The sequence below is a fragment of the Quercus lobata genome, chromosome 2 (assembly GCF_001633185.2).
Source record: "Quercus lobata isolate SW786 chromosome 2, ValleyOak3.0 Primary Assembly, whole genome shotgun sequence".
NCBI classification, from domain to species: Eukaryota; Viridiplantae; Streptophyta; class Magnoliopsida; order Fagales; family Fagaceae; genus Quercus; species Quercus lobata.
The window spans coordinates 62,206,503-62,349,985 of NC_044905.1; the positions used below are offsets into that span (position 1 = coordinate 62,206,503).

The window sequence follows — 143,483 nt, forward strand, 5'->3', positions numbered from 1 at the left end:
TACATTGATTCCTTTAATATGAAATTTAGTACTACTATTACTACGTACAAGGACTCAACTAAAAGCAAAAAATTACCGTGAAGAGTCCGGTTAATGTATGTCTTAGCGCATACATTAACAATTCATTTTAGAAAAAAAATTTATGGGGAATTGAAAAAGCTGTCAAAAAAGTTTGACAGCTTTTGTAGTTTACAATAAAAATTATTCTAAAATAGTTTACTAAAAATTTTCTTAAGGGTATACGCTAGTAAAACCCTACCATAAAAGTCATAAAAAGCTGTAATTTTAATGATGAGTTTTAATTGGTTTAGGTTTACCGTAGAACTTTAGAGCTTGTTTGGAAACCCACAAAACTGAGTGATATCACTCAGTTTTTTGTTTTCATCATCCAAATGATGTGGGTCCCACAGAAAAGCACTTGTTTGGATGGAGTTTCGAATCATCATTCTCATGATTCAGTGACTCAAAAATTGGGTGTGAGTGAGCAAAAGTGAAAACTCATTTTAGCTGTTTTCATCACTCAAAACCGGTCACTCAGTGGCAAGTTCGTAAATTAGCTGAGACTGTGGGCCCCTTCGCCAGTGTATTGTCACATCCATCACCAACGACTCTCTCTTTCTCTCTTTCTTCTTTCTCCTTTCTCCAGCAGCATTCTCTCTCTCTTTCTCTTTCTTCTTTCCCCTATCTCCTTCTCCCAGCAACAAACCAACATTTTCTTAGGCCCAACATGTCATCTGTGCTTCTAATGTTAAGCAATGAGAGTTTATTGCCTAAGCCCAGTTAGTCAGGTTTCTATATGGAAAAGGCTCTATCTAAAGCTGATTCTTCATCAACAAAGCATGAATGAACTTAGTTTTTGGTACGTTTTCATTAGTTCCTTCTTTAATTCCTGCTACAAACCAACATCACTCTTGTCCTATCTGTACTTTTCCCCTTTGCATCTGAAGAACAACAATACCCAGGCGAAAATCTCCATTTAAAAGAAAACCCAAAAACCCAGCAACTGTGAAGAACGAAACCCAGCAACCAAAGACACCCGAATCTCTCCATTTGAAAGAAAACCCAGAAACCCAGTAGCAGCTGTGAAGACCGAAACCCATTAGCTAACCAAAGCTTTCCCTCTCTCTCTCTTGTCCTCTTGCTACACCTCTCTACCCTCCACCGGATTTGTAGAGTTCTCATATCTCCTTGGCAAGATCAAAATTTTTTTTCTCTCTCTATCTTGTGGGTGTGGAGTTCGGATTTGAGATATGGTTATAGGGTTTTGATTTTTGAGACATGGGTGTGTGTGTGTGTGGTTCAGATTTTTGGTGTGGCTGTGGTGGGTTTAGATCTGAGATGTGGGTGGCTGTTATAGGTTCAGATTTGTGGTGTGGGTTCGGATTTGATTTGGGCACAAGGTCTATATTTGTGATTTTTTATTTGGGTATTTGTGGGTTTTGATTTGAACATCTGTGGGTACCTATGAGTTTATGTTTGTATTCACTTGTGTTTGTATGTTTATGATGGTTTGGCCATAGGTTTGGGATAGGATTGTTCTTGTTGATGTGTGTGTACATTAGAAATGAAAGAGAAAGAGGACAGCTTCAGTGAGAGTAACAGGGCAATGGTGACTGAAGGGGAAGAAAATGAAATGAAGAGAGTGAGGGTGAGGCGGGTAGGCTAACAGAACTTATGACATGGTGCTCAGGCATGGATCCAACAAAAAGTAGAAAAAATTGAGTGATGAGAAACCAAAAATATGTGCCAAACAGGTGGGGGTAAGAAATTGGGGTATTTTAAGTGATGAGTAATGGGTGATAAAAATTGAGTGATGAGTGACATTTTTTTTTTAACCAAACATGCCCTTAATTATGCATGCATAATTCTCTCACCTAGTGGGAGATGAGAACGCCAACTAGTTTTGTTTTTGTTTTTGTTTTGTTTTGTTTTTTTTTTTTTAAAGAAGTTTAGATAAATACTATTTATTAATATGCTCCTCTTAGATCTATACAAAACTTGTGCAATTCCTTGAGAGTGGCATATTAATGTTTATTGCGAGGTAGTTACAATATGGACGATTGCAATGAACCGTACCTCGGGTAATTATTGGATACTTCGGAGTACTATAAATGTATACTTCCCCCTCTCACATAATTGTGGGTCCCACTAATTAAATTCATAATGAGACCCACAATTCATATGAAAGGAGGGAGTACGCATTTATTGTACTCCCGGAGTATTCAATAATTTTTCCCATACCTCATCATTTGCATTATTATTCCCATTATTGAACAATAGATAATTTTTTTTTATTTAATAAATTTTTATAATACAATAGGGACCTAATTGATAGTAGCATTCTAACTTCTAATTGACCATCCTTAGTTCCTTACTTCCTTATAGAGCCTCTGCACTGGTCCACTTTCTCCACTAAATATCATTTGAAAGATTTGGGAATAGTTTATTTAGTTTTATGTTAATTTTTTTTACTGAAAATATGCTAAAGTATATTTGTATTTTAAAAGTTAAAAAAAAGTTTTAAAAAGCTAATAAAAGTAAAAACTAAAAAGCTAAGTTTATATGATGCCAAACAGACATTAATATAAAATTTTTATGGATGAAAAATGAAAATAAGAAATAAAACCGGTGTGGGACAGCTTTGATTAATTTATACATGCCTGACATAAGGAATCTTGACATTTTCTATTGTATTTTATAATGTGCTAGAGATATTATTATTATTATTATAATTTATTTAGATGATGATAAATTATGATTGAGATGTTACGCTATTAATTTCACTCTCATTATGCAACGTGCCATTTTTATATAACTAGATTTATTTATTTATTTCATTTTCTGAATAAACTAATCTCGACTAGTGGACACATATTGGATTAAAACTATGAAAAATAAGGGTATCCAACTTATGTTTTATTTAAGGGTTATATTAATGAATGCCCTTAGGGTATTAGTTAACAATCTAGTTAAAATAAAAATTTATGGGAAAAGAAAAAAAAAAGTAATTAATGTTTTGACAATTTTTTTTTTATTTTTCATAAAAGTGATATCAAAATTTTCCTAAAATGAATTGTTAACCAATGTTCTAAGGACACTTATTAGCATTTCCCTTTATGTTATTAGTAGATCCTCAAACTTTAGCGGTTCAGCCATGCAACAATTTTTTAAAATATCAATTTCCAAAGTCCCTTTTTTTGGAGGAAAAAAAGGTTTACTTAGTAAGACTTGATTCATTTTAAACTTTAAAAAAAAAAAAAAATTCATCGCTCAACTAATGGATTAGCTCATTAAAAAAAATTCATTATTGTCCCGAAAATTTAAAAGCCCAAATAAAGGTGAAAGTCTTGTAATTTTACTTGCGCGGCCTAACCAACTTATTGGGGTTGTTAATTATTCTTTCTGGGAAATTATATTCTATCTCTTAAACTATATTTTATTTTACATTTATCCTCCTAAATTATGATAATGCATACTTATCCCTGAAACTATATCATTTTTTACACTTATCCTTTTAAACTATATATGAGAAAGCATGATTTACCCCTCCCAAACTATACAATATTTTACATTTACCCTTTAAACTATGAGAGGTGCATACTTACCCCCTTATAACTACTACTTGTACAATACTTTGCACTCCATCCTTAAAGAGGCAAGTGTTACACGGATAATAGTTTATGAGAGTGAGTGTGCATTTTCATAGTTTAAGGGAGTACGTGTAAAAATGGGTATAATTTAGGGGTAAAGTGTAATTTTCTCATATTCTTTTCTTTTACTACTTGTGTCTCATAACCGAAAAAGACAACAATGCATGACCAATTCAAATTACATTACATATAAGAATAAAACAAAAGAAATGCCCCGAATTTTTCTTTTAAATCAAACTTCCAAAAATTCTCTTATTTATTTATTTTATAATATATGTATTTTTAAGAATGTTATAAGTATTTAAATATTTTGCTGCTTAGCTTTCTAATTAAGAGGAGCATTTAATTTTAAACACAATTCTAATAGGAAAGGTCTCCATGAAAAACTTAACTAATCTAGAAGTCATATTCCTTTACTTTGTTGGGAACTTAGTAGAGCTACATATATAATCAAACAAATAAAATGCAACCAATGATGGCACTAAAGGTCTCTCAAAAAAAAAAAGAAATGATGGCACTAAAGGGAAAAAAGAAGGAGCTAAGATGGTCAGAAGGCCCAAACTCCAGTTGACAAGTCAATTAGCCGCCTTAAACTAATTTTTATCATGACCAAGGACGGATGTATTCTTAGATCAAGAGTGCCATGGCCTCCCTTAATTTTCTTTTTTGTTAAATTTTAAGAGGTATTAAAAAAAAATTATATTTGGCCTCCTAAATTGAAAACTAGTTCTTCGATTGAAAGTTGAACAAAGAATCTAAAAAATAAAATGTTCATTTGACCCACATGTGTTTAATATTACACTTTGCTATTTTTATGCTTGGAAATTGGAATCCAAAGTTCCATTTTTTTTTTTTTTTTTTTTTTTTTTTTTTTTTTAACTTTGGATTTTAAGCGATATTGTACCATCTGACCCTACGTGAAGAATTGTTTAGGTGCTTTTTGTTTTTATTTTCTAATGTTTGTCTGTGATCGTGGTGCTTTTTTTTTGGACAACACTAATTGGCTTTGAATCTTTTGATAGCAATAGGAATATTGAACATATAATGATAGCACATATGTGATATGACGATCAAACTTTTATAGAATGGGTATACTTCTACTTACTATTCTAGTTTCTATTGCAAATTCGAAACAAGCAATTTTACTCTTACACATTATCAAACCAGACTTTGCAACGAATGAAAGATGATTTTCTAATGGACTATTTGATTTTGTATATTAAAAAGGGAATTATTGCAATATTTAGTACAAAATCAATCATAGATGATTTTTTCGAATTAAAAGAATGTCGAGTTCCATTTTAACAGATCAAAATAAATGTGTAGAAATGTATTTATATAGGAACAATGATTTTACATATATATATATATATATTTTTTTTTAATATTGAATAGATATTTTTTTCCATACATTAATTTAGTTTTGAATTTAATATATTTCTTTTTCTTGAATGAATGATAGAAGGAAACTACATCCAGCTCAATCTTTATGAAGGGCATCAGATATCTCACGTGGAAAGGCATGGTTGAAAATATTTACATTAGAAATTTAAGCCCACTTGGCTAGGTAATGAGCAGCCACATATGGCTCCCTTTTGACCCATTGGAAGCACATCTTCGCAAGGAGCTTTTGCATCACCAAACCTTTATTAACCAAATGGCACAACTCTCATGTTGATTAGTGAGCAGCGACTACCTTAATGTCATCATGGACTTAGCACCCCCTTCAATAATAGCAAGATTGGTGCCTTCATCTAAATTTAGTAAACATGATTAGGTTTAGGTCAAAAACGAGTCATCTTAAACATTGTGAAGCTTACAACTCTTACTCGATCTTTTAAGAGTTGGATCAACCTAGTATGAACAAATATTTTTTTCACAATGTCAAAGTAATAACAAATAAAGGAGAAACTTGATAATAGTGTATTTTTCTTTTCTTTAGTACAAATAAGATAATAAATAAATAGAAGTACTAAAAAATAAAAGTTACATAATATATAAATTCTTAAATTTACATAGTCTAAGAAGGTTCACTAAATTTTAACCTTTGAACCGTGACCTCTTAGAAAAAAAAAATGGCAAATTACAACTTATTCACCTATGGTTTGATTGAAATTTAAGTTATCTATATATGGTTTGAAATTTGACATTTTACTTATCTGAGATTAACTTAGTTAAAGTTCTATAACTCACTTCCGTTAAAGATATGGCTAAATATGTATTCTTGCTTCACTTTTATGTCTCTCTCCTCTAAAAACACAAAAAAAAAAAAAAATAATAAAATAAAGATTTGATAAAATAAGATAAAAAAGATGTTAATAAAGATAAAAGAAGCTTACATTTCCCAAGGGAAATCTATGTTCCTAAACTAACTTTAGCTCCAATTGATTTTGTTTTCTTTACAATTCCCAGGAATTCAATACATCGGAATCCAATTCCAACAAAAGGGTATCCTTGGAATTTCATTTCCCTTAAAAGAAAAACCTACAAAAATATCGGATTATTCAGAGGCTGTTTGGATTAGTGATTTCCATAACTCATAATTCAAAAATGGTGGGACCCATAGCTGAGAAGTCCGTTTGGCACCACATAACTCTGTTTCCAGTTTTTTGTTTTCATCACTCAATTCTCTAATTTTTGAGTTATGAGTTATGGAAACTGAAAACACATTTTAGCTATTTTCAGTTTCCATAACTCTGTTTTCAATGATATTTTTGTAATTAAACACACATGGAGGGACCCACTAGTCAAGTCAGCCGCACCTTTTGACCCTTTTTTTTTTTTTTTAGTTCTTCATCACCTCTAATTTTCGGTCTTCAGTTCTTTCTTTCTTTCTTTTTTCTTCTTCTTTCACTGGGTTCAATTTTTTTTTTTTTTTTCACTGGTTCAAGTTTTTAGGTTTCTAGGTTTCTTTTTCTTTTTTTCTTTCACTGGGTTCAGGTTTCTGGTTTTTTTTTTTTTTTTACTAGGTTCAGTGAGTTTGGGTACTGAAGAAAAAAAAAAAAGCTACATCGAGTGACAGGTATGGGGCCCACAAACAGTGTGAAAAATATTGAATGATGGCAAGTGAGTGATGGTGCCAAACAGGTAGGATATTCTAAAGTGATGAGTGATGAGTGATAAGTGATAAGTGACAGAAATTGAGTGATGAAAAAAAAGCATCCAAACAAGCCCCCATTATTGCATCAACCCAAGTTCTCAAATTCCAGCTCCTCTATTCTGATGCTAACTCTGTTCCTCACCACTCATATGCATTAAAACAAAATCCAGAAATTATAATAAAAGAAAATTTCAAAGCACAATTATTGGAGATTCCTAGTAAAATGTCAAAATTGAAAATTCCTTATTTTTCTTATTTATTTTTCCGAAATATATAATAAAAATTGATAATTCAGGTTTGTTTGTATGTCAGAAGGTGAGATTGTGATTTGAGCTCAACTAAATCTTCTTTTATCTTTACTAACATATTTTTGATCTTATATTCTCCTGAATCTTTATGTTTTTTTTTTTTTTTTTTTAGAGGAAATATATAAAAATGAAGCAAAATTACATATTTAGCAATGTTCTTAACTGAGGTGAGTTACAAAACGTTAACTAAGTTAACTTTAGGTGGGTAAAGTGTCAAATTTCAAACCACAAGGCAATTTAAATTTCGGTCAAACCATGTGTAGGTAAATTGTAATTTGCAAAAAAAAAAAAAAAAAAAAAAAAAAACAAAAAACAAAAAACAAAAAAGAAAGAACTTAGAAAAGAAAGAAAATAAATAAAAGAACAAGAAGTGAAATCTCCAAAGCCAATGTGGCCTTCAGGTCTTGTACATTTCGGCATTGTCATCTTCTGGATGGCTCCAAAAGATTCATCATCAAAAAGTTGTCGCAATCTCTGCACATCCTAACCAGATCAGCTTAGTTGGGCCTGTTACAATATCTTTCTATCAAAAAGTAAAAAAAAAATCAGGCCTTCTAAGTTCTAAGCTTGGGCCTCTCAATGCTGGCTGGACTGGGTATGTTTAGTACCCAAATTTCAATACAGAGAGAGAGAAATCTCCAAAGCCGCACAGCTCATCATAGCTACACTCAATGACGACCTTGACTTCATGAAAGAGCCACGAGGCCAACATTCATGTGATTTGTTATCTCAACTCTCAATATAATGAGCTGATGCCGTTTGATTGTCATTGAAAGTGTAGTTAATTTTCAGTTCCTGAAAGGTTACACTAAGCTAACTGCAAGGACCACAAATCTTATATGTTAAGAAAGTTTCTCATTAGTTGGATGTGAGTTTTAGCATGGGTAGGGACACAGCCAGAAATTTTTATTTGAGGGGCCAATTTATGATATGAAATTATTAGTTTATACAAACTTCCATAAACATGTATAAACACAGATATCTATACACACATATAATTTAGTATCTTCCATAGTGAGTCTTTAAAATTTTCATTTTTAATAAAAGTTACCAAATTATCAACCAAAATTAGTAAAAAAATTTCAATTGAACTAATGAAGTATTTAAAGACATGAATGATTCAAAACTTTAACAAACACAAGAATGCATTTTACAATAAAAAAATGAATGTAAAAAAAAAAAAAAAAATTCTCTATAACACTAGACCAATTGGACAATTGTATGAGAAAACTAATTTGGTGAAAATTGATTTGCTCATATTCATTCATTGAATAAAATCCCTATATATACAAGCTAAGAAGTCAAGCAATTGCTCTTTTCTATAACTAACTAAACAGACTCATACACGTGTGAACAATAAATAACAAACTTAACAAACTAAAACATGTGCGTGACTAAACTAACTCTATTAACAAAAACTACAGGTTATTTACTGTACAAACATGAACTAAACTACATTGGGTCTGTTTGGATTGAACTTATTTTGCTGAAACTGAAAATTGAAAACTGAAAACACTGTAGCAAAATAATTTTTAAATGTGTGAATAGTATTGTGGGACCCATTTTTAATGAAAAAGTTGATAAAAAGTGGAGTTTGTGGGACCCGTGAACAGTGCACAAGAGCACTGTTCACAGAAGACCGGTCAACCATTGTAGGCTGAACCAAAAAAAAAAAAAAAAAAAAGAGAAAACGCAACATTAGAAACGCAACTTGAAATAATCCGAATCCAAACTCTCTCATTGTTGTTTAGACAAATTCAGATGCATCATCAATTCCTTTATCTTTAGAGCTCGAAGCTTGATCCCTTGACGACTGAGTTGTTAGTTCTTCACCAATTGAGTCTTCAAGTTCTGCACTAGCTGCTACACTGTGTGAATCTGTAAGCTGCTCTACTGCAGTGTCTTGATTGGCTTCATTCCTTTGCCTTTGATAAATTGTTTTAAGAGCATCATTAGACTAGCTCAAATATTTGGAGGGGCCAAGTCCCATTTTTGTAGGCTAATAATTAAAATGATAAATATTTATACATAGTATTAAAATATTTTTAAAATTTTTTGAGGGCCATAGCCCCCCTCATACATGTAGCTCCGCCCTAAGCATAGGTTTAGATAGATTATGTTAAGACTTAAGAGAGCCTCTCATTAATTAGTTGGATTTGAATTTAGATAGTAAGTTTGTTTCCTACTTGTATTTTGTTTTGTTTTGTTTTGGTTTTTTTTTTTTAAAAAAAAATTTAATAATATCTTAGTACTGTTTTTAAATTAGATAATATCTTATAATTTTTTCAATAAGTAAATAATATGTTATACTTTTTTTTTTTGTAAAGAATCTTACTGGTGCGGACACCACACGATGACACATCTGTGGAGATTATCTTTATCATTTATGTTATCTTTATTTGGGTTTATCTTTAGTATTGGATTAGTATTTGAGATTGTTAGGATTATCGTACTAGTATTTGAGATTGTTTAGGATTTGTTTAGGAGAGTTTATCTTTATCATTATGATTCCTGGAAGCTGTATATAAAGCTCCAGACGGTTCCTTTTGTATTTTACAGATTATTATTATTTATTGAGATTATTTTCGTTGATTTGTTTGGTGGTAATTCCAAACACCTTAGGTGGGAAGCCTAAGGTTTTACGGTGGGACTAATCTAGGTGGGAAGCCTAGGTTGTCCTGCATCAACTTGGTATCAGAGCCCAATCCGATCTCCCCTTTCAGTAACCAAAATCACGACTGACATCCCACACACACACTCACCATCAACAAACAAATCAACCTCCAGACATGCCATTACTCAAATACTTACCCCATGAGATTTGCAAACCAAAGCAACCCAAATCCTTACCTCACGAGATCTGCAAGCCAACCTTGGCAATCCGTATATACCCTGCAACCCCACATGAGTTTTTCATTCCCAAGCCAACAGAGAAACCAGCAACACCTCCCAAACCGTTGACCGCCATCCGTGCCCGCCTCTGATCACAGAACCCATAAACCAACAAAAAAAAAAAAAATTCAGATTCACAACTTCACTCCCACTAGATCAGACACAGAGACAAAAGAGAGTTGAAATCCCAACATCAAAGCCGCCGATCCCACCAACAGCATGACGCCATCGCACAACCCGCCGCTGACACGCCATCACCTTCGCTCCCACCATGCTGCTTCACGGGTTCCGAGATCTGACTCACCAGCTCCGATTTCCACCTTCGAGTGCTGCTAACAGTCATCGCCGACGAGCCCAGCCATCTCTTCACCGTCGACTCCAAAGCCGTTTCGTGTTTGCTCCGTCGTCTCTTTGAGTTTTACGTTGTTTCTATTTTCTTAGTTTCGGTGTTTAGTTTTGAACTTGGCATATAAGACTTTAGTTTTATATTGTAGTCTCTCTTTACTGTATTATTATATTTAAAAAAAAAAAAAAAATTCAAATCAGGTCAAGAAGAAGCTTCAAGAAGGGCCCAGTGCACCCCACGTGAAGACCAACAGCAACAAACCAAATTTTCACTCCCACTTCACTACACGTGAGGCCCAATTTCCCCATTGACTAGTAGCATGACCCACTGTCCAGTCAGGCCCAGATTGTTAAGTCAGTCCAACCAAGGTGTGGACTTTCCAAACTTAATGGATTGAAATGCACTTTCAGATTTAATATCAATATGTTTACTATGTGCCTCAAACTTTACCTTCAGTAACATGCTACTGCCTTTGTCCTTTGTTCTGCTTAAATTTTCACATGAATTTATTATTTTAGCTGCTGGTTTATTTTCTTTCAGTATTTTATTTTAGCAAAAAAAAAAAAAAAATCCTTTAAAGTAATTACTTCTCAGTATTAGTGGTTGAACTAGCCTAATCACATTGTCATAATTAGGTCCTTTTTAATTTAATTCTTGTTGAAGCTAGTACTGCTTGAATGCAACAACATTTGGAATTCATGACTTCTCTTCACATATAATTTAACTTGAGTATTATCCTTACTATTCACTTGCTAGAATTAGTTTGTTGATCTCTTTGCATGCATTTGCGTAGTGGTCGTCTAGTAACTAGTTCTGAAGAACGGTCTAATTCCAAATCAGAGTCTAGTTCTGAACCCCAGTCTAGTCCACAATCCCGCCTAAACATGGATCCCCCTCCCCAAGATGAATTAAGACAAGCCATTGCAGAGCTTACTGCCCGTCTAGGCCACTTAGAGGCTAGGTATGACGAGGAAAATGCACATAATGGAAGAAATAATAATAGGCATGGCCCTCACCCTAGGCAAGACCATAGAGACAATGAAGACAACTCCGCTAAGCATATCAAAGTAGAGGCCCCTACCTTCGATGGTGTTAGGAACCCTTAGGTCTACAATGATTGGGTGCGAGAGATGGATCATTTTTTTGAGTGGTATGAACTGTCTGAGGATAGAAAGGTTAGGTTTGCCAAAATGAAACTTGTAGGAAGAGCAAAACTCCATTGGGATAGTGTTGTCAACCACCTCCGTAAGACCCGCCAACCACCCATAACTCTTTGGGAAGAAATGAAGGCCAAGCTCAATGAAAAGTACTTCCCAGTCTCTCATCAAGGCAACTTGTTGGATCAATGGCATGATTTGAGACAAGACAATAGGTCTGCTACTGAGTATGTAGAACAATTTGAAGAGTACAGGATACGTAGCAATGCAACTGAGGATGAGCCAATTACCTTGAGTAGATGTAGGAAAGGTCTCAATTATGATCTTCAAAGAGAATTGGTGGCTCGACAAATCTCAACTCTTGATGATGCTTATACCTTAGTGCAAGATTTAGAACTGATCCCTAGGCCCCAAAGTGGAAGGAGATTTGACAATCGCATGTTGCCTCGCAACAATTTTGATGGCCCCCAAGGTAGATACCTCCAAGGTACCCAAAATAGGTCTTATCTCAACAACAGACCCTTACACATAGAAGAAAATCCTCAGGGTAGATACCAACAAGGTCCTCAAACTAGACCCAATCCCAACAATAGGCCCTTACGCCCAGAAGACAAAGGGAAGAGTGTGGTTAGAGAGACATTTAGGCCAAATTCTAGAATCCAGTGCTTTAAGTGTCAAGGCTTTGGTCATATGGCTGCCCAATGTCCTAATAAGACTTTGTTGATTGAAGAATTGGATGGAGAGGAAGAGGTAGAAGAAGTAGTCTATGAGCCTAACATTGAAGACATTGTAGAAATAGGAGAGGATGATCCCACCCAATTAGCTTGCATTAGAGCCCTACCATCTTTTGATAACCTCAACAAAGGTAGTCTTGATACTCCTGTAATGAGTGTTGTTAGGTGTGCTCTAGCACAGTCCGAAGAAAGTGATGATTGGAAAAGAAATACTATCTTCCAAACCTTTGTCAAGTGTGGAACCACAAATTGCAAGGTTATCATTGACAGTGGAAGTTGCATTAATGCAGTTTCTTCTAAACTTGTCTCCCTCCTAGGTTTGAAGTTAGTTGCCCATCCTAAGCCCTATAAGATTTCTTGGGTAGATGATTCATCTATCACCATCAAGGATAGGTGTCTTGTTCCTATTAATATCCTCTCATACAAGGCTCAGATTTCATGTGATGTGATTCCAATGGATGTAGGACACATAATTTTGGGACGACCATGGCTCTATGATTTAGATGTCACTCTTTATGGTCGCTCGAACTCTTGTTCCTTCATGCACAATGGACAAAGGATTAAACTTAACCCAGTCAAAACTAAGTTTGTTAGCGCAAGTAAGGCTAGAGAAGAGCCCAAAAAGCAAAGTATGAACCTCATTAGTCCAAAAGAACTTGAAAGAGCTGTCAATCAAGACTCCATCATCTTTGCTTTGGTTGTTAAGGAAATTGCACTAGACAACTTTGAAGAACCAAGAAAAGAAGTACGGTCAGTGCTTCAAGAGTTCCAAGATGTTTTCCCTAAGGAGCTTCCAAATCAATTGCCTCCTATGCGTGATATTCAACACGCCATAGATCTTGTCCCGGGAGCAGCACTCCCAAATTTGCCCCACTATAGAATAAGCCCTCCTCAACATGATGAGATGGTTAGACAAGTGGATGAGCTCTTGCATAAAGGATTTGTGCGTGAAAGCTTAAGCCCATGTGCAGTCCCTGCACTCTTGACCCCAAAGAAAGATGGATCCTGGAGAAAGTGCGTGGATAGTCGCGCAATCAATAAGATAACTGTGAAGTATCGTTTTCCTATCCCTAGGTTAGATGATATGTTTGATATGATGTCAGGAGCCACAATCTTTTCAAAGATTGATTTGAAAAGTGGATACCACCAGATTAGGATTCGCCCAGGTGATGAATGGAAGACTGCTTTTAAGACAAAAGATGGTCTATATGAGTGGCTTGTGATGCCTTTTGGGTTATCAAATGCTCCTAGTACTTTTATGAGAATGATGACACAAGTACTAAGGCCTTTCATGGGCAAATTTGTGGTAGTGTACTTTGATGACATCCTCATTTATAGTAACTCAAAAAAGCAACATTTGGACCATCTTAAACAAGTTTGTTCCACTTTGAGGAGAGAAAACTTGTATGCCAACCTAAAGAAATGCTCTTTCTTCACTGATAGTGTCATTTTCTTAGGTTTTGTGGTTTCATCTAAAGGAGTTTCTGCTGACCCACAAAAGGTCAAAGCCATAGTGGATTGGCCCGAACCCAAGAACATTCATGAGGTTCACAATTTTCATGGGCTTGCAACTTTCTATCGCCGCTTCATACGTGGATTTAGTACAATCATGACACCAATCACTGATTGTATGAAGCAAGGCGAATTCCAATGGTCCAATGCTGTTGGTAAAGCATTTCAAGAAATCAAGAAGAAGATGACAGAAGCACCAGTGATGCGCCTACCAGACTTTGATAAGGTCTTTGAAGTGGAATGTGATGCGTCTGGTGTAGGCATAGGAGGAGTTCTTAGCCAAGATTGTCACCCTATAGCTTACTTTAGTGAGAAATTAAATGAGGCTAAGAAGAAGTATTCAACATATGACAAAGAACTCTATGCTGTGGTACAAGCTTTAAGATATTGGAGCCATTATTTGACACCCCATGAGTTTGTCATTTATTCAGATCATGATGCTCTCCGCCACATCAATTCCCAAAAGAAATTAAATGCTCGGCATGTCCCTTGGGTTGAGTTTTTGCAAAGATTCTCTTTTGTTTTGAGACATAAATCTGGTGTTGAGAATAAGGTAGCTGATGCTTTGAGTCGCCGAATCACCTTACTTTCTGTGATGAGCACAAAAGTCATAGGGTTTGAGAAGTTGCAAGAAGAGTATGAATCTTGCCCAGATTTTGGAGAAGTGTACACTACACTCAAGACTGAGCATCTTCAGGTTGTTGATGATTTTATCCTCCGAGATGGCTACTTGTTTAAAGCCAATAAGCTTTGTATCCCCCGCACATCAGTTAGAGACTTTTTGGTTTGGGAAGTACACGCGGGAGGACTTTCAGGACATTTTGGACGTGATAAGACAATTGAAGAGGTAGAGAGGCAGTTCTATTGGCCAAGCCTTAAGAGGGATGTTGCCAAAATAATTGGTCAATGTCGTCAATGTCAACTGGCTAAGCATTGCAAGCAAAATACTGGCCTTTACACTCCTTTACCAGTTCCATACCGTCCTTGGGAGGATATCAGCATGGACTTTATACTAGGTCTTCCCCGTACCCTTAGGAAGTTTGATTCCATCCTTGTAGTGGTAGACCGGTTCTCTAAGATGGCTCACTTTCTTCCATGCTCTAAGACTTCTGATGCATCCAAGGTTGCCAAGATTTTCTTTGATGAGATTGTTAAGTTGTATGGGTTGCCTAAATCAATTGTGTCAGATAGGGATGTTAAATTCATGAGCTATTTTTGGAAGACCCTTTGGCACATGATGGGAACAAAGTTGAAATTCTCCACAGCATACCATCCTCAAACTGATGGTCAAACTGAGGTTGTCAATAGGAGTCTAGGAAATCTTTTAAGGTGTCTCATAGGTGAGAATGGTAAGACTTGGGAATCTATACTTCCTATAGCCCAATTTGCTTACAATAACTCAATCAATAGGTCCATAGGTATGAGCCCATTTGAAGTTGTTCATGGTTATACACCTAGGAGACCTTTAGACCTTCTCCCAATGTCCTCACATGATAGGGTTTCTGTGTCTGCAGTAGAGTTTGCTAGTCACATGCATGAGCTGCATAAAGAGATCAACAAACGAATTCATGCTAGTAATCTTAAGTATAAGACTCAGGCTGATTTACATCGACGTCATTTAGACTTTGATGTAGGAGATTATGTTATGATTCGTATCAGGCCTGAACGGTATCCTTCAGGAACCGTTAAGAAACTGCAGGCCCGCAGTGCTGGCCCATTCAAGGTATTAAAGAAACTTGGACCTAATGCTTATGTGATTGATATACCTTCAGATTATGGTATTAGTTCTACTTTTAATATTGCTGATTTACTTGCTTTTAAAGGTCCAGCAGTTATTCCCTATGACCCTTTTGATGATCCTCTCTCTTCTTCTTTGGCTAACCCTGTCCCTAGCCCTACACCATCTTGTTTCCAAAAGGCACATAAAGATATTATTGATGTTATTTTGGATGAGCAGTCTCTTTTCACTAGGGATGGAACAGTTCAGCGTTTCTTGGTTCGTTGGCGAGGACGGCCTGATTCTGACTGTACATGGATCACCAGAGAGGAGTTGCAGCAGCTTGATCCTGCTCTTTTGGAGGCTTACTTGGATACACTTGCTACCACCTCATCTCTACCTCCTATCACTCGCACATATGAGCGTCGACGGAGGCGCCATGCTGATCCAGTGAGCTTGTGGCTTGATGGAGTTTGTTCTGATGTCACTTGATCCTTATGAGCTTTACTCGACGAGGTCGAGTTTCTCCCACCCCAGGGGAGTTGGTGCGGACACCACACGATGACACATCTGTGGAGATTATCTTTATCATTTATGTTATCTTTATTTGGGTTTATCTTTAGTATTGGATTAGTATTTGAGATTGTTAGGATTATCGTACTAGTATTTGAGATTGTTTAGGATTTGTTTAGGAGAGTTTATCTTTATCATTATGATTCCTGGAAGCTGTATATAAAGCTCCAGACGGTTCCTTTTGTATTTTACAGATTATTATTATTTATTGAGATTATTTTCATTGATTTGTTTGGTGGTAATTCCAAACACCTTAGGTGGGAAGCCTAAGGTTTTACGGTGGGACTAATCTAGGTGGGAAGCCTAGGTTGTCCTGCATCACTTACACTTGTATAGTTGTATATACATACACACATACATACATATATATTGCATTTGTATGTCTGAAAGTTTTTTATTTTATTTAAGTTAGATATGTACACTTGTAAGTTAGATATTATTATAATAATTGTAGTTCCATTTCCGATCCTTATGCCAAAATTTTAAAACGTTATTTAGAACCTTGAATAAAATGAAACCTTATGTATTTGTATCATGTGTGTGCCTGTATATTTATATATGAAAAAATTGCATTGACATATCCTGAGATTTATTGAAAATACATTAACCTCCTCCCTTCTTTTGAATCGTACACTGACCTTCCTTCATTTTCAAAATACTTACACTCATTCCCCACACTTAACACCGTTAAATTCATTAATAGAATTATAAAACTATATTTTTTAAAAATATTATATTTTCCCTCTTATCATCATTTTTTTCTGTTTGTTTTGACATTAACATTTTCTATAAAATGAATTATTTTCTAATAAGTGTTTTCTAGAAAACTATATCATTTTCTTATGTTTTAACAGTGACTTTAATATAAGTTGAAAAATTATCTCTTAACTTTCCTTATTTAGTATTGAGTTCCATAAATTTTTAGTGGAAAACAACTCTATCCTGCTAAGTTAAATATGGAAAGTTAAAAGCTAATTTTCCTTTGACAATTTTTTTTTTTTTTTTTTTTACTTATAAACACTGAAAAATACAAAATACTATCTTTACATAAGGTTTTCTATTGAAACAAATGAAGCTCATTTTACAGCCACTCTCATTCTCACAAATCTCTCCATCTCCCAATAAACTAAATTGTACGTAACAAACACACATAAAAGAAAGAAAGAAACATTAATTGATTGGATAAAGTACCTTGCTAGACTTAGTCCAAATGAGATTCAGAGTCCTGTTAAAGTTCAAGAATAGCAGACTACCTTTCTAAGTAGGACTTGGAGTGGCGTCACTTATGATGCCACACCCATAGTTGTCAAAACGTGAATCGTATCGTGAATCGATTTTTAATTTTTCCATATCATATATCATATCATATCGTGTATTGTAAGATACACAAACATTTAATAAAATTTATTAAAAAAAATATATACAATAAATGGTATATTTATTATAAATTTTGAATATATTCAACTAATGACTAATTCATTCATTACTTTCGTAATAATATTTAACAAGCTAACTAAATAAATCAAACTAGCATGTGTTTATAACATACACATTTAAATTACTTAAATCCAAAAGTGATAATTGATGGTGTCAAGAAATGAGCCAACTCTAAGCTCGTCCAGGACAAGAAAAGCAGAAATGAGCTATATATGTTACTCGTCCTTGACAAGCTCGTCCATAAAGGTTTCTTGGACAAGCTTGATACATTTACAGCTTTTGGGTGATCTCTCGTCCATGCAAGCTCAGGACGAGCTCCACACTTATAGCTCAAAACGCAAGAATCAAGGTTCTTTGTCATAAACCGTTCCCAACGATGGTTATGAAAAGTACGAGCAAAGCATACAATTTCCATAGCAGTTATGGAAGTTAACTCCAAATTTTCCAGACTCCTCAATAGTAGGGGAAGTTACTAAATAAATAATCGTTTCCATAAATCTATATAAACACGAACCTGTGACAAACAAAGGTAAGTTTTTTCCAGATACAATCCCCAGAAGTTTGGAATTCCATTTGTCAGAAAAGAGAAACTAATTTCATTATCGGAGGGTTTGTGGCTGGTCAACCCCGGTCTCCTCTGATCTTTTGTTTCTTCTTTTTCAAGCCCTCTGAATCATCAAAGCTTGCGCCATCCAGCCTACTGATTTTTTATCAATAATATATTACAAATGACCCAAAAATAATAATTTATTTTCATCATATTCATCAAATTGCCTAATCAACCCCATCTAAGTCAATGCTAGTACATGTTTATAATTTTGCAAACTTATTTCTTTATTAAAATTTTCTTCGTCGTCATTCATCATTAACATTTACTATTACTTCTTGTTCTTTTTATTTTAATAACTTTTTATAAAAAAAAATTTGGGCATTCTAGTTTCTTGGAACAATAATGACAAAAATAAAAAATTTATATTGTCAATCAATATTTTATTCATAGTATATAAAATAAATTTGAAAATATTAAAGTGAAGGATAAGTGTGTACTGTGTAGTCCAATTATAGGAGAGAGAGAGAGAGGAAAAAAAAATTATGAATATGTTATTTTAGTAGGTTAAATTAAGTAAACTAATAATTTTGTGTTAAAAACAAGTCTAACAACTTGTTAGATTCAAATAAAAATACAAATTTTAACAAAAAATCTCATTTTAGAGCATTTATTTATGTATTGTGCAATACGTACGATTTTATGATACGATATAATTCATACGATACATACATTGTATTTTACAATTCATGAGCACTTATGATATGCTAATACAATACAGAACTTTTTACCCACGATACGTATTGCGTTTCGTACAATACTGACAACTATGACCGCACCACATTAAGGGGGTGGTTGGTTCACTGTTGTTACATTACACCGTAATATTACATTATTGTAATTTTATATAAATGTAATTTCAATATAAGAATATAATATTACATTGTTTAAGAAAGTGATGTGATATATATTGTAATTTTAGATTATGGTAATATTAAAAAAAAAAAACCAAAAACCTTAATGTAACATCATCATAATGTGCATCACATTAAATGCACATCACAGTACCAAACGCCCCCTAACTATGTTATTTTTTATTTTCTATTTTAGTAGAATAACTGTGCTATTCTGCTTAATACTATTTGCTGCTTCTTTAGCAATATTTGTTGTTTTTTATTATGTGGTGGTGGTTTGGGAGAAGGAGAGGTTTATGAGAGTGATAAAGAAGTCGAAGAAGAGGACAAAGATTGGAGTAAAAATGAGAATTTCATTTGGAAAGGATGATAAAAGTGGATAATAAATTTTTTGTTTGAAAGAAAATTATGTTAATGAATTTAAAGGTATTAGTGGGTTCCAGTTAATTTAACTAATAAAATCTTTTGTAATCAAATAAAAGATTTGAGATTCGATTTCTGCCTACACAAAAAACCAATTAGTATTTTGATATTATGATAAAGAGTAATCATTAAAAGCAGAAGTAATGGGTTAAAAACTTTTTCTTAAAAGAAGTATTAAGTTGAGGGGTTGCGTGTATTTATTTTGAAAAATAAGGAAAGCCTATGTACAATTTAAAAGAAGAGGAGAGATTAGTGCAACTTTCTCATATGTGTGTGTATAATATACAATATAATACTTATATTTTACTTATTATGAAAATGATTAAATTAAAGTATACTCATGAAGTTTTATTTTATTAACGTCAGCACAATATTTAAATAAAATTATCATTTTATTTAAATAAAATAATTTTTATTTAGTCCAAACTTAACAAGGAGTGAAACTCTATCTCTCTAACAAATCTAACTTAAACTCAAACTCATCATTATCATTTTTTTTAAATAAATTTTTTTTGTTTAATCAAAACTTAATAAGAAGTGAAATTCTATTTCTTTATAAAGTCCAACTTAAAGTCAAACTCAAACGTTGATAATCTATATAAAAAAAAAAAAACTGATAGGACTCAAAAAGAAGAAAAAAAGAGACTCACTTTGAAAATAGGACTCTTAAAAAGAGGAGAAAGACACACAGTAGATTAAGAAAAAGAGAGAAAGAGAGAGTCTCTCTCTCCCCTCCTCAAAGTCCTAACAATTATCATCTCAAAATCCTAACTTAACTTCACTTTAGGATTCAAAAAAGAAAAAGAAAAAAAGAGAGACTCATGTAACCAAAAAAAAAAAAATTAGGGTTAAGAAAAAATAAATTCCCCCCCCCCCTCCTCTCTCAAAACTTTAACAATTACCACCTTAAAACCCTAAAATTAACTTCACTTTAAGATATATATATATATATATATATATATATATATATATAAAAACAACAACAAAGACTAACGTAAAAAATAAATAAATAATAGGGCGGGTTCATTAAACGTGTTTTCATTTTTATAAATTGAAAACAACCTTTCACTTGTCTTTAATTTCCTTTACAAACTAAGAAGATTTGAGAACCGTGTTTGTTTTCTATTTATTTTGGTTGCTAAATAAGTTTTCTACTTTGAAAAATATAAAATTATTTCTGAAATTAAAAAAAGAAAAAAAGCTGTACAGTGAATCGAAGCCGCCATGGACCTTTTGAGTGGGCCAAATGTTGCAGTCCAATCTGGCATACACACGTTTTGATTCCATTCTCCATTCTCTGCGTACGCGAACTGCCTATTCAAAATCAGACATCCATCACATCCTACCAAAATCTCTGCCTTTCTCAGCCGGCAACCTCAGATGGCCGAATCCAAAACAGACCAAACAACACACTTTCTGTCAGGTTCAATTTTCTTATTCTCGTCTTGTTCCTTTAATTTGCTATATGATCTTGTGCAATACATGTTACTTGTTCAAAATTTCAAATATGGCTACGACTTTTATTAGATTTAGGCAATTTCCAGTTAGAAGTAATTTATACTTTTGTACATTTCTTGTTAAAAAATGAAAATTTGGAATCTTAATAGATGTTGGGATAATGGGATCCAATTGGTTTTCTTGGATATCTTAGTATTTATTTACTTACACTCCTTATTGAATCCGATTGTGCATATGCATTTTCTTAAACTGGGTTTTCTGTCTATGGTTAATCTGTTTTCTTCAATCTATTATTGTCCAAATTCATTAACCGGTTATGGCTTTTTGTTGTTCTTGAAATTAACTATTGTTACAGTCTGAGCATGCATGTTCTATTAATGTTTAACAATCGAGAGTTACCTATGTTTGTATAACAGAAGAGATCAAATCTCTCTCTATTTCTCAAATCCTTTCACTCTAGCTTGGAACGGTTTTTTATTTATTTATTTATTATAAAAATAAATATTATGTGCTTGCTTGTGTTTATATCACACATGTATATGTAGGAATCTATCGTTTATTTGTTTGCTAGCAGATGAAGTGAAAGCACCCAATTTGTTTGAAAGAGCAAAGGAAGAGATTGAAGCAATTCTTCATTCTGAGAAATCACCTCAGCATCACGAGGAAACTCATGGCAAGCGAAATGATATTGATGAAAACACTCCTTTAGATGCTGTTAGAGCTCCAAATGTGTTTGAGCGAGCAAAGGAGGAGCTCGAGGCTCTCGTTCAAACAATCCATCCCAGGAAAGAGTCTCCAACCCATGAAAGACGGTTTGAATTCACCTGTGAAATATTGATTGCTTAGATTTTTAGACTCTTTGATTGCTTTCTCATTGTTCTTTTGGTATTTATTGCAGGGAAGAAACCACAAAGACAGAATCCAAGCAGGATGAAGCAGATTCTCAGTCAGGTATAATATCATGTGAAATGTTGTCTGTACTAGAATTGTTGTAAGAAATGTTCCTATAGGCTAATGGGACAAGTTCAGTGTAGAGAGTATTCATATGATGGTTTCTTTCTACCTTAAAAAGAAGGTTACCTATAATGTCCTTGTCATTTTCCCAGACTTGTATTGTAATAGTTTGTAGGACATCCTTAGTTTCTCATTCTTTCACATTTGCCATTATCATTCACGCTTTGGAATGCTTGAATCTCTGAGGACAACAAGCTTCCAGTGATTGAGTTGAAGAGTTTGTTATTGACATTGCTTTATGATTGGTGGCATCATCTAATGACCTCTTGCCCCTCTCCCTTTTCCATTTCATATTTTACCCTATATATATTGGATTTGTAGAATTTTAGGTGCTAGTTTAATTTTAATTTTTCTTTTAAACATTTCTCTTGTACACTCCCATGTATTAATCTCGCATTTTGGACTGTTGTAATGATTTACTTATATATTTAAAGAAAAAAAAATTCAAGTAGTCTGTCTATGATTGTCATATTTTTGGTGTCCAAGAAATTTATATTGATTTAATTTTATCAATTTGACTTTCCTTACACATTCTATTAAAGCTGCTCTGGGTAGACTCTATTCATGTTTTTATTCTATGGACACTTGCAGATTTCATAATTGTAATATTAGACTATTTCCACCATTCTTTATATTCAGCTATGATCAGAACATGCCTTGAAATTTTCTATATCTTCTCCACTTTATAGTTTATTGGCTTCACATTCTTTGTACAAAAAGTTGAAAGCCTAACCCAGTCTTCTTAATGTGATGCTTTTATATTGGCAGAGAACAACATTCAGGGGCCCAATTTTATTGAGAAAGCTAAGGAAAAGATTGAAGCAACTACACCCCATCATAAGTCATCACACTATCATCATAAGGAAACTCATGGAACAAGTGATGATATTGATGAAAAAACCCCAATATATGATGTGAAAGGACCAAATGTTTTTCATAGGGCAAAAGAAGAAATCGAAGCCGTTATTGAAACAATTCATCCTAAGAAAGATCATGCGAGTTCTGTTTCTTCACCAAAGAAAGAAGGTGGATTCAGTTTTTATATTGGAAGAATGTTGGAAAAAGTGTGCTCTCCGCAGGGTAGTAAGAGAGATTAATTAGTTGTAAATTGTGGTAAAGTTCTGATTTTTCTTCCTTTTTTTTTTTTTTTTTTTGGGGTTCAAAATCCAAATACAACCACATTATAGACATGATCATTTGTTTATAGGCCGTTTCACCACCCATTCCCTCATTCAAATACTTGAAAATTCAATGCCTTTCTGTTGCAGAGTTTGTTTTGTTCTAGGAACGTATCTGCTGAAATTTTCTGGATTTTTTTTGTCAATTTTTGTTTAAGTATTCAGATTGATTTGATTATAGCAAAGAGTGTCAAGTTGGGACGGATTGTGACTATATTTATGGGCAACCTATTTTGGTTTGTTTTTCTGGTTGGACAATGTACACAATGCTACTATATGTAACATAAGATGCAAAAGATTGTTGTAATGAATTCATCTTTCTTATCAACACACAACAGGTCATTTCTTTCATTGATAATTTGTCCTATAATAGTTAAAATTGAAGGAAGTTTCCCCCTTAATATGTTATGGTTTGTCACTTTGTATTGCAATTGGCTGATTGTCTATAGACTGTATCTTATTTATCTCATTTGTGCTGGTACTTGCATAGATTAATGTTTCAATCATAAATCAATCTCTCTCTCTCTTGTGTCCATTTTTTTTTAGGTCAATTGGAATTATTGGGTCAGACCTTGAGGAGGGAAAAAATATTGTATATGCCCGGCGTATATAACTTACGTGAGACTGACATGTGGGCTCCACAACTCAAACCTTGAGAAGGGAAAAAATATTGTATATGTTTGGCGTATACAACTTATGTGACATGTGGGCCCCACAATTGTGGGACCCACATATTAGTCTCACGTAAGTTTTATATGTCGGACGTATAAGATATTTTCTCCTAAAGAGGAGTAGGAGAAGGAGCGTCCAGAGATGTGACTTAAAAATTTTAAATTAGAGATTGTGGTGAGTCCATATATGGTTAGCATGTTAATTTAAGAATGTTGTAAAATTCTTATGGATTTTTACTTATTTATTTATTTTGATAGGTGTGGCTTTTTATTATGTCTCTACCATTACTCAAATCTCAAACCATATGTCCTTTTAGACATCAATTTCTTTTCACTTTGGAAGTTGTGGATCTTGTGATAACTTCTTGGATCATGACAGCACCCTTTTTGTCATGAGAGCCCTATTGCCGCTGTATATGGGTTTTGCACATCTAAGCTTTTTTGTTGCATTTGTTAAGATAAAAAGTACCTTTCAAAAGAAAAAAGAAAAAAAAAAGAAGAAGATAAAATGTAGAAAAAGATATAAACAATTTCATATTCGTAGTTAGTTTGCAAGTTGCAACCAACGGTCACTTTCAAATGGGCCAAGTATTTACTTGACCATGATTACACAATTTGAAAATCAACCCTTTTTTTTGTTATCTAAAAAATTAGAAGAAGCAATGAAATTTCCTGACATCTTAAGATTATTATTGAAACTTTATTCTTTTTGGTTTAAAAATTTTCCTTAATTTGAATTCCAAGTTATTTCTACCGAAACCACATACAATGTGATCGGGTTTAGAGAAACCTGTTGAATTAAATTCTCAAGTCTGCATGTGAATTTTGTGGGATTATGATAGCTCTTCATAGGATTTAAATGTTTTTGTATTATGCAATTGGTAATTGTCATTGTTTGAACAAAATACTCTCTAAACAATATATTGCTTTTTTGCTTAGAGAGTAATGGTTAGACTTAATCATGACTTTTGGTTGAAATGTGTATGCTTTCCTATAGTATGAGGCTTGAATTGGTAGGATTTATATTTAAGTTAACCACCGTTTTCTTTCGATCATATAAGATAAAAAGAACTCTTCTTTTTTTTTCATTCATTGTTGTTTTCTTCCTTAGCAATATAGGTCTTGGCATGCTTTAGTTCTTTATTTCTTTACTTATTGTTTGGCACTATCCTTAATAATAATCCTACATAATTTTTTTTTTTGGTTGAAATCCTACATAATATTCTTCAGTCCGAGAGTAGTCCTATCAATCTTCAATCTTTTAAAATTACTTGAAGTGCACTTGGACGGTTGGACCAACAAATGCTATCTCAATATACTATTATAGTCAACAAAAGAGGCCACTGACGATCATCTTTTAACCACTGTTTCGGGATCAGGCTATAAACAAAAGTATAGAAAACAAAAGGTCCTATAAATAATATAAGACGCAATATATATGTATACACATATCGAATACATACACTCATAGAAAATAACATTTATAGATTTACCTAAATGCTCTATTTATTTTTATCGTTGAATTTATTGCTCCTTACTCATGAATTAGAATGCAGCTTTGTAGCTAGAGGAAGAGGCGTTTCCTTGGAGATTCGGGGATTCACAATCTGGCGTGATTTTTATTCCACGAAGAATAAGATATATTACAAATTGAGAAGATAAGAATAAAGAAAAACCTAAAAAATTTCATATCCACAATTAAGCTTTTGTATTTATCTAAAAAATTAATAAAACAATAGAGAAAAAGTTGATAAGAATAACTATATAATTGTTTTTGAGAAAGTTGATAAAAATAATTAGGTTGTGTTGTTTCTATCTAAAAAAAAAATTTTGATAATATAATCAAATCTAATAAAAAAATAGTAAAAATATTTTTAAAAATTAAGTTACATGGAAAATGTATATTATGTAACATTTTTTTTTTTTTGCAAAAAAGATATTATAAAATATTTTTAAAAATTATGATAAGTTTTAAATTTCTAAAAGCTCTTAGTAGTAAAATTGTAATTATATATATATCTATTTATATATATATATATATATATAGCACTTGAAAATATTTCCATTATACTTGCTAACATGCATGCATAGTAGTAGAAGTGCTAATCATATATAAATTTCTTGTATAAATGACCAAAAATAAATTCCATAAATTACAAAGATGTAAGTATTTAGATTGCAATGTAAATGTTTACCTATAAATTACCAGTCATAGCCATTTTAATGTTGCCATAAGTGAGGAAATAATATGCCTAGTCAATTAAGAACACCAAATCAAAAAATTATGTCAATAATCAAGTTGAATTGCATTATCTAAAAAAAAATTTAAAAAATCATATAATTTAAGAAATTATTCAATAGATACTCAAAAAAAAAAAAATGAAGATATATCTTCTCACATAAATCTCCTAATTTCATATGGTAGATGAGTTCCATCCCAAATAGATTCAATGAAAAATTTTTGACCAAAATAAAAATTCCATAAATTAAAAGATATTCATCATTACTGATGCCAAGAGATAGCATACTGGATTCTACTTTCTATGGAAGTACTGCAAATCTAAAAGAATCTAATATACATTACCATGAGACGGTGACATACTCTCTAATGACAACCAAAAATCAAGCTTTAAATCATTCACAAAAACACCTCCAATACTGCAGATGCGTGTGACTAAAGATCCCAAAAGTAAATACATCATCCACTGGGGCTTCCGTGTAGCAATAGGTGTAGTAATTTAAATAAATAAATAAAATGATTTGATGAAGATTTTAGATTGTAATCAAATTAAGAAGAAATAAATGAAGAAAAGAATTTGGTTTGTAATTAAATTAAGATTTTTATCAACTTAGAAATTTTAGAAGAAGAAGATAAGAAAAAAAAAATTATATCCATTTTTTCTTTTTAAAATCTAAAAATCCAATAAATTTTTTTCAGTTTGATGCTGTCACTTGGCGCAATCACGACGTCTAAGCCCAACTTTTATTATATATAATATAATATGATATGTATCTACTATCTACTTAAATAATGAAAAAAATAATAATAATAATAATAAGTTAGCTTATAAAAGACAAATTTAAAATAAAGTTAAAAAGCTAGCCTAAGCAATAATTAATAGCTCAACTAATAGGAATTTAAGGAAGAATTACTTTGATTCATCAAAAGAACAACAATTTTGATTGGTTTAAGAAAAGATTCACTACTGTTGGTTTAAAAAAAGTTTCCTCCACTTCTTGCATGAGCTTGGCTTGGTCTGCCAATTTTGGCTAACATCACTGTCTATTCTTTTTCTTTGTTGTTTGTCTGTATACATTGTACCGTGCTAATTTACTTTTTCCTTTTGTGTATTTCACTATTTCTTGATTGATACGTATATATATACAAACCAAAAGACTCTTTAAGAAAGCTGTCAATGTGGAAATATGTCACATTTGTTGCTTTAATTTCGTTCTTATCTATTTGTTTATTTATTTACTTCTTGCTAGGCCGGTGGTCATGACGATCACTGGAGAAAAAATTAAAAGAAAACAAAAAGAATGTCTCGGTTGATGCCATGACGAGAGCCGCAAATGGGTTCAACGGGAATTGAGGTACAAAGTTCAAACTCTCAGACCCGTTCAACGACATGTCGCATCAAGAACTTCAGCTGCAACTCAGTGTAGTAGATATTTCCACGTAGCTGATATCTAATGCTGGTTGAGGTTGTACTGATGGGAAAATTATTGTGTACTTCTGAAATACCATAAATATGTATTCTCTTCTCTCACATGAATGGTGGATCACACTAATTAAGTAGAACCTATCATTCATGCGAAAGGGGAACTACGTATTTATGGTACTCTGGGAGTACTTCATAATTTTCTGTACAAAGAAGAGGGAAGGAAAATAGGAAAGAAATGAGAAAGAAAATATTTTTCCTATGTATTTTGAAGGTAAAGGGAGAGATAAAAGGAAAGGAAAGAAATAATGGTAAAATTTAATGAATTTAAAAACCTTTTATGACAAAATAAAAATGTGATTGAATTTTTTGACAATTTTTTATATTTTTCATAAAATTTGTATTAAACTTTTCTTAAAACAGTTTATTAAAAAATGCTCTAAGAGTTAAGATAATTAAAAGATTTTTTATTTATTTTATTCTTATAAGTTTAGCATTAGCACTAGGGGTGTACCTCCCCCCAAATTGCTATTTTAGCAACTGACCATTTAAAAAAGAGCTTTAATCGGGTATATATGCCTAAATTTTTTTAGCATTTGTGAAAAATGAGTACTTATATTTACAACTTATTGTTCATGAATTTGTAAACTCAAAAACTATATTTTATTCTCTCTCTCTCTCTCTCAATCCCTCTCACTCTTCAAATCTCTCTTCTCTCTTAGCTCTCCTTTGCAATTTTGGGTAGAGATCTCTGAATCTCTCTTCTCTCTCAATTCTCCCTCGCAATTTTGGGTAGGGATTTAGGTTGGTGGCACAAATCGGAGTTTGGGTTGGTGGATATGGTTGTCATTTGGGTCAGACATTTAGGTGGTGTTTGGATGGTGTTTGGGTTGGAGTTTGGGTGGTCTTCGGGTTGGCGTTTGGGTGGCAATTGGGTCAGCATTTGGATCGGCGTTTGGGTGGCAATTGGGTCAAAGTTTGGGTTGGTGAGTTTTTCGATGGTGGTAGTGGTTCAGATTTTCAGTGGTAATGGTTGGTTGGTTGATTTTATGGTTAGGGGTGGCAAATTTTTCTTTGGTGGGTAATTTTGGGTATGAGTGTAGTCGTTCCAATTTGGATATAGGTATGTGGTTGATTTTATTTGTTTCAATTTGGGTATCAATATGTGGTTGTTCTAATTTGGGTGTAGTGATGTGGTTGTTTTGATTTGGGTGTGGTGATGTGGTCGTTTTGATTTGTTCCAATAGGTTTATGGTGAATGGTGGGTGGTGGATGGGTTTGTTGTTTTGGGTTTGTGGTTTTGGTGGTGTTTGTTGATTGTGGCATGGTGGTGGTGTGGTTGTTGTTGGTAGTTTCAATGGTTGGGTTGATTTGGGTTTGGTTGGTGAGTGGTGGAGGAGCTAGGTTTGGGTTTGGGTGATGGGAGTGGTTGAGAAAGAAAGAGATAAAGAGGAAGAGAGAGGAGAGATGGAAGGGAAGAAAGAGATAGGTAGTGTGGGGGCCGATTAATCAATAAATTATTAAAGTCGTGTAAATTGGGCCTGTGGCCCATCCGAGGACGTAAAACTGTCCGAGGAGGCCCAAATCAGGTTGTAAGGGTAACCAAACAAAAGGAAGAGTAGATATCATGTAAGGTGAGTTCAGTATTCGTCCGATGACAAAATCCTTCTCGGCAATATGAGTCCGAGGACGACCTGAGCGCCACCTTGTTATAAACATACTTCGAAGCTACGTTACCACTAAAAGTGGGATATGAGACCAAGGGTAAGAAAGAAAAGGTAAACAAATATCTATGACAATAGCTGCCTCCGCATTAATTGCCTCTCAACCAACTCTCTGGCCGCATTAATGTGGAGGTGATGCCTGAACAATGATGAAGCAGCCTTACAGTTGCTAGTTGGAGGTTCCAGAGGGTCTTAGATGGGACAGAAAGAGATCCCCAGAACCCAACCTACACGTGTGTGGTGAAGATGATATTAAGAGGGCAGTATATAACATGAAAGAAGGCATTGAGGGAGGGGGATCGGAACTTGAAAACAAAGAGTACTGAGAAGAAAACCATCTGAAAGACAGAATTGAACTTGTTCCAAAGAGAAATTGATCGTTATATTAGGGCTAATCCATCTATAAATGTGGAGAAAAATCGTTTTTCTTTTGGAGTTAACCTAGTTCTTTAATATCCACGCTCTACAAATTTATTGTTTGGGCCTTTAGCGTTCGAACCCAATACGAATTTGGGATCGTTACAAATTGAGTCCTTACAATTGGCGCCGTCTATGGGAAGAGCTTGTTTTAACTTAAAAGAACTCTGGTGCAATGTTTATGATGGAGGAAGTAGGTCCACATCACTATGCGGCAGGACCACATCAGGAAGATGCCAACCCGCACCAAGTAGAGTCAAGGGGCTCCCAGCATGGTGATCCCCACCGGAGTCCTGAACGGAGAGAAGGCTGCGAGGGGAGTGTGCGCACAACTCACACCACCAAAAGTCACTCTCGTGGGAAGAGTCATGTATCCCATGCAAAGAATGACAGAAACCTACAGCGTGAGGTTAACGAGTTGAAGAGAGAGTTGCGCCACGCCTGGCGTGAGCGTTCCCAATCTTGCTCCGAACCATCATCCGAGGAGATGGATGGAGCTAGTTATAGGCGGAGATCCAGAACTCCGCCTAGCGAGACCTTTTCCTATGAAGAGGAGCACAGCCATCGACATAGGCATAAAGGCCCGCCTAGCAGGGGCTTGGGGAATAATGCCATGAACAAAGCGTTGAGTCAAGTTTCCAAATCACTCTTCACAAGGAACATAGAAGATGCGATTCTTCCTCGGCGATTCCACCAACCTACATTCACCCTGTATGATGGCCGGTCAGACCCAGTAAAACACGTTAGCCATTTTAGCCAAAAGATGGCTATCTACTCCAGGGTTGAGGCCCTGATGTGCAAGGTCTTTCCATCAAGTTTGGGCCGGTGGCGATGAGATGGTTCAACGGTTTAAGGGCCAATTCTATTGAGTCCTTCAAAAAGCTTACCCGGGCTTTTGGTGCTTGCTTTATCACATGCAACAGGGTTTCTTGGCCTTTGAGATCCTTGCTGTCTATGTCCATGTGAAAGGACGAGACTCTTAAAACTTATTCAGATAGGTACTGGGAAATATTTAATGAAATAGAAGGAGAGCATGATGATGTGGCCATAAGTACTTTTAAAGCTGGCCTCCCAGCCGATCATGATTTAAGAAAATCTCTAACTGGTAAACCTATTACCAGCGTACACCAATTGATGGACAGGATTGATAAGTACAGAAAAGTAGAAGAGGATCAACTTCAAGGAAAAGGAAAGGCTAAGGTAATCCCTCAGGAGAGGAGGGATTTCAGGTCGGACCGTTATAACAGTAACCGACCTCGGAAAGACTTCGTCGGGCAATCAGGTTCTACAGACACCCAGGTGGTTAATGTAGTGTTTCGGGAGTCGGTGCATCAGGTTTTGGAGAAGATAAAGAATGAACCCTTCTTCAAATGGCCAAACAAGATGGCGGGAGAACCTAGGAAACGCAACCCAAACCTATATTGCCACTATCATCAGGATCATGGGCACACGACGGAAGATTGCAGGAATTTGTGGGATCATTTGGAACTGTTGATCCGTGAGGGGAAATTGAAGCAACTCTTGCATCATTCTAGTGGTAGGGCAAGCTAAGCAGGCTTAGAGATGCGTGGGGACGCTTCTTCAAGACTCCCCCTTGGTACGATCAACGTTATTTTTGCTGCCCCAGGAAGGACTGGATCTTGCCCTTCTAGGTTACTGTCGGTGTTCCGACCTCCAGCCGAGGATCATTGCCAAGCGTTGAAGAGAGCCAGGGTGGACATCCCCCTGATTTTGGGCTTTTCGGATGAGGACAAGGTTGAAACCATACAGCCCCATGATGATGCTCTGGTGATCACGCTGAGAATTGGTGGGTACGACGTCAAAAGGGTGATGATAGATCAAGGTAGCGTTGTGGATATAATGTACCCAGATTTGTATAAGGGGCTAGGTCTGAAGCCAGAGGACTTAGCAGCCTACAGCTCCCCTCTAGTGAGTTTTGAGAGAAGGATGGTCGCTCCGAAGGGACTGATCAGACTACCTGTGCAAGCCGGTATGGATGTGGTGGAGGTGGACTTCATTGTCGTAGACATTTTTTCTCCATATACGGCTATTATGGGCAGACCTTGACTTCATACCCTGGGAGCAGTCTCGTCTACTCTGCATCAGAAAGTGAAGTACCCATCCGGAGGCCAAGTATTGGAGATAGTAGGAAGCCAGGTGGCAGCTCGGCAATGCCTAGTCGCGGCTATATAGCATCGGCCAGAGGCAAAGACCTTGACTACTGCCGATAATGAATTATAGCAATTAAAACCCCCAGCATTACCCTTGGATGTACCAGCCGACGAGGTAAAGTGTGAAGATTTGGAGAGGGTAACTGTTGCTGATGATCCGAAAAAATTCTTCCAGGTTGGGGCTAAGTTGCCTTTGCAAGAGAAGAAGAGATTGCTGGAGTTCCTCAGAGCAAATGTAGACGTGTTTGCATGGAACCCATATGAAGCCCCGGGTGTAGATCCGAATTTCATTTGTCATCAACTCAACGTGAATCCCTCCGTTATTCCCAAAAGACAGCCACCTCGGCGGCCATCGAAAGAACACGCCGAAGCTGTCAGGAGTGAGGTGGCCAAGCTCAAGCAAGCTGGGGCTATCAAAGAAGTTTTTTTATCCTCAATGGTTGGCCAATACGGTGGTGGTAAAGAAGAAGACAAGAAAGTGGCGAGTGTGCGTGGACTTCACGGACCTCAATAAGGCTTGTCCCAAGGATCCATTTCCCATGCCGAAGATAGACCAGTTGGTGGATGCAACCGTGGATCATCCTAGGATGAGTTTCTTGGATGCCTTCCAAGGATATCACCAAATACCGCTAGCATCGGACAATCAGGAGAAGACTGTTTTTGTCACCCCTATTGGAAACTATCATTACAAAGTGATGCCCTTTGGTTTGAAAAACGCCGGATCTACCTACCAACGGATGATGACTAAAATGTTCGAATCACAACTAGGTAGAAGCATTGAAGTTTATATCGATGACATGGTAATGAAGAGTAAAGTGGTGTCCGAGCATGTGGAAGATCTCACGAACATCTTCGGAATACTGAGAAAGCATAAGTTACGCCTGAATGCTTCAAAGTGTTCCTTTGGTGTAGGCTCCAGGAAGTTTCTGGGATACATGGTGACTCATAGAGGAATTGAAGTGAACCCAGGCCAGATTAAGGCCATTAACGATTTATAAGCACCTCAGAATCCAAAAGAGGTGCAGAAACTGACTGGAATGACTGCGGCTTTAAACCGATTTATCTCCAGATCGGCCGAGAGGTGTCGTCCCTTTTTCCTTCTACTGCATAAGTGGAAAGAATTTGAGTGGACCGAGGAGTGTGCTGCAGCGTTTCAACAGTTGAAGGAGTACCTGTCCAGGCCGCCTATCATGTCTAGTCCTGAGGTGGATGGGGTGTTGTTTGTTTATCTGGCAGTTGCCCATCATGCAGTTAGTTTTGTCTTAATACGAGAGAACAGCGGCGTCCAAAGACCAGTTTATTACGTAAGCAAGTCCCTTCATGAAGCCGAGGCGAGATACTTGTTGTTGGAAAAGGCCATCTTGGCGGTGGTCCATGCAACATGGAAACTTCCGCATTACTTTCAAGCCCATACTGTGGTTATCTTGACTCAATTACCCCTCAAGTCCATACTTAGAAGTGCAGACTACAAGTATATGCCTCACACCTCTATGAAAGGCCAAGTCCTTGCCAATCTGGTAGCCGAATTCGCCGAGTGCCCAAAAGAAGCTAACATGAAGCAAAATGACATGGATGAAAAATCGGTTGGTCTGATATCCACACAAGGCGGTTCCTCCTGGAGGGTATATGGACGGAGCAGCAAACCAACGGGGGGCAGGATTGGGGCTAGTTTTGATATCCCCTGAAGAGATCATCATTGAGAAGTCCTTGAGGTTGGGATTCTCGGCTGCTAACAACGAAGCAGAATATGAAACTTTATTGATAGGAATGAGTATGGTCCAGAAAATGGGTGGAAAGATAGCAGAATTATTCTTGGATTCAAGATTGGTAGTTGGCCAAGTGAAAGGAGAGCTGGAAGCCCGAGATCCAAGAATGCAGGAATACTTGAGATAGGTTAGGCGTATGTAAATGAAATTTGAGTCTTTCGACTTGTAGCATATCCCCCGAGGTGAAAATACTCAGGCCGATTTCCTGGCAACTCTTGCCACCTCCTCAATACGGAATTTTCCTCGGGTGATCATCGTCGAAGATTTGCATACCCCCACCTCACTAGAAAATAACGTTTGCCAGGTTCATCAAGTCAATCTAGCGCCGAGCTGGATGGATCCCATATTGAAATTCCTTGAAAGTGACATCTTGCCAGAAGAGAAAGTAGAAGTTGAGAAAATACGGAGGAAAGCTCCCCGGTTTTGGTTATCCGAGAACAAAAAGTTATACAAACGGTCCTTCTTTGGGCCGTACCTGCTTTGTGTACATCCCGAGATGTCAGAGTCACTCCTAGAGGAGCTACATGAAGGCATTTGTGGAAGTCATACAGGGGGAAGGTCCCTATCACACCGGGCCATTATTCAAGGATACTGGTGGCTAAACATGTAGAAAGAGGTGCAGGAGTATGTTAGAAAATGTGACTAGTGTCAAAGGTTCGCTCCGAACATCCACCAGCCTGGAGGAATTCTTAACCCTCTGTCCAGCCCTTGGCCTTTTGCTCAATGGGGGCTGGATATTGTCGGCCCTTTTCCTAAAGCCTTAGGGAATAAAAAGTATCTGCTGGTTGGCACAGATTATTTCACTAAATGGGTTGAAGCTGAACTTTTAGCTAACATCAGAGACGTGAATGTTAAGAGGTTTATCTGGAAGAATATTGTCACGCGATTTGGAACTCCGCGCACTCTTGTCTCTGATAATGGCCTTCAATTTGATAGTAAGGCCTTCAGGCAATACTGTTCGGATTTAGATATAAAGAATAGATACTCCACTCCGGCCTATCCTCAAGGGAATGGGCAAGCTGAAGCTGTTAATAAAGTAATAGTCAACGGATTTAAGAAGAGGCTGGATGATGCAAAAGGAAAATGGGTGGAGGAACTGCCACATGTTCTTTGGACCTATCGAACAACGCCTCGACGATCAACAGGAGAGACTCCTTTTTCCATGACCTATGGGGCTGAGGCTGTCATCCCTTTGGAAACTAGATTCCCAACGTTAAGGACTAGTATGTTTTCCTCGGATAGTAACGATGGGATGTTGGAAAAAATTTTAGACTTGATCGAAGAGCGAAGGGAGAGTGCAATGGTCCAATTGGCTTACTACCAGCATAAACTCAAGCAAGGCTATGATGTCAATGTGAAGCTGAGACCATTAGCCGTAGGAGATCTGGTGCTGAGGAAAATTTTGGGAACCACCAAGAATCCAGCTTGGGGGAAATTGGGGCCTAATTGGGAAGGTCCTTATCGGATTACTGTAGTAGCCGGAATAGGAGCCTATTATCTGGAAGACCTAGATGAAAAAACTGTACTTCATCCTTGGAATGTAAATAATCTTAAGAGGTATTATTATTAATAAAAGTAGTCTAGTTTGGGTCTTTCTTTTAATTTATGCTAATCATACATCTTGTGTTTCCATACCTAATGACATCTATTGAAGTATTAAACAGAAACTAAGTTATGTCAGGTCCTCGGACCGCAAACTTAGTGGAAATTAATACCCTATGATATCTATTGAAGTATTAAACAGAAACTAAATTATGTCAGGTCCTCGGACCGCAAATTTAGTGGAAATTAATACCCTATGATATTTATTGAAGTATTAAACAAAAACTAAGTTATGTCAGGTCCTCGGACCACAAACTTAGTGGAAATTAATACCCTATGATATCTATTGAAGTATTAAACAGAAACTAAGTTATGTCAGGTCCTCAGACCACAAACTTAGTGGAAATTAATGTCCTATAGCATCTACTGAAGTATTAAATAGAAGTGTATGAGCATCGACTAATGTACAATCGAAGTACTGAGGACCCAACTTTATTCAACTTTTGAATATTCCCTTAAGTTCCATTTGATTAGAAAGAATACGTGTGCATCCAAAAGGTCTCCTTGAGATCTCATAGTATTAATGTTTATCACCCATTTTTAATTGCCAATTATTGATGTTTGTAAGTTATTTTTTCTTTTGCAAACAAAAGATAGTCAAAGCGAATCCATTCAAATTAGATAACACAGTAAGCAAGTACAAAGATAAGATAAAAAGGCAACAACAATAAACAAATAGACATAAATATCCTTACAAACGTCCTAATCAAATTACAAGATAAGTCCTATTTTTTCAATTTGATCTGGAGCTTTGGAGCTTGGCTGGCTGATTTATCTGCCTTCGAGATGGTGATTTCCTCTTTATCCTTAACAGCTCCCCCAGTTGGCAAGACTGTGGAGGCCAAATCCTGTTGAAAGTTTTGGGAGGCCACTTCTGCCTCAGAAGCTGCTGCAGCCTTGTCCAAGGAGGCTTCTGGAGGGGCAATATTCTCTTTAACTGGTTCTGGCTGGCCTGGAGGAGGAAGACTTGGAGGAAAAACCTCCTCATTGGGATTAGCGGTTGAGGGAGTGGCTTCAGCCTGATTGGTTAGAGGAGCTGAAGGGCGGATTGCTTCAGGATAAAATACATTCTCTGGCCTCCTTAACTCGGATGAAGCCTTAACCCCAGCTCGGTTAAGGGCCTCATCCCAAGTTTGGGCACAGTAGATGCGACACACAATTGGCACCTCGGCTCTTAGAGTATCCTCAGTCTCGGCTATACCGACCTCATAGCCTCTCTGCTCAGCTTCATTCATTGCCTGTTCGGCCTCGGTTTTTGCTTTCTCGGCTTCCTTCCTGGACTTTTCAGCTTGCTCCCTCAACTTTTGGGTTTCCTCCAAGTGCTTCTTAAGGGCTGGGACTTGCTCCCGAGCCTTCATCAGTTCTGCATTTGCCTCACACAAGCGGTTCCCCTAGTCCTCGGCCTGCTTTTGATAGCCTTCCAAGGCTGAATCAGCGCTCTTGCGAGCCTGCTCCTCAGCAAGTAGCTTTTTCCTCACATCGGCCAAATCCTGTTCGGATTGTATCAAAGTCTGTACAACCGTTGCTCATTTCTTCCTTTCATCATCTAGCTGATTGGAGCAGATATTGAGCATCTCATCCAGCTTGAAAGTATTTTGGGTAATCTGTAAGGAAGAGGTTAACACTATATTCAGTAAAAAGTACATATCAGTGAGTAATGATCACAAAAAGAAAAAAGAAAAGAGTTAGCACTTTACCAGGCCCAAGTATCTCTTATTATTGAGGATGAGTTCATTCTTCCTCGCATTCTTTATCTCTGCCATACCTCTGGGGAGCAACAAGGCCTCCTCTATAGCCGAGGCTACATGACACCCAATGCCACCGTTGAAGTCCCTAATAGATGCATCATCTTGTAGGGGCTCCCCAGCATGCATGGGCGCTGGTAGCCAGACTTGAGGCTCAGGAAGTTGAGTGTCAGACCTCTCCTGGCCTCGCTGAGGAAGGTGGCTAGTCTTTTGTTGCTTTGCAACTCGTTGGGCACCCTCCTCGCGAGTCGGACGGGACTTGCCAGCATCCACCATATCTTTCCCCTTCTGCTCCTTACGTCTTTTTAACTCGGCAGCATCAGCTCTGATTGGCTGCGGAGGATGATGAGAAGGTTGGTGAGGAGCAGGAGGAGGAGACTTGGAGGGAAGAGAATGAATTTGGGATTGCGTCGATTTTACCGGCACACTCTTCCCGGGCTCATTCTCCATCAACTCCATCAAACTTCTTTGGGGCTTCCTTTGTATCCCCATCTCGTCAAGATATTCTTCGGAGCGTATAGGTTGATCAAAAATCCCAAAGTCGTTCGAAGAGTCTGAGAGTTCTACAACTTATTCCTCTTCTTCTTCCTCTTACTCCTTCTCTTCTACTTCCTCTTCTCTAAGGGTAGGCTGGGATGAAGAGGCTTCTGCCGAGACAGCGGCCACAAAAAAGGGCTCGGTGCAGGATGTATCATGGGGAAGTGGGATACCTTCTGGAACAATGAACCCCTTGATGGCAACACTGATACGGTGAAGCCGAGGATCGTAGGCTCTAATCACGTATTTCGGCGCCTGGAAAGCAAACGAGAAGGGGGTATAGCCGAGAATTAAATGTGCTGCCCGGAGTTGGCCGTCAGCTTCGTTCACGTATATCTCGGCTTTCAAGACCTTATCCAAGCTTGCTCTATTGACCAACTTAAGGTTGGGCTTTATGTAACGTCTATCTGCAAAACCATTGAATTGAAGTGAAGCGTCATTAGAAATAGGAATGCCAAGACTCAAAACAAAAAGAAGAGAAAAAGGGAAAAAAGAAAACATGTATGTGTAAACCAAATGTTATGAATCTATGACTACACTCCCACCTGGTACTCCTTCCTCCACGGGGCAGGGCAGACCATCGTGCCATTCCTCAGAGAAGATAAGGAAATCCTCCTTTAGGTTATTGTTTGAAGTGGGAAGGCACTGAATCAGCCTTACCTCGGGATATCTCGACTTGAGATAGTACCCCTGCCCCTTCAAGTGGTGGAGATTGTACACTCAATTCACGTCATGATGGGTCAGGTTTAGGTCCATCCTCTCGTTCAAAGCCTCTATACTTCCTAGGACCCTAAACATATTTGGGGCACACTGAGTTGGGGATAACCTAAAGAACCTAAGCTAGCTCCTAGTAATACTACCCATGGGGATGGTCATCCCGCCTTCTATGAAGGCAATCATGGGAATAACTACTTCCCCTGTTTATCTAGCGTCGGCCCATTCCCCTTGGGCTGCGTACCTCATACCCACCGTAGAGGGAATCCTATACTTAGAGCAGAAATCTCTCATGCTTTCCTCGGACTCAACTAGACATCGAAACTTACTCTTCTTTTTCCCCATTTTTCTAAAGGATTTAGTAAAGAAATTAATGAGTTTAAGATGAAAGCGGTAAAGGTTTTGAGAAAACTTATAGGTTTGAAAGAGGGACCTCGGACAAGATTTGAGTATTTGTAGACGCCAGGAAAACGATGAAAAAGGAGAAAGACAGGTTCAGTGTATGAGCTCTAGAACTGTGTGATCACTGAAGATAAGAAAGAGAATTGATTTGAGAACGCCTTTATAGTCGTGTAGAAATTATGAGCGGTAAAGTTCCCGCTCGCGAAACGAGATAGACCCCCTACCGTTCGATTTACATCTCACCGTTGAACGTGGAAGACAAGGGTGTCGCCAAAATTTAATGCTGCCACGCTCGGGATGCTGAAGCGTCAGAATCATACCCAAAACATAAACGGGTATGGGCTTATGACATCAAAATCCCTATTTTCTCCCGAGGAGTCGAAAAGCAAGATTTTAAGGGGCTATTGTGGGGACCGATTAATCAATAAATTATTAAAGTCGTGTAAATTGGGCCTGTGGCCTATCCGAGGACGTAAAACTGTCCGAGAATGCTCAAATCAGGTTGTAAGGGTAACCAAACGAAAGGAAGAGTAGATATCACGTAAGGTGAGTTCAATATTCGTCTGAGGACAAAATCCTTCTTGGTAATATGAGTCCGAGGACGACTTGAACGCCACCTTATTATAAACATACTTCGGAGCTATGTTACCACTAAAAGTGGGATATGGGACCAAGGGTAAAAAAGAAAAGGTAAAAAAATATCTATGACAACAGCTGTCTCCGCATTAATTGCCTCTCAACCAACTCTCTGACCGCATTAATGTGGAGGTGATGCCTGAACAGTGATGAAGCAGCCTTACAGCTGCTGGTTGGAGGTTCTAGAAGGTGTTAGATGGGACAGAAAGAGATCCCCATAACCCAACCTACACATGTGTGGTGAAGATGATATTAAGAGGACAGTATATAACATGAAAGAAGGCATTGAGGGAGGGGGATCGGAACTTGAAAACAAAGAGTACTGAGAAGAAAACCATCTGAAAGACAGAACTGAACTTGTTCCAAAGAGAAATTGATCGTTATATTAGGGCTAATCCATCTATAAACATTGAGAAAAATCGTTTTTCTTTTGGAGTTAACCTAGTACTTTAATATCCACGCTCTACAAATTTATTGTTTGGGTCTTTAGCATTCGAACCCAATACGAATTTGGGATCGTTACAAATTGAGTCCTTACAGGTAGTTTTATATTCATTTTATTGGATAGTTTATATTATTTTATTAGACTGTATATATTTTTTTTTGAGAAAAATATTGACTGTATATAAAAATAAGAATTAAGATGTTAGGTGTATTATAAAATGAATTGATAAAATAAATAAAGTAGTGTTTGAAAATATAAAATAAGTATTTTTTTTTTAATATTCTCCAGTGTGAATGCTTTTATAAATTAATAGTAATTAATTATGAAGACATAAATTTTTTTTTCACTAAAAAGTCTAAACTTTCCATTTATTAGAGTAATTTTATGGAAGGCTTTTATGACAGTGGAGTGTGGACAACTGGACATGACGTATTTGCTTTTTTAAAATGTGTACATTAAGCTCATCAAGTAAAATAATATATCTTTCTCAAAAAAAAAAAAAGAAGTAAAATAATATATATATATATATATATATATAAAATAAGTGTAAGAAAATATTTGCCTTTTAAATAAATCTTGAAGGGAAAACAAAAGATGAAAAATTAGTAAGATATATGTAACTATGACAGTGGAGTGTGGACAACTGGACATGACGTATTTGCTTTTTTAGAATGTGCACATTAAGGTCATCAAGTAAAATAATATATCTTTCTCAAAAAAAAAAAAGTAAAATAATATATATATATATATATAATAAGTGTAAGAAAATATTTGCCTTTTAAATAAATCTTGAAGGGAAAACAAGAGATGAAAAATTAGTAAGATATATGTAACCATTTCTATCCATCTCTCTCTCTCTCTTCATTTTTATTTTTATTTAGACAAAAAAGAACGGATCCTTAGCTTTTGATCCCTAGACATAAAATGGATTCCTGGGTATGAAAGCAGCCTTAGCTTTTGGAATGATAGTTGGTCAAGTATGGGCATTCTTAGAAACATCATCCAAGGCCCTCTTACTATTGAATCCTCTAACCTTAGAATTAAGGATGTTGCAGATTTGGGTGGTTGGAACTGGGATCGGCTTCAGATGGATCTCTCTGAGGAAGTTAAAAAGGAGCTACAAGCCACCCCCATATCGTTTGTTAGGAGGAATGAAGACAGATTGGCTTGGAAGCCTTCTCTGAGAGGCTCCTTCGAGCTCAAAAGTGCCTACTTGCTTGCCATTGATCCTTTGCCAGACCCTGGATTCCAAGGTAGGTGGATATGGAAGCTAGACACCTTGCCCAGGATTCAAATGTTCTTATGGAAATACATGCATCAGAGCATAGGTGTCAAGGAGTGTCTTCAAGCGAGGGGGATGTTAGTAGACACGGCATGCCCTCACTGTAGTAACAGACCTGAATCCATAATGCATGCTCTTCAGGACTGCCATGTGGTTAGAAAAATCTGGCAGCATTTGGGTGTGCACCACTCGGATAATGTGTTTTTCTCTTCTGACCTTCAAGTTTGGTTATCTAGCAATTGCTTAGCTAAAATAACACGTGTAGCAGGTCAAGCCCCGTGGAACCAAGTTTTTATGTTTGCAATATGGCTGATTTGGAAAGGCAAGAATTAACTAGTTTTTGAGAATAAAAGACTAAATCCGAAAATTGAAGGTGATATTGCCTATAGAGCAACGGAGTACACCCCCTGTGTTGGCAAGCTGTTGATGTCCAAGCACAGGATCACGAAGCAAATTAGGTGGGAAAAACCGATTAATGGTTGGAGGAAATTGAATGTAGATGAAGCGTCCTTGGGCAATCCTGGTCAGGCTGGAGGTGGCGGTCTCTTAAGAGATGAGAATGGGAATTGGATTGGGGGATTTGCTAGAAGAATAGGCATAGCCAATAGTTTCACTGCTGAATTATGGGTGCTCCGAGATGGGCTTTTGTTGTGTCAGCAACTGAGTGTCCAGGCAGTCATTATAGAGCTAGATGCAAAATCTATTGTTGATGCCCTTGATCTCCAAGGAAAGGCAAATACAGTTGTGTCTTCTATTATGGAAGATTGCAGACACTTGATCACTTTGATTCCTCAAACATCCTTAAGGCATGTCTTCAGGGAAGCCAACAAGAGTGCAGATCGGTTAGCCAAAATTGGACTAAATTGAGATGCTGATTTTTCTCTTTTTTCCAGTCCACCTGTGGACTTATTCTCTTATTTGGAGGCAGATAGCCGTGGCTTGTATTGCAACAGGTTCTGTTTTGAACCTGGAGCTACTTTCTAGTTTTAATGAAATCTCCTTTTTATCAAAAAAAAGAAAAAAGAAAAAAAAAGAACGGATCCTTTCTCTTCTTTGTCTCCCTTCTTGATCAGTAGTTTTGGGTTTCTAAATAAAAAATGGGTTTAGTTAACGAATGTCATTAAGTTATTTGTTAATGAATCACTTTAGAAAAATTTTGATACTACTTTTATGAAAAAATATAAAACCTTGTTAAAAATCAATTTTTTTTTCTTAGTATAAAAAACTTCTAAAAATATTTTATAAACCAATATATCCTATATCCATTAACTTTTCGTAATAAAAATTAAGACTGATCAATTTTTAGTAGGCTATACTTTTGAACAAAGTCTCATTCTTAAGATCGGAGCCTAATCCATGCACTATCAGTGTTAAAGAATGTGAATAAACATTTTATTTTTTTTAATAGTTAGAATAAAGAAATTTTTGCGGGACCACTCCCTACTTAAATTCTCAAAGGATCGAATCGACCCTTTTTGATTGAAACAGAAATGATGGTTATGGTTCCAGGGTTTGGAAAAGTGAAAAGATCTGCATGAAACCCTAAATATATAAATATATATATATATATATATATATAAATTATGATAATTCAATTGTTATTACTTTATCTAATATTAAACAATATGATTGAAATACAAGATTCTTATAACAAATTTGCAAAATTTACGAATTATTTTTTATAAAACAATCTTAGGACCATTGTAGACTTGGAAAAAAAATTGTAAATTCAAGTGAAAACATCAAATAATCAATCATTATCTATCACTTAAGATAAGAAGTTAAAACTTGGTGTCAAATTGATTGCAAATCTTTGAATATCTCTCAAACAAATTTTTTATGGGCGAAATTAATGAATACATTGTGAGTATTGTTTTAAAAAGTTTTTTTTTTTAAAAAAATTTATGAAAAAAGGAAAAATAGTTAACTTTTTTTTTCACAATTTTTATATTTTTCATAAAAATAATATAAAACTTTCTTAAAATGACTTATTAACAAATATCTAAAAAATAATATTAAAAGTTTCTTAACAAATGTCCCAAAGACACGTTATTTTTCATTATATGTGAATCTCAACTCTCCCAAGGTTGGCTCTTTTATTTTATTTTTTCGTCTAAAAGTTGAACTAATAAATTATATTCTCGTCTATAAAAAAAAAAAAAAAATTATATTTTCCAAATAACAGTTTAAACTTTAAACCAAATTTTCTGCCACCTTCGTCACCCCAAGTTCCCAGCTGTGGTCAACTCCATTTCTGTCTCTCTCATTTGACGTCCTCAACCTCTGCAAATCCACACCAAAACTCAAGGCCTTGAAAGGCCTTTTTCCTCTCTCTCTCTCTCTCTCTCTCTCTCTCTCTCTATCTATCTCACTTACTATTAGAAGATACTCTACTACCCTTTCACAGTCTCTCTGCAAATCTCTCATTCCCAACATTCTTTTATCCAAACACCATCGCTCTCTCTCTCTCTCTCAATTTCAATGACTTTCCGTTTCAAATAGCCTCTCTCTCTCTCTCTCTGATGGATTATAGAATGGGTTTTTCGGATTCAAACGAAATAAGCAACGGCAGTAGCATATGCTGCGTAGCCACGGCCGCAGCCATGAACGCCGAAACGCCCTCCTCCTCCGACCACCCTTCGCCACCACCCGATATCTCCGCCCTCCGCCGCCTCTCCCAAAACCTCGAATCCCTCTTCGACTCCTCCTCCTCCTCAGACCGATTCGCGGACGCCAAGATCCTAGTCGGAACAGAACAAGTCGCCGTCCACCGCTGTCTCCTCGCGGCGCGAAGCCCTTTCTTCAAGAACGCCTTCTCCAATTCCAAAGAGGTGGAGCTGAAGCTGAAGGACCTAGCCAAAGATCACGAGGTGGGTCTCGATGCTCTCATCGCTGTCTTGACTTACTTGTATAGCGGCAAGGTCAGACCTTTACCCAAAGGTGTTTGCGTTTGCGTCGACGATGATTGCTCTCACGAGGCTTGTAGGCCCGCCGTTGATTTCATGGTCGAGGTTCTCTATGCTTCTTTCACTTTTCAAGTGTCTGAATTGGTCGCTCTTTATCAGGTAATCCTTTTTTACTGTGTTTGCTCAATTAGGAAAGTTTTGAAATTATATAAGTTATTTTTAGTTTCTGTATAAAGCTTTAATTTTTTTATTACTTTTAATTGGAACTCAATTATTCAGAATTTGAGTTTGATCAAATTAAATTGCTAGCAAGCCATTTACTTAGCCTAGTGTTTGTTGCTTGGAGCATTCTACAGTGTCTTGTTCTGTTGTTAATAAAATGTTTTAGGACACTACCATACAAAAAAAAAAAAAAAAAAAAGTTTGAGAGGTTGATTCCTGGACTCAAACTTATGGCTGTTGTTTTTGGTGGAAGACACTTGTCATCGCATCATGAGGATTTGAAGTTTATGTGATGACATTGGCTTGAATGTGATATGCATAAGTAGAACTCTTTATCATCAGTTATCATTAAGTTTGGATTTACCCACCAAAAAGGGCCACAATGGTTCTTATTTGCTCGTGGCACAATTGTCTCGGTGATATTAGTGGAATCTCTTTTGTGTTGTTTTAATGCAGGAACTGTCTTACATTGGAACTTTTTCTTCCCTGATATTGATGTAATAGTAAATTTATTCCATGTTTGAATTACTTGGAACGTTAGTATTATAAGTTGGAATGTTCTACTTTGCTACTGCTAATTAGATTTTTTTTTTTTTTTTTTGAGTCTTGTTTTGATTTCTCCTCTGAATATTTTGTTAGCTCTCAACTTTGATTGCAGAGGCACCTGCTAGACATTATTGACAAGGTTTCAATGGACGACATTTTGGTGGTTCTATCTGTTGCAAACATGTGCAGTAAAGCATGTGAAAGATTGCTGGCAAGGTGTATTGAGATTATTGTCAAATCTGATGTTGATATCATTACTCTTGATAAAGCTCTTCCTCAAGACATAGTAAAAAATGTCATGGATTCACGTAAGGAACTTGGCTTGGACACGCCTGAAAGCAACAATTTTCCAGATAAACATATAAAGAGAATACATAGAGCCCTGGATTCAGATGACGTTGAATTAGTCAGATTGTTGCTGAGAGAGGCTCATACTAATCTAGATGATGCATTTGCTCTCCACTATGCTGTGGCATACTGTGATGCAAAGACAACAACAGAGCTCCTTGATCTTGCACTTGCTGATGTTAACAAAAGGAATCTAAGGGGCTATACCGTGCTGCATGTTGCCGCAATACGGAAGGAACCTAAGATCATAGTATCCCTCCTAACGAAGGGAGCCAGACCATCAGACCTTACATTAGATGGGAGAAAGGCGCTTCAGATCTCAAAGCGGCTCACTAAGGCTGTGGATTATAATAAGTCCACTGAGGAAGGAAAAGCTTCTCCCAAGGATCGTTTATGTATAGAGATATTGGAGCAAGCAGAAAGTAGAGATCCATTGCTAGGAGATGCTTCTCATTCCCTTGCTATAGCAGGTGATGATCTCCGCATGAAGTTGTTGTACCTCGAAAATAGAGGTTAGTCTCCCATTTCTTTTCTTAATTTTGCATTTGAGTTTCTTAGCTGTTCATACAAATCATAGTCCTTTTTCTCAAAATATATATAGATTTCAGTTTCTAAGATTCAACTTCAATAGATGATCTCCATATGAAGTTTTTTTTTTTTTTTTTTGATAGGTAAGAAAGTGATATTATTAATAGAAAAGAAAAAAAAGATACAAAGAGTTCACGGTAATGAACAAAGGACCATAGCAACAAAAAGAAATAAAGGAATCAAAATCCTATTCTAAGAGACTAAAGAAAATCAATAATAGTAGAACAATTTGAAAGACCCTAACACTGAGACCAATCAAAGAGAGTCTGTTGGCACAAATCTAACAGTTGGGCCATTGATTTCTCAATATCCTCAAAAGAACGCTGATTACGTTCAGTCCAAATAGTCCACATCAAACAGCCTGGTACCAAATTCCAAATATCAGAATTATATTTCCCAAGCCAATGGTGCCAACAAAGTAAGTCTGCAATTGAACCTAGCATGACCCAATCAATCCCAAACAGCTGAATCATATGCATCCACATAGAATGAGCTAACGGACGAAAATAAGAAGATGATCCACAGATTCCTCATTACAATAGCACATACAACAACGATTTGCCAAGGGGCGACCACGAAGTATAAGATTATCCAAAGTGAGAATCTGGCTATGGGCTACTGTCCACATAAAAAATGTCACTCTTTTAGGAACCTTTACTCTCCAAATGCCCTTCAAACGGAAATTAGAAGGAGTAACCTTTCGAATCTTATGATTGTGCTAAGTATGTGATACATGCAACCTATTGCTGCAGTTCCTGCTAATCTATTCTAAGTTTGCAAGACGTTTTGTAGTGTTTCTAAGATGATAATGATGGGCATAGATAGATGGCTTACACCACCCCCCCCACCCCACCCCACCCCCCCCCCCCCCTCCTCCTCCTCCTCCTCCTCCTCCTCCTCTTACTGGTGGAACACCATGCAAGTAACTGTTAAGTGTAGTATTCAGTCAACCAATGTTCACAGTAAAAAATTGATCTTGATTTCCAGTCAGCAAACTGAAATAGAGTTTTCATTTTTTATTTTATAAATTGATAATTCTGGACTTGAATGAGAACACTTACCATGTTTTCAACACCCTTGATGGTAGTTGTAATTTACATTTATTTCCCCTGCCAGGGTTGGTTAAGGAAATAAGTTACAGCAATTGGCTACTGCTTCTCCCTCTTGATAATCCTACAAAGTAAAATATACCTAATAATAATAATTTCTGGTCTTTATTGGGACAGGGTTCTGAGATAAATATTTTCCATGTTTTGTGTTAATATGGCCCTTCAGTTAAACATATTTGGTATTCCATTAATCCAATTTTTTCAACTGGAAGTTAGTGTGAAAGACGCACTTTAACTTGTAGCTTTCCTGTCCTGTTGGCTTTATATAGTCTTCCACATATTGTGGCATCTTATGCTGTTTTATGTTGGTCTTGATGACTCTTTCATCAAAAGATTTATCAGTTTGATGTTTGGATGATTTACCTGTGCTTGCCCCTTTTTCCAAAGTTCTTTCAAAGAAAACAAATCTTTCAGTTAGAATAAATGCTTAATGGTGGTTATAAGCCCATGTTCTCTTTCAATTATACAGAGGGAAGTAGCTAGAATCCACTTTAAGTCATTGGAAGGGGGCAGAGCATTTTAATAAATGCTTAATGGTGGTTATAAGCCCATGTTCTCTTTCAATTATACAGAGGGAAGTAGCTAGAATCCACTTTAAGTCATTGGAAGGGGCCAGAGCATTTTGATCATATTGACCCTGTCATATGTATGGCGATTAGGTTTATTAGGGATACCATAAATAATGTCCTAGTGCTTATGCAAGGATGCATTTCTTTTGAAGAACATTCTGCTGCTGTTATGGATTCTTGCCTTCAAAATTCTTTGCTTCTGTCTTCATTAACTATTCCTTGTTAGCAATTCGAGTGTCTTATTTGGGAAATTACTCCATATATCACCTTCATTTTTCTCTCTGATCAATCTCCTAGTTGTAGTAAGGCAAGAAACAAGATAATGCTACCATACCTGTATAATTCTTGTTGTCTTGCAACCTAGGCTTGCTGAAGGATGATGCAATAAATTAGAATTTTGATAGAAAAAACCAGGAGGATTCTTTGGCCAGGCTAGCTCAAATAAGAATAAGTTTTCTTGGTTTTGTGATTGTCAATATTTAATCTTGTATTTTCTAACATGGTACTAGGGAATGGGATTTTTTTTTCATTTCCATTTACCTAGTAGTTAATGATCCCATGGAAGTTAAGCTGGTTATTATGAAAAGGCTCTTGGTTAAATTCAGTATCTGTAGTTTGAAACAGTTTCTGATGATTATGCTATTAAATATTTGATTGTTAATACTTGACAGTTGGACTGGCAAAACTTCTTTTCCCGGTGGAAGCAAAAGTTGTAATGGATATTGCTCAAGTTGATGGCACTGCTGAGTTTCCATTAGCCATCAGGTCTAAGAATCTGCGTGATGACCGGAGAACAACTGTAGACTTAAATGAAGCACCGTTCAAAATTCAAGAGGAGCATCTAATTAGGATGAAAGCACTCTCCAGAACTGGTAATGATGCCTCATATACCTATATATACCTGCATGATTATATCTTTTGTTTCATTGACAACAAAAGTTTGATCTATCATACATTCATACTTTGCAAAAAACTCACCCAGAGTTGCCCCTTCAGATTGGAGCTTACAAGAATTATGTTGTCTAGATGTTATATTTGAAATTATGAGGCAGATCCTGTCACCTAATTTTGCTGTTGCTTACAATCATTCTAATCTAATGGAACTTCCATTATTGTTCTTTTGGTAAACATGCCTGATTTTCTCTTCCTTAACTTGAGCAGTGGAACTTGGAAAACGCTTCTTCCCTCGTTGCTCGAAAGTCCTTAATAAGATAATGGATGATGATGATATATCACAACTAGCATACGTAGGGAACGACACACCAGAAGAACGAAAATTAAAGAGACAAAGATACATGGAGCTCCAAGAAGTTCTAATTAAGGCATTCAATGAAGATAAGCAGGATTTTGATAGGTCTGCCATATCATCTTCATCATCTTCATCCATAGGAGTTATGAAGCCTAATAGTAAGCTTACCATCAAGAAATAAATATTTGTCAAAATATAAGATGTGATATGCTTCCTTTTATTGTTGTAATCATATTCATATAGTTCCATTTCACCTTTTTTTCCCCTTGTATTATAAAAGTCTGTACTTAATTGATTTTAGGAGGGAGACTGTGTTGTAGTTGTATTCTAGACTCTAGAGTGGTGGTTTCACATTTCAGTGCCCTTTTTCTGGGGTTTTATTTTTTATTTTGATACTCCCCCGCACCATTCTTGGTCTATATAGAGAAAATAAAGAAAAGTGTCGAGTTCATATACTAATTTGGTGCTATGACAAATTGACAATTACCAATAAAAACAAAAATTGGTGCTTGTAATTGACTGTGCTTTCACTGTTAACGAGCAAAAAAAAAGTGGTGCTTTTAGAATATGGTCATTTTGGGTTAAATCATTCGGACAGAGTCTAGATATGTCCCTAGTCAAAGAGCTTATTTCCAAACTATTAATTTGAGTTCGTATTTCCTCCTTTGGGCAACAAAATCTTATCTAAACCAACTTTAGTCACATCTTGTCTAAGATTAAGACCCACCAACTATGTGTTGTGAAACAAGTGGCTCTCAATTTCGAGCACAGATGCTTTTTTTCTTTTTTCTTTTTTGAAGTTTCTAGTGAACATCTATAATCATTTCATTAGGCTCCAATTAGTTGGGATAATATTTTTATTTAGGGATTTAGTAGGGACATCTAACACATTATCAAAAGGATAGAAATCATGTAAACTATAAAGTTCACGAATATCTAATAAAAATAATATAAAGTTCACTACTAAGCAGTTAAGCGTCTTCATTATAGATTTGGTGTCCCTAAAATATAATTTAAATTAAGGGACCTCACCATTGCTGGTGCTACTCTTTACATCATTCATCTTTCATCGTGCAACACTAATCTATATATTTCTTTCATCGTGCAACACAAGTCAAGTCTGTAGATCTCTTTCTTCGTGCAACAGGCCAAAGTCTCCCTAGGTCCATAAATATATTTAGGAACAATGCAAGCAGTCAAAATACCATTCGTGTAAATTAGTCAAGCACTAATCGCCGTAAAGTTTTAAAACAGTGCTGCACAGTATTAGTTGAAGCTGCAAGTTCAAGCACTACTACTGTATATCTAAATGGAAACTTCGAAGCATTAGTGTGGTAAAACAATTAATTAGTCTAATATAAATTTAACAGAACACTTTAACAAGTAATTACTCAGTTTGTTTTGATGTACGTTATTTTTTTTTTCCTAGAAAATGATTCATTTAAAAAAAAAAAAAAAATATATATATATATATATACATAGAGAGAGAGAGAAAACAAAACTATTATCTACTAAAAAAAATATATTTTTTCAGTTGATTATAGATAGATTTCCTTTGACTTATTTTTTAAATACTACCATAACTGTAGAAAGCACGAAAACTATATGCACATCAAGTTTAATTATATGCCCCTCAAGTTTTCCATTGAAACAAAGTGCTATTCGTTTTCCATTAGTGAAACAATTAATTATTTCCATTGAAACAAATTACGGTTGGTTTTCTATTAATAATATTAGTGAATGAAATAATTATTTCCATTGAAACGAAGTGCTATTGGTTTTCCATTAATACTCTTGGTATAATGTTCCGTTTTCACACATAAATAGTGAATCCTCGCAATCTCCAGTCAAATTTATAATAATAGAGTTCAGCATTCATGTGAAATAGTTAATCTTAGCAATCTCTGCAAATTCATAATAGGGTTCAGCATTCATGTGAAAAAGACGGAGCATTGCTCCTAGAATAATTTTGCCACTTCAAAATTCAAATCCCTGAATTCCACTGATAAGACAGACCAAGCTATGCAGTACTGGTATATAACAATACATAGCAGTTACGACTTTCTACAACACAAAAGAGTACACGACCTTAATAAAGAAGAAAAAGTAGATAGGAAGTATGAACATCTGTAGGTAACTAACATGCCATCAGTATCAACACCCAATAGGGATTAGGAATTCCTGCTATCAGCTGCAACTCTCCACCGTTGATGAAGTGGCAACATACTCTTGCAACCTTCTTTATGTGCCTATATCACAAAATTGTAATATGATATCGTGTTAGGCAAATCATAGAATTAATCCTAAAGGATTGTTCTAGTAATTTCCCAGCCTCATATGATCAATGAAGTCCTGGATTCAAATCTATGGATTCAAATCTCCTGAAGGACTCCTTGTAATTACTCGGTGGATGTAGAATTGGGGAAGTACACTTATCCAAGAGATTAATAGTCAGATATTCTGAGAGACTATTCCCAGGTTAGAGTAAAAAAGAAATCAAATTACAGAATTGGACAAGAAGAGCAGACTCAAGACACACTAAGATATACCTGTGAACTTATGTCATCGACCCAACACAACCGGCTGGCTCCACCCGTCCACTTACAAAACCACCCCAATCAGGTGTCTTGGCAATCAAATCCTCCAACTCAGAATAGAATTGAGACTCATTCATAGTGAAATCTTCATCAACAATCGAATTGTCCCCCATTAGTTTCTCAGACATGACATTATAAACCGATGACATTTCTGGAGGAGTGCTTGTTCCAGGCATCACATTGACCTTCTGATCCTGAAGAGGACTGCACAATACATCATCCATGGGAGCTGGGAAGGATGTTTGTAATGGACAAGTATCCACACCCTCTTGCAATATATCAGTTAGAACTGTCACCGAGTCTCCCTGAACTTCGTTTCTCCCATTAACACCAAGGCTGGTGTCAATGGCCTCAAGCAAGCTTTCATGGCCTTGAGTTGCTAGCAATCTACGCCTCTTGCTAATCTCGCCCCCATTCAGCTCTCTCTTAAGCTTTCTCTTCTGGATGAACTGGTGAGCAAAGTTGGGGTTTCTGGTTGCTTTGGTGAGAAACAAGAGCATCTGTTGTTGCCTACACTCTGCATATCGAATGCGATCTTCAACAGCAGTGAGTTGATTGTGTGAGTCCTCTTCTTGTTGTCTCAGCTTCAAGATTTCCACTTGCAATACATTCTGATCCTTCCTCAGACTCTCAAGTTCAGTCTCCACCCCAGGTTTCCTCAATTTCAAACTTACTACTCCATGTTCCTGCTTGTTCAATCGATTCCTCCTCTTTATGTTCTTCAGCAAATGCCTCTTCCCACTTTGAAACTCTTCATTTGCAAACTTCCACATATCCGTATCAATCTTCTTGAAACCCTTGACAAAGGGAAAAGTTTAAGCAATAATTAGTCCACCATCAAAACCCCCCATCGACAACAAAACCAATCACAAAAATTTAAGCACATAAAATATAGAAACTTTTTAAGTCTATATAAAAGAAATAAAAACTTTTACAATCACCACAAATTCACAAACACTAATTAATTTTCCAGCAAAACACATGTGGAATATAGTTTAAAAACACACACACACAAAAACATTGGTTACAAATTAGAGTACTTTGAGGAAAAGAGAAACTTGGGAATTGCAACTTACATAAGTATTGAGCTGGCGAATGAAGCTAGAGAAGTTCTTGTGCTTGAAATACCTAGGAAGCAGATCTTCTGCAAAAACATGCTCGTCCCAAACAATGAAGCTGTCCCGTGTCTCGCTCCACGACACGACCGTATTGGTATCTGGGTCTTCCACCATGTCGAAAATCTTCTTCAGAAACGGCGGCGGACCTTGTTCGTTTAGACCCTCCATCGGCTTCGGAGTTGAGGATTCAATATCTTCTTCTTCTTCTTCATCATCTTCTTCCTCTTCCTCTTCTTCTTTGATATTGATCGCCTCGGTCTCTTTGGCCAGTGTCAGAGTCGGCGGAGCTGTGTCGTTTAGTAGTTCTTCAGGGAATACTACTTCCCCGGAATCAGCTGGAATGTGATGAAGCGGTGTCGTTTGTTCCTTTTCTTCTTCTTCTCCCTGTTCTACTTTGACTGTGACCACTGGATCTTTCATTATTGTCTCTGTTTCCTAAATGGGCTTTGGGAATGATAAAATTGTATCGCCGCCACCACCGCCGTAACAATCGTCAATTTCAGTAGCTATTTTTCTTTCGTAAACTTTTTTTTTTTTTTTTATCAGTGTAAACTTTTTTTTTAGAGAGAAGAAGAGCCCTGTTATACACGGAACCCAGCGTAGATAATTTAGAAGGAAGAAAATTGCAGAGAGTGAGAGAGGTGTCTGTGTGTGACCGTGGGAGTCTAATTTCCAAATAAGGAATGAGGGTGACTCGCCACGTTTCATAGCTTTTTGAAGTTTTTGCCATTTGTGACTATTATGTGGACCAGACCAGACCTCACGTCCCCACCTAATCTTTAACCCCTCAACTTTCTAGAAACTTCTCAATGACCCCTCTTTTTAACATTTTTATATTTATGGAGGAGAGGGACTCTAAAATTAAATAAATAGATTACGATTCACCTTGTCTGGTATGTATCTATGGCGATCTAATTGAGAAACTTTCAATTTTCATTTTTTGATTTTGGAAGGGAAGACCATAGAGGCCCAATCCAAACTACCGTGTTGGTTCGACGCCCATTAGACTATTAAGATAGTTCATCTTCAGAACTCTAGTCCATTTTCTCTTGCATCAATATTTATTTCTCTCTCCTACCTTCAATTAGATTAAGTGCTACTTTGACTAGAGTTCGCTACTTTACATGGGACAACAACTCATCCTTGTACTTTCTCGGCCGACTTTGGAGTTGACGGTATGTTAGGTGTATTCCTGTTTGGGAAGGCTTCCATAACCATTAGCCAAGTTCTATTAATTCTACTCTAGTTAGAGGTACACACAACCCTTGCCAAAACCCTATCTCTTTCTTCTCTAAAATCCTATTACACTTTTTAAATTTTTTATTTTATTATATAAAACAGAATTTCTACTTTAACCTAATCTAAGTGTATATATATATATATATATGTGAAACTCCCTCTTAGAAACTTAAATCCTGACTCTTACCTCCTACACTTCACAAACACTTATACTTGTGAAGTGACCACCGCACCAAGGGTCCGCAATGAATGAGTAGGTTTCATTTTCTTTCTTAATAGTTGCTTAATTCAGTGAATTAAAAACGACCAAGCACAACCTCAACTAGAGCCCTTTTTGCAGTTCCATAAAATCCAATTCTTCTACCGATAGACTACCTAAAGTTTGGATTACAATAAACCATTATGATTACATTCTATTAACTAGTTTTGTAATTTGTGGATAAATTATTGATCCTTTTTCTTTTACCCAATTACAATTGTGTCTCACATGTTTTTTTAATTGCTATATTTTAACTTTCTAAGATTTGGATCAAAATGGAATTTTGCAAATATCACTACGAGGCTTAATCATGATCAGTCCTTTAAGATAAGAGGCAATAATAGAGCACATATACAAAACATCAATTCTATGAACACTACGATATAATTTCAATCCCACTTTTAGGGAATCAAAATTAAACTCAGTAATTAAAAGTTTTCAGACTAAATTTAACAAAGGTTAAATCATAATGATAAATTGTAATTAAAGAAAAATGTTGCACCAATTGGGAGTGTCCGAGTGTCACTTTTGGACTCATCTAAGAAGTTTAAAAATGGGGTGGCATTCATTGTCCAAACCAAAATTATTAGTGCTTTTTTTGTTAGGAAAGAAAAAAGGTGGTTTGCGTGGATAATCACCATCCCATGCCATATAATGATACGATATCACTTAGGCTTTTCAGTAAGTACATGGGTACTATCAACGCTAGGGGTGGAACCACATTTACAATTAGAGGGGCCAAGGCTCCCACAAATTTTAAAATTTTTTTGTAGAATAGGGGAAATCTATGCAACTAGTGATTTGTTATATTTAATTTCAATGGACGTTATGGACTTAAAATTGTTGAAAGGAATAGGAGGAATAGGAGAAACTCGAGTGAAAAAACTACCTTAAGATATATATATATATATATATATATATATATATAGTATTTTGAGATTTTCTTGAAATATAGCATATCAAATGATGGTTTAGCCTTGGCTTCTAAACAAAAACTTCTAACTCCACCCCTACCTACACATAGCAAGACATGTCACTATCCCGTCGCATTATCATTGGGCTGTTTGGTACCAGTATTTAAGCAACAATTTTCAGTGTTTAAATAACAATAATACTTCTGACACGTAATTTATACATTACTAAAAGCTGAAGTGTAGCGTTTAATGTTGCTGCTCTCACGTTGCGCCACATCAGCTACCACGTCATTCTTTTTTTTCTTTTCTTTTTTAAAATATAATTTGTCCTATAATTTTAAAATGGTTTTTATAATTTTCAGCCCTATAAATGCAGCATACTACTCATTTATTTACTTCCACTATCACCCTATAATAAATCCAGCTCACTACTTATTTATTTACTTCCACTATCACTTTATAATAAATCTGTATAATTAATCCAGTCCACCTCTTATTTATTTAGTTCCAATATCAAACCCAACCCAAAGCCTTTTCAATTCAATTTTAGGGTTTTGTGTGAGCCTTTTCAGCTTAAAAAAAAAAAAAATAAATAAAAAAAAAAAAAAAAAAAAAAAAAAAAAAAAAAACAAACGTTGAAGCCTTTCAAGCTTAAGGTTTTTTTTTTTTATTTTTTTTATTTTTCTTATAATTGTTTTTAACATTTATTTTTTTTAATATTTACACTTCTCCAACCTTTCTCTCTCCCTTACCATTTCATCTCCCTACTATTTCTTCAATCTTTCTCCTTCCCTTACCTTTTTATCTCCCCACTACCCTTTACATTAATATCATTTTCGTCTTTCCCTTCATCTTCCTTTATTTTTGTCTGTTCTTATTCACACCATTTTACTATAAATTTGTCACTATCTCTTCTATTCTATGCATAGTATTCTCTCACAAAAAAAAAAAAAAAAAAGGGTTCCCTCTCTCTATAAATTTTTTGGTGGATTTTTTTTATTTTTCTTGCATCTCTACTTTAGGTTGATATTTTTTTATATTCTTTAAAACTCTATTTTGGATTAATGCGATTTAGTTTTGTTTTATAAATTATTGTTGTTGTTTTATTTTTTTATTTTTTATTCTCTTTGATTATTAAATGTTATCCTATTGCGTTCTAAAGAATTAAATATAGCATATAAAAATATAATAATATTCTATTACATAGCATGATTTGGATAATTTGGTATTTATTATTGTAACACCCCGATCCAATTTTTTATAATTAAACTATATGTTTAAGTGGTTAAGTATGATTAATATTTTAAGCCACTTACTTACAAAGTATTTAATGAACATATTATTTTATAATGTCATTGAATAAGAATTTGTAAAGATTATAAATAATTGAAATGACTATTTGTATTATAAATATATTTAGCATGTACAAAACTATATTAGGTGGTTAAGGTGTGAGATATATATATATATATATATATAGATATATGCAAAGTGATATTATTTTTGTAGAAAAGTAAGTGTGAATACAAGGAATTATTTTGGTAGAAAAGTAAGTGTGAATGCAAAGATTTTATATATATATATATATATATATATACACATATAAGTGTGAATGCAAGAAAATTTGGAAAAGTGGGTGAGATATTTGTTTTTCCCTGGCCATACACGTATCCAAGCCCCAAAAGTCTTCCTACTTTTCTGATTTTCTTGGCTGCTCCTGAAGTCCAGCAGCTGCTTTTCTTCTTTCTCTATTTCCCCTTTCTTTGTTCTTTCTTCTTCCCTCCTTACACGGCAACATCTCTCCCTTCCTTCCTCACCAAAAATTTTAGTTTCTTTAAAGAAGAAATTAAACAATTAGCCTTAAGATTTCATCTTCAAAGTGTGTGGGTAAGTAATTAAACCTCATCTGATTTTGTGTATTTGGATAGTATAATTGTTTGCTTACTTTCCCTCTTTGTTCTCTGCTCTGTTTTTGGAAGTTGAATTGGTGATTCTGTTTTAGTGATTTGAAGGTTTGATGATATTATGGATTATTTAATGTTTAATAACATATTTTAGTATGTTAATTATAGGTATAAAAATACCCAAATTAAATTAAGACCTATTGCTATTTGTTGATGATTTTGTAAGATTATGTACTGAAGCTGTCTCTGTGACAGATTTGATGCTTACTACAAGAAAATTATGTATTAAATTGTATATAGTGAATTTGGATGCTAGGGATAATTCCTATGAAACCTAAGACACTTGTGGTTGTTATTGAATTGGTCTCACAGCATTTGGATGAACATAAAAATAATGGTTTAATTTATAAGTTGCAAGAAATTCTGTCAGGGCAGATTTGAGTATGCTGTCTTGTGGGATTTTTAGTAAATCATGGGTTTATGTTTTGACTCCGAAATTTTTATGGTTTATACTGGACATACAGAGGAGTAGTTCTGTAAAATTTCATGACAATTGGATGTGTTTGAGCAGCCCGTTTGTATTTTACAAATGGGGCATATGCTGCTGGAATAGCACAGTGAACAGTAAGGGACATGCCTAACTTTGAGGATTTAAATTCTAAAGTTAAGATGAATGTTTTGAGCTATAATTTTATATGCTCATCCTTTGGTATGTTAGAATCATATATAAATTTTATGAATTGGTTTCTCTATGATTTAGTACATCATGTGGTTTGATGAATGCATTTTGTGTTTGTGGGAACCTCTTTGAGGTGGGATTAGGACTTCCTTGATTCTAAGAGATAGGCTTTGAGATGAATGTGTAAGTCTATGACAAGGAAATTATAGATAGTAATAAGCTTTGATTTATGGTTTAGGTGTTACCAGTATCCAAGTTTAAGCTCCGTCGACTGTAGGCTCTCGGTTCCTCTGCTTTCAGGTAAGGGATAAGTTATATGAGCATTTGGTAAGTCATGAGGTTATTTTAAAGTATGTTATGCATTAAAATGTTTTTGATTAGAGATATGGCATGTAATCATTATTCTGACAAAGATATGTTCGTGAGCCTTCGAAAAACTTATGTATATGATTTAAGCATATTGATGCTATTATTGATTCCACGAACATGATGTTTGATGAAAAGAATGGAAATGCTATTATTATGAAATGTTATGTAAAATAAGAAATTTCAGTATGATGTAAAGTATGAAATGTTTTCGGGTTATGTCCTCTGATAATTTGAACTCAGCCAGTAGGGGTTAATTATTGGCTTTCCATGGAAATATGTTATCTGTTTGGCCATTTAAAGTAGAGGAAATGGAGCTGCCCGTAACTCTAGGCCATTTAAAGTAGAGGAAATGGGGTTGCCCGTAACTCTAATCTGACTAAGGCCTTCTCCCCAATGTGTACGGACGGCGGGGAGGAACAAAACCTGGAGGAGATGTGCCATCAGGCCTCTCAAAGGGGACAATATCATGCACCTGAGGTTTTCCAAATGTGATGAGGCCTTCTCTGTACAGCTTATCAGACATGGACTAACCAATATGTTATGAACAGCTATGTTATGTTATTAATCATGAGAGAATTATTTTGTTTAAATGCATTGTGAAAAGTGAAAGCTCTCATGGCAAGAAGAAGTTTCTAATGAAAAGAAAAGCTGTTCATTAAAGATAAAAGTTTCTGAAGTTCTGTTATGCTATAAAAGTAAAGTTTCTGATAAAAGTACAAGTTTATGTTTAAAAGTATCAGATATCTGTTTTTATGAAACGTTAAGTTTTATGATCATGAAAGTTATAGTATTCTATGAGAAGAGGTTTATAAAGAAAGGTTTTCTTATTGGGTCAAGATGTTTCTAGTTTAATACAAAGTTGCCGAATAATTGATTTACGTTAAAATGATTATTTTGTAATGAGAATATATGTGGTGACTTTGTAGACAATGATAGAAGTTTAATCCGAAAGGTTTTGGTAATATCAAGCTGATAAGAAAAAGGAGAACAATTATTTTCCTATGAAAAGCGTATAAGTTATTATTCTGAATAGTATAAAATACTATGCATGGAAAGCTGTTCTCCTATTTGATTATGCATAGAATGAAATGATTTGATTTACATGCATCCTTATTGAATCCTCATATATCTTACCTTTACTGAGCTGTGTAGCTCACCCCTTCCACTCTTTCAGTTAGCAGGTTTTATTTTGGAGCAGAGGGAGCCTTAGTCGAGTTTGGAAGGAGCTGGTCTTAGTTTTATATGTATAGATCCTAAACTAGCATTCTGACGTTTAGCGTTATAGTTATTGTGTATTCTAGGATCAAATGAAAGTTGTGTACCTAAAAGTATTAAGAGATGTATTATGTAAAAGTAAAAGTATGGAAATCAAATGACTGGTGGATTATGTTATATTTTGAGTATGGTGTAGATGCTCTGACTATCAAGTGAAAAATTATATCAAGAAGTAAAGAAACAAGTATGAAAAGAAAAAGGAAAGCTTTCGGTAAAAGTTTTGTAAAAGTTAAGTGGTTCTTGTTAATATCAGGTTTAGGCTTGATATTAGCATGCCGGTCATGGTCACAAATCTGAGTATCGGGTTTGGGGCGTGACAATTATGTTACATAGTATGATTTTTTTATAGTGCTAAATTTAGATGTTAAACTATGAAACTTTACTAATTTTTGATTATTTTCTAATTCTTTGTGGTGGACAAAGTACTCTTAATAGTTGTATTAGAAGTACTCTATAATTCCATTTATTTAAAGAAAAGCAAAGGTTAGCCAAACGAAAATAATCGGATAGGTGACAAATTTTAACTTTTGCAATTTTATTTTTATTATTATTATTTTATAACAATGCATGTATAGAAATTTAATTCTTAGATTTTGCTAATAATTGTTTATTTGATAATATGTTTTGGGCGGCCGAAATTATAATTTCTACAAAGAAAATAACCTTAATAGATTATCAAAAAAAAAAAAATTATCCTAATATTGGTTCAATTAATCATTGTTAAGTTTTATTAATTTTTTTTAGTTTACGTTTTTTTGGTGTTTTGGATTGTTCCTATATTACATTTATGATTGTTCCTATAATAAATAAAAATATAATTACGAAATACATTACTCATTATTAGATTAAATTAAATTGTAAAATTTTTTTTAATAAAATCACCATAAAAATAATTATCACGCGCAACATGCGGGTTCGCGGATAGTTTTATAACACTCAAACATGTATTTCCATAACGCTGAAAACTGAACAACGATTCTAGAAATCTCCAACCAAACAGGTATTTCTGCATTTTAAGGTATAGATCAATATTCAAACTCACAACCTCCTAGCACTTTGTTCCAAAATTATTAATGAAATCAATACCGCCCTCCAATAGTTAAGTGCCACGGCTTTAAAATATTTTGTGGAAAAGGAAAAGGAAAACAAAGTAAAACTTGTTGGGAGGATGAGAAGTGAGAGGGTAGAATATAGAGGGAGGATGGAAAAGTGGAGGGATAGAAAAGTTTTTAGATTTCCTCATTTGTGTTTGGTTGAAAGGGTAGAAAAGTGGAGGGATGGAAAACTTTTTGGTTTGGTTGAAAATAAGATTTGTATAAATTTACCATCATGTCCCTCTTAAATAAAACAAAAAGTAATACAATATAATTTTTTTTAAAAATTGTGTATAGATAAAAGTGGACATTTCAAAAAATAGCATAAAAAATCATTCAAAAGTGTTTTCTTAAAAAAATAATAAAATAAAAAATTTTTTAAAAAAAAAAGAAAAGAGAAGGAAAAGAAGAAGTACCCACCACGTCCTGACAAAACCAAAGAAAGAAAAAACAAAAAACAAAAAAGTAACAAAAAAAAAAAGGAAAAAAAGCCAGTGTTAGCACAAAAAGGAAAAGTCAAAAGAAAAGAAAAGAAAAAAAAAAATGTTAAAAGAGGTGGGGACAGTTTTGTCCAAATATTTTTCCCACCTTTCACTCCAATTTTCACTCCAATTTGGAGAGATTGTATTTTGAAGGGGGAGGAGAGAAAACTTGTGGACCCCACCAAAATCTCTCCTCTTTTCCACCCTCAACCAAACAACCAAAAATATCATTTTCTCTCCACTTTTCTCTCCTTCATTTTCCATCCTCCCTAAAATCACCGCCACCAAACACAGGGTTAGTTAGACTTGTTTGCGGACTTGGCAATGACACTACTTCGAGGACTAGCGTTTTGTAGACTATGGACTTCCAACAAAGTTCGAAACTCTTATCTTGACGGAACAAGTAAGATTTTGGACCATTGGATCTACATTTTTCAATATGAATGGTCAAGATGATGCGATTACTTGGGCTCCATTCGTGTCGGTTCCTAATCTGCATGGATGCCACTGTCACGGTGATCCTTCAAAGTGTTTGGTGGCTTTGTCTTCATTGTTCATTGTTGATGATTAAGTTTAGGTGCAGTTACATTTGATGCAAAAGCAATGAAGGGTTGAGATTGAAATTTAGAAAAAACAATTTTTAATTTCAATCATTAAATAAAAAAATATTAAAATGAAGTAAAAAGTTAAAGTTAAAAATGCAGAAAAATTTGTAAAGGAAATAAGATAATTGTACGATGGAATTGCATATAGCGTTGAAAGTAGGTGTGCAGGTGCTGAGCTGTGCTACATTCTGACAATTTCACAGTGCTGCTGACTCTTCAGCCAATCATGTCGTGACACTTTGCTCGGAATATCTGATTGAAACAGAAGTACTATACTAGTCAGTCCTTACTAGCAACAATGTCCGTACCACAACAGGAGACTAGAATTATTCGGTTGAGCAATGTTTTTGGACAAAAAAAAAAAAAAAACCCACGAGGCAAGTTATAAGTGGTGGGGGTGTAGACTTATCATTTGACCTCTACCATTCATAGCTCTCTATGTTGCAAGTTATTATAAAAGTTGTAAAATTTTTTGTATCTTTAACATTTTCCATTTAATCATTTCACAATTGATACATTCAATTTAAGTTAAGTCGGGTACGATTGGCACATTAAATGAATATTATATTATGAAAAGTAATCTTTTTTTTTTTTTTTGAGTTCAATGAAAAGTAATCTTTAGTACTGAAAATAGAAGATATTGTAATGACATATATAATTATTATTATTCATAAGTTTAGTTACATATAAAAGACTTGTAAAAGATGATTTAAAAGGAAGATTCATATTTTACGAAATACATTAATTTTGAAATGTATTACATACACTAAGGAATAGCTATTAACCTATTACAGTCATTTTTTTTTTTTTTTGAGAGAGTTTCAACCTATGGTATCCGCTCCTGATGATAACTCTTTATCATCAGACCAAGACACCAATCAGTTTTTGGTATAGGCGGGAATTGAACCCCAAATCTCTTATACAACCATCAAAGACTTTACCAGTTGAGCTAACTGGAACCCACCTATGACAGTCATTTTAAAGATGAATAACTAACCATCATGCACTCTTAGCGTAATAATCACTCTATCGGTATAAAGTTCTTGTGGGGTGGGGGCAAGAGTCATGGTTCAAGTATACCAAACATTCCCTTATGTTCTATTTGTTATGTTAAATAAGCTTCTTAACAGAGAATAGTTAATGATGACTTGGTTTGATTTTGGAAACTTGTGAACTAAATTAACACACTTAATGTTTTAGGGACCATGGCTTTTGAGTGGAGTTATAGTATGCTTTTGTGTTAGAACTCATTTCTTTCTCCCTTGTGTGTGTGTGTGTGTGTTGTGTGTTTATTTCTCAAAAAAAAAAAAAAAAAAAAAAAAAAAGGTAATTGTTCCACATTGCTTAAGAGAGTGTGTTGTGTGTTGTATAATTTGCTTTACCCTCTCTTAAAAGTTACCATGACTTTTGAGTGGAGTTGTGGTGTGTCTTTGTGTTAGAACCCATTTTCATCACCCTTGTGCGTGTGTTGTGTGTTTGTTTCTTTAAAAAAAAAAAAGTTTTAGAGACCAAATTAATAAATTAGCCAAAATCTTATACTCCCTCCGTCCCAATTTGTTTGTCCTGTTTGAAAAGTCAAATTTTTTAAGGGAACATCATTTATGGTCCTGTCTGCCTTATAAAAATGTATAAGTTTATAAAACTAGCCTTAAATAAATTTATCAGCTTTTTTAAAAAGAGTTATTCTTAATGAGGCAACTAAAAAGGAGGCCCAATTAAATTGATTTTTTTAAATATTAGTTAGTTTTCATTTCAAATAGTTTTGAAAATAAAGTAAAGGTATAATAGGAATATTAGTAAACTAATAATTTTTATTTTTAAAAACAGGACAATATTTGGGACATCCAAAAATGGAATAGAGGACAAATAAGTTGGGACGGATGTAGTACTATTTTCATAATCAAGTGTGCGTTGTGATGCCAAGAGTCATATAGCTTAGAGGCATATTCTACTATTCTTTATTAAGAGAATTAGGGTTCAAATTTCTTTTCCCCCATTATTATCCGTTGACTTACTAAAAAAAAGGGGTAGCCTCTATGATTATTATACTATAAAATAGCATAGATATAAGCCATGTGTCGGGGACGTTTTGCGACAAGGGCTGAAAATGAGAGAACGGCCCAAATCTCCTCTTAGGTTCTTTAGAGTTGTTTATTGTGGAGGATCAAGCCCAAAATTCCAAGTGTATAATGAACAAAAGGCTAATGGTGCTTTGACAAGAGAGAATCAAAATGCTAACAACAAAAGTACAAGAAAATGCATAAAAACATAACAAGTCTGAAACTTTGACCCACAGTCATCGAGAAGAGGAAATTGAGAGAGGTTGTGAGGAAGAGAGAGAAGATTCTCCTGTACCCATATTTCCACCCCTAAGGTTCAAAATTATGAGAATGTTTCTTGGCTCAGTGGGTTTTTGCTCTCAAGTTTCAGTTCTGTGGGGAAAACGTGGTTCAACAGGTCTGAAATTTCGACCCACAATCACCAAGAAGAGGAAATTAAGAGAGGTTGTGAGGAAGAGAGTGAAGGTTTTCCTATACCCATATTTCCACCCCCTAAGCTTTGGAATTGTGAGATTATTGACTGGTTGAATGGGCTTTTGCTCTGAAGTTTCAGGTATATGGGTAGAACATCCTCCTCTCTTATGGGCTGGTGATGAATATTTATATCAAGCTTTAGGGGATGCTTGTGACCAGATTTTTAGTTGGGAGGAAGGCCTTGGACCTTTTAGATGCTATTTCTATGACTTGGTGTATTATATTTTATGCTTAGGGAAAGATTTGGTTGCTTTTTACATGATTTTAGAAACAAAGTTGTTTTCTCTTCATGGCTATTGTCTTTGGTCTTTGCAGGCCTTGGAAAACTACATTTGGGTGGTTGAATGGGCTAGGCTGTTTAACCTTTTTCTTAGAGTCAGCTGTGTTTTGGTGTGGAAAATAGAGCTAGGTTGAAAATTAGGGGCACAGTCACCTAGAGCATAAAAGCTCTTTTGAGGTGGAAATTTTGGGTACAAGACCTCCCTATGAGCCAAAGGTGCTATCAGTGTCCCTTGCCCACTTGGTAGCACATATGGGCTAGGCTCATGCAAAATTTCTGAAAGAAACCGACCTATACCCTCCAAACCACACTTTCTCAATTTCCCTCATAAGTCACATGGGTTTGGGCCATGCTTAAAAGAATAAAATAAAATATAATCATGAATTGAGCCCACAATGAAATTGAGCCCACAATGAAGTTGTGCTTGGTTGAATCGAACTTGTAAAAAATGTGTCACGAAAATGGGTATCAACACCATGTAAAAGTGATAGTAATGCTAGGGACACAATAATTATATATTTATTTTGTTTGAGTTCACTAATGTTTGATTTTGTTTTTTGTTTTATTTTTATTTTTTTTAAGTTAACCATGTTGTGTAAGATTGTAATTTTATTTGTTGATTATCCTATTGTTTGATTATTTCATTGTGATTTTAGTTGATTATGTCATGCTATTTGTGGTTTTAGGTAATTATCTTGTTGTTGTGATTTTAGTAATGAGAAAGCTAATGTTGTTGTTTGATTATCCAAGCTAATGTGCTATTTTAGCATTGAGAAAGCTGCTTGTATGTTTGTTATCTGTTGATAGTTATGAAACTCAGTGTATAACCATGTATATGTTGTAATTAGTTGCAAGCTGATTGCTTAATTTCTTTGTTGTTGCTTCCTTAATTGCTCGTATGTATATGTGATTGTTATTTATGTCTATATAATTTGATCATGGATGCTCCTGCTTCTACATCTAACCTCCCCCCCCCCCCCCCCCCACTAAACCTAATCCTAGGCCTTGTATTGGTCAATCAACCAAATACACAACCTCTCTTTCCACCATCTATTGTTGTACCCCCTTATACACAAACAAAAACTCAACAAGTTACTCTTAATGGTGGTAAGGAGCCGTTTAAGATATGTGACCATTTCACTAAAATAGAGAGTTGTGATCCCATTGACCCTAAGTCACATTGCAACTATTGACAAGGGTGTTATAACTGTCACTTGAAAGAAAAAATGGAACCTTAGCCATGTGGTTCTGAATAAGATTTAGTTGCAAGAAGTACCCTTATAGGTGTGATAAAGGCCAACCTAGTAAAAAAAGGGAGGGAAAGGGTGTTAATGAGCTGGTGGTGAGGAAGTTTAGTGTGGAAAGACTTAGGATGGCTTTGGCTAAGATGATCATAGTTGATGAACTATCTTTTAGGTTTGTTGAGCATGACAAGTTCATCGATTTTATGGCAGAGGTAGAATCAAGATTTGAAGTTCCCTCCTATGTTATTGTTGTAAGGGATTGTCTTAGACTTTGCATAAAGGAGAAGGACAATTTGATAAAGATTCTAATGGGTGGTCAAAGAGTGTGTTTGGCAATCGATACTTGGACTTGAATTCAAAACCTAAACTACATTTGTTTGACAGTACATTATATTGATTTTGATTTTGATTTTTTTTTTTTTTTTTTTTGAGAATCACATATTGATGTTGATTTGAAAAGTATAAACAATTTAAAACTCCTTTTTACCAACTACTTCCCCCACCCTCACGTCACTTCCTTTTTCGTGATTCTCGTTGATTGATTTAAAAAATAATAATAATAAAATGGGCTGAGTCATATTGGATAATGAACTTATGATTGCATATAAAAAAAAAAAAAAAAAAAAAAAAAATTAGACCTAGGCTTGCAAAAAAAGAAAAAAAAAGTTGGATATTAAGCTCTAACAAAAATGTTAAGTATTCTTAAATTTTTACTAATTTAATATATTTGTTTATATTTTAAATACTAAATTAATTATGATATCATCATGGTTCAACTCCGGTTCGACTTCGGTTTGACCTCAAAAACCTTGAATCTCTCTCTTATTCAATTCGTTGAAGAGTCTAAGTTTTAAAACCATGTCTTGATGTGTCTACTAGGTGGAATCCAAACTACTTGATATTAGAAAATGCAAAGAAATTTGTGGCTACATTTGAAAGGATGAAGGATGATGATGGACATTTCCTTTGTTATTTTAAGAATCCATCAAGTGGTCCTCCTCGATTTTTAGACTGGGAAAATGTGAGATTCTTTACTGAGTTTCTTGGCATGTTTTGTGAGGCAACCTTAAGATTTTATGGTTCTTTGTTTGTGACTGCTAATATATATTTCCATAAGCTTTCTAGTCTTCAAGACCAGCTGAATCTATTATGTAATAGTAGGGTGATCTATTGTTGAAGGGAATGGCACAAAGAATAAAATTGAAGTATGATAAATATTAGGGAAATGTTGATAGGATAAATCTGATGTTGTTTTGCTATTATGGTTGATTCTAGATATAAATTGAAATATGTGAAGTTTTGGTTTAAGTAATGGTATGACAAGGAAAAATGCTGATGAGCTGGTATTGAGAGTTTGAGATGCTTTGAATAGGTTATACAAACATTATAGCGAAGCAATTAGGTCCTAAAGTGGTGCTAGTGCTAGTGGGACTAGTGAGAATAGTGGCAATGATGTTACTTCCATGTCCTTTATGCTAAGTGGCTTTGGTAGTGCAAAAGAACGAATGAAGAGGTATAATATCATATATAAGCAACACTTGGTTGATGAGGATAGTGTGGAATGTAAATCTGAGTTGGACCAATATCTATTTGAAGCTTGTGAAGATCTTGAGAATGAAGACTTTGATATTTTGGATTGGTGGAAGGTGAATTCTTCTAGATATAAAGTCCTTTCTCAAGTTGCCCGTGATGTTTTGGCAATCCCTATGTCTACTGTTGCGCATCAAAATTTGCTTTTGGCATGGGAGGTCGTGTATTAGATCCTTTCTAGAGTTTATTGTCTCCTTAAATTGTTGAAGTTTTGATTTTTACACAAAATTAGTTGAGGTCCAAGCATGAACCAATAAACTTACGGCAAGCAATGGATGAAGTGGAAAGTGTTAGGTTCTAAAGACTTAGATTTTTATGTATTTAGAATTCTAATGTGTATTGTTGGCAAACCATGTTCAAAACAATATGTTTAGTAGTGTTTAGTCTTACTCAAAGTTGTATCTTTTATGTAAAGTTGGAATCGAGTTATTGTAGAAGTTACTGTGCATTTCGGCCTGGCTCGATCGATCGAAGTTTAGGCTCGATCGATCGAATCTCGGGCAGAATGCGTTTTTCTGCAGATTTCCAACTCAGCCCTAGTTTGTTTAAAACGTTTAGGGTTTTCTAATTTGTCTTAAGTATAAAAGGCAAACTCTAACCATGTTTTAGTGTTGCTTATATTGTTGTTTGTGTAAATCTCTTGTGAGATCTAGAGGAGCTTTCCTTTACACAAACTTAGGGTTTTCAAGGAGGAGATATTATCTACACCTTGATGATTAACTCAGTTGCTGTCATTGAAGTTTAAAGAAACACAAGCAGGTGTGCTTGTATCTGGTGGTGAATCCAAGAAAGAAGGAGTCTGTAGATTCGGAGTTTGCACGTGATCGTGTTAGTAAGTTCTACTGGTGGGTAGTAATAAGAAGTCGAGCATGGGGGCTTGTAAGTCTTATTGTATGAATTTCGATTCTTTCAAGATAGTGGATTCAGGTTTACCTTGAAGATAGTTAGGTTAAATCCTCCCCAGATTTTTACCGATTTGGTTTCCTGGGTGATCATATCATTGTCTTATTTATCTTTCTGCTATGCATGATATGACTGTTTGATTGTGATAACCTAGTTTTGTTAATTTGGACTAAGTAACAACTTGGCTAATTACCTAGGTTAATCCAATTGTGTTTTTAAGGGGTCTAAAAACCATCAGAAAGTTATGAAGCTAATCAGGTAATGTATCTATGTTATTTTCTACTTTTCTATGTTTTTGTCATTTATTTGTGAGTTATTATTTATATGCATTTTTTTAAAGCTTGCACCAAAACCCACTATGGGTACAGATTCTATTGTTATAGATTGATGTAGAATGTAGGGTTGTTTTTTGTACTCAGTTAAGGTATTCTAACTTAAAATTTATTTATTTTGTTTTATGTTTGTTGGCTGCTATTCTATGTGTTATTGACTGTTATTTACTATTGTCTATTGAAGTTTATTTTTTTAGATATTGATTTTGTAGTGATGGAGTTTTTCCATAAATGATGATTTGAAGTTAGTGTTGTTAGCTGGCTTACTGTAAATAATTTTTTTGTGGATATGACAAGCTGACTTGACCATGGAGAGGACTAGATTGGGAGTGGGTGGGCAATTGGGTTGCAATCTACTGACCTACCAACTTCTACTGCATGCTGGCATCTGTTGTTATTTATTCATTTATTTTTTTTACTAGTACTGGATCCACTCAAGTGGCAACACAATCACAATAGCACAATGAACGCACACACTTGCAAATTACTTTTTTTTTTTTTTTTTTTTAAGAAACAAACACACACATATAAGGGAGAGAGAAAGATGTTCTAATATAAAGACACACCACAAACTCCACTTGCTAATTACTAGACTTATCAGTCTTAGTAGACTAGACTACCTCTTATTTTTTGTGTGAAAAATTTGTATTGTTTAGTGTGTCAATTGTATATTATGGTCCTACACCCTTTTTGTATAGTGCTTCTCAAGCACTACTTAACTATTTATTTTTTTTTTTTTTTGCTGAATAAGCACTACTTAACTATTGTGTTGTGCTACACTACTCCTCATTGCTATGCTACTTATTTTATATAGAATGACTACTAGTAGTCTATGTAATGTAAATGTTGTTGGAATTCACTTATTGGCTATCTTGCATTATGATTTATATCTGTTACTTGTGTACTGTCAATGGGTAATGAGTCTTTATCAATGTGTTTGTATATTTGATTTGTAGTATGACAAGTTGAGATTTATGCCCACTTTATGTGTTTAATGTGTGGTAGTGGTATTGTGTTTATTAGATTGAGATTTATATTGTGTTTAATGTAAGAGGTTGAGATTTTATTACTTTCTTAACTGAGGTGGTAAATTATTTTGTAATGTGGGTTGAGATAAATTATTTTGTAACGTGATTATGTGATAGGTTGAGATAATTTTTTTTATTATGTAATTATGCAACAGGTTGGGATTTTATAAATGACAAGTCAATATTGACTTGCTAATTTGTGAAGGATTTAAGCCCAACATGTATAAAGAAATGCCGAAGTTATAGAGTAAAAATTGTTTCTTAATGTCCAATATCTTTTTAAAAACAAAGCCCAAATATCTTAAAGAAAGGCCCTATTTAAAAAAACAGGAACAATGAGCTCAATAATAACTTTCATTTTACTGACCGATAGCCCAAACCAAGAAAAAATATACATATGTAAAAGCCCAATCAACATAAATGAACTAACTACACCGAAGTGTAAACCAGTTCTTTCCTTCAACAGGAGAGGTGCGGTTAGATATTAGGTGCAGTGCAAACCCCCCACCCAAACAAAGTTTTTCTACAAACTAATTTGGAAAGAAACTTTTCAAACTTCTTATATATCTTTTTTTTTTTGGTGTGAATTTTGAAAATTTAACCGTTGAATTTCATGTTTCTTATGTTTTTAACATGAATATCAAATTTCGTTCAAATTGGATATTATTTACTATTCAATCAATAATCTTATCTTGTATACACAATGTTAGATCATAAAAATTTGAAATTTTAATATTTGTTTGATGAGATAGCAATTGATATTTGATTTTTTTTGAAATTTTATATTTATAAAAAATATAATAAGAACATGCAATTTAACGGCTAGATGTTCAAAATTCACACTCATTATAGAGATATATGTATAGGCCTAGTTGTGCCGTTGGCAGAGTGGCTGGTAAATTGTTTGCGGGTTGGGCTTTGATTAAACTGACGTGGAACGTAAAGGGTCCTGGGTCTAGGATTCATGACATATAATGAACATGGATGCGTGGCCCAAACTCTACCTCATATTAGTTAATTAATTTATTTATGAGCTATCTCACGTTAGTTGGCGAAACATCAAACTTACCAAATTATATGAGGCCATGTGTATGTTCTAGTTGAGCTTTTTCACTTTTTAGTTGGATTGGGGGTGAAGATTTAGGAGGGAAATGTAGAACATTTTTGGTCCTCTCGTTTATCGCTTGGTCCACTGGGTGTACTGCCTCTTTTACTCGCCATGAAGCAGTGGTGGTACCCAACTATAAAGCAGATGTGGTACTACCTCTTTTACTCGCCAAACTAATTCATTTCCATAGGAACCACAAGTTCGAGAATTTTACAGGAAGAGAGAGTTGCCCAATATTTTTTATGTTGTGGCAACATCGTTAAAAACAACAGAGGCATTTGGCACAATAGCACATCAAATTACACCAGGGTGGACCATTTTACTTTAAAGTTATAATCATATATAAACCTGCCAAGAGATAGCACGACTTGGATTTTGACATAATAACAGGACCGTGAGGCATCCTCCAATTACACGTTACCGTAACTTCGTTAGGAAGATGAAGCTTCCTCCTTTTTTGATGTAATTACATTTTTGATAAGTTAGGACTTAGGAAGCTTCATTGCTCATTGGCAAGTACAACAGCAAGCCAGTTTGACACAGATGATTGAGTCTCAAACCAGTTATTTGGATTTAAAGACAAAGGAGTAATTGCAACCTGTAGTGCCAAAAAGACAACCCCAAAATTAGAAATCAAGGACAAGAGGGTTGACAAAGATTGAAAGATATGATAAATAAAGAAGTTGCAACTTACAAATCCATCTTCAAGCGCTCTGTAATCTAGATCCTCATCTACATTTTCTTGCTCCTTTTCTACAAACTGCAAACATTAATATAACCACTTCTCATCAAAGATGTTCAAGCTTGAAATAATCCCCAAAACATAGATAAGTAACAGTGAGTATTGGCTGCTACTGCAAAGTCCGGCCATTTAATTGTACCTCTAAACGGAAGTATTTCTTCACAGTTTGTTGGGAACTGAATTTCCCTGCAACTCCAACAGATTCAATCTCCACATTCTTCCTTTGTGAGTTCAAGCGACGCGCAGCACCCTAAGAATTTTAGAGAGGATATGCCTTTTAATAATTGACAACTGAAACATAAAGCCACTAAATCTAGGAGCTTAAAACATTGTAGCATTATGGTATAAGAAACATGCAGAACTTACAGCAGCAGAGGCATCTCGGCTGAGCTGTGCCAGCTTAATACCAAGGCTTTGCTGATTGGACATGAAATGGCCACCAACCGAGGGATGCCTGTTTGCTGACACAGCTTGCCAGCTTAGAGAGGACCTCCATAGACTCTGCCTGGTCACCTTGAAGCCCTGTCATATAAAAGTATAGTCCAAATACATAAGCCACAATTGCAACTAGAAAGCACTTGAATATCACTAAAGCAAACTGTGATGACTAATTGAAGTGCTTATGAGACAGAATGGACGCCCTGACACTAAAATTTCATACAATTTTGGCCTATCAAACAAGAGGAGGGCCTAAGAATCTATTTCTGTTTAATGTTGATCTGGCTAGAAATGTGGCATACTGACATTTGATTCTCTTTCAAATCTCAAGGGTTGGAACGAAAGCAAAATGTGCCACAGAACAGCATTTGCATATTTTGAAGTTTTGTTCTTAGTATCAGATAACAAAAAAGATATAGCTAAACACCTGAAAGATCCTTCAATTAAAATTAAAATGATATCCTTGGAGTACCATTCGCACATAGATGCAGATAAGTTATTCACAGTAGTTCAGATATACAATTCTCACTAACAAGAACTCCCTAAATAACAACGCGTTTCCTCCAATCCAAAACATTGCAGTTGAAGAAGCAAACCTTGTTTGTCAAAGGACTACTGGGAATCTCAATATTCAGACAGCAATTTTTAGGAAAAGTTCCTTTCTCAATATCTCTTAGGGCTGCATGTATTAATGGCAAAGAAACATCGACCGCATCCTTCAAATCACTCTCACAGCTCACGTCCTTCTTCCTGGAAAAAAAAATACACCGACATATAATATACTCGATAGAGGCCCCTCAAAGTGCAGGGCGACAAAATTTCAAAAGGGTTGGGAGGAGGTAAAACACAGAAAAAGCAGTCACCAGTTGAATGATATGCAAAGAGATGGTACACCACAAATCAGTGCCTCTCTAGCTCCAGCAACAGCCCCAGAGTAGAACCTAAGTCATGGGACACAAAGATTGTTAGTTGAATCACTTTTCAGTGATCTGAACATTCTCAAATTTTGTTTTTTTTTTTGTTTTTTTTTTTTTAACAAATCAAAATCTGAACCAGTCTGAATTTTCAGGGACACCGACATTTTATGAAAGTGCAAAGCAAATTATGTATGAAGCAAGCACAGCATATTACTCACATATTGTGACCACAACTCGATCCTCTGTTTACTCCACTAATTACCTGCATATGTTATGATAAAAATGGTAAGAGTACATTGGTGCTCATAAATTTACAAGAATTAGTAAAGAGATTGTAAATGCATACCAAAACAGGCTTTGACCAAGAAAACAATGCCCCAGATAATGCTAAAGATACACAATCAGCAGGAGTACCTGATCATATCAAATCAAGTGCGTTTCATCTTAATACACAAAATTCAAAGTGAAAGACAATTCTCAATTCTGTGGTGCTGTGTACTAAAAATATGAAAATAATCGAAATTAGCATAAAATTACAACGATAGCTATAGCTCGTTTATTTTTTACCGGTAACTTGAAAAGCAGTGGCGCCGCTGATTTCAACAGAACACGCGGCAAGCGTCTCACGAGTCGTGACGGAGTGACCGGACACCGATCGATCCCTGCACCAACCCAAAATAATTTTACTATTTACTATAAATTATTACAGTCTATTACTACCTCATTCCATTAAAAAAAATTCAAAAATGGCGAGATTTTCTTTTCCCGCACTTTCTCAGCAACCAAACGGAGAAATAAAAAAAGAGAGAGGAAATGGAATTGAAGGAACCGACGATTGGGGAGCGCAGACGTGAATGTCGAAGCGAGCGTCGTGAAGGAGAGCTTGGACGAGGAAAGTGAGACCAGGGGACTCTATGCCTTCGCCATTGGTCACCAACACTACTGGCTTTGTATAACTACAATCCTTCTCCTCCACGTCAGCATCAGCAGCGCCCGGACCCGAACAGTGAGCTCCGGCTGGTGTAGGTGGTTGTTCGTGGATCTTTTTGCCTTCTTCTACGGCGTCGTTTCTGCTTATCAGTACTTGCTGGAGATTCGAGATCAGAGATTGAGGCATGAAATTGTTCCTTACAGAGGTCGCCATTGAAAAACAGAAAGAGATTTGATTTTTTTTTATTTGATGGTAAGAAAAATTGATTGCCAATTATATATATAGTGGGAGTGAACCGTTCAGTCAGTTCCGAGTCTTGAACCGTTAGTTTGCGCGAGCTCTTCCGGAATGTTTCTTTAGAATATAAATAAATAAAAAGGTAAACAAATGCCCTAAGACATTGATATAGGTGATATTTTTTTTTATAAAAAAAAGGAAAAAATAATTTTTTTTTTTTTAAATTTCCCATAAAATGATATTAATTTTTTTTTTAAAATAGACCATTAACAAATATTCTAAAGACACTCATTAAATACACTCATAAATAAAAAATGAAAACATAATTCACAGTCATGAATCCACATTATTTTCTTGCTAATTAGCAGCAACTGATTTTTTTTTTTTTTTCCAAATTGTAATTTTGTCATTCAAGTTTTAAATTCAATTTTATCTTATTAATAAGTTTTCAACCTTTTTTTTTTCATAAACATTTTGTAAGTTTAACTTGATTAACTATAGAAAGGAAATTATACAAAATACTATGTAGTTTTTCACATAATCACCTAAATATAATACTTAACTCTCATTTGATATTGGTTTATGTGTAAACCAATAAAAATATATGAAAACAAACAATGAATTACTTATGTGATAATATGTATTCATATTATTTTTATAAGAAACATTATCGTAAGAGAGTTAAGTGTTATACAATTAATGGATTACACATAAAACAATATCATAGGGTTTTTTTTAGAAGAATATCTTAGGAGGTTAAGTGTTAGATTAAAATTTCAAGGAAATTCTATGTTTTCCTAAAAAACCACATGAGAGTTTATATATTTTTTCATTATAATTAATATTAACATTTTATTTATTTATTTATAGAATTTCAACTTATATATCCGTTTCTGATGATTGTGTTTTTTATCATTATAACATTAACCTAATTTTGAAAGTTAAGGAAAAAAATTGACCTATTCAAATTTATAAGACTAAAAGTGAAATTATCCCCTTTATTGAAAGACCAAATCATTTGACTTTTAATATATATATATATATATATATACACACATACACACACAGGAGGGCCAATAAATGTGGTATTAATATATGTTAATATAGAGCTATTATTGATTTTTCATGAATAATGAACATCTATATTGGTAAGTAAGGTTAGAGTAGTGGTTTCAATTAGCTCAACTTATAAAATCTGTTATAATAAAGACTTGAATATCATATCTATTTATTAGAAAAATAAAATATTATTTCTTTGAAGTAGTTTGGGATTTAACATCTACATCTTCTCTTTCTCCCTCTTTTTCTTTACTTAACAAAAAGATAGTCATGTTGGATTTTTACTTAACTTTTTTTCCCCCCAAAATCGCTTTAATTTTATTTTGAGATCATGGCTTTTCCTCCTTAAAAGTACAAAAAATATTTGATTGGCACAAGATAAAGGGTGAATGTCATATATTTCTTGCACACCTTTGAGCTCTTAACAGTAAAAATGAAAAAACTATGTATATATTCTAATCTTTCAGCTCTTTTAATAATTGACTTTCTTGGTAATCTCTTTCTCAAAAAAAAAAAAAAAATTCTTGGTAATCTTATGCAAATATGACATAACTTGGAGACACAATAAAATTTTTTGAGATGGATGACAACTTTAATTTGTATCCTATTCTCACAGGAATAAAGCATAAATTGAATCATGTTAATACATACTTTCTGCATCAAAATAAGCTGCTTTCTGCATCAAAGATTTTTACTATATTAATAAAATATACTTAAGAAAGGATGTATTATAACATGGTCTCAATTTCGTATGATTACAGGGCCACATGAGAGCTGGCTCTTCATGACACCATCTGAAAAAGGCTCTCTAAAAAATCAAACCCTCCATGTGGTATTGTCTAGACTCTAGTGACCGAGAAAGACGAGTACCAGTTGCTTGATAATGTAGTCAAACTTAATTTCATACGATCATATATAGTTGGGACCGGACACCTAGCTACCATTATGCCTATAATCATGCCCATTATTATTTCCCTGTCACGACTCACATGACCTTCTAGATATGGGCCCGCTGGAGTAACAACGATTACTGCGAAAATGGGGGTGTTAGGTTAATATGGTCACTTTGATTCACAAGCATAAGACTATATAATAATGGCATCCATGTTGGTGAAATAATGTTGTACGATATATACTGTTCAAGGGTTTATCTTATATGGTTATTTAAATAGGTGTCACTAAAGTGAAGCCAAAGTTCTTTGTTTCTCTCCCTCATCGTTTGGACAAATGTGAAGCTAAATTCAAATTTAAGTAAAGTCGGTCATAATTTGATATGGGATCGAGAAAAGTGAGGATAGGCCGCATAACTGTCTCGACGTGATTACATTTGACTAATAGGAAAGGAAAATCACAGATCTTAGAATTAAATTCAAAGTGTTGAAAGGAAATGATCAAAAAGTTACCAGTCCCGCATTTCAAACAAATTTGAATGTAGCCGATCGAATAAAGCAACGTTATGTTGATGTTGCTTTTTCTTCTTTCATTTTAACTTTTGTTGCTAAATTCTTCTTTTTCATTTAACTTCACGTTTTAGGTAATGAATACAGTTCTTCTAGGTATCACAAATAGGAGCACACAAATGCTCAAAAAGTTATCCCCAAGGGGCAAGAAGGGCCTCCAGTATGCCCAGATTAAAGCCCAGGAACATCACACAGCCCCACATTCATTTTAACTTTTTAACCCAATTTAATGTTCATAACTGAAAGCAAATGGCAAATGCTCCTACATTGGCTTACACGAATTGCAAGCATCAAAAAGCCTGAATGACATATAATTCAATGGGTTGGCCAAGTGGATGGACACTTGGTCTCAAAGTGCTTGTCCCAGGTTCGACTGAGTGTGCTCTCCAGTTTGAGTTTAGGTACCTGCACTTTGAAAAAACTCTCTGGACTAGCGATTTACCCCTCTAGAGATCATCTGACGCGAACAGTAATTAGTCTCTGGTTGAAAATTTTGATAATACACCATGAGAAACCAATATATATATATATATATATATATATATAATTCAACTCTCAGTACTACAGACTATATTGTACAAATCATAGTGAACTTTGTTTCCCCAGTTGGAGACAACATTAAGATGAGGAGGCTTTTTCTAGTCTTCATCAGATCCAAGGTTACTTGGATTATTAGTATGCAACAGTTTTCTTTGAAGAGTCTCTCACGAAGTGATGCACGTCTATTATTTTGGGTTTTCTGTTGGTGATAATAGGAATGCTTGATAGAAGTAACCTGCCAAAATCATGTTCATAGACCAAAGAAGATGAATATTCCTACCAAAAGTTTTATTATATATTCTTTAAAGGATTAGGTTAATGTGTCCTCTAAGACACACATTAAACTATCTATTTTTGAAAATATTTTCTCGAAAATTGAAAAAATTGTCAATATTTTTTCAATGTTTGAGAAATTTTTTTTCAAAAATAAAAATTATTGTGTGTCCTTAAGACGCACATCAGCAAAATCCTTCTTTAAAAAAAAGATTTTTTTTTTTTTTTGAATTTTTGAATCACTAAAGGAGACTGCTTTGAGAAAACTAGACCGGTTTTCCATCTTTCTATCATCTCATACAATGATATGGATATTTTACCCACACTACAAGAAATCTGTACAGACTGTACTATTGGGCGGCTTTTTTTGTGGCCCCTTGAAGCCCAACACTACTAAACAAGGACAAAGAATTTAGCACACGCGACCTCCTCTGCAAGTTCAAGGTTTGCCCTGCTCACTTTTGCCACGTGTCTTGCAATTATAATGTCGACCTCACTAAGGGATTATTGTTTTATTATTTTATTAACTAGTCGCTAACCCTTGCATAACCTGTGCAATGCACGGGAAAGTTCTTAGAAATGCTAAATATTTTTTTTAATCAAATTAAATGCATTTTTTGTCGAGTTGAGAGAAATTTAGTCAACTTAAATGAACATTTTCGCTTTGGATTTTAAGGAATAACTCACACAAAAAGGAATATACAAATTTCATTGGGATTTTAGCTGGTCAACCAAGGTAGGTGTGCGTGTGTCTTTATATATATATATATATATATATAGTGACTTTGTCAAATATTTCTTAATCTGCCAACAAAGCAAATTATTGTTCATTTGAAGCAATTTACAATGTTCATTCTAGGCAGAAACTTACATACTTTTTGTTGTTGTGAATTACAATTTGAGTAGATGAAAAATAATATGATGTTCTATCACTGGTTATTGCCTTTACAACAAAAAGGGTAAAATTTCAAATCAAAATATTACATATCACATTTAAAAGAAACGCTAACAAAAAGTAAAATATATGACATGCACTAATAACAAATGATCATAATATTCAAAGAGTTTTGTAGATCAACAACAAAATCTTATTAAATTGCTGGGGGTAGGTTCACTAACTATATTTTATCAATAAAAATTATTTTCTTCATAAGGCTTGTTTAATTTATCATATTAAATATGAGAAAACAGGTGCAAGCATATTGTTGTTGACTCTACACAATATCACAAAGAGTCTCTCTTGGATTGCTTCATTCTTCTTTGTGCTCTACAACTAAAGCTCCCCCATCATAAGCTTCCTGCCTTGCAAAACTGTGCAGACAAAAGCAGAATTCCAAAATTTTCATTTCCTACTTTTGCAGCCCTCAACAAAAGTTAAGATTCATGATTTTATCAAAATCTTGCATGCTTTTATTATTAAAATTCTCAATATATACACCATTAGCATAGATACAAATTGATTCAAAAGCAGCCTTATTTTAAAAACACCATAATGCAGAAATATCACCAACAAATAATCATAATATTTGAAGAGAGATGAATGAAGCAAAATAAAAATAATTAAAATTCACAAAATGAAGAACCAAATATCAAGAACATAGAGGGAGATTGTTGGGAGCAGAATTAACAAACCTAACATAAATTGTTAAGATTTTAGACTCAATTGGAAAGGAAGTAACTCTAAAAGTTTTAGCTTGCCAAGCTTTCTTGCATTGTTTTATACCTCCTGGAGCAAGGATATCAAGGGAGTTACAGGATGAGTAGATAACAGACCAAACAAATTGGCACGTATATCAACCATGAATAACACACCCAAAATTATAAAAATCTAAATAGATTAAAATGTTAGATTGAGAAAGAACTTAACTGTTTATTTATAACTACCAAAAATGTTTAAGGATTTCCAAAACTACTAAAGTTTGTCAGGGTTAACAAATTTTATACACCTATGGGAATCTAATTTTTTTCAATCCAGTCAAAGAATTAGATAAACAAACAAAAAGAATAGAAAGATATAATACCTGTTTTCAAAGTTTTCAAGGGCTTTAACTAATTCCTCATACTTATATTCCTTTATCTCCACCTTTACTTCTACTTTCTCCACCACTCCTGCACCTTTTAAAATGCCAAAATAACCCAACGACGTTGTTTAATGCAATATCTTTTAAATTAAAGCATGGACACAATAAAAATGAGTGAAAAAGATCATAAATTTATGTAAACATTCAAAAATTTGGGAATTCAGATTCAGATTCTGTAATAAGAACAAAACAGTCGGGTATATTATCTTAAAGGTGCTGTCTAACACAGAACAAATTGGGTTGCCGAATTGTTTGGTTTTTCCTTTACAAATGATGTACGGTAGCTGTTAGTTTGAGTTGAAGCCAAGAGAAGAATTTTTTTAGATACAAAATATTCAAGGACAGGTTGTATGATTGAAAACAAATATTTTGCCTTCCAACCATTTAAAAGAAATATTTTACCTTCTCACAATGAATTATTGGAAAAACAACTAAAAACAATTATAATGAGTATAACAATCGCAATAAACAATATGTTCCAACCGTTTAAAAGAAATATTTCTTTTATTTTGTATAACAACTCAGCTAAGTTAAATATACTTTTTAAAATGAAAATAGTCTAAAAACAAAGGAGTTATTTTTTTTTTCTCTTTTTTCTTTTATTTAGCAAGTAAACAGAATAATGAACAAATATAGATTTCATAAACAAAACTATTTACATCAGACAAATAGTGCAATACATGTATTAGTAGCAAAGCAGTAAATGATCTGATTAATTGTTTTATATTGACTATTTATATATAACTTTTATGCAACAGGAACTTTTTTTAAAAATCTTTTACAAAAATTGTTAACAAACCTTGAGTCGATGCAATTAAGTATGCAGCTCTTTATCCAAAAATAAAAGTAGAACCTGCAAAATAAGTATTTTTTTTTAGTTTTTTTAATTAAAATAATTTGTAAAAAACAGAATAACGAAGATCAATAATAGTGCAGTAAATGACCACCTAAATCAAGTTAATACCTTCTCACAAAAACAACAGCGAGAGAATTAACTCCTACATCCTTTGCAACTCCAAGCACGCAAAAAAGAAAGTAACATAATTTATATTTCTAAACCTAGACATGGATCAATGTATGTCTGTCTGTGTGTAGTACCAAAATGTTCAATTTCTCAGAGAAAAGAGGTATTGGCTTTGCAATCTTTAATAGTCGAAAACTAATTCACATGCTCTGGCACATTATGATTATAGAGGTACAGAACTACAGAGATTGCAATCTTTAGGAGGCAGCAAAAAAATGTGCAAGATCTGGAAGACAGCATCAAAAACAGGTCATTCTAAGCTTTAGTAGTTGGAAATAGATTCACATGCTTAGTAGCTAATGTGATATTAGAACTAAAATCAAAAGTCATATCAAGCATAATTTAACATGAAATAAAAATTGCAAAGTGGAAACAACATTAGAAATTAAGATACCATAAACAAAAATGTAATCAAAAGAAATCATAATACCATCACTTAACTGGGAAGAAGCCCAAGTTTGAAAAACCCCACTAAAGTATTCAATTTGTACCACAATAAGACATAGAAACAATAAATATATTAGTAAGTATATGAAAAATTGCTAATCACAATCAAATTCAAAAATCAAATGGAAAGACATGTCAATCTCACTGTCCATTGGATTGTTTTTGTAAAGAGAAATGCATGTTTTAATTTACTGTGTAGTTTTAGAGAAACAAAAAAGAAAAAAACAGTTCTTGACAATATCTGAGGACCTTAAACAATCATATATTATGAACATTCTCTGTTAACAAAAAGAAATTTTCTTTCAAAAAATCACATGCCCAAACATAAGCCTAAATTTTTTATAAATCCAAACATAAGCCTAAATTAAAACAAATTCAGATAAAAAACGATATTAAAATCTCTAGCAACCTGAAACTGAAACAAACCCCAGCAGCAACCCAAAATAAATTAATTAAACAAACCCCAGCAGCAGCCCATAACTATCTGCAACACACAGCCCATACATGTCACTAAAAATTCTGAAAACACAATCTACAACAATATGAATTAATTTTTCAGCCAAAATAAATTAATCATCAGGCCGACTCTTAGGCCTTTCAAAAACATAGAAAAAAAATTAAATCGATACCATCTCCACCATGAAACCCATCGATATTTACAATATTTTCTTACCAAACCTGTAGAATTTGAAATCCCTAAATCAATAGAAAACCTAATTGAAGACATATAAGTAAAACATAACTTTGAGGCTCTGTTCCATTTAAACCAATTTCAATTTGAATTTTAACCCATATCAATCAAGTAAAATTGAAACTTGAAAAAGATCAAATTGGAATTCTTCATACTTGAAAAATCGTCCAACATCAGAAACGGAAAACGATCCAAATTCTTCAAGTCAGTCCTGAAAACCAAATGCCCAGAAAGGGGGCCAAAAAATAATCAATGCCCAGATGATAAAAACTCAAGAACAAAATAACCATGAATCAAAATTGACATTAGCCAGAGGAGTTGTGGCTGAGAAAAGGAGGGAGCTGCATTGAATGAGAGAGTTAAAGAAGAAGATGAAGGAGATGGGAGTGAGCTTGAAATAGAGAGAGTTTGATCGAGGGATTTGTTAGGGCTGATTTTGCGTTTGAGAGATAGGTTTGAGATAGTTGCGGCTGAAACCTACGGTTTGTAATTTGTATTTTGTTAGGGCTGATTTTGCGTTTGAGAGATAGGTTTGAGATAGTTGCGGCTAAAACCTACGGTTTGTAATTTGTATTTGGTGGAAAAAAAAAGATTTATTATTATTTATTTAAGTATTGGCTGAAACCTACGGTTTGTAATCTGTATTTGGTGGAAAAAAAAAGATTTATTATTATTTATTTAGGTATTGCTGACGTGGAAAATTGTGGAAGTTTTTTAAAGATTTATTATTATTTATTAAGGTATTGCTGACGTGGAAAATTGTGGGAGCTTAAAAAGTTTCGGTTTTATATATATATATATATATATAGATATATAGATATATAGATTAAAAAATTGGGTAAACTACATATTTGGTCTCTAACTTTTATAATGTTTGTTAATTTAGTCCCTAATATTTCAAATGTGTCAGTTTAGTCCCTGACTTTTTGGTATTATGTCAAAATAGTCTTTACCGTTAAGTGATGAATGAAAAATACTAACATGACTAACGGTAAAAATATAATATAATTTTCATTACACATAAACTGCTACATGTATCACCACATCAGCACAAAAAAAGGGACTAAACCTTGTATTGCCGCATGTCTTTAGTATATTTTTAGATTTAAAATTTTCATTCATTTACTTTTCCTTTGCTTTCTTAGGAACCAAACGGGGGTTAAAAAAATCCACAGTTTAAAGCTTAATTTCCTTCATTTTCTCATATTTTCCCAGCAACCAAACGAGGAAAAAATAAAACAAATTTCAAAACCCAGAGAAAGAGATACAGAAAGGAATCACAATGAAAGAAAAACTTCAAACCACCTCATTAACTCGTATTGGGCTTGCAAGTTCACTAATGTCCACGCCCCACTTCAAAAAATTTCAAACCAATCACTGACATAAATCAACAGTTGGGTTGGGCTCAAACTATTTAAAACCTTTGACCTTACTCTAATCCCAACTCAAACAATTCAACAATTCAAAGATCCTTCCCTCTATTCCTCTGTACGTTCTTAAAACTCCCAATCGGGCCAATCCCATTTTCTTCAAATGATAGATCCAAAATTCCAAACAAAAAAAATCAAACACCCCTGAGCACCTAAACAAAATGAGTTCTGAATCTAATCAAGCGCACTCAGCAAAAACAACAGAATCTAATTATGATTGTGATTGTGATTCTCTCTGCATCTCTATATGGGTTTTGGAATTTGTTTTGTTTTTTCCTTGTTTGGTTGCTGGAAAAATATGAGAAAATGAAGTAAATTGAATTTTCAATTCTGGTTTTTTTTTTTTTTAATCCAGTGCCTCTTACATTGTTCATGGGACATGAACAATGCAATTAGCAAATGCACAGTGATTTCATTAATGAACAGTAACGAAATTTTTTTATTTTTTTTTATTTTCAGTTTTCAGCAAAATAAGCGGTATTCAAATGCATTCAGGTGGCGTTTGGATTGCGTTCACGTTTGGACATTTTGCGTTTCAGGCTTTTTTTTTTTTTTTTTTGATAAGCGGTATCCAAATGCATCCTAAAAATAGGTGGCGGTACAAGGTTTAGTCCCTAACTTTTTATTTATTTTTTATTTTTTTGTTTGTGCTGATGTGGTAATATATGTGGCAGTCTATGTGGAATAAAAATTATATTTTTATTTTTACTGTTAGTTACGTCAGCATTTTCCATCTATCAGTTAATAGCAGGGACCAATTTGACACAATATCAAAAGATTAGGGACTAAACTAACACATTTGAAACATTAAGGACCAAATTGATAAACAATATAAAGCTTAGGGACCAAATATATAGTTTACCCTAAAAAATTTTATGGCTTTGCTCGGTTCTTTTGCTAAATGACAGAATAGCCTATCCATTATGGATAAAGGTCCGATAATCTGTTTGGAAAGTGGACTTTTTGGACCTCACCATGAGTGAGCATTACCATCAAGCATGCTATACCAAATGTCATTTTACCGCATCAAAACCTACTTTATCAATTTTAACACATGATTTTACTCTTTACCATTTATCACATCTTCTATTTTTCAATTCTATACATTGAAATAATATATTCAAATATTAAAATAACATTAAAAAAAACCAATCATATAAACTTAGTTTTTCCACTGTCACTTCCACCAACTCACTGCTACGGTGCCACCCCCACCACAGCCCACCACTTATACAAACCCACCACCACAGCCCACCATTTTTACAAATTCATCACCACCAACCAAAATCAACCAACCAACAACACCCAAAATCAGCTTTAGCGACGACTTCAGGCGAGATCAACTTCAGGTGGCGTTAGGTGAGATTGGTTTCAGCGGCTTGAGGATGAGAGAGGAAGAGAATGAGAGAGAAGAGGGAGCTATGGAGGATGATCCAGACGAATATGGCAACGAGATCGGCGGCGATATCAGCAATTTCAATGAGATCGGTGAGAGAGAAGAAATGGTGGGTAGAGAGAAGAAGTTCCAGATGAGAGAAAAGAAAGAGAGTCTGAGTGAATGAGAGAAAAAGATGAATAAAAAAATAATAAACACATATGCTATATTGTTCCGTACTGTGCCAAAGTTATTACGGTAGCATGTTGCAAAATTTTGGCACATTTAAAATACCTCATGAGGCTTGAATAGTGGTGTTTGGTGAGTCAAATGTCAAATATTTGGCATTTGACACACCTGATGGTAGTGCTCTAAGGTCACACCTACATCAATTACATGCCATCCTTGACACCTTGGAGAACATTATTTGATATGCATATTCATGGCCACGGGACTCAAGTATCATTTCCTCCTTGTGTGGGTACATATCATGGTTGTTAATAAGGAATCTTTATACATATTGGTGAGAGGGTTTCATTGATTGGATTAAGGGTTGAAAGATGCTAATTTAGTAAGAGAAAAAATAATAATAATAAAAAGGCCCCCATATGATGATATATGTTAAAGAACCGTTGGGAAAACAAATTAACACAAATTAATTATAAAAGGAAGGAAATGACCACCAAAAGTACCAAATTACCAATATATAAACAAATGGCAAACTCCAAATTCCAAAGTTATATGTTTTGGACACCATAAATATACATAACAATCCAACTAAGGAACACAACACAAAGAACAACATGATGTTTCCAAACATTTCTACTATTGTAACATCGCAAGCATACACAATGATGAATATTCAATCATTCAAAGCAAGTTCTATATTATTTTTGTTGAATGTTTTTCTTAGAGTTGTAATCATCATTATAAACTATATTTTTACCTATGTCATTGCTAGCACCCGTATCATCCATGGGAAAGAGAAGAGCAAGATATAGGCTACTTTTGAGCTTGAATGCGCACACGTATTTCTAGGTGATCTCATCTCTTTGACAGTATCAAAATGTGTGAATTTAATGGTTTTCCTCTAAGGATTCGAGTCATTTCTTCTTTCTAAGGTGGCCTAAGGCCTATGAGAGGTTATATATAACACATTCAACAGACACCTTTGACTGAGCTAGGTGACCTCAAGCTCTAAGGATCTAGAGCTCCACATTAAAATAACATATGGGACTTGAATTTTGGAAGAGTCTTCACACTGTGAAGGATGGGTTGAAGCCCATTACATTGCCTTGTGGATCGCCCCTTTGCATCACTTCGGGTCATGTTTTTCTTGCATTTTTTTTTTTTTTTTTTTTTTTTTTTTTTTTTTTGCATCTTGTGAATAATAATAACTAAACATATAATAATAAAAGTATTTCCCTTCCAAAAAAAAAAAAATTCAAAAAATTTGTGTTAAACTTTTGAATCTCCAAATGGGGCAATCAAAATAACAAGTGATGCCATGATTTATTTTAGACCTAGGCCCATAAGTTGTTTCAAAACCTTTCAATCTTTCAAAACTTGGGCCTTAGTAACAAATAAATCATAGGCCATGGGTTAGCTTAGAATATTCACTTCTCTTAAAGGCTCAACTTTTTAAGCATCTTGCCACTTTTTTCAAAAGTCTTAGAGAGAAGTGTTTTAGCACAATGCCATGGCTTAAGAGTCCCCTTTATGGTCAAAATGAATTATGGACAAATGTGATTAATTAAGTGTGTCCTCATCTCAGACAATATAGCACCACAAACATCTCGTGAACACATCCTCAATCTTAGGTGGGTTTGTTCACCCAAGTCAAGTAGTTTGAGAAAAGTTTCCATTGTTTAAGTTCCTACTACTAGTCAAGACATCATCCAAAAAATGGCCGAAGAAGAAAGAAGAGGTAATCATGATGCCCATATGGAAGGGATGTTGAGGAGCATCATAAATAGGTTATCCAAGTTGGAAAAGGGAAAAGGAAAGAAAAATGTTGTTCGAGATGAAGATTTGGAAGATAACTATGAGGACACTGAATGAGATGAGCATGACAAGGCTGAATATGAGCAGAAGAAGAAAATAGAGAGGATGAAGGTGGATAATAAGAAGATAAGTGATTGGATGGAGGCCATTTATACGACTCTCCTAAAGTCCCAAGGGTTGATGACCATTTAGTTGTTTGCAATCTCTTCCCCCACCTCTTCATTTCCTCAATGGTTACAAATCATTTCTCTTCTTCTCCTCTTTATTCTCCCTCTCCTATCTCACTCTCTCATTCCTTCTCCATACATCCTCAACTCTCAATCTCATGAAGAAAAAAAAAACATTTGGATCACACAACTCCCTTTTCTCCTGCTTCTTCCTTTCTTTCTCAAACAAAAATCATCAAAACTCATAAAACTCAATGGTAATTCTGATTTAATTGAGTCTTTAGTTTTTAGTGTTTATATTAGTGTTAAAGAATGATTTTGAAGACGTAAGAAAATTGCTCGAGATCATAGGAGTTTTGTTGTCTCAACTCCTAGCTAGACTCCTCACGATTGATCAAGCTTTAATCAAACTTGACTCCTAGCTCAACTCCACTCGACCGATCGAGCAATGGGAAAACTAAAACAAAATTTTCAGTTTCAAACCATAATGACCTAATCCACTTAGGATTCATGAACTACGCTTCCCAACAGTATATAAGAATATTTTTAGAGTTGTTATCATAAAGAGAACACACGAATACTTGGAGAAGTTTCTGCAACCTTGTGCGCCTTAGCTTTTTATATCAAACTACTTCTGGTTTACTGTTAGAGTGTGTTTTTTGTGAAGAAATTTGCACCTACAACTTCTTCAATCAAGAAGGTTGATTATGAAGTCAATTAAGAATTGAATATTTGTGCACAGTGAAGAAGTTCACTAGAAAGAGTAGTCCAACTAGGTTGGAGCTACGCTTAGATAGATCAATAGGTTCTATTATAGGTAGATACTTTGGGATCGGGTATATTCCTTGTACTTGTAACCTTAATCTTTGTTAGTGGATTCTTTAAATTTGGTGGATGCCTTTAAACCACCCATTTTCCCCATCATGACCATATTGCATGTGTCAAATTTAGTTTCTGCTACATTAAACTCAAGATTGGCGATGTGGTTGTACCTTAATTCCATATTTTTACAAACAATTTGGGTAATTGATATGTTCCAATAGGGTCAGCCTTGAACCCAACACTATTTAAGAAGAAATCAAAATGCTTAACTTATGAAAATGAATCTCAAATTCCAAGTGTCAAACAACAAACTCGAGTATTGGAATTCTAGTATAATAAGTTACTAAATGTATAACGAACGATATTGATTATAGGATATGCAGTATGGTACATATAATAGAATAATCCTCTATCGTGCCTCTAGTTGTGTAATAGATATTTCATTTGTTGAAGACGATTGATGTTTGCTCAATGAGGAATCCACATCAAGTGAATTTTTTCCTATAAGAAAACTAGGTTCTTTAGGTTCAGGTAGTAAACTCTCACTGCCTAACATCATAACCACAGATGACATGTTGGGCCTATCCTCCGGAAGTTGTTGCACACATAAGAGACTAACATGGATGCAACGCAACATCTCTGGTAGAGTGCAAGAGTTGTCTGAGCACATATCAATTAGTTCCAAAGGCTTGCCTTCTCTCCATAATTTCCATGCCTAAAAAATTGCAACTTTCTGTCAATAATCAGTTCATTATATAAAATATATATATATATATATATATATATTATTTTAGAAAGCATTATATGTAAAATTTAAATGTAAAGTTTTTGGATCCTCACATGTCCAATGAGATTAAGACTATGGTTTGGATGGTAAAACCCTCGATTCTTCTTTCCACTTACTATCTCTAGTAATAAAATTCCGAAGCTAAAGACATCGGATTTTACTGAGAAAAGTCCATCAATGGCATACTCAGGTGCCATGTAACCGCTGCAAAACATCATTAAGAATAAAACATGTCAATTAGTAATAAATAGAGACTCTATTTAAAGTATTTTAAATTGATACTTACTAAGTTCCAACCACTCTATTTGTATTTCCTTCAATTTGATTTCTTTCAAATATTCTAGCCAAGCCAAAATCTGATATTTTTGGGTTCATCTCACTATCAAGTAATACATTACTTGCTTTAAGATCTCTGTGTATAATCCTTAGTCTAGAATCTTCATGAAGATAGAGAAGCCCCCGAGCAATGCCATTAATAATGTGGAACCGCTTAGACCAAGGTAGAATTTTGCCTTTTGCTTGATCTGACAAGTTTCACATTTATGTTATCAAGAGTCACCCTGAACTATAAAACAAATTAAAAGTACCAAGTTGTATATTCTTTGGAAAATTCATAAAAAAATTACTTTTCTAACTAAAATAATAATTATGTTTTGAGGGATTCAAACCAAAAATGAAGGAGTCCAAGCTTTTGTTGGCCATATATTCATAGATTAGCATTGTCTCCTCTCCTTGAATGCAACAACCAAGAAGCCTAACAAGATTTCGATGCTGAAGTTTGGCAATCAATTCTACTTCATTTATGAACTCATTCAATCCTTGTCTAGAACTTTGTGAAAGTCTCTTTACAGCAATCTCGTGTCCATCTATTAGTGTACCCTAAAAATTCAAATTTGTAGGAAGGTTACCATATATTGAATATGATAAGAGGTATTTTTGCTTAAGGTCCTTAAACTAGAACACTGTAAGTTACCTTGTATACAGGTCCAAAACCACCTTCCCCAAGCTTGTTGTTGCTTGAAAAATTGTCTGTGGCCTTTTCGATTGTAGACAAGTCAAAGAATGGGAGCTCCAAATCTTTTCTTTGGCTTTTAATGCTCCGATCTATGATCATGTTGTTCTCCATTTTCTCTGATTAAAGTAAAATATGATTTATATCATCCAATAAATAAATAAATAGGACAGCTATAAATCATTTGGACTAAATGCATATTAAGCAAGCCAAATCATAACTTGATTGGGAGCCAATTAACCAAGCCATAAGGCCCATAAGCCATAACCATAACCTGGAAATTTATCAATAATATGAAAAGCATGATTTTACTAATTCAATGACATTGCTCAACTTATTGTGGCAATGGTCAGTGGCAAAGCTAAGGAGGGGCTAATTCTATTAACAATTCTAATAAAATCGTATATTATTTGTAAATATATTGCAAATAAGACCATGGTTTCAACCCATACCAGGTCTGTTCCAATCCATGCTCTTGATATGATAATGTAATCTTTTGACTCACAAGTCACAACCCAAACCTGTACATTTCAAAATGATATTGTCCAATACTTCCATGTACGTGGTTCAAATTCTATTAGATGTGGCAAAATGGGTTGGACCTGACAACCCGACCGAACCTAAAGGAAAATACTAGACTTGAACTAGAATTTTTTGACCCGGAGTAAAAACGGGTAGACTTGTGACCCGACCAATTTTTTTTAAAAAAATTTGGATAATAATAATAATAAAATTAAGACATGGTTGATTTACTTGTTTATTTTGGGCTTTACAATGCACAACTCAAACACAATTGACAAATATAATGTTAGTGCCACATGATTATTATTATTTTTAAAAATCAATTTGTATAACATTTTTTGGATAATTCTCTCTCTATATATGTGTGTATGTGTATAACTTTATTCAAATACAGTGGCCTTAAGAAAACAATTGAAACCTTTATCTAGTTACATGCAAGTGAATTAAAAGATTAATAATTGAGGTATTCTTCTCACTTGAATAACGCTACAAGTAAATATTCTTAGATATCAAATGATAAAGTATATGTCAAGATAATTTGATTACAGTAGAGTTAAAAACATATATTTGAAATTATAGGCATGTATGAGAAGCATTCATAAGTGTGAAAAAAATGAACCTGAAGTATATCAATAAAACTAGCATAAACTATGGATGCTTAGGCCTATTTTGTTACAAGGTCATAGCCAAAATAAATGGCTTTTCAAATTTTTTTATAAAAAATGATGTCTCCTGAAGTGTGTGTTGCTTAACAATAACATTATATTTATAAAAAAGATCATGTATAAATAAGTAAACAATCAAATTTTGATGCATATTCCGAAATTGAAACGGAATATCAATCACTTTGCATCTAAAATTAAACATAACTATTAGACTTGTTTTTAACTATTATACCAACCCAACTCAACTTGTTTTTAACCCATTTAAAATAACCATTTTAGACTTGAACCCAAACCGACTCTCCGTTTTGCGACTAAATATAGATATAATGTCAAGAATGTAAAATAATGCTAGTGAAAACATTACAAATCCTAACTGCATATTGTGTGGGTTATAGGCAAGTATTTAATTAAAAACAAGAAATCCGTAATTTTGATGAAATTATATTTATGTTTCTAACTCGAGTCGGGGTTGGCAAGTGATATAGAAACTACACGGTCAAGTTTAAAGAAAATCTTGGTTAAATCTTAATCTTGGTTATATCTATAATAAAACTAGCATAAACTATGGATGCTTAGGGTCCATTTGGATACAACTGAAAACTGAAAACTGAAACTGAAAACTGAAAAACACTATAGCAAAATAATTTTTAAATGTGTGAATAGTATCGTGGGACCCATTTTTAATGAAAAAGTTGCTGGAAAGTGAAATTTATAGGTCCGTGCACTGATTGGCTGAAAAAAATGGAGAAAAGTCAAACTTTGTGGCTACTGTTCATGAACAATGCATGAACAGTAGCCATAAGTCTCACAAACGCGTGCAAAAAAAAAAAAAAAAAAAAAAAAAAAAAAAAAAAAAAAAAAAAACGCCAGACCCAGACGCGCTAGGTTTTCAGCCCAATCCAAACGTACTCTTAGGCAAATTTTGTTACAAGTTCATAGCCAAAATAAACGGCTTTTCAAAAAAAAAATTTAAAAAAATGATGTTTTCTGGAGTGTGTGTTGCTTAATAATAACATTATATTCATAAAAAAGATCACGTATAAATAAGTAAACAATCAAATTTTGATGTATATTCCCAAATTGAAACGGAATATCAATCACTTTGCATCTAAAATTAAACATAACTATTAGATTTATTTTCAAGATATCTAATTATAAAATTAGTTTTCAAGATTGTAAATCTTATATCTTTTTATTCTTTGTCAAATTAGTTATTCAATAGGGCATTTGTAATTTTATTCTCTATTTTTAGAATGTTGATACTGTGTAATAGACTAGACTCATTTGTGTTTGTGCTATTTTATTTTAGTCAATAATGTTGGAATTTGTATAATTTTTTTAAAAATTATTAAACAAAGTATCAATTTGTTGAGCTAAGCTCTTTTTTGATATAGGTGGTGAATTCAAGTGGAAAATACATGGCTTGCCAAGTGGAAAATACACATTTTAAAACTAATAAAAAAATTCATATGAAAAAATACAAGCCAACCCAGTCCAACCCAACTCGACTTAATTTTAACCCATTTAAAATAACCATTCAAGAATGTAAAATAATGTTAGTGAAAACATTACAAATCCTAACTGCATATTGTGTGGGTTATAAGCAAGTATTTAATTAAAAACAAGGAATTCATAATTTTGATGAAATTATATTTATGTTTCTAACTCGAGTCGGGGTTGGCAAGTGATAGAGAAACTACACAGTCAAGTTTAAAGAAAATCTTGGTTAAATCTTAATCTTGGTTATATCTTAATCTTGGTTATATCTATAATAAATTCTTCACTCTACAATGCACTTTGATTATGACCAAATGGCTACGCACATTTGATAATTTTGCTGTTCGGAAAATTAGTAACTCTTCCATACATTTGTAATAAGAAGCTCAATTAAACAATATGGCAATATGTTTTCTGAAGGACATAGAAAGTAACATTACCTCTGAACTTTTTCCTGCTTTTGCAAATGAGATAGGCAATTAAGAGCATCCCAGAAATTAAGGCAGCGGCAACTGCAACTATAACTATCACTATGACCCTTGTCTTTTGCTCATCTTTGGCCTCTCCTGGGTCAGAATGAACAACCAAAGCAAAGACAATCAAAACTCAGCCAAAAAAAAAAAAAAAAAAGAGAACCTATGGCAACAAATAATCCAAAGAGAAACAAGAAATCAGACAACAATACTAAGCTTGTACATACCTAACTCTGAAGCAGCCATTCGAACATACAGATCCTGCCCACCAGCTGAAAGTTGTCTAATATCAATTAGATTTCCATACCAAATGGCACAGCCACTACCTCCTCTGATATCTGAATTTGTATAAGCCATACATGAACAATTGTTCAAGCATTTGATCCTGCATTCTTCAATGCTCGTATTTTTGCTCACCCAAGAGTTTGTAGCATCTGGCAACTTGAGCCCACCAAATTTTAGAAACCCATCTTTATCTTTACCTTGGCAACTCAATTGTGTCCTGCGTACGCATCCTTGAGACCAGTTCATTGGGTTCCATGTTTGTTGTGATTTAGGCTGGAATCCTTTTAAACACTGACAGATTGGTGAACCACCAATGATACAATTTCCGTAGGGACCACAAAGGTTGTAACTGTCACAGTTGTCTCTTGGCACATATGCATACAGGCTCCAAGTTGAATCTGCTTCAATCCATATGAATCGTTGACGGGAATAGTTGGTTTGGTTCATAACCATTCTTGAGATTACTGATTTATCTAAGGTGTGGTACTCATAGTATGCCTCGTTCTCATTGGAGACGAAATTGAACTTGAAAACGGGGTTGGGCCTTAACTCCGGTGCACCACTGAATCTAAGGCCATTCCACGGGCCACTCCGGTAGTACTCCTCTGAGCCTTTCCACATAACTGCTTCAGGATTTTCATGAAGTTCCATTCTCCAGGTAAAGTCTCCAGGAGATGGATCATCCCAATTCTTCCATGCTAATAAAGTCCGGACAAGACCAGATTTTAAGTCCCATCCAAGCTTCATTCCGGGTAACAATGTATCAATAGGAAAATCAAAGCTTTGCCACAAATAGTTTCCTGAATTTCCATCATTCCCATCTCTTATTACTAAATTCCCAGAATCCAAAAGCTGTACTATTGGATTCGAAGCTTGTTTTGTTGAATTTGCATACCAAACAATGCTAGTAGTATTCTGGCTGAGAAGAACAAGATTGCTAGTGTTGTTTATCATCAACACACCAGACAAGTCTTTGATTGGGTTGCGTCGGTTTGCTACCCAAACAACAGTTTTAATTGGGATATTCTTGTACCATATTCCCAAGTAACGATTGGTGGAACTACCTGGACTAAAGAAACCCAGTTCAAAGCTTCCATCTGCTGACACCAAAGTTCTGCCCTCGCTGATTGTCTGGGATTGAGTAATGCTATCAGCTGCATTGGTGCACCAAGAGAATAGAAGAAGTAAGATGGTACCCTGAAACATAATGGCATTCAAATCCATAGTTGAATTGATGAAAGGGGTTTTATTATCTAATGTGATTGTTATTTCTTGACTGTGAGAGGACCTAAGTTGTGTGCAACCGGGGAATTCTCGGGGTATCAATTCGAAGTTTTGTAAGCAAGTCCCACAGTCAACCAAGTCTTTAGAAGAGATCAACCAAGTCTTTAGTTAACCAGTTTATCCAAAAAAGTCTTTAGTTAACCATAGACCTCATATTTGTGTGAATCAGACTTGAGAGTCTCTTGAACATTTCAACAAAAGTTTGCTTGGCTGAAGTTTTTCCTCCCGCATTTAACTCTGGGCGTACGGTGTACCTAGCTCTTGTGGACCATGCCTTTCCTCATCACTACTAAGTATGTGTTTGAATAGGATTATTTTTGTGTTTTGTGTCCATGTCTAGACTTTCACGCGTTTCAGCTTTCTTTTTTTTTTTTTTTTTTTTCCTCTGTGCCGTGATTGTTGACTTAATATTACAACTTTTCCAGCCCTTTTAATCAACTTTTCAGCAACTTTTTAGCAACTTTTCAGTCACAGGACCCACAAACCTCACTTTTCAGCAACTTTTCATTAAAAATGAGTCTCACAGTACTATTTACACATTTAAAAATTATTTTGTTACAGTGTATTCAGTTTTCAGTTTTCAATTTCAGTAAAATAAGTTCTACCCAAATGAAGACACCTTCAAATGAAAATTCGGAGGAGCACTCAATCACTCCTCCTCCTCCTCCTCCTCCCAATGATGCTACTCCGACTACTGTTGCCGTTGCCGATGCCGATGCTGATGCTAATGCCAATCACCATCACCACGAAAACACGATTCCTGATCCCATCAACCACGGGTATGTATATATATACACACATAGTTTATACCTACTTTTCTAAACTTAGGGTTTCATTCTTTATTAGTGTAAAAAAATGGCTAAACAAATTGAGATTGTAGAGGCGTAGAGTTGAAAGCTGAGATTGACCACTCCTTATTACACTAGGTGCCTATATAAATTTATGCCACATATACATTTAAAAATACCGAACAGTTGTGCATTTTTATTTTGCCCAATAAGTTTCAATATCTACTCACCGTTTTCATATAAGATGTATATATTAAAAAAAAAAAAATTGTCATTGAGAAGAAAAGCATCGGTAAGGCGTAGGGAAGAAAATGAAAAATCTGAGAAGAAAAGCATTTGTAAGGCATTTAAAGAAATCATTCAGTATTATTCTTGCTATCATTGGTGTGGTTTGATCCCTAAACCTTTTTCATTATTTAACCAAAAAAAAAAAAAAAACTAACCATTTTGGACCATGAAGATGCCATTGCTTATCTGATGAACAAGAGAACCCCCCTTCCTATACTAGCATTTCATTTCAAGGAGATTATTCAATTCTAAAGAAGAGTGGACTCAAAGTTATGCCTTTCACTTTTTGGTTTGCCAATCAAATGGCACGTCTTGGTCGTCACTTGCACTCTAGGGATGGAAACAAAACTTAGAGTTAGGGGGCGGCTTTACTGCTGGTTGTGTGCAATGACTTTGGTCTTCAACTCTATTGCTACTTAGTCACTGATTTTTTTTTTTTTTTTTTTTTTTGTGTCTTTGATGTGTGCGCTGCCGGGTAAGAATAAAATTAGTTTGTTTTAAAATTTTTTTTAAGAGTCCAGTTATTTGTTTTGGGTAAATTGGTTGATTAGGCTTTTTTTTTTTTTTTTTGGTTTTACTATTAGTAATTTTTGTTGTTGGACTAATTTTTTTAGGCTTGTATATTTTGTTTTAGATTTTAGATCTATAATTTTTTTGTTATGACCTTTAAAATGAGGAAAATTCTAGAGTTACAAACTTTTTTACAAATTGCTGATGTAATGAGTTGTTATTGGTAAGTAAAAAAATAATGTAAGTGGTGGGCCAAATGTGAACCAATAAGAATTTGCTACCTTAACAATTTGTAAAAATGTTGTAGAAAAATTTGTGACTATAAAAATACTCTTAAAAGAATCAATGGTATTGTTAAGTGGGTAAAAGTGTACTTTTATTAAACAAAATTGCTACTAAACTAATTTTTAATATCTCAAGATATATATATATATATATATATATATGTTTCTTTACTCTAATTTAGTTTACTTTTTCTTTATAATATATGTACAATATTCTCCAAAACCCTCTTACATAAAATATCACAAAATTATTCGTGCATCATGCAGATAACTTACTACTACTACTAATAATAATTAAGACCTTCTTTAAAATCTTCTCCCTCTCTCCCTTCTCTACTGTTTGTTTCTTTAAGATCTTCTCCCTTCTTCCCGTATGTGTGTATTAAAAATACTTAGTATTTAAAAAAACAAATATTAAAGTTTAAAAAAAAATAAAAAAAAAATAAAAAAAACTATTGAGATATAGATTTTGTGCGTAGCCACTGCCATAAATCCCAGCATGGATTGCTGCAACTTCTCACTATATTTTATTGTATAGTATGCTCAATATACTATGAAATATTGTGAGCATAATGTTTCGCTATAGTATGCTTACTATATTTCTATATGTATCACTTGCTTTTTTTTAGCATAATGATGAAATCTGAAATAAAGAATAATAATAAGAATTAAGGTGTCTAAATGGACAATATTAAGGTAAAAACAAAATCTATTGAGAGATACTTTACATATTTGAAGATATAAGACAATAATATTTGAGAATTTCATACAAAAATTATACAATTTGAAGATATAAGACAATAATATTTGAGAATTTCAAACAAAAATTATACAGCAACAAAATAACGCAAAATTAGACATGCACCCCATGGATTTTGAACTCACATCTCACCCTCCATCTCATAATTTTTTATTGGTAAAGATTAAAATTATTTACAAAGAAAGAGTTTACAAGTTAGACAAACTAAAAATATCAGCAAAATGAGCACATATCCAGAAATTCAACAAACGAGAAAAAGAAGAGACCACTCATCACAAACATTTAATCATAAAAAGACCACTCATGCATACTATAACATTTCCTAAAGTTATAGGGCAACTATATCAGTCCAAATGAACCATTTGTAACACGAAACTTTTTCTTTTTCTTTTTTAATTTTTTTTTATATATGAATGAACAAATTTCATTTTAAAGGATCAAATGTACAAGAAATTCAGCACCAAAACACAACACTGCAACTACAAAAGCAAAACAACCACAACACAATAATTGAAAACATTACATAGAGAACAATAAAAACCATTACAATATAATATTTTAGCTACTTGTGTTCTTTAGAAAAGAATCTTAAATGCCCGAGAAATAGCAAATTTCCCTGTTTTGAATAGTATTGCAGTAGCTGCCACTTTCCACATTATTCTTCACTTTTCACCTAATCATTTTGACAATAATTTCTTCCGATAAAATGCTACATATCAACAATATAATAAATAAATTTCTTAATTACTTCATTGTTGTTCCTCAGCAGATTTTTCAAAGAAAGCAAAGTATTCATGGAGAAAATTTTCTTTTATCTATTCATAATTAGCCAAATTTAGCTTAATTTCTTATTAGTTCTTCAATACAATTGTATTAACAGAAAATTGGAAAGAGAAATTGTTCTTTTATCTATTCATAATTAGCTAAATTAACCCTAATCTCTTATTAGTTCTTCAATAGAAAATTGGAAATGCAAGCTTGAACGTATTTCTAAACAGTAGGGAAATTGTATACTTGAGATTGAACACCAAATCAGAATCAGAGTAGTAAGTTTCTATTTCGGAATCGAAGTAGAAAGTTTCTATAACCCTTTTTTTAGGTTTTTGGATCACATTTTTGCTTTGTTTTCCTTTTTTTTTTTTGCTTTTCTTTTTTCTTTTTCTTTTCCCTCTATCCATTATTCTGTTATTCGATAGTTGCTCTTTTATAGTATTTTCGAATGAATTTATCCCACCTCCAAGTGCGCTCGTATGAACATGATTACATGATACGCGTTGTCATTGATCAATTTCTCCATCACAACGCAAGATTAAAGAGAAATTTTTGTTTAAGCTTTGTACAAAGGAGCAAGTAAGCTTAATATATCCAATTTGGTTTTTCGTCTACGTAATTTGTTCATTATTCTTATTTTTACTAGCTGAATTCCTGCACGATATGCGGTATAACTTATTATTAGTTTTTTTTTCCCAATATTTCAATAATTTTTACCAAGAATCTTATAACTTAATTGATTGACACCTCATAGTATTTCCAACATAGACACGAGGGTTCAAATCCCCACCCTCAACTATCAATGTATAAAAATTAATATTAAAATTAAAAAAAATTTTAATAAATTTCCTTGTAAAAATTTGTAATCTTTAGTTATTTTATAGACAAAATAGAAAGAGACAAATTAGAAAGACAATAAATGTAGTGTAGTGATTTGGTCATACTATAGTATATGTGTATGTGTTTACAAATTGAAAATTGTATGCTTTGGTGGCTAATATAGATAAGGCATGTTTCACGCCTACCAAAAAAATGTAAATATCCTTCAATTATTTTTTTATACTATTTTTTTTTCTTTTTGTCAGACATTGTTTCTATTGTTGCAAAGATAACTAAATTTGAACAAGAATTCCATATTTCAAATGAATTTTTTCTCTCATTAAAAAAAAAAAAAAAAATTCAATTGCTTCTCATATAAATCTTAGAAAAATGATATTAAAATTTCATTACGATTAAAATAATTAATATAACAAAATAAATATATTTATTCTATTAGTAATCTTTCTAATTACATAAGGAGTTAGGAAATTTAAATGGTTAAGATTAATTTTAGTGAATTCACAAATATTTAATTTTTTTTATGAGGGAGATTGTCATATTCTAAATTTATTATTATTATTCCAACTAAAAATTATTTATTATATGGAGTTTATCATATCAATTCATTTAATATAAAATAATTAATGCACAACTATAAATGCATTTACTCTATTAGCTAATTCAATGAAATAATACTTTGATATAAATGCAAACTTTATTGAAGTAGAAGCCTAAATAAAGAGAATCTCAAAGAATCCACTACATTGCACAACCTCATTGTCTCTACTTTTATATATACTAGTTGCAAACTCATGCATTGCGCGTAATAATTTTTTGAGTAAAATACTATTTTGATCTCTAATCTTTGTAAAGATTTTTTTTATTTATTTTTAATTTAGAGATAAAAATAAGGGTGAACATCAACTACTACTCCATAATGATAGACTACTACTCATGTAACTTTTTATATATGGGCCCGCTGGAGTAACAATGATTACTGCGAAAATGGGGGTGTTAGGTTAATAGGAAAGGAAAATCACAGATCTTAAAACTAAATTCAAAGTGTTGAAAGGAAATGATCAAAAAGTTACCAGTCCCACATTTCAAACAAATTTGAATGTAGCTGAAATTTTTTCAAGAATAAAGCAACGTTATGTTGATGTTGCTTTTTCTTCTTTTTAGCTTTTGTTGCTAAATTCTTCTTTTTCATTTAACTTCATGTTTTAGGTAATTAAAAATAGGGGTACACAAATGCTGAAAAAGGTCAGCCCCAAGGGCAAGAAGGGCCTCCCAGATTAAAGCCCAGGAACACCACACAGACCCGCACTCTTTTAACATTTTAACCCAATTTAATGCCTTTTATCATAAAGGAAAGCAAATGGCAAATGCTCCTTCATTGTATATTCCGTAAATATATAGATAGATATTGGCTCACATGAATTGCAAGCATCAAAAAGCCTGAATGACATATAATTTAACTCTCAGTACTACAGAGTACAGTCTATATGGTACAAATCATAGTGAACTTTGTTACCCAAGTTGGAGACAACATTAAGATAGGGGGCTTTTTCTAGTCTTCATCAGATCCAAGGTTACTTGGATTATTAGTATGCAACAGTTTTCCTTGAAGACACTAGTGAAGTGATGCACGTCTATTATTTTGGGTTTTCTGTTTGGTGATAGGAAATGCATGACAGAAGTAACCTGCCAAAAATCATGTTCATAGACCAAAGAAGATGAACATTCCTTCCAAAAGTTTTATTATGCTTTAAAATGAAGATTTTTTTTTTTTTTTTTGAATTTTTGAATCACTAAAGGAGACTGCTTTGAGGAAACTAGACTGGTTTTCCATCTTTCTATCATCTGATACAATGATATGGATATTTTACCCAGCATGGTTGAGCACTAAAATCATATACAGATCTTTCCTGCAGCATTGACACATTCCCATTTCAAAATTTACTGTCTGTAAATTTGAGCATTGGATCTTCAATTTGACACCATAAGTGAGAGATTGACTAGGATTTTCTATTGATCTAACATACACCTATAATATTGGGACGAGCAGACAAGTGCATTCGAAAAAGCAACCTGAATAAGCAACCGCAAAGGGCTCCACCCAAATGAGAGAAGGGGAACTTGCAAGGAACAGGCATCTAAAAGGTAGATTGATTATCAATATCCCATCAAGAGTTGGCAAGCAGCAAACACTTGAGAATCGATCTCAAGGTAAAAGTGAGTAATTTCCATAAAACCATTGCTACAATACTCTGTATCAATATGGCAATAAAAAAGTTAGAATTGCTAGACGATGTCATAATGACTAGCAAGGTTACAACTGAAAGAAGATAACTAGATCAATTACCTTGAACTCAACTCTAAGATGCTAGTCACATGTGATTGGCTTTTCGATAGAACCAGTTTATAGAATATACAAGAATAAAGCCAATCTGAAGTCCCTTTCAAAGCAAAGATCTCGTGCAATCATATTCCATCTACAATTGGAGTTCCAAAAAATATATATATATATATAGTTAGTCTTTTTCCCTGTTTAATGTCAGCAATCAATAGCAATAAAAACATTGATAGAAATGCAAATTCCACCTGATTTACAGCTTCTGAAAAGAAGCTGAAAGATACAACATTGTACCACTGAAGTACAAAAGAGAAGCCGTAACACCTTTAAAAGGAAAACCTTGATACTGCTGTGTGTTACTCCAACTGATCAGACACCACAGCCTCAGTCCCAACTTACAGTTTGCCTACATGGAAACTTTCATGCCACTCATCTCCATGTACATATATTCTTTGTTCAGCACTTGGGCTACCGTCTTTACTCTTCACTGCTTGGTCTTACTAGCGCCACTAGACAAGAAGTCCAAAATTTTTGAAGCTTTTGCCAAATCATTCTGGGAACTTCTACTTTTATTTCTAGTATTTGCCTTACCAACCTCGGCACTGACACCAAGAGCACCAACGGACCGATTCAGTCGCATTTCTGATCCATACTTTGCTGCAGATAGCATCAATGATAGTGCTTTCTGAGTTGATTTTGATGCATCTTTATAATTCACAGATGCTGAGTTGTCTGAAGATTGACCTGAAGCAAGTGGAGAAGCAGGCAGCCTTGATGAGATTGCACTTGTGTTCTGAGATTTATCAGGTGCAGTTTGTCCCTGTAGAATAGCTCTATCAATACCTGTACTGCAACTGAAGGGAAAGCTGGCCTTCATCTTACTACTACAATCATCTACTGAGGCTTTTCCAAAAGATAGAAAGTTCATTCCCTGTGGTGTAGTCAGAGGTTGAGTTTTCTTTACCATCTCATTCAAGTTTTGAATTGTCTTTGATGCACTTTGGCTTGCCTGGTTGCCAATTTTGATGCTAACATCATTATTTGGGGATAAACTATCGAGTTTCTGCAAATTTAAATGGTCTAACATTGTAAGTTTAGTACCACTGTCCCTGTTTGAATGCAAGCTAGCCACTTGTTTACTAATAGAATCGTCCAAAGGAGCTTTGCCAAATGAGAGAAAATTTATTCCCTTGGGTACCAAAGATGGTGAAGTTCTTGTTGGAATCACATTCATATTTTGAAGTGTGTCTGACGCACTTGGAACTGCCTTACTCCTGACTTTAGCTCCTCCATTCCTACTTGGAGAGGAGCTTCCTTGCTTAAGCATGCTTGAATTAACCACTGAAGATTTCCCAGCAGTGAAAACGCTAATTCCTTTGGGTGCAAGCGCAGGTGGTTTCACTAGAGTCTTCACATTTGCGTGACAATGTGCTCCCATGGAAGCAGGCAAGACATCAACATTCTTCAACGAACTGCCTGTGACATTCAGTTGCTTACTAATATTTGTATTACCTGGTAAGGATGGAGACTTCATTTCAGGTTTGCAATCATTTGAAGCAGCTGCAGAATCTTCCTTTGTTGGTATCTGAGATGACAGTAACCAATGGAAAAGTCACACAACTTCTTAAGCATTAATCTAAAACTTATCAAAAAGAATCCGAATAATTGGGGAAAACATTTCATTGGCTATTTACTTATTTGTTCTGTTTGCTTGGGGAAAAAATAGTATTTAATACACATTAAATATACTGTACTGAATTCATGAATAAAAATGCTACTCTATTTCAAAATATTAAAAGACCTCAAAGACATAGCAAAGGAGAAGAAGGCACCTTGTGTGAAAACATACAATCATCGCCTCTGCTACAGAAACCTTTCACAAATTTGTCACAGGGATAGTTGGAAAGCTGATGATCATACGGACAATCATCCCCTTTTATGCATGAGTGACGTGCAAAATGACAGCAGGGCTGCAATAACAGAATGGAAAAGAAAGGATCTGTCAAGCCTTCAAGAGATGTTACTAAAGTAGCACGTATTAGCAATACCAAACCGCTAATTAAATGCTTTGATTACAACCATAGCCACTCAGCCTAGAGTAATCAGCAAACACTTCATGAAACAATTTACTAAGGTAGGATGCAGCTATGAGCATCTCAAGAAAGCATAAGTCAAAAGAATATACCATGGATTTTGTCAAAGGTACTGTATCATGTGAAAATTTGCACTCGTCACCCTGTGAAACAAGAAGGATAAATGATTGTATGAGTTATATGGCTAAAGTAAGAAAATCCATAGGCAGTAGATCATCTATTACCAAAGAAATACAATAACTTTATATGACCCCCCCCCCCCCCAAAAAATAAAAAAACACAAAAGAAAAAAAGAAAGAAAGCGCAGAAGGTCCAATATTAGATTTAAATGACCCAAAAAGCAACAAGATTTCCTTGCTAGCCAAGAGTTCAGCAGCCAGAGAATTATACTTCCTTATGACCATGTAAATAACTAGCCTCTTGCTTGCATTGAAACAAAAGCAAAACTGGAGAGGCAGAAACAAAAGGCAGGCCAGAATTTAAAGCATGGAAACTAGCAAAATCATCATCTCCCCCGGCAAGAATTTGAATTTGATCTGGAACAGAAAGAAATGGACAAAATCTTGTTTTTTTTTAGCAAGATAGTGTGTTGTTATTGCCAAAAGAAATGACTAGTACATGATTCAATGAAACCAATCCTATAAGAAAACTAGATTTATAAAACAATCAACTTTCATACACTTCCTTAAAATGTTACAAACCCATGGGTAGAACTCACCCTTGAAAACCAGCTTGCAAGGGGAGTGTATCTAAGAGCTTATAAACACATGGTTAAGCTTATATTTAATCCATGTGGGATACTAGCATCATAACATACCACCACGCTCCGCAGCCGACATCCAAGACGGCTCACTCTAGCGACACTGACCTTATGATAGCCCTTTCTCTTTTTGGAGGCTCCACTCACCTATCAGTAATTTTAATCTAACCTCTAGGTTGCCCCCTCTGAGATCCGACCACAAAGTTGCAACTCATTTGATCCCATACTCAATGAGCTACACCCATTACTCAGGAGTGGTGGTGGCTCTGATACCAAATGTTACAAACCTATGGGTAAAACTCACCCTTAAAAACCGGCTTGCAAAGGGAGAGTGTCCAAGAGCTTATAAACACATAGTTAAGCTTATATTTAATCCATGTGGGACGTTAGGATCATAACATAGAAATCCATTTTAATTCCTCGTCTAATTTGCTTGATAGATGTAGTCTTTATAATTCTTAGTTCTGTTTTGTTCTCATGCCTACCTTAGTACATGTCCAATGTGCTTTGGCCCTTTCGTATTAATTTCCTATCAATGAAGTTTATTAGTTATCAAAAAAAAAAAAAATTACAAGTCAGTTGTATTTTTATGTTTTAGGTTCTAGTAGTTTATTAGGCTATTAGTATTTTAATATTTGGAAGCAACGTTATTTTTGCAATAAGGTAATTAGGGATTCCTACACCAATTAGAACTAGGGTTTACTTTTCCTATATAAAAAACTATTGTACTCCTTTTTGAAGATGATTTAGATATAATTTTGATGAGCAGAAGTTTCCTTTTGGTATTTTTGGTTTGGTGCCGACTCTAGCCAACCCTAGGTGTAGACTCCTAGTGGTTTTCCCTTTACTTGGTAGTGACTCCAAGCAAGCCTAAATGTTGACTCCTAGGTTTCTATCCTTTTATTTCCTATTGTTCAATTTTATTGTTGCAAAGTTCTGGTTATCCTGTGTCAACATATAAGCAATTTCTGCTCATCCACACACATTACAGATGATTCTTGCAATTGCAGACCCAAGTAAATGATAAAAAACAAATTTCTAAGTGACTATGGTTTAAACAGCAGAATGCAGCTTTGGCCTTTGCTGCATTGCAAGGATAATGTAAAACTTCAGAGCAGTTTACTACTCAATATAAAGATTGAACAAGAAAAATATGATAGAGAACACTGTACAACCTGTTGGCACCGTCCCTTGAGATAATGGTGACAATATGTTATTTTTTTTGGTGTCGCTACTGGATGAATTTTCAACCTTTTAACACCAAGTGCTCTGTTCTTTTCTGCTCGTCTCTTTCGATCTTTTTGCTGCATAATACAATTGTCATAAAAAAATTGATCAAAAATTTAAAAGCAGACAGAATTTTATTCTCAATGTACTTAGTAAACTTCATATTAAAGAAAATGTGTAAATTAATCTTGTTGAACACTGTGGAGGAACACTAAGTTGATACAGTCTAAATTTTATTTGCAACAATGAGCAATCAATTAGCTTCACAAAAGAACACACAAAATGCATTCAAGCAATAGAGGAAAAAAAGAGACATAAAATAACACCTTTTTCTTTGCTTTCTTTTCTTCAGAAGAAGGGCCCCGCTTTTTCTTATTACAGGAACTAGCATCTTGCTGCAGATGAAAAACATCAAATCACGTTACTTGTGAACAAACACCATAATTATTAAACTCTAAACATTTCTGAAAAGAGTGATGCAGAAAGAATGAGCATTGTACACTTGCATGTGTATCCGTATGAAAAAATTGGTGTGTTTGAGAGGGAGAGGTTTTAGAATCAACTGTTCCGGTATTAAGGCTTATGGTTACAACTTACAACAAAACATCCAAAAAACAAAAAAAAAAAAAAAGACTCATGGCAAAATGCACATGCAGAATCACTTTTTATTTTGTATTTTTTTTAAATAAGAGGTCAAGGCTTGCAGTGATGTCAAGTGCCTTTCACCAAATGCGATAGGTAATTGGTTCGAGTCCGGGGATCAGCCAAAAAAAACCTAGGGGCAAAGCTACCTACCAACCCCCTCTACCAAACCCCACAAAAGTGGAAACTTTGTGCATTGGGTATGACCTGAGCAAGATCACATCCCTTTGTCCACAACAAGATGAGCAGTAGAGTTTTAAAAATTAACCATGATTAACTCCAGTTTTGCAATAGGAAAAAAATGCAACTTCATCGATGCTCAAGAACATGCTTATGTAAATAAAAATCTATACGTCATGATGCAAAGTTCCCTCTTCCACCACATGTAAAATACTCGACAAAAGGAGACAACCATTTTCTTTTCTATCTCTTAAAAAAAAATATCCAAGTCATTCAGTTAAAGTAACTCTGTTATGCAAATAAAAATAGTCTCTAGAGAATTAATATAGCATATCAATATTGGATGACCAATTTTTTTTTTTTTTGACATGCAAGTTCAAACTATAGACATGCGGCACCACCGCATAGTATGCCATTGCCACTAGGCTATCACTTGAACCCCAATATTAATCGACAAAAACATTAAAGATTCACATGAGGAAGTGCAAAATCAACTTGTAGTTGTATGTGAAATAAAAAAAAGAAATGGAAATCAAAATCATACCTTGTCAGTAGATGTGATTCCATGGGAACTGGTTGTGTTTATAGGATGAGCTGGTGGATTAACAATACCCTCCTTGGCCCCACTGCCTTTCTTTTTTATTTCTTCCTCCTTTACCAAAAGGTCGTGCCTATCTGTCTTTTTAGCATTCAAGGACTTTTTGTGAACAACCATTTTAGGTCTAAGTGCCATGTTGTTTCTATCATTTTCTTTGGGTTCAACTTCCCTACTATCATTAGCCTCGTCAAGTGTGTCCACTCTAGAGGTAGTGAACCCAAAACTTGTTTTACTTGCTCCATTCACCTCACCACAATGGAAACTTTTTTTCTCAATTACATCTAAAGATGCTTGCACCTCATCTACTTTCTTCTTCTCTGACACTATAGCATCTTCTAAAAACATATACGATGATTTATCACCTTTTCCATCATCACCAGAAATTTCTCCTTCTTCGATGTCTCCATCTAGAGTCATATGATTGGGAAAATTCAATGAGTCACCACTACAGACTGATTTCTCCAATTCCTTCTCATTTGGATGAGTTTCGAACTCCATTTGCAATGCATTAGTCTTTGGCAAGTGACTTTTTTCTTCCATACTCTCACTTGGTTTCAAAGGTTCACAGATCATATCTTTATCTAAAGACAAGTCAGAGGCTTCGGAAATCTTTTGACTAGAGTATTCTCCCTTCTCAATTTCAGCATTCTCAGTGATAGGAATAGTGGAATTCATTGCACAGCTATAAGGAACCAATTTCTTCACTTCCATGTCTGCCTGATGCATCTCATGCTCTATGCCCAACAAATTAGCCTTCAATGACAAGCTGTTTTCTTCACCATTCTCTCTTTGATATTGAACTTCACCAATCTCAGTCTTGTCTAATAACATGTCAGAATGCTTAGAATTCCTCTGAGCAGTCCCAGCTTTCTCCATAACAAATTCTTGACCATCAAAATGTTCTTTGGGGTTATTCATTGGGACAACTTTATCACTGCCACTTTGGTTATTGTCTAAAGATCTCGTAAAGGGATCATCGCTAATTTCATGGACAGGTTCCATATTGCCATTTACAATATTCTCTAACTCATCCATTAAAATTCTTTCCTTATCAAACCTTTTATCTTGGAGGCCAACCTCTTCAGTCCTCTCACCGAGCATCGTGTCCATCTGTTTTAGAAAATCCTCGTTTTCTTCTACAGCCATTATTCTCTCTATCTCATCTATCACCATATCTTGTGCATCACTAAACCCTTTGTCTTGGACACCAACAGCTTCGAAACTCTGATTAGATACAGTCTCTTTCTGAATTGCCAAATTACTAGGCTCCACTCTATCAGGTCCGACCAATTCAACACTCTCACACATTTCATTCCCAGTTGCTTTCCCCACTTCATCATTGCCAAAATCTTCAAATAAAATAAATAAAATCAACAAAAAAACAAGAATAGCGATACTAAGCCTAAGATTTTCCAACTAAACAATAAATCTAGTGATACAACAATTTTCAAAAACTTTTTTCACAAATGCTGACGTGACCTGTTATGATCGGTGCATAATAAAAAAATAAAAATAAAAAGTTGACTGCGATGTTACATCAATCACAACTCGCTCATAGCTTAAACTAATATTTTCCCAATCAAATTCTCTACTCTTGATATTAATCATTATGACTCTTGCTTTTTCGATTTCGAAACTATAAAAATGGAACACCTTTGCCAAACACTTGAATAAGCTTAAATTTTTTATATAATTTCTGTGTGTGATTAAGCACCGTTTACTAAACAATTTGGAATCAATTTACTTGGCTAACTAACAAAATCAATCCTTAACTAAAGCAAATTCACATTTCCAAAACCAAAAAAAAAATAAGAAAAGCATGGGAATTAAAGACTAAATTAAAGTAGTACCTGGATTTTGCTCCTGAGGTACAACTTGATCAGCGAGAGAACACTGAGATTTGTCGTAGCAATGTGAGAGAATCCGAACTAAGGTGTAGTAAGTTTCGCTCTTGAGGTGTGACCGGCGGCGAGTGAAAGAGAATGGAGGAGTTTCCAAAGGTTTTGAGCTTTCGATTTCTGCTTTCTCCATTGTCAAAACAAAAACCCTGGGTTTTTCCAAAAGATTAGGGAAGCGGTGCCGTTTTCTATAAGTGTAGGATTACAAAACCTTCAATCTTCTCCATATGAATTTACTATTGTCTTCTAAGAAAGATAGAGATAGAGAGAGAGAGAGAGAGAGAGAAGCGAAGGAAAGAGACGGTTGAGGGAGCCTACGAGGCTATGAGGGTTAGAAGTTAGAACACCACCGCCAATTATATTTTGGCTAAATTACAAATTATACTGCTAATTTTGACTTAATTTTAAATTCAGTCTTCCAAAATATTTTTTTTTCATTTCAGTCCTTTAAAATTTAAACTTCTTTTTGTTTCCCAGTTTTTTTTTTTTTTTTTTGAAAACGCCACTTTGTATTATAACTTAATGAGCATCAAAATACAGAGCTTCCAAGGATGGTTGAGGGGATTCCTCTAACCAAATAATCTCATCATTAATACAATTAGCAAACCGGGCTAGAGAATGGGCAACGGAATTGGCTGTCCGAGCAACACATGACACCGACTGAACTTGAAGACCTGTAGCCAGGCAGTGAATATCTGCATACAAATGACCCAGCCGAGAGTACATCAGGCGTGAACTGGAGATGGCCGTCATAACAATTGCGTTCTCCCCTTCAAGCACGATATTAGTAAAGCCAGAATCCACCGTAAATTCCAGTGCTTTCCTGCAAGCCAGCTCTTCCGCTTCCTCGCTATCTTGAACAAGTGGTCCTCTTGCTGATAGAGCTGCCATAACCTCTCCCTCATTGTTCTGGATCACCGCCCTAAACCCCGTCGCCTTACATTCCTGAAAGATTGCCACGTCGAAGTTCAATTTGTAGTTCGATCCCGACGGAGGAATCCAATTTGAGCTTCTCGCATTGACCGTTGAAACAGCCAACTGAACTTGGGATTGTTTGAACTCCTCCAAGAATTCACCTGCTCTCTTAACTAGCCGAGACGGGTCCTGTATCACTCCACCAAAGATGACTGCATTGCGTTGTGTCCATATGAGCCAAGCTTGCACGAAAAAAAGCTCCAATTCCTCTCGAGAAAGCTTCAACATCAGCTCCTCTACCAAGTGCAGAAAATCACGTTGGCCCCCTTTGCTTTTCTATAACTTCCTTATGCTCCCAGCCCATACGTCCTGGGCCACACTACTATTCCACAATGCATGCAGCTCTGTTTCACTTGTTCTTTTACAGAGTTCACAAATATTGTTTTCCACCACATGTTTTCTGAGCAAATTGTCTCAGGTTGGCAAAATACCATGACAAGCCCACCACCCAAACACTTTTATTTTATTGGGAATGTGCATCTACCATAGCTTACCCCATACCAACGCACCAGCACCTACTTTTGAGCTTTCCCCCTGCATGCTAGCTTCCTTCATTATTTTACAAGCCACCCTATACCCTGACTTAACAAAATAGACCCCATCTCTGTTTGGAATCCAAAACAAAGAGTCAGCCACCATTCTTCTACTGAGTGGAATTCTGAGAATGGCCTCGGCATCTCCCTTCTGGAATTTCGTTTCTATCAAGTGTCTATCCCAAACTCCAACATTCCAGTCAATAAGTTCCACCACTCTCCATTCCCATTCTACCTCCTGTGGTTGATAAATCACTATGTTACTAGGATGACTCGGTATCCATTTATCAGTCAAGACCCTAATATCAGAACCAATTCCCACCCTCTAACAATAACCTCCTTTCATGACTTCTTGGGCAGCTAGAATGCTTTTCCAAACATACGAACTGTTTGGGACATCCTTTGCCTCCAAGAATTTGCTCCTTGGGAAATACTTAGCCTTGAAACACGCATGTAATAGTGAACCTGTGTCTTGAATTAGCCTCTAGCCTTGCTTAGCAAGCATTGCCAAGTTGAAACACCGAATGTCACTAAACCCCATGCCTCCATCCTTCTTAGGTTTAGCCATTGACTCCCGGCTCTTCCAATGGATCTTCCTTTCATCACCCACCTGACCCCACCAAAATCTAGCACACATGGCGTTAAGTTCATTACACAGCTTCACAGGCAATTGGAATACTCCCATAGTGTATGCGGGAATAGATTGAGCTACGGCTTTGATCAAAACTTCCTTCCCCGCCCTTGACAACATTTTACCCTTCCATCCTTGGAGCTTCTTCCAACCAATTTAATCCTTCCTCCAACCAATTTCTTTAAATTCACCAAAGTGACATTGTTTTGATCCTTTTGGAAAATGAAAAATAATATCAATAACGGCAAAATTGGATGGAATTAGATTTTTTTTTTTTAGAATATTAAATATTTTTAACATACACACACGAAGAGAAGGAAGAAAGTTTTAAATAAATTGACAATGGTGTACATCTAAAAATGTCTAAAATCAAATTCAAAGGAAAAGAAAAAAATAAAACTTAAATAAATAGGTTCAAGTAGAGGGCATATCACTCTGTTTATTTCAGCATTAACATTTTCTGAAAAATTGCTCATTTTCTATAAAACTGTCTCATTTTCCAGTGTTTGGTAACGACCTTGAAAATTAGCTTGAGAATGTTTTCTAGTGTTTGGTATGCAATTTTTTTTTTTAAATATTTCTTTTATAATTTAAAACATGTATATTATGTAAACTAACTAATGTAATCATTATAAATAAAAAACCAATAATGAATTTGGTTTTCATACTAAAATTTTGACAATAGATACAATCAAAATTAATTAGTTGTCAAATTTTCATGATCTCTACCACTCATCTTGTTCATATTGTGGGGACCGGTCCAGAATAATAGGTTGGCTGGGCCCTGGGCCCGTTCGAGGACCAGTCCGTCCGAGGAGACATCATGGCCCAGAATCCTTATTTAGGTCCACTGAGGCAAAGAGAACATGTCCGAGGAGTATTTCCTCTTCGGACATTCCAGAATCCGGGTCAAAGGTGTGTCACAGCTACTGTAGTCCTCCCTCCAAGTACATAAAAAGAAAGGAAACCCAAAATATCTCAGCCAAGGCTGCCTCCACCATATTAAATGCACCACAACTACTCTCTTGGCCACATTAATGAAGAGAAGACCCCTGAACAGTGCTATCTTGGCCACTGCAACTCACAAAAATCTGATAAGGGTGTCTGATGGGACAGGTGCTCAAGTAGGGGTTTGGATGATCAACAAGTGTATAGCCCAGATGACAGGAGAGAGCTTATATAATATGTAAAAGTCCCCCAAGAGAGGGGGACGAAAAGGGGAGAAAAAGGGAGGAGAGAACACGGTAGAGAAATTTTATTTGCATGAATCTGTGCCCATTAATCAAGTTGGAGACCTTATCATTTGAGAGGTATCTCTCTTCATTGCTATCTCCTTTTGTTCTTGTTTCTGTATCCCCTGAACCCATGCAACAAACCGTTTAAGCTAACTAGAACCAAGTTCTTTAGCCCATACTCTACAAAAAAATTCATTGTGTGGGACTTTTTGGGCCAAGACTTGACCAACAAGGATTGGGTCAACTAAAATCGTGTCCCTACACATATATATAGACAGTAACGTACGTATACACACACACACATATATCAACCATTTGTCTATATATATATATAAATTTGATAGAGGAATACATTTTCAATAAGTATAAATAATAATAACTTTTAATTGTCTACTATTTTTGTTGGTATACTAATTGTCTATTATGGTCAACCACAAGTCTCCAATATTATTCTAAATTATGTATTTACATAATGTACTGTATAATATATCATCACTGCATAGTATCTACCAACAAAAAAATGTAGTTGCCAACAAATGCAATTCTCCTAAACAATTATCATTCATTATATAACAATATTATTAATCCACGGTAAAAATTGTCCCATGTAAAAGCAATTTAGAGCAATATAGGTACTATGTTTAAAATTTTCATCTTTTACTTCATTCTTTCTTTCTTCTTCTTCTTTTTTTATTTTTTATTTTTTATTTTTTTACACTTTATGTACGAAAAAGAAGTAACTTTTTTCTAGAATCCATCAAACCAAAATTTTTTTAGAGAAAAAAGAAAATCGAGCTTGAAATTCAAAGCAAAGAATTGAGATTTTGGTAGAGATGAATGAAATAATTACCATTGCAAATTTGTTCTCTTCTGCAAGTCGGAGCTATTGACCGATCAGTGAAGGAAAAAAAAAAATCTAATCAGAGAATTGCGTTACAGAGGGGAAGAGAAACATGGAGAAAAGAGAGAAGAGAAGGCGCCAAAAAATTATGTTTCCCACGGCTATAAACGAAGATAATATTTATAGAAGATGCAACGCGTGAGAGAGAGATTGTTTTCCAAACTTTTTTTTTGGAAAACAACCTATAGAAAATGAGCCTTATTTTTATTAGAGTTTTCTGTTGATCAAAGATACTTTTCCATTGCCCAGGTTTTTTTTGTACTACCAAACACTGAAAAATGTGGAAAACTATCTTTACAGAAGGTTTTTTAGCGAAACAAACGGAGTGTTCATAATGAAGCTATTTTATTTTTAATTCATAGTTTTGGCATTTTCATTTCATTTCATAAAAGAAAAATAAAATTGTTGTCGAAATTGTAACCATGTGGACCTCACCTTCGACACAATAATACATTTTTTTTTTTTTTTTTTTAAGTTTACACGTTTTCCTACAAATAATAAGAATTTACTTTGTTTTTCGCATGGATTCTTACTTTATCTTTCTTATTTTTATGTCCTTCCATTCTAGATCATTTCAGTTAATAAAAATAAAAATGATGTTCTTTTTCGTTGTTGTCGAAATTGTAACCATGTAAACCCCACCTTCAACACAATAATATATATATAATCCTTAATGGCCCATGTCACCATGTGTAAGGTGGTATGTTAATCTCGGAATATTGTAATATTATTATAAATTTTTGTTTGTCCTAACCTAAGGACTCCTTGGCCATTGTGTTGAAAGTGTTACTGGTTTTATTACTATTAATCACCCTAATGAGCGAATTTGATATTTTTGAAAAGGAAGGTAGTGCGAAACATTAAGCCAAACCTTAATAGTAATCTTTGTAATTTATTATTAACAATCAAAATTGTGTATGTAAACCTATAAAAAAAAAAAATTTGTGTATGTAAAGTGAGTTTCAGTTAGCTCAATTGATAAAATTTCTGATGGTTGTATAAAAGATCTAGGATTCAATCCTTACACCAAAAACTGATTGGTGTCTTGATCTGATGATAGAGGAATAAACGTCATAAGATGAGACTCTCTAAAAAAAAAAAAATCGTGTATGTAAATATAAATTTCGATAATTGCAAATCTGCAACCATGGAAAGGGAGAATTTGAATTTTGAATCTGTTTGAACTTTAGATCTGATGATATCGTCATAAGATGAGACTCTCTAAAAAAAAAAAAATCGTGTATGTAAATATAAATTTCGATAATTGCAAATCTGCAACCATGGAAAGGGAGAATTTGAATTTTGAATCTGTTTGAACATTAGAGACAATCTAAATCTAAGTATATATGTTGTGAAACTCTCTTTTAGAAAGTTGAACTCCGGCCATTACTTCTTACATTCTACGAGCACTTATATTTGTAGAATGACTATTGCATTAAGTATGTGCATCAGAGGAATTATTATTTAAGGCTATTTCTGTTTGGTATATAATTTTAAATACATATTTTCAATTTTTAAATAATATTATACAGTATTTTCATAAACTTTTTTACCCACACATATTTAAAAAAAAAAAAAAAAAAAAAAACTGAAAATAAACGGCCTTAGGATTTAGCCTTGAATTTGTTAACACTAACAGCCAAAAAAAAAAGAGAAAAAAAAGAAATAAAGGTAAAACCCAGAACCCTAGCGTAAAATAAATGGTGGTTATCTTCAGGGGAAAAGAAAAAAGCTTGGGTTGTGTGGTAATTGTGAGAAATAGAGGTGAGAGAAAATGGTGGTGAGGATCCGATTGTCTCGGTTCGGATGCAAAAACAAACCGTTTTACCGGGTCATGGCCGCCGACAGTAGATCTCCTCGCGATGGCAAGCATCTCGAAGTCTTAGGCTACTACAATCCCTTACCAGGTTCTCTCTCTCTCCCTTAGTGAACTTTCTACTTGATTGCTATTTTTGTTCTTTATAATGCTTTCAATGGAAATGAATATTCTTGCAAATCTTATTTCCTTTTGGAATGTCATACTCATAGTCATAGGGCTTTTGATGCGTTTGGCTGCTGAGTAAATTTGGGAACACGAAAGGAATCGAAATGTTTATGTTAGGCTTAGTGAGAAAGAAAAAAGAGAAAAAGTAAAATTTGACGTTTCGGAATTTTATTTTTCTGTGGGTAGGGTTATTGCTATAGCTGTTTTTGTTGCTTCCATGGGCTTTAGATGTCTAATTAAACGCATGCAATGGTTGCAGAAACAACAAAATGGCTATGGTAGTATCATTTTTGTGATAATTCGATAGTTACAACAATTGGGGGGGGGGGGGATTTAAACTATGGACATTTTCGTTAGAAACACCAGGCGGGTGCCAATTGACCTACAAGGCTCTTAGCACTCCGGCAAAATATCATTGCCCCATTGACTACTGCTACTGTCTGGTTGCCAAGAAATTGTTTAAGTTGGAAAATAATTATAATTATAATGTTGAATCTTATACCCTTGAATATCTTTCAAACAATTACATTAAGGGACAAAAGAAATGGACAAGATTAACTTGGGTATTTATTTATTTTTTTTCAATCCATATCATTGGCAACCAAAGGGAGGATTGATGATTTTTTTTTTTACTAATTGTTTGCTATATGTGTGAATTTATGTAGGCCAAGATGGTGGCAAAAGAATGGGTCTTAATTTTGAACGAGTGAAGTAAGTAATTTTCTTCAATTTAGTGTTTTCTTTTCTTACTTTCAATTCATATGTTTTGAATCCTCAGCAAAAAGTTTCATTTGAAGATATTAGCTTAGTTGTTGGTCAGAAATAGAAACTTTCATTTCATTTCTTTTCTTTTTAATGTATTCAAAATTAATTGTTTTTAGCTCCCCCTCCCCCCCCCCCCCCCCCACCCTGACTTTTGAACTACAAAGGATGGATTTTGAAAGGAAGGGTATAGTGTCAAGGTTAATCTTTTAAGTTTTATTTTTCATTTTAGAATTGGGATACTGCATGCTTGCGTGTGGATGTGGCTACCTTGTAAGCCCCCAAAGTTTGGGGCCTTACGAATAGAGAAATTTGTATACTATAAAATATACTTTTTTTTTTTTATAAGTAAGAAGAGAATATTATTAATAAAAGAAAAGCAAGAAAAATACAAGGAGTTCACGGTAGTGAACGAAGGAAAAAAGTAACAAAAAAATAGAAGCAGCCCCTAATCTATTCTAATAGACGAAAGAAAATCCATAAGGGTAGAACAATCCGACAAACCCCAACAACGAGACCAATCAAAGAGGGTCCGTTGGAAAAGATCTAATAACTGAACCACAGTTTTCCCCTCATCCTCAAAAGACTACCGATTCCGTTGGGTCCAAATGGTCCACAATAAAAACCTAGAACCAAATTCCAAATATCAAAACTATGCTTCCCAAGTCAATTATACCAACAAAATAATAAGTCCACCACTAAACCTGGTATGACCCAATCGATCTCAAACAGCCGAAGCATATACATCCACAAAGAATGAGGTATCGGACAAAAAAGTAATAGGTGATTCACAAATTCCGCGTTACAATAGCACATACAACAACGATTCACCAAAGAAAATATACATTCTTAGGGCATGCCTGGTACATTATAATGATGATTACTTAGGAAGATGTAATGGAATAACTATTCCTATGCATCTATTTCGCACGAACACTGAATCTGTAATCCACAGTTTGGTACAACATGATTTGATGATATTCTTAGGAATAACTATTCCTTATTTTAAAGAATAGATATTCTTAGGAATGACTATTTATTGTAATGGAAAATCAACAAAAAAACTACATGATGATTACAAAGTTCCTGAATCTATTCCTACACACCAAACTTATACCCTCTGAACCCCTCATTTTTTAACTCCCTAGGAGGGGTTCCACTTATATTAAAAAAATTAAAATGTCAATTAATTACATATGATATTAATTTATACCTATTTCTTTTACATGATCAAATAAGGGTCTTAATTGTCAATTTATATGCCCATTCCCGTCCCCTCTTCTCCCTTATTAATTTTTAAAACATCCAAAGGGAGGGGTATCCATTCTGCTCTCCCTTAATTAACTCTTATAACATCCAAACAATTGGAAGAGGTAACCATTCCCCTCCCCTATTCTTTACTTCCCCCTCATTCTCTCTACTCTTCTATGCCTCCAAACTTCCAAACACATTGTTAGAGGGGAGGAGACAAAGGGAGAATGGTAGAATGTAGAAGTAGGTCAAGGTAACAGCATATTTGGGAGGCAAACCTGATCCATACAGTGAGGCCACCAAAGTAGGGAAATTGGGTGGGAAAACCATTGTACCTTTGCTATATGTTGGTGGGCCCAGCCAAATGCAGGGATGGGTTGAGGAGAAAAACCTTTCAAGAGAAACCCTAGTCGTCGAACAGGTAGCAGGGTGTGTGTGAAGGAGTGGTGGAGGAAGATAATTGAATTGAGATCATGAAGGATCAATAGGGTTGAATTGTAGGAAGATAATTGAATTGTGATCATGAAGGATCAATAGGGTTAAAATCAGTCATGTTACTATGGCTGTTGGCTTTAACTAGAAATTCAGTGGAACACTGTTTGTTGAAGATGGCTATTTCTAGTAAATAATATAGTTTTTTTACTTCTTACCCTCTTAGTTTTAGGAATATTGGCAAGGAAAAGTTGGTCATCATGGTAATATTGTTATTTGGATGGTTGTCCTTCATTGTTTGATGTGGTGCATTTGGCGGGAGAGAAACAACTAATGTTTCAAAGATTCTGAAAGGACAATAGCCAACTTAAAACTTTTCTTCGTTAAAGCACTATCAGATTGGATGTCTATCATAGGAAGTCATTTTATTTATTCGGTTTATGATTTGATGGATACTTGTAATTTGTGTATTTGGCTGTTTTGGTCCCTTGTTGTATACTTCTGTATACTTGGGTGACTCCTTTTTATGACTTTGAATAAAATTTTCTTTACTTATTAAAAAAAAAAAAAAGCCTTGAAAGTTTTAATTAATTTAACAAGATCTAAAATTTAAAACTTCCAGCTGAGGACTTGGCAGTTTGAAGCTTGAACCCTACAATTTTAGGTTACTTTATTGTTGTTTGTATGTTAAACCTTGGCTGCTTTGAAGTGTAATCCATACGTGCTTTATTTTGATGTTTAAAAGTTGAAACTACTCTCTTTTGAATATTGTTGATATATTCTGTAGTCTGTATCGGCACTGAAGGGTTTAACAACACCTTTTTATGTGCCTTTGCATTCTTGTATGATTTAGAGTTGTAGGATTTATTATACTTGGTTGAATTTGTAAACTCAGGAAAATAGATAATGTAGCATTGTGGTTTTGTTGACTTTCTATAAGTGTGAGAATAGGGAAAACTTTTCTATTTGCATAAGGTTTCCAAGTCATTGCTCCTATCGGTGTTTTAATGTTGAATGTGAAAAGGATCCCTTGTATCTAATTCATTTTTACTAATTTAACCCTCACTGTCTGCAGATATTGGCTTTCTGTTGGGGCGCAACCCTCAGAACCTGTGCAGCGCGTTCTTTTTCGAGCAGGCTTACTACCTCCACCTCCCATGATGGCAATGGGACGTAAAGGTGGACCACGTGACACACGTCCCATTGATCCTATGACTGGTCGCATCTTGACCCCAGAGAAACCAGCTAATGCTGACCAGTCCAATGACTCTAAGGGTGAAGAAGACAGTGAAGACGACGACGCAAGTACCTCATGAAACTCTTCATTGCAATTTTTAAGATCTTATTTTTGTTTCTTTAATCTCTTTTTAGGGGTTGCGGGTATCAAGAATTTTTGTTTCTACTTGGACATCCCCCAGAAAGACAGTGTGGTCTTGCACTCTTGCTTAACTTTGGACAACAATTCTCATCCTTTCTGGGAAGGCTGCAAGTTGTGTGGTGATATTGGTACTTTTAACTCCACGACACCGCATTAGGGGTATTAAGTGCTATGTAATGGCTACGGTGTCAAAAGTTCCTAAAGAAAACGACTGTACAAAATATTGTGCAAGCTGCTGCACTGAACATTGAATCTTTTTTTAGGGAATGCTTTAGCAACCCCTCCCCAAAACCACCAACACCACTTGGATTTATTATTTTGTGTAACATGTTGCATACAACATCTCTCTTATGTTGGGTTGAACCCTACAAATGTGAGATGGATATTGCATACAACGATTACACATAATACCACTTTCATGACCAGGGTGAGGGGAGGATATAAACAAGACATGTAAAAATGTCTAGTTAATAATGATTCAACTACTGGGTGATGAACTAGATTATGGGCTTCCTTTCACCTAGTTAGGCAAAGTGATGAATCAATGCCACCTGAAATAGATTAGAATAGAACCAATTCAATATAGTGATAATCCCCGGAGGACAATAATAATTGAATTTTTTTTGGTTAATTTCTGTGATTAGTATTGTGAGCAGTGGAAACTTGGAAACAAGTGGGACCATTAATGGATCATCCTCTTCAATCCTCAGACATCTTTTGTCCAAATTGTTTACAAATGTCAGCAGTATTATTCCCGCTAGTGGTCTGCACAAAGTCTTAATATAGCGTGAACAAATCTGGCGCAGTTTCACAAATTATTTTCTCTTTGTTCAACCGGTGAAATTTGATGAACTAAAGTGATCCTTGTTCAAGTTATTGCATATATGTAGAGCCAAATGGCAACAAATGTTATTTTACCCTCTTTTTTCTTTGGCAATCTTGAATTTAATGCATTATAGAATACTCACGTTAGTCAATGTATAATAACATAAGTGGACAATCTTGCACATCTAACTCCAAAAATTACCTACATCAAACTATGCAAATTTGTTTCTCAATACTTCTTTACTCCTATACACAAAGGGAAAGAAATTTAAGAGAGTAATTAAAAATTTATAAATAAATAATATTTTAATAAAATATAATGTAAAATAGATAATTTAATATGACAATTTTTGAAAAGCGATTGAATAAAATAAAATAAATAAGTTCTTATACTAAAAACAATAAACATGAATTTTTTCACGATGTGGTGTAAATGCTCTTACATGTTTATAAAACATGGAATAAGTGCTCTTTTGATTCCAGTTTTCTAAATTTGTCTTTACTTTTACTCAGCTTATTCTAAATAAATAAAAAAACCAAAAAAATAGACCATCCCAAACTCACACTAAAGGACAGAATTTTGGAAAGTTTTTTTAGCTACTACGTGTTAACTATTTATATATAATTTTAGTCGCATGATCTACTAAATGATTTTTTTTATTGTTTAGAACTGATAATCATGTGACTTAGATGATTTAATTAATCATTATATTTTTTGAAAATGGATGTGCCATTATGACATTATTAAAAAAATTCACATAAAATTAAAAAAAAAAAAAGGTACTCTTTTAATGTCTTATTATAAAAACTATTTTTTTTTTTGAGAAACTTAATATGAAAACTTTAAAAATGTGCTTTTTTAATGTCCATGACGTTATGATATTATTATTAACAAAAATCCACAGAAAACGATCAATAATAGACCACCCAGGGATACTTTATTTTGGGACCCGAATACAGCCAATGCTCACCAATAAAGCATGTGTTTGATGCTGGCTAAGGAATCAATGATTCAGTGTGTGTACAAGATTTTCTTTTAGGCTTCATTTGGTAGCCAATGATGAAAGATGTAACAAAATTTTTTTTTTCTTAATTAAAAGATGCTATTTAAAACTTAATCATGGATTGGATATCCCATTTGAATGCTTTTGATTGTTTACAAAAACAAAGTGCAACATATAGCTGTCAATTTGCTAGAATTGGTCATGCTAAATAAATTTCTTCGCTATGAGCACTGTTTAAGAAATATTTATAACATCAAACATATGAAGAAAATGCAATCATCACATTAGAATTCATACCAAAACACTTCGTGTATTGAATTCAATGCTTTGTGATCATACTTCTATGTTACCCAAACTAACTCAAACCAATATCGTGTTTGATGAAAACGATCCTTTTCTTTTTTTTGGAAAGAAATCAAGGACTTGAAAGAGTCGAGAGAATAAAATCATTCCTAATGTGCCCTCAAAGTTATATGAGAGGATCATCTAAATTTGTTTTTAAGGTGTGTTTAGGATCCGCTTATTTTGCTAAAACTGAAAACTTTTTGCTGAAAATACTATAAATAAAAACAAAAATTAGCTGAAATAATACAATGTGACTCATAAATAGTATCAAAAAGTGCAATGAGACATATGAATAATAGCAAAAATAAGTTGACAAAAATAATTTTTGCCAAACACACACTTAATGGAAGATGAAACATTTCGTGTGAAAATTTAAATTTTTTTTATAGGATATCTATTTTTATTAATCTAAAGATGTAATACATGTTAACATAAAAATTAAATTGACATAACAAAAGAAAAAAAAATGAACATGAAATTAATCTAAAGATGTACTTATGTTACAATATTTAAAATTGATTATCATTTATTATTTATAATCTAAATAAAAACGAGGTTTTTTTTTTTTTTGAATTCAAACTTTGACTTTTTATTAACCTCATATTTTTTTGCTACATAAGTTTTAGAAGTCTTCCAATTTTACATGTCATTATTCATTATGTATTGTTTAATAGAGTTTAAAATTTATTCTATATTTAAATACTCCATTAAAATATTGCCACAATTAAAATAAATTATTATTATTAACTACCATAGTTGTTAAATTTCATATTTAGACAATAAATAAAAATATGCTAATAACTACCATAATTATCAAATTTAATATTTAGAAAAAAAAAACTAAAATAGAGAAAAAAAAAATGATACTTTGATGAACTTTTCCATGCATTGTACGAGTTACTGACTAGTTTGAATAATAAGATATTTAAATGACATACAATTATGTATATAGTTGAATTTGTGAAAATTTGATTTTTTACCATAAAATGAACTATCAATATTTTGTATTGAAATGGAAAGCATGCAAACCCTATAGATTATAATAAGTCTATAATATATCATCTATATAAAACTGAAGATGTTTAACTTTTGGTTGCAATCATAATATTTTGCTGCATAACTTATTTTATTATTATATTTTTACACTTCATTTGATTCAATAGAACCCTTGCGTGAAGATAGTTTTTTGCATTTTCTAATGTTTGGTGACATTATAAAAAATAATTTAAAAGAAAACTATCTTTGGTAAACCTAAAAAAAGTATTGACTTATTTTTTAGAGATTATTTTCCACTAATGTTTTTTTTGGAAAAAACTCTATCTCACGATAAGCTAAATAAGAGAAGTTAGAAGATTATTTTATAATTCATTTAAGGTTGCTATTAAACATAGAAAATTGAGATATCTTTATAGAAAATATTTTTTTGGAAAATTATTGATTTTCTACAAATTATTAACCTCGAAGAAAAATTGAGTTTAAATTATTTTCTATATCTAAACCTTCCATAAAAATATCTACTTAATTATAATAAAAGACTACTATAATTACCTATCAATAACTACCATAATTTATAAATTTTATATTTAGACAATAAATGAATAAATAAAAGACTATTAATAATTGTCATTGTTATCAAATTTCATATTCAAACAAAAATAAAATTTAAAACATTTTCGTGCATTGACGGATTACTAGCTAGTTTGCCAATATATGCCTTGAAATGCATAACATCTATTTCTTGGAGTCATATTAAGGCTCCGTTTGTTTCGATTGAAAACATTGTGTAGAGATAGTTTTTCATATTTTGTAACATTAGAAAAAATAAAGTCAAATAAAAACTATATTTGGTTAACACAAAAAGTATGACTTATTTTTAGAAATTATTTTTCACTAATTTTTTTTTTTTTTTTTTTTTGTAAAACAATTTTTTTTTTTTTTTTTTTTAACTCATTTAAAGTTACTATCAAGTATAGGAAAATGATATAATTTTATAGAAAATACTTTTTGGAAAATGACTCATTTTCTAAAAAATATTATTACCAAAATAAACAGTGTGTAAGTAAGGTGTATTCCTCTAAAAAAAAAATAGTATTAAGTAAGGTGTGAATACAAATTGAAGAAAGGACTTTTAGCTAAGACTTATATTTAGTTTATTAACGTGTTTAATACCGAGAATTATTCTTTTGAATCCGTTATATGTAACCCAAATATAAAAAATGTAACCCAAATATTTTGAGACATTTCACTGAGTGTTTTTAGAAATAAACTAACTATTATTATTTTTGTCTCATATTATGTAAATAAGCTACTAAAAATTAGCAATTCTCAAATAGACGTGCATGAGATACCACTCGTTTAATTGAGTCCTCTAACTCTACTTTCATTCAATTGAGTCCTTAAAGTACATATTTAAATTTAAATGCCTTTTTTTTTAAAGAAATTGGACAAAAAGCTTCATTGAATAAAATATTTTTATTATTTTTATAGATTTTTTTTTTTTCATGTGAGAAAAATACTTTTTTAATGATAGATTTTTAATGAAATTTGAGGAAAGACTTGAATTGAATAAATTTAAAACTTAAATGACTCAAATTGAATGAAAATGTATTTTACATTTTAACCTTAAAAGAAAAAAAAAAAGCGTAACCTTTATTTTTTATTTTTTATGGAAGGTAATTAAAAAAAAAAAAAAAACTCAAAAAAGTGCCCCCTAGTAATAAAGCGCCTAGGTGTTTGGTTTTGGAAAAGAACGGCTGGGGAGCGAGGATTTAAGGAGGGCCGCGTTTTAAAAGCCCTCTTTCTCAGTGTCTGATTGCCATTACCCCTTCGCCTCTTTCTAGGGTTTTAGCCTTCTTCTTCTTTCTTCTTTCTTCTTGCTTCTTCTCTGTCTCTCTCTCACATATTTTTCAGCAAAAAAGTAGGAAGAAATTCACAATGAGCAACGACAAGGACAACTTCAACATGTCCGATCTCAACGCCGGTACCTTCGAATTCTCCAAAACCTTAATCTCCCTCTCTCTCTCTCTCTCTCTCTCATTGTTTTTCGAATCATCTGTGATAATGTGTTATTATTTTCTTTGATTTTTTTTTTTTTTTTTTTTTTTTGTGCGAAGCTCTTAACTTGGAGGATCGAGCAGACCTCGTCAATGCTCTTAAGGTTAGTAGCATTCCGTCATTTTATCTGTTTGGAAGCTGAGAAAACCCGAAGGAAAACAACTGGGGAATGAAAAGAACATTCGATTGTTTTGGCAACCAAACAAAGTATTAACTTCCTTTTTTTGGGAAACCATATCTTTGCGGTTTAGGGTTTTGATATTGTGGTGTTTGTGTGCAGAATAAGATTCAGTCTCTGGCTGGACAACACTCCGATGTGCTCGAGAATCTTACTCCAAAAGTCAGGAAACGTGTCGAGTTTCTCAAAGAGATCCAGGCACGTCTATGTCTATGTTTATGTCTATTTTCAATGTGCTTTAATGTTATATTGTTTATTGAAAAGTATGTGTCTATCGTTTTAAATGGCGCGCGATAAGATCTAGTTGTCGTGTATATGCAACTCATTCTTTAAGCTTGATTTTGGACTTCAATTTATACTTTAAGATATACATATAAGCAAGGAAGTCTGATGATCCTATGCTTTGTGTGTTATGGGTATATTTAGTATTTGCATGATATGAGCTTGCTGCTAGTTTGTTACAAAATTGCAAACTTGTGCAGAATGTTAAAAGGATCATTGGACACCATCTTTGGATTTAGGGTAATTTTCTACGCAGGAAAAATCTAAGTCCAGCTTGGTTTTCATTTTCTAAGTTTCAACCTACTTGATTTGAAACAACTTTGATTAAGCCAAGTGTGCGTTTAGATTGGCAGCATTTTGCTGATTTGCTGAAAGTGGGTAAAAGTACAGTTAGACCTACAAAAAGTGATGCTTTAAAAATTTGTACACAGGCAAATAAGTTAATAGGATACCATCAAAATGTTAATCCAAATGCTCCTTAAGTATGCCGGTGATTCTCTATATGGAGATCTTGTTGCTCTTTCAGATAACAGTCTTGTGTGCTTAATACCGTTAAAGAGTTTCACCTGTTGCTTTCTTACTCCATGCTTTGCATTTTGCTTATTATTGTTATTTCGTAAATTGTAAAATAGAATTTTTGGGAGATACTTTCATTGCGTTTTCATTTTCTTGATTTGTTCTTATTATAAAATTCAGAGTATTTAAACTTTTCATTAATTTACAGAGCCAACATGATGAATTAGAGACAAAATTTTTCGAGGAGAGAGCAGCTCTTGAAGCCAAATATCAAAAGTTGTATCAACCACTATACACCAAGGTATCATATTCTGCATTAAGGATGAGAGTTGATTATGCTCTGTCTGTGTTACTCATACATAGTGCATGTTCTTTCTTCTCCCGTCATCTTTTAAGTATATGTCGTACCTAGTGCACTAAGCTCCCGCTTTTGCGGGGTTTGGGAGAGGTCATGGTAGACAACCTTACCCCTAATATTTTTGGAGAGGTTGATTCCGGGAAAAGTATATGTGTTGTGAAAAATTGAAGAAAGTATTTGAAAGATATTTTAGTGTTGCATTATGTACTTACAATTTGTTGCTTTCTTGTTAAAGACACATCCCACTACTAGTTAGTGTGGTACTCCTCGAAGGCCTAAAGTTAGGTGCCTAAGTTACATGCCTCCAGGCTATTGAACCCAGCCATTGTGGTGCCTCTTGCTTTTCTTTTACCATGCTTACTGTGTTTGAATGCTGGCATCTTTTTAACTATTTTGAAATTATTTAATTAGTGTCGATCTCTTTACCTATTTATTTATGTACTAAACTCTTGCAGCGTTATGAGATTGTAAATGGTGTTGTTGAAGCTGAAGGAGTTGCAGATGAAGCAAAAACGGAAGAAGAAGAAGATAAAGCTGCTGAAGGTACCTTTATTTGTAGTACCCGAGAATTCTATTTGGTGGAATTCATTTGTAGCTTGATATTGAAGTAATGTTTTCATGCAGAGAAAGGAGTGCCCGAGTTCTGGCTGACTGCAATGAAAAATAATGAGGTGCTAGCTGATGAGGTTAGTCTTGTATATAATAATTTTGTATACTTGGTGCCTCTATAAGAGTGTATGTCACATTTTGTTCTTTTTTCCTATGCAATCAGATTTCTGAGCGTGATGAAGGAGCTCTGAAACATCTCAAAGATATTAAGTGGACTAGGATAGATAATCCAAAGGGGTTCAAGCTTGAGTTCTTTTTTGAGACCAATACTTATTTCAAGAACGCTGTCTTGACAAAGACATATCACATGATTGATGAAGATGAACCTATTCTAGAGAAAGCAATTGGGTAACTTTGGATACTACCTTCCTATCACCTGAAAATTCCTCTCATTTTATAGGTATATCATCTGATTGGCTTGTACACAGTATTTGATTAGTACTTGGTGCCTTGCAGGACTGAAATTGAATGGTATCCAGGAAAATGCTTGACACAGAAGCTTCTTAAGAAGAAGCCTAAGAAGGGATCAAAGAATGCCAAGCCAATTACTAAAACTGAAAGTTGTGAAAGCTTCTTCAACTTTTTCAATCCACCTCAAGTCCCTGAGGATGATGAAGATATCGATGAAGATGCTGTATGACCTAGATCACAACAGTTTTTTGAGAAATAATTGATGATTATTGACTGCATATTATGTGATTTATTTTATTTTTAATCCTCTTGCAGGCTGAGGAGCTCCAAAATCAAATGGAACAAGATTATGATATTGGGTGAGTATATATACATTTTCTGTTGTCAATGGGCAGATTTATTAAGTTACAATTCTGTTAAAGCTCTTTGTCTATACTATTGAACTAAAACCCTGATTCCTAGTAGCATGATGAAGCATGTTGTAATTTCATGATAATGCTGTGTAGGTCAACTATTAGAGATAAGATCATCCCCCATGCTGTGTCATGGTTTACCGGGGAGGCTATTCAGGAAGACGAGTTTGGAGACATAGAGGATGATGATGAAGAAGATGATGTTGAAGAGGAGGATGATGATGAAGAGGAGGATGATGAAGAAGAAGAAGATGACGACGACGATGAAGAAGATGAAGAGGAATCCAAGCCTAAAAAGAAGGTGGGTATTCTATTGATGTGGCCAGATTTTATTTTATTTATTATTTATTATTTTGTTTTTAAAACTGATGCTAATCATTATTTGTCATATTGTTTTGGGATGTTGCTGCAGTCATCAGCCGGACACAAGGTGTGTTACCTCTTTTCCTGTTTCCTTCATTTCCATTACAGATTACCTCTCCCCCTGGCCCCCTTTTTTTCATCTGTCCTTTCTTTTTCCCTCAGAAAAGAATATACCTTATCCAAAATGATCTTATCATTCATTTCTCTAGTTAATTGTTTTTAATTTATTTGGAATGTCCTGATCACTTGTGGTGTTATAATCTGTAGAAGAGTGGAAGAACACAAGCTGCAGATGGTCAGACGGGTGAGCGGCCTCCAGAATGCAAGCAACAGTAAAATAGTAGAGTTTGTTGTAGCAGGAGATGTTAAATGCATGAGAGTTGTCCTGGGGTCACTGCAATGTTGATTGAGAAGGGATTGTTGGGCAGTTTTGGATGGTTCTTATTACTTTTCATATTTTTTTCCCTCTATGGTGAATGATTTGAGTCTTTTTTCTCCTCCTCCATGTTGGTTTGAAGAGACTGGTTTTATAGTTAGAAATGGGCTGTGATTTGTTGATGCATGTTGGGGTTATCTGAATGTCAATGTATCCAGAAACTCTTCTACTATATCTATGTTTTATCAGTCCCTTTTTTTATGATTGCTTGTGTTCTCTTGAATGGTTCATCCTGTTATTAGAGCAGTCATCACTGTCAACATTCGGCGACTGTTGTGTGATCGATGATGATTGACCTTTGGATGGTTGACTAGCTTAGCAACTTAATGATGGTGAAATTATTTGTGGGTGCAATCCTGTATTTCTCATGCATGAGAGGGGGGGGGGGGTGGGAGGGAGGGGGAGTAGGGTAAAATTGACCCAAAATTATCTTACTTTTAGCCAACTCTATTCTACTCTCTTACACTTCTCCCTCTACCCTCAATCCAAACGAGCCATTAGTTTACAAGGTATGCCCGTAATAACCTAGAGCATTCTGTGGCACTTTCCTCCCTAGTGGAGCAGCGTGTCCCACAAGAAAATTCTCATTAGCTTTACCTAGAAGGGGAATAAAAAAAATTGGTGAAGTAGGTATATGGCATGGAACGGTGAAAGTGATGACGTTATATGTAAATGTTGTAGCTTGTAGCTTGACGAGGGTTGCAATTTGACGGTGAAAGTGACGACGTTATATGTAAATGTTGTAGCCTGATGAGGGTTGCAATTGGGAAAAATGCCCATATATCTTCTAAACTTTCTACTACTAGCCAAAAGACTCCCTCAACTTTTTTATTGGCCAATTTGCTCCTTAAACTATTCACAACTGCCAAATCAATATTTCAATTAATCATACGTTAAAACACTAACGGAATAAGCACATGTCGTTCACGTGACTTTCAAATACAAACATAAAAAAACCCAAACGTCCAAAACCCAACGGAAAGTGGAGAAGAGAACTAGGTCCGGCAGAGAGAGAGAGAATCAACGCCGTTCAGAGCCATTGTCGAGCTTCTCTTCGCCGTCTCGTCGCCCTTGTCCCGGTGGCGCTTTGGTGGTTCCGCCGCATTGTTCAATCTGGGTATATTTCTCCCTTGCCAAGCTCCAACCATCTTTCTTCCTCAATTCGTCACCGACCCAAGCCCTAAGCGTCCATTGTTGACCCATATTAGCGTTTGTGTTTCTGTTTTGGTATGGGTTTCGGCGTTTATGTTTCAGAGTGAATTTCGGGCTGTGTTTGTGTTTCGATATGGGTTTCGGCATTTGTGTTTGTGTTTTGGCGTGGATTTCAGGCTGGGTTTTGGGCTTTGTTTGCATTTCGGGTTTGTGTTTCGGGCATGGGTTTCGACCTTTCTTTGCATTTTGGGTTGGGTTTTTGCTGGTTGTTCTTAATCTATTGGTTTCGATTTGGGTTGCTCATATTTCTACTCTTTTTTTTTGGTTTTTCTGATCTGGGTTTTGCTTATATTTCTACTTTTTTTTTTTTTTTCTTCTTCACTGGTTCTTGATGGGTTTTGGTCATAGTGGTGGCATTGCGGTTGTGCGGTGGTTTCTAGATTGAATAGTGCGGCAGAACCACCAAGGCGCCGTCAGGACAAGGGCGGCGAGACAGCTAAGAGAAGCTCAGTAGTGGCTCTAAACGGCATGGATTCTCTCTCTCTCTCTCTGTCGGATCTGGTTCTCTTCTCCTCTTTCCGTTGGGTTTTGGAAGTTTGGGTTTTTTTATGTTTGTATTTGAAAATCACGTGAGCGACATGTGCTTATTCCGTTAGTGTTTTAACATGTGACTAACTGAAGTATTGATTTGACAGTTGTGAATAGTATAAGGAGTAAATTGGCCAATAAAAATGTTAAGGGGGTCTTTTGACCAGTAGTTAAAAGTTTAGGGAGTGTATGAGCATTTTTCCCGTTGCAATTTGATGAACTATTCCATGTTACTAGGGTTATATAATCTTTTGCTTAGTGTGCATTCCTAATTTCATTTGTAACTAGGGTTATATAATTTTTTGCTTAGTCTGCATTCCAAATTTCGATGTTATTAGGGTTATATAATCTTTTGCTTAGTCTGCATTCCTAATTTCATTTGTAACGTAACTACTACAGAGACTTAGTAGTATTTTGCTAGGTCTAAATTTTTTTTTCCTATTTCTTCTTCCCTGCCAAATTTACATTTCCGAACTTATTAAAATAAACAAAGAACTTACTTGGGGATCGGATCTATATTCATGCTATTTGCTTTATTAGTTGTAGATTCTACCAATCCAAGCTCAGACCTGATAAATAGCTTCCTAAATTAGATCCATTGGCAGCTCGGAACAATTAGAGCATGTCTCTTTTTTCCTGGTTATCGCGTGGCCTGTTTCCATGATGTTTTCTGACAGGTCAACGGACCTACAGCAACAATATAAAGTTATTCGTATGATGAGTGAGCACATCATATAAATATTCTCAATCAATCATATTCCGATAAAGTTAGTTTTTTCTTCAGTAGAAAATTTCAAACATTATGATTCACGTAATAAATCAGCCTCCAAATACAGAATGCAGCACCCAATCTATTTTCAATCACATATGCTATATTTTATACTCATTCCCAAGTGTTAACTTTATACTATTGGAGGATACTAGGCCAGCACCATTCCAATGTCATTACACTCTAGTACTCAGTTTTGCTGCAGGACACAATTGGTCTTCCATCATGTTAGATGAGGAATTCGACTTACGATATTTGGCATCATCATATGTGATTAGTGGACTTAAACCACCTAATAAATTAATGTTTAAAATGTATTTTTGTGATTAATGACAAATCCGTTTATAAGCTTCATGTAGTTAAAAAAAAAAGATAAGTGGTCTAAAGTACCACATTGGTTAGTTAGTTAGTGAGTCTTTGATTTGTAAGTCTTGCTAGTACTTACAAAGGTTAGTCCATTTTGCAAGTGTTAGTATTGTAACTCTTGTCTTCCCACTCCCTCCTTTCTCATTTCCTATGTTTTCTGTCTATATTATCTCAAAGAAAAAAAAAAGTAGTAAAAAGTGTAGTATCTCTAACATTACTCTTTGACATCATTACCTAAATTAACCATAACCTAAGTCTAGTGACAAGTTTTTTCACAATATTTCTAGTTGCTGACATAATTTATTGTGATTGCCACATGATAAAAGTGGTATTATTATTATTATTATTATTATTATTTTAGAAACTTAAAAGTGATATTAACCGTGCATCAATTTAAAAATGAGCGTTCTAATCATAGTTTTTATTTATAAGCTATAAAATTAAAAATATATTATGCTCTTTAATAATTATTTTTTTATCATTAAGCCGAAATACTAAATATGTAGAAAGATGATTGGGCAAGGCCTTTTAGTTAGACATGGCAAAATAAGTCAGAATTTCCTAACTAGACCCAAAAAATACCCGACTCGAGCTCGAATTTTGACCCGAAGCAAAAATGGGTTGACCCGTGACATGATCCGAGGGTCAGGTCAACTCGACCCGACTCTTGACCTGAATCATTTATTATTTTTTTTTGGGAAAAAAAATAAAATTAAGACAATATTGATGTAATTGTTTGTTCTGAGCTTTAAGGAAATAATTGAGAACTTTACATAATTGCATGCAAATGAATTGAAAGATGAATGGTTGAGGCATTCTGTAATGAGTAAAGATTTTAAAATATCAAATAAAAAAGTATATGCCAAGATAATTTGGTTACAATAGAGTTAAAAATATATATTTAAAATTATAGACATGTATGAGAAACATTCATAAGTGTGAAAAGGAGTGAAGCCAAAGTATCAATGAAATTAACATAAATTAGGAATACTTAGGCCTATTTTTAAACAATTTATGTCCAAAATAAATGGCTTTTCAAAATAAATTATGATATTTCATAAAATATGTGTTGCTTAACAATGACATGATATTCATAAAAAACACCATGCATAAATAGGTAAACAATTAAAATTTAATTTATATTCTCAAATTGAAAGAGAGTGTCAACTACAATTGATAATAGATTATAAAATTAGTTTTCAAGATTATAAATTTCTTATATGTTTTTTATTCTTTGTCAAATTAGATATCCAATAAGACATTTGTAATTTTGTTTTATATTTTGGGATGTTGATATTGTGTAGAAGTGAAACTTGTATATTTGTTTTAGTTATCTTTTGTGCTATTTTGTTTTAGTTAACAATGTTGAGATTTGTATAATTTTAAAATTATTGAACAAGTATTATTTTTTTAGTTGAGCTTATTCTTGATATGAGTGGAGAATTCAAAGTAATGTATTTTACATCAAGTAATTTGCAATGTGACTTTTCAAATGGAAAATACATGTTTTTTTTAAAAAAAAAAAAATCATATGAAAAATACGGATCAACCCGACTTGACTTGCAACTCGACTGGCACACTTGTTTTCTAACCAATTTAAAGTGACCGACCCGACATCAACTTTAGTCAAGCCCGGGATTTTCATTTTCAAGTAATCCCCCCAAATTCCCAAGCCCAAAAACAAATAAAGTACAAATACAGAAAAAAAAATTCCAACAGTTACCACAGACAGATGTAGGCCCAAGCAGCCCAAACTCTTCAACTCTCTCCGACAGACTCTCCCACCCCACTAACCAGCAGAGTTGAGTTCAAAAAGGAGGGAAATCAAACCTAAAACCCTAAAAAAAAAAGATCCAAACTCTGTCTTTGTCTGTTCTTCTTTTTCCCTCAAATACTCGCACAGTCGTGGACATGCATAGTTATCACAACTAATAAGTGTTTCCTTCTGTTTCGATTCTGAAGAAGTTAATTTCTTTAGGGCGTGGAGTGGAGTGGAAGTCTATGGCGAGGCTTCTTCGGAACGCTTCCATTCTAAAGCGCTCTCTCTTCTCACCAGAGGTTATTCTCTCCACACATTTCTCTACTCTTTTCTCACACCCATTTAATTTTTTTGTTTTTATTTTTGTTATTTGGTGCCTCTGTTACTTACTCTCTGTTTGGTCACTGAGAAAGAGTAGGAAACATGATACTTAAGATAAAATAGAATGACGAAAAGAATACATGTGGCCGACCCTTATTAGTCTGTTGAGGATTCATATGCGACCTTAAAATTTTAGGACTGAGGCATAGTTGTTGTTGGAATATTTGGTCAGGATTTTAATAGAATTGTTTGTCTCTCTTTATCGCATTTTCTATAATATCGGGGGTTTTGTGCATTAGTTTTTGCTGTTTATTTATTATTGATTCTATTGTTTGCAGGGCTTGAGGAAAGGGATATTAGGGACATCTGCTCAGTTCTGCGAATTTTCGACTAAAGGTGCTGAAACTACCTTGGTCTCGACAAAAATGTAGATTGAGATTTATAGAATTTCTGGTGTTGTTGTTGTTGTTGGTGTTGTCGTGTAATTTTATTTCCATGTCTGTGGACATGTTATTAGGAACTATGCTATGGTTGATGTGCAGTATAAATTATGAGGGAGGGATTGACACAAGTAGGGACCGAAACTTTCTTGTTGCCATCTATGGGGTTATTAGTGTTTTAGGTTCCATACATAAAATGAGAACACTGGGTTTTACTTACTATGCTGCATGATGATGAACATTGTGAATTGTAATTTATCCTGGGGGTATGGTTACATATACACTGTAAAAATAATTTCTATACTGTCTGTTATTGTCAAATCTGAGTGAAGATTGTACTCTAGAAATGAGCATTTTCCCCTTTGTGACATGTCTTAATTACTGGATCATTAATAATTTCAATATCTATCTCCCTGAAGGTAAAAAGAAGTCTAAGTTTGATGGAAGTGAGTCCAGTGATGATAGCATGTCCAAGAAAGATTTGGCTCTACAACAAGCCCTGGATCAGATTACATCCTCATTTGGAAAGGAATCTATTATGTGGCTTGGTCCATCCGTCAATACAAGGCATGTCCCGGTGGTGTCCACAGGTTCTTTTGCTCTGGATATGGCTCTGGGAACTAGTGGACTTCCTAAGGTATCAGTTCTGTTCTGAAATTTATGGACTTTGACTTCTTCTGTTTAATGAAATTTTCTTTTTGAAATGTAAATTAATTACACTGTTGGTGGCTAAAAAAACACAAAAGGTTTTGGGTGGGTTTTTTTTTTCCCCCTTTGTTGTTTTCAACCCTTTACCCTTGTTTTTTGATTAGTATAAAAGGTTTATTGAAAAAGAGAATTAGTTCATGTTCACAGTGATGAACACAAAGTATTAAAATTACAACGAATCAAACATAAAATTCAAGAGAAGTGTGAAACTCAAAAATCGAAGTACAATGAGTAAAACCCCAAGCCTGAGACCGCTTAAACAAGGTTCAAATCAATAAGGATTGGTATGTTGTTGTGCAGTATTTAATGTTTTGCTTCCTATGTTGTTTTCAGCCTCTTCCCCTTGTAGCTTCTGTATGGCAATGATTGTTCTTATTCTCTCATTATCTACAATTGTTACATTTTCCTGTCAGTTACCTAACCCAGAAGCGTCTTTTGTTCAAGAAAATGCTGTTTTATGTATTGTACTTGTGCACACACATATATGGATGTATGTTTATTTACATATATAGATATTTATATGTATAATCCATATATGTCTATGAATGTACACGTATGTTTTTGTGAGTATGAGGGAAGTATACAGAGAACAAACCTTTTATTTCATGTGATATGTTTCTGCTGATCATAAAATGCCTTTGTTGGATGTCTGTAGGGACGTGTTGTGGAGATTTATGGTCCAGAGGCTTCTGGGAAAACCACTCTTGCTCTACATGTAATTGCTGAAGCACAAAAGCAAGGAGGTTATACTTTTATGCTTTTGTAGTTATTCTTTCTAACTTCATAATAACTGGGAAAAATGGTTATGGAACATCTTATACTATACAATGCCTCTGCAGTAGAAGGCATAGCTTGCACTATTAAATCATCGATTTGATGTATAAAGGGGTTAAACAAAAATGAAAGATTTTATGCATACCTTGTGTCACTTAAATTATTCTGGGTTTGTGTTTCTAACCTTGATAATGAAGAATCAATTTTGACCATGTGCAGATATTTGTGAACTTTTAATGACTGTATCCTTTTCAAATAATTTGTCCATAGCTTCTTCAAGGAAATTAAGCTGTTTTCATGCCATTTCTTTGTAGGTTACTGTGTGTTTGTTGATGCGGAACATGCCCTGGATCCTGCACTGGCTGAGGCTATTGGGGTAAAAACTGAGAAACTACTTCTCTCGCAACCAGATTGTGGTGAACAAGCTCTCAGTCTTGTGGACACCCTAATCCGAAGTGGTTCAGTTGATGTTATTGTTGTTGATAGTGTAAGTAAGGTGCTCAATTTGTTCATGCTCTTTTTGCTTGGTATTCAAGATCATTGTTGGTAGCTGCTGGAACACACTTCTTTCTTTCAAAATCTTTTTGTGATATTATTTTTCACCACTCCTTAGGTGCTTCTTTTCAGATACCCTTATTGTCTCATTAGGCTTTTCTGGAAGAATTTTCTTGCCGTTTTCTTTGCATAGCAACATGTGGCATAAACATGCACATGATGGGTTACTGATTTGAATAATTTTTTCATATTTAAGTTCTTGTGCAGTATTTAATGTTCTGCTATGACAATAATAGCTGAATTTCTAATGTCAGGTAGCAGCCCTTGTTCCCAAAGGGGAACTTGATGGTGAGATGGGTGACGCTCACATGGCAATGCAGGCTAGATTGATGAGCCAGGCTCTTCGCAAGTTGAGCCACTCTTTATCACTATCACAGACTATATTGATATTTATAAATCAGGTATTAAATTTGATTGTACTATTGCAGGCTGTTGTATAATTATAATGAGGTGGGTTTGAAATGAAAGGCATGGGTTTGATTATACTTGGGCTGAGCATAGTCTGAGGTGTCAGCTGCTGGGTTGAGCTAGGGCTGGCCTTGGACCTGCTCAGTGCTCAGTTAGGCCCAATTTTCTTATACTTTTTGTATTGCTGTTGCTTTCAAAATAGATATGTAACTATTCTTTGCATTTCTTTCTAAAAAGCATGCATTACCTTTTGTTTTGTTTTGTTTTTGCTCTCAAAATAATATGTAGCTATTCGTTGCATTTCCTAAAAGCTAGCATTGGATTTCTCCCTTCCCCCTACATTCCCAACTTAAAGATTATAGTATTCTGCCTGATATTTAGGGCTTTTCATTAATTGAAGTGCTTTGGAATTTGTATGATGCCTACCACATAAATTGCGTTGTGTTTACAGTTTGACTAAGGTAATTACTTCTCAAAGAAGATAAAATGTTTAACTGGGATGAAATTGTTAATAGTTGGTATGATGTGAATCAATTTGAGCTATTGGATATTAGATGCTGCTGTGATACTTGTTTTTTCACTGATGTTTGTGTAATGTTACAATGTATCCGCTTTATAATGGTTTGATTGTCCCAGTATGTTTTTTTTGTTTTTGGTAGCACATGCTCCTAGTGGGTCTTGAACCCACAACTGACCTCCATCCCTTTGTTATTGGTTGTCGTGATACCTCATTGAAATATGATGCTGTCTGCTTGATGATGATACCTCCCTAAGTTGATTAGATGCATCTTCTAGGTAAGATCGAAGCTTTCTACTTTTGGAGGATTTGGTGGGCCCACTGAAGTTACATGTGGTGGTAATGCCTTGAAATTTTATGCTTCAGTGCGCATTAATATTAGGAGAACAGGGTTTGTCAAGAAGGGTGAAGAGGTATAATATTTCCACCTACTTTTTTCACTTATGATTATGAATGTTGTGTATCTGAAGTGGGCGTTACAATATGTCATGTGTATCCTATTTGCATCTGTAGTCCCATAAGATTTTCTTGGCTTTAAATGGACCACACTAACTTAAACATGCAGTCAACTCTCTTCCTTAATTAAGCAATCATGGGAATGTATAAACAGTGGTAAGTTGAAGCAATTGAAAGGGGGATCAGTGGATTGCTTAATGTTGCTAATAAGAGGATCACTGTGTGGGTAGTTTACTGAATAATTGAATGCTGAGTCCTTAAAATGTTCTTGGCTTTGGACTTTTTTGTCCCAAGCCAGTATTATAACAAATTTGGACTGTTTTGAGATTGGCAATTCCAAAAGCTTGTTTTCTTGGTGAGAAACAATGCCGGAAGCTTTGATGCTGTTCTGTATGACTTATATAGTTTCAATATCTTGTCTGGTAACGTTCTTACTATTATGTGAAGGGACCCATTTTTTTTGGGAAGATCTTTATCCTTAAATCCTTGTTGAAGGGACACATGGGGGAAGCCTAAGGACTCTTTGAACCAGAGTCCTTGATTAGAATTGGTTTTGTGATTTATAAAAAAAAAAAAGAATTGGTTTTGTTTTTGTATATTTTCTTCTCGTCAATGCATCCTAATGTCATTGTCTTGTTTTGCAGACTGTAGGAAGTCAAGTTCTTGTGAAGATTGTGAAGAACAAGCTTGCTCCTCCATTTAAAACTGCCCAATTTGAGCTTGAGTTTGGAAAGGGTATAAGCCGGGAAACAGAGATCATAGACTTAGCAGTTAAACATAAATTTCTCTCTAAGGCTGGTGCATTTTACTATTATAATGATCAGAAATTCCATGGCAAGGATGTGTTGAAGAAGTTTTTGGCTGAGAATGAAAGTGTAAGAGAAGAACTTACAGTAAAGCTCAAGGAGAAGCTACTTCGTGCTGAGACACAAAAAGAACCAGAAACAGAGACTGTGGATGGAAATCTTACAGAAGAAGTTGTTTCACCTGATTCTACCGATGAGGAAGGAGTCACTGCCGTTGAAGCCTAAGTGGCCAATTGACCTCAAAGCACAGTTGGAGGTTTTCCCAGCTTTTTCCCCTGCCAGGGTTCATCATTCCCTGTGATATGGGATTGCCTTCTGATCAATTGGTAGTATGGTCATCGTTTGGGGGCACAGCTTGGTTCACATATTGGGATGGCTCTTGGTTCAGAGTCCCTTGCTAGTTGCTACTGTTTCTTATGGTCAAATGTTAAAAAGGTTTCCAAATTGATGGTCTTGTAAATTAATTTTGTTTATAATTTTATGGGTTATGTATCCATGAGAAAGTTTTGTTGATTCAGGAGCAACTTGGAAGGAGGGCCATTGTCCCAACCGAGTACCAGTTCTTTAGCCACATTTTGTAACAAGGTCGGTGTATTACGTCTTAGCAGTGTGTTGTTTCCCAGGGGTTGTTGTTAGTAGTGGAAATTGAAAACGCCATAATGCTATCTTATTCCATCCTATTCGTAGCGTTCGTTTGGATGAGTGGTGGGCTGAAGCTACTATGTACTAATTAGACCATGCATTGGGCGTTTACCCTATATTTCTTTCTTCCAATTTCCATTATGGCCACGCACGCTTTGTTGATTTTTATTCCGACTTCTTAAGTTTCGGTAGGCTGTTACCGATATATCCTAATATATCTAAATGTACCTTCATTTCAATTGAATGAAATTTTTGAGAAGATTTCAATTGAATGAAATAGAATGTACTTAAGTAATAAAATAGAATGTACTTAAGTAATAAAAAAGAAAAGAAATTAATGAAATAAAATTAAATAATCTTGTATGGATGTTATAGAATGTATTTAAGTAATACAAAGGAAGAGAAATGAATGAAAAAGAATTAAATAATCTTGTTTGGATGTTCTAAAATAAAGTTATGAAATATAAGTAATTGTTTTTGGAAATAACATTAGAAGGAATGGAAAATGATTATTTTATAACAAATTTACTATTATGCCGATATTTTTAAATAAGTGGTATAGGATATTTTAACAGCTTTTGGTGAAAATTTCATTAAATCTAATTTAATTCCTTCCGATTCTTCCTAGTTGTAGGAGGAATGAAATTTTGAAAATTTTAGGGAATATAGAGAAATGAGTACTCTTACTTATTTTATTCCCTTTAACTTAAACTCTTAAATAAAGAATGGTCTTTTTATTTTTTTCATTAAAACTCCCAAACAAAGAAATGGAAGGAATATTTCAAAATAATTATTTTCATTCCATTCATTTCCATGCTATTCCCTACTTCCAAACAGTGATGATATTTTCGCGATGGGCTTGATCTAGCGAATAGGGATGATAAAAATTCTTTGCTCCACCCCTCTATCTTGTGGGGTTTTCTCCATCCCAAAAAGATTATATATATGGTAATTTTTTATTATTATTTTATTTACCTTTTCAAAACACACACACACGCGAGCACACAGACACACACTCTTTCTCATTAATGTCAAATCCACCTTATTAGCAAAATATCCTCAATCTGTCTTACCCCTAATTTGTCCCGTGAGAATTTTCTCTACCCCAAAGACTAGATGGGGTGGAGATGAGGCTGTTGAGGCACGGGCACCCCTGATTCAATCTCGTCCCGCCAAGTTACCATATGGCCAAGTTTATCGAATCTCTGTGCATTTTAAATGTTTGTTGTTGTCGTTGATGATATGTTATTGTTGGGTTCAAGTTGTTTCAATCTGTTTTAAATGTTTGGATTTTATTAAAGTGTTCTAAAGAAAGCATTTAATATCTTATTTAAAAAGAAAAATTGTACAAATATAAGTTTAAATTTTGTTTTTTTTTTTTGAATCCTATATTATTATGCGCACAATAAAAATTATAAGGGCCTACATTTCAGTCTTTTAAAAATATAAGCTATTTGAATCTAATTTCAAAGGTACAAAGTCTTCCAATCTAAGAGTGTGTATATATATATATAAATATATAATTGTAATGGGTCTATTGATCTGTATGTGTATTTATTTATTTTTATAAATGATATGCATATATATATATATATATATATATATGCTAAATCAAATGATTTATGTAAATATATACTATATTTATTTATAATATAATTAAATGTTTTTGACTTTTTGTTGACTTCTAATATTGTTATTAAGCTTTTGAAACCCAATATATATGTATATACATATGTGTGTGTGTGTGTGCGCGAGCGTACCCAACTTCTACTTAGTGGACCGGGCTTAGAATTGGACTCACAATTTACTTGTATAGTGGTCTTAGTTTTTCCTACTAAGGGTAATTCCTTGCCAAGCGACCCAATGACACCCCTTAACTCTCATGAACTCCCTTTCTTTCCTCTTTGAGTTGCTCTCCCTCTTGGTGGTACCAGCTCTCTCTCTCTCTCTCTCTCTCTCTCTCTCTCTCTCTCTCTCTCTCTCTCTCTTTTACTCTCTATTTTCTCCTCAGAATTGCCAATCCCCACTCTTTACTCAATTCTACTATTTATACCTTGAGGTTGGTGGAGGTTTCATGATTACATTCTGGTCTCACTCGTGTTTGTGGGGTCCAATTTTGATTATTCATGGCAAGGAATATGCTTTATTGGAAATAGTAGTATTGGTATTGGAATTGGTTCCTACCTCCAAAAGATTGCTTGGCAGTGATACTCCCCAAGACAATATCGAGTTGCTAGGGACATGGGCTGTTCCGAGCAAACACATCCTCGAGCAAGTCATAATTGACTAGACATGGGCTCGCCTATCATGCATCCAAAATGAAATGGACTTCTGCTGATACTCGACCAGCTTTATAGTTGTTGATTCCCGATGCTCTTCTAACGAGTCCAATTGCTTTATCATAAGCTCTTCATTTTCAATAGGGACAAATCTTGAGACTCGTGCACTGCATAAGCTTACTCCAATTGGTATCATTGCTTCCTCTCTGTATGTCAGTGAAAATGGGGTTTCTCTCGTGGATATTCTGGGGGTTGTTCGGTATGCTCACAGGACATTTGGTAACTCCTCGACCCACATTCCCTTCGTGCCTTCCAATTTCTTCTTTAATCCGTTCACAATTGCCTTGTTGGTAGCCTCGGCCTGGTCATTATTCTGCGGATACGCTGGGTTGGAATACCTGTTTTTAATATCGAGATCACTACAAAACTTTCAGAAAGCCTTGTTGTCAAATTGCAATCCATTGTCAAACACTAGGGATTCTGGCACTCCAAATCTTGTTACTATGTTCCTCCAAACAAACTTTTTAATGTCTGCATCCCAGAGATTGATTAGTGCCTTAGCCTCGGCCCACTTTGTGAAGTAATTCACGGCTACCAAAATAAATCTTCGATTCCCATTAGGCCGGGGAAATGGACCAATAATATCTAGGCCCCACTGTGCGAAGGGCCAAGGGCTACTGATGGGGTTCAAACTCCCTGCCGGCTGATGGATCAAAGGGGCATGCTTCTGACATTGCTCGCATTTTTGGACGTACTCAGTGACATCCTTGTGCATTTGTGGCCACCAGAATCCCTAGGTCATTGCTCTGTGGGCCAACGTACGTCCTCTAAAATGAATATCGCATACCCCCTCATGGAGCTTGGTCAAGAGCTCCACAACCTTGCTCGGGTGCAAACATTGTAGATATGGCCCCTCAAAAGACCTTTGGTACAACTTGTGGTTTGCCGATAACCAATACTATGTAGCCATTTGCACTTTGTCTACCTCTTTCCCATCTGCTGGTAATCGATCTTCGGCTAAAAAGTCTATGATCAGATTCATCCAACATGGCTCAGACACCGTCACCATCGAAGCATTTATCTTTGCATTAATACTTGGCTCTACCACCACCTCTACTTTGATTAGCCGAGGTACCTCCTTGGTCAGTGATGATGGCAATGTAGCTAAAGAGTCGGCATGCCAATTCTGCCCCTTGCTATTTCAACCACCTTTACTTTTTGAAACTGGTTCGTAATTTGCTTTACCAACCGTAAATACTCCGTCATCTGAGGATCCTTGGCTTCAAAGCTACCCTGCACCTAATTAACTACCAACCGAGAGTTCAAGTAAACCTCCACTTCCTGAGCACCCAGATTCAAAATAGCTCTCAATCCAGCAAGTAAGGCTTCATACTCAGCCTTGTCATTGGAAGCCTTAAAACCCAACCTAACAGAATGTTCCACCCTGATCCCTTCCAGTGTGATGATAACAATTCCAGCCCTTGCCCCCAGTGCACTAGATGCATGGTCCACAAATACCTTCCACGGGTGAACCTCCACATGACAAACTATTTCCATCTCCCTTCTCGAGGAAAATTCTACAATGAAATCAGCGAGAACTTGACCCTTCAATGAACTCCTAAGTCTGTACCTAATGTCAAAAGAGCCCAACTGAGTCCTCCATTTGGCTATCCTGCCCGTGAAATTAGATCTTTTTAACAATGACTGCAAGGGATACTCGGTTAATACATAGATGATATGAGCTTGAAAATAATAGGGCAACTTCCTTGTAGGTACTAGTGTTAACACCAACTTTTCTAAGGGCAAATATCTTGTCTCGGTATCGACCAAAGTCTTGTTAACATAATATATTGGTTGTTGTACACCTTGATCCCTTAGTAGCACGACACTCACGGCATGCTCAGACACTGAAAGATACATGAATAAATCCTTATCAGGCTCTAGGGCTAACAACATAGGTGCCTGCACCAAATATTCCTTTAAATCTTGAAAAGCCTTTTCACATTCTTCATTCCACTGGAATCCCTTCCATTTTTTCAGAAGCTGATAAAATGGACAACATCGATCTGCAAACTTAGAAATGAACTGGTTTGGGGCAGCTAGCATGTCGGTCAACACCTGGACTTCCTTTGGATTACTCGGTGACTTGAGGCACTCTACAGCTTTAATTTGATCGGGATTAACTTCTATTCCTCGGTGAGTGATCATATATCTAAGGAACTTACCAGCCCCCACTCCAAATGCACACTTGTCAACATTGAGACGTAGCTTATGTCCGGAGTACTTCAAACACGCCCCTTAAATCATCAATATGATCCTGCTCCTCTTTACTTTTGACCACTATATCGTCAATATACACCTTTACCGTGCACCCAATCTTATCCCTAAACATCCTTGTCATCATTCGTTGATAGGTGGCTCCTGCATTCTTTAAACTAAATGGCATCACAGTATAGTGGTAATTAGCATTAAGAGAAATGAACACGGTCTTTTCCTGATCCTCGGCAGCTAGGGCAATTTAATGGTAACTCTGAAAAGCATCTAGGAAACTCATCCTCAGGTGCTCGTACGTTGCATCTACCAGCTGATCAATCTTCAGCACAGGGAAAAGGTCCTTCGGATATGCTCAGGTCAGATCAGTAAAATCTACACAAACCCTCCATTTCCCATTCTTCTTTTTCACCACCACGGTATTCGCTAGCCATTCTAGGAAGAAAACCTCTTTTATCGCCCCTGCTTCTTTCAACCTCTTAACTTCTTTCTTGACTGCCTCGACGTGCTTTTTAGCAGACCTTATTGGCTTCTGCTTCTTAGAAGGAAATAATGGATCCACATTAAGCCTATGAACCACAAATTTGGGGTCTACCCCGGATACCTCGTACGGGCTCCAAAAAAATACATCTACATTCTATACAAGCAATAACAATATCTCCACCCTATTTTTGTCTTTCATACCCGCTCCTATCTGAAAACTCCTATCCTCATCCGGCAATATCTTCACTCTTATTAACTCCTCGGCATAGCTAGCCCCTATTTCCTCCTGGAGTTCCTGTAATTGCTATAAGAGGGACCTCCTCGGCTGGTTCCTTCTGCTTAATCTCCCAGTTAACAGCGGCCACCAAGCATTGTCTGGCCATTTGCTGGTTTCCCCTTACTATAGCAATATCATGCTCTGTATGGAATTTGACCTTAACATGCAATGTAGACAAAACTGCTCCCATTGCATGAATCCATGGCCTTTTGAGAATCTCCGTATGCAGAGAAAACAAATTGACCACTATAAAAGTCACCATTACTTGCCTTCCATGTCCACTGGGAGTAAAATCTGCCCTTTCAAGATCACCATCCGACCATCAAACCCAACTAGGGGTGTATCATACTTAGACAAATCTTCATTCTTCAAACCAAGCCCCCTGAACTGGTAGAGATACATCACTTCGGCACCACTTCCTTGGTCTACCAACACCCTCTTCACTATAAAACCATTTATTTGGGCTATAACTACCAAAGTGTCGTTGTGTGGCTGGATTGTTCTATATCATCATCATTAAAGGCAATGGGCTCCCAAGTAAACTTCAACTTCTTCTCGAAGGGTTGCTCGTCCTAACCACTCTTCACTGAAACCACTGCCAGTACCCCTTTCCTCTAGGTCACTAGGATACCCCTTGAAGTAGCATGGATGACCTCCATCACTCTTAAAAGGGGTGGAAGAGGATTCCCTCGAGGTCGGGTACCTTGTCCGGTCTCTTGATTTCTCAGGCCCACAACAAACTCTTTTAAGTACCATGCCCTTACTAATTGCTCTAAATGGTCTTTCAATATCCTGCATTATTCGGTGGTATGCCCTTTATCCCTATGATAAGTGCAATACAAATTTTGATTTCTTCTCGATGGGTCACCCCCCATCTTGTTCGGCCACTGAAAGTATGGTTCGTTCTTAATTCGTTCCATAATTCTGTGCACTGGCTCCTTGAACGTCAAGTTTACTTCCCCTGCTTGAGCGCTCGGTTCTTGGATTCTCAAATCCTTTCAGGGCCTTGACTGAAAACCCCCTTGTCGGTGTTAACTCGTGATCAAAGCCTTGCCTTTGTTTTGTTGCTGATCGTCCTCTAACCTTTTATACTCTTCAATAAAACTCATCAGCTGTCTCGTATCCTCGAGAGGCCTTATTGTTAGCGAATCTCGTAATTCAAAATCCTTGGTCAATCCTAACGGGAAAATGCTTGCTGCGATTTTTTCATTACCCCCACTGATCTTGTTGTACAGTTCCCAACACCAGTTAATGTAACTGTGAAGAGTTTCCTGGCTCCCATTTTCATAGACAACAACGCGTCCACTAGTTGCGGTACCCTGCTACAGGTCATAAACCGGACCTCGAACTCTTGAATCAACTCAGCAAAACTATGAATCGAGCCATTCCTCAACCCATTGAACCACCTCAAACTCAAAGTAGTAGGCTTGAGACTTGAAGGAAACACCTTACACATCAGTGTGTTGTTATGACTGTGCAAAGACATCATTTGGATATAATGGCTTACATGCTCTACTAGATCCTTCTTCCCATCATAAAAGTTAAATGGAGGTTTAGTAAATCTGCTCAGTATCGGTGCCCATTCGTTATCTCCCGAAAATGGTGATCGAGCAGCTCTACACAATGCTCGGCTCATAGCATCCATGGCAGAATTCTGAGGTTGTCGCCCCTCCGGGCAAATCGAGTCTTTGTCTGCATGCTCTCGAGACTGATCCCAGTGTCGATGGGAATTGGATTAATGGGATGCCTTTCTATAGCTACCCCCTACACTTGCTGACCCCTTTGCACGATGCCTCTCTATAGCAACCCCGTACACTTGCTGACCCCTTTGCACACTCTTCGCGGTCTCTTCTTTGACACCTACCTCTTGCCTCAAACTCCAAATCCTTTACCAATCTACGCAAGCGTTTGAGTTCTTCATCCCTCCTGTCAAAACGTTCATGTCGGGAGGTGCCTGACATTAATCGGTACGTATGAAGTGACCCCTCCCTTAGGCCAGAATGATCTTCTTCTTGCTCATATTTGTGGTCTTTATCTTTCTTGTGCCTCCTTTCTCGCCAACTAGAACCTTGCG

The 143,483-nt window shown here is 34.8% G+C and overlaps 10 protein-coding genes and 2 long non-coding RNA genes across 17 annotated transcripts; 7 read left to right on the forward strand and 5 right to left on the reverse strand.

The window, feature by feature from the left end:
- Positions 1-11,486: 11,486 nt before the first annotated feature.
- On the forward strand, positions 11,487-13,701 carry LOC115968091. Its single transcript, XM_031087322.1, has 2 exons — positions 11,487-13,562; positions 13,645-13,701. Exons 1-2 carry the CDS (start codon positions 11,487-11,489, stop codon positions 13,699-13,701), a joined length of 2,133 nt encoding a protein of 710 aa, XP_030943182.1.
- Positions 13,702-20,458: 6,757 nt separating this feature from the next.
- Positions 20,459-22,948, forward strand: LOC115978132. 2 transcript variants are annotated; one of them, XM_031100153.1, is made up of 4 exons: positions 20,459-20,733; positions 21,343-21,580; positions 21,667-21,719; positions 22,551-22,948. In XM_031100153.1, the coding sequence occupies exons 1-4, from the start codon at positions 20,691-20,693 to the stop codon at positions 22,877-22,879; spliced, it is 663 nt and encodes a 220-aa protein (XP_030956013.1). In that variant the 5' UTR covers positions 20,459-20,690; the 3' UTR covers positions 22,880-22,948. The 2 variants fall into 2 exon arrangements, with proteins under 2 accessions (XP_030956013.1, XP_030956015.1); XM_031100155.1 differs by having other exon boundaries at positions 21,343-21,553.
- Positions 22,949-42,931: 19,983 nt separating this feature from the next.
- Positions 42,932-48,702, forward strand: LOC115976092 (BTB/POZ domain and ankyrin repeat-containing protein NPR1-like). The gene is made up of 4 exons (XM_031097195.1): positions 42,932-43,799; positions 44,521-45,268; positions 47,694-47,894; positions 48,184-48,702. Exons 1-4 carry the CDS (start codon positions 43,257-43,259, stop codon positions 48,450-48,452), a joined length of 1,761 nt encoding a protein of 586 aa, XP_030953055.1. The 5' UTR covers positions 42,932-43,256; the 3' UTR covers positions 48,453-48,702.
- Positions 48,703-50,170: 1,468 nt separating this feature from the next.
- LOC115976093 (heat shock factor protein HSF30-like) lies at positions 50,171-52,621 on the reverse strand. 2 transcript variants are annotated; one of them, XM_031097196.1, is made up of 3 exons: positions 51,945-52,620; positions 50,821-51,665; positions 50,171-50,520 (listed from the first exon to the last, which is right to left on the reverse strand). In XM_031097196.1, the coding sequence occupies exons 1-2, from the start codon at positions 52,404-52,406 to the stop codon at positions 50,829-50,831; spliced, it is 1,299 nt and encodes a 432-aa protein (XP_030953056.1). In that variant the 5' UTR covers positions 52,407-52,620; the 3' UTR covers positions 50,171-50,520; positions 50,821-50,828. The 2 variants fall into 2 exon arrangements, with proteins under 2 accessions (XP_030953056.1, XP_030953057.1); XM_031097197.1 differs by lacking the exon at positions 50,171-50,520 and having other exon boundaries at positions 50,815-51,665; positions 51,945-52,621.
- Positions 52,622-56,063: 3,442 nt separating this feature from the next.
- On the forward strand, positions 56,064-58,700 carry LOC115976094. Its single transcript, XR_004088254.1, has 3 exons — positions 56,064-56,285; positions 57,220-57,308; positions 58,525-58,700. It is a non-coding gene; the product is annotated as an uncharacterized LOC115976094 (long non-coding RNA).
- Positions 58,701-70,116: 11,416 nt separating this feature from the next.
- Positions 70,117-73,194, reverse strand: LOC115976096 (5'-nucleotidase SurE 1-like). Its single transcript, XM_031097198.1, has 10 exons — positions 72,756-73,194; positions 72,490-72,584; positions 72,269-72,336; positions 72,141-72,184; positions 71,869-71,946; positions 71,602-71,755; positions 70,934-71,089; positions 70,707-70,817; positions 70,520-70,585; positions 70,117-70,423 (listed from the first exon to the last, which is right to left on the reverse strand). Exons 1-10 carry the CDS (start codon positions 73,064-73,066, stop codon positions 70,325-70,327), a joined length of 1,182 nt encoding a protein of 393 aa, XP_030953058.1. The 5' UTR covers positions 73,067-73,194; the 3' UTR covers positions 70,117-70,324.
- A 4,263-nt stretch (positions 73,195-77,457) lies between these two features.
- On the reverse strand, positions 77,458-81,139 carry LOC115974135. 2 transcript variants are annotated; one of them, XR_004087839.1, is made up of 5 exons: positions 80,821-81,139; positions 79,958-79,998; positions 79,303-79,356; positions 78,444-78,537; positions 77,458-77,733 (listed from the first exon to the last, which is right to left on the reverse strand). It is a non-coding gene; the product is annotated as an uncharacterized LOC115974135 (long non-coding RNA). The 2 variants fall into 2 exon arrangements; XR_004087840.1 differs by lacking the exon at positions 79,958-79,998.
- A 5,655-nt stretch (positions 81,140-86,794) lies between these two features.
- On the reverse strand, positions 86,795-93,138 carry LOC115976097 (G-type lectin S-receptor-like serine/threonine-protein kinase At4g27290). 2 transcript variants are annotated; one of them, XM_031097200.1, is made up of 7 exons: positions 91,647-93,138; positions 91,387-91,509; positions 88,224-88,381; positions 87,919-88,129; positions 87,537-87,774; positions 87,304-87,454; positions 86,795-87,178 (listed from the first exon to the last, which is right to left on the reverse strand). In XM_031097200.1, exons 1-7 carry the CDS (start codon positions 92,926-92,928, stop codon positions 86,873-86,875), a joined length of 2,469 nt encoding a protein of 822 aa, XP_030953060.1. In that variant the 5' UTR covers positions 92,929-93,138; the 3' UTR covers positions 86,795-86,872. The 2 variants fall into 2 exon arrangements, with proteins under 2 accessions (XP_030953060.1, XP_030953059.1); XM_031097199.1 differs by having other exon boundaries at positions 91,387-91,512.
- A 5,850-nt stretch (positions 93,139-98,988) lies between these two features.
- LOC115976098 lies at positions 98,989-107,293 on the reverse strand. The gene is made up of 9 exons (XM_031097201.1): positions 106,915-107,293; positions 105,011-106,413; positions 103,971-104,039; positions 103,593-103,721; positions 101,750-101,800; positions 101,397-101,534; positions 99,813-101,149; positions 99,574-99,703; positions 98,989-99,478 (listed from the first exon to the last, which is right to left on the reverse strand). The coding sequence occupies exons 1-7, from the start codon at positions 107,093-107,095 to the stop codon at positions 100,049-100,051; spliced, it is 3,072 nt and encodes a 1,023-aa protein (XP_030953061.1). The 5' UTR covers positions 107,096-107,293; the 3' UTR covers positions 98,989-99,478; positions 99,574-99,703; positions 99,813-100,048.
- A 5,620-nt stretch (positions 107,294-112,913) lies between these two features.
- Positions 112,914-117,753, forward strand: LOC115976099 (30S ribosomal protein S16-2, chloroplastic/mitochondrial). Its single transcript, XM_031097202.1, has 3 exons — positions 112,914-113,144; positions 113,887-113,932; positions 116,742-117,753. Exons 1-3 carry the CDS (start codon positions 113,012-113,014, stop codon positions 116,980-116,982), a joined length of 420 nt encoding a protein of 139 aa, XP_030953062.1. The 5' UTR covers positions 112,914-113,011; the 3' UTR covers positions 116,983-117,753.
- A 4,216-nt stretch (positions 117,754-121,969) lies between these two features.
- Positions 121,970-126,042, forward strand: LOC115976100 (nucleosome assembly protein 1;2). The gene is made up of 12 exons (XM_031097203.1): positions 121,970-122,198; positions 122,332-122,375; positions 122,553-122,648; positions 123,457-123,549; positions 124,062-124,149; positions 124,231-124,292; positions 124,379-124,563; positions 124,672-124,849; positions 124,942-124,985; positions 125,133-125,340; positions 125,452-125,469; positions 125,670-126,042. Exons 1-12 carry the CDS (start codon positions 122,153-122,155, stop codon positions 125,736-125,738), a joined length of 1,131 nt encoding a protein of 376 aa, XP_030953063.1. The 5' UTR covers positions 121,970-122,152; the 3' UTR covers positions 125,739-126,042.
- A 4,395-nt stretch (positions 126,043-130,437) lies between these two features.
- LOC115976101 (DNA repair protein recA homolog 3, mitochondrial) lies at positions 130,438-136,148 on the forward strand. 2 transcript variants are annotated; one of them, XM_031097204.1, is made up of 8 exons: positions 130,438-130,771; positions 131,132-131,189; positions 131,653-131,870; positions 132,597-132,684; positions 133,030-133,211; positions 133,525-133,671; positions 134,474-134,608; positions 135,296-136,148. In XM_031097204.1, exons 1-8 carry the CDS (start codon positions 130,715-130,717, stop codon positions 135,680-135,682), a joined length of 1,272 nt encoding a protein of 423 aa, XP_030953064.1. In that variant the 5' UTR covers positions 130,438-130,714; the 3' UTR covers positions 135,683-136,148. The 2 variants fall into 2 exon arrangements, with proteins under 2 accessions (XP_030953064.1, XP_030953065.1); XM_031097205.1 differs by having other exon boundaries at positions 133,030-133,202.
- Positions 136,149-143,483: the final 7,335 nt, after the last annotated feature.

Bases quoted from the DNA above. Each gene is read 5' to 3' on its own strand.
- LOC115968091 (XM_031087322.1), top strand. From the start codon at position 11,487: ATGAAACTTGTAGGAAGAGCAAAACTCCATTGGGATAGTGTTGTCAAC. The intron at 13,563-13,644 runs GTTTGTTCCACT...TCATTTTCTTAG, and splicing joins ATTTGGACCATCTTAAACAA to GTTTTGTGGTTTCATCTAAA.
- LOC115978132 (XM_031100153.1), top strand. From the start codon at position 20,691: ATGGCCGAATCCAAAACAGACCAAACAACACACTTTCTGTCAG. The intron at 21,581-21,666 runs GTTTGAATTCAC...TATTTATTGCAG, and splicing joins TCTCCAACCCATGAAAGACG to GGAAGAAACCACAAAGACAG. The intron at 21,720-22,550 runs GTATAATATCAT...TTATATTGGCAG, and splicing joins TGAAGCAGATTCTCAGTCAG to AGAACAACATTCAGGGGCCC.
- LOC115976092 (XM_031097195.1), top strand. From the start codon at position 43,257: ATGGATTATAGAATGGGTTTTTCGGATTCAAACGAAATAAGCAACGGC. The intron at 43,800-44,520 runs GTAATCCTTTTT...CTTTGATTGCAG, and splicing joins AATTGGTCGCTCTTTATCAG to AGGCACCTGCTAGACATTAT. The intron at 47,895-48,183 runs GTAATGATGCCT...TAACTTGAGCAG, and splicing joins GAAAGCACTCTCCAGAACTG to TGGAACTTGGAAAACGCTTC.
- LOC115976093 (XM_031097196.1), bottom strand. From the start codon at position 52,406: ATGAAAGATCCAGTGGTCACAGTCAAAGTAGAACAGGGAGAAGAAGAA. The intron at 51,666-51,944 runs GTAAGTTGCAAT...CCCTTTGTCAAG, and splicing joins TTCGCCAGCTCAATACTTAT to GGTTTCAAGAAGATTGATAC.
- LOC115976096 (XM_031097198.1), bottom strand. From the start codon at position 73,066: ATGGCGACCTCTGTAAGGAACAATTTCATGCCTCAATCTCTGATCTCG. The intron at 71,756-71,868 runs GTGACTGCTTTT...TTTTTTTTCCAG, and splicing joins CTTTGCATATCATTCAACTG to GAAGAAGGACGTGAGCTGTG. The intron at 70,586-70,706 runs GTACAATTAAAT...TAATGTTTGCAG, and splicing joins AGAAATACTTCCGTTTAGAG to TTTGTAGAAAAGGAGCAAGA.
- LOC115976097 (XM_031097199.1), bottom strand. From the start codon at position 92,928: ATGGATTTGAATGCCATTATGTTTCAGGGTACCATCTTACTTCTTCTA. The intron at 91,513-91,646 runs GTATGTACAAGC...ATTCTGACCCAG, and splicing joins AATGGCTGCTTCAGAGTTAG to GAGAGGCCAAAGATGAGCAA. The intron at 88,130-88,223 runs GTAACTTACAGT...TTGAATTTTTAG, and splicing joins GTTTTGGACCTGTATACAAG to GGTACACTAATAGATGGACA.
- LOC115976098 (XM_031097201.1), bottom strand. From the start codon at position 107,095: ATGGAGAAAGCAGAAATCGAAAGCTCAAAACCTTTGGAAACTCCTCCA. The intron at 106,414-106,914 runs GTACTACTTTAA...TTTTATTTGAAG, and splicing joins ACCTCAGGAGCAAAATCCAG to ATTTTGGCAATGATGAAGTG. The intron at 101,801-103,592 runs GTTGTACAGTGT...CTTGTTTCACAG, and splicing joins TCAAGGGACGGTGCCAACAG to GGTGACGAGTGCAAATTTTC.
- LOC115976099 (XM_031097202.1), top strand. From the start codon at position 113,012: ATGGTGGTGAGGATCCGATTGTCTCGGTTCGGATGCAAAAACAAACCG. The intron at 113,145-113,886 runs GTTCTCTCTCTC...GAATTTATGTAG, and splicing joins CTACTACAATCCCTTACCAG to GCCAAGATGGTGGCAAAAGA. The intron at 113,933-116,741 runs GTAAGTAATTTT...CACTGTCTGCAG, and splicing joins CTTAATTTTGAACGAGTGAA to ATATTGGCTTTCTGTTGGGG.
- LOC115976100 (XM_031097203.1), top strand. From the start codon at position 122,153: ATGAGCAACGACAAGGACAACTTCAACATGTCCGATCTCAACGCCG. The intron at 122,376-122,552 runs GTTAGTAGCATT...GTTTGTGTGCAG, and splicing joins ACCTCGTCAATGCTCTTAAG to AATAAGATTCAGTCTCTGGC. The intron at 124,150-124,230 runs GTACCTTTATTT...GTTTTCATGCAG, and splicing joins AGAAGATAAAGCTGCTGAAG to AGAAAGGAGTGCCCGAGTTC.
- LOC115976101 (XM_031097204.1), top strand. From the start codon at position 130,715: ATGGCGAGGCTTCTTCGGAACGCTTCCATTCTAAAGCGCTCTCTCTTC. The intron at 132,685-133,029 runs GTTATACTTTTA...ATTTCTTTGTAG, and splicing joins TGAAGCACAAAAGCAAGGAG to GTTACTGTGTGTTTGTTGAT. The intron at 133,212-133,524 runs GTGCTCAATTTG...TTCTAATGTCAG, and splicing joins TTGTTGATAGTGTAAGTAAG to GTAGCAGCCCTTGTTCCCAA.